This window comes from Haliotis rubra, unplaced genomic scaffold (assembly GCF_003918875.1).
Source record: "Haliotis rubra isolate DU_JTF1 unplaced genomic scaffold, ASM391887v1 Scf95, whole genome shotgun sequence".
NCBI classification, from domain to species: domain Eukaryota; kingdom Metazoa; phylum Mollusca; class Gastropoda; order Lepetellida; family Haliotidae; genus Haliotis; species Haliotis rubra.
This window is the reverse complement of record NW_025767690.1, coordinates 1,762,673-1,886,431: the sequence shown is the minus strand read 5'-3', so window position 1 is coordinate 1,886,431 and position 123,759 is coordinate 1,762,673. Positions and strand designations below refer to the sequence as shown.

At 41.3% G+C, this 123,759-nt stretch overlaps 3 protein-coding genes and 1 long non-coding RNA gene across 4 annotated transcripts; 1 reads left to right on the top strand and 3 right to left on the bottom strand.

Moving 5' to 3' along the window:
- The first annotated feature begins 11,540 nt into the window (after positions 1 to 11,540).
- Positions 11,541 to 68,584, top strand: LOC124264873 (ATP-dependent RNA helicase DDX42-like). The gene is given in 20 exon segments (XM_046699649.1): positions 11,541 to 11,621; positions 14,110 to 14,330; positions 18,200 to 18,323; positions 19,491 to 19,570; positions 29,989 to 30,139; positions 31,969 to 32,109; positions 33,914 to 34,033; positions 35,031 to 35,138; positions 35,979 to 36,047; positions 37,033 to 37,161; positions 38,237 to 38,336; positions 38,736 to 38,783; positions 40,181 to 40,278; positions 41,175 to 41,268; positions 42,621 to 42,701; positions 43,612 to 43,815; positions 55,783 to 55,907; positions 57,153 to 57,254; positions 59,283 to 59,384; positions 65,525 to 68,584. Coding segments are annotated over 20 exon segments (2,238 nt in total). The 5' UTR covers positions 11,541 to 11,600; the 3' UTR covers positions 65,645 to 68,584.
- LOC124264875 lies at positions 32,378 to 33,014 on the bottom strand. Its single transcript, XR_006895280.1, has 2 exons — positions 32,756 to 33,014; positions 32,378 to 32,507 (listed from the first exon to the last, which is right to left on the bottom strand). It is a non-coding gene; the product is annotated as an uncharacterized LOC124264875 (long non-coding RNA).
- Positions 68,585 to 75,658: 7,074 nt separating the features above from the next.
- LOC124264874 (3-keto-steroid reductase/17-beta-hydroxysteroid dehydrogenase 7-like) lies at positions 75,659 to 87,698 on the bottom strand. The gene is made up of 10 exons (XM_046699650.1): positions 87,406 to 87,698; positions 86,102 to 86,305; positions 85,681 to 85,773; positions 83,354 to 83,468; positions 81,637 to 81,764; positions 80,613 to 80,688; positions 78,572 to 78,676; positions 77,831 to 77,887; positions 77,216 to 77,313; positions 75,659 to 76,499 (listed from the first exon to the last, which is right to left on the bottom strand). The coding sequence occupies exons 1-9, from the start codon at positions 87,444 to 87,446 to the stop codon at positions 77,281 to 77,283; spliced, it is 852 nt and encodes a 283-aa protein (XP_046555606.1). The 5' UTR covers positions 87,447 to 87,698; the 3' UTR covers positions 75,659 to 76,499; positions 77,216 to 77,280.
- Positions 87,699 to 120,618: 32,920 nt separating this feature from the next.
- LOC124264925 lies at positions 120,619 to 121,506 on the bottom strand. The gene has a single exon (XM_046699706.1). It carries the CDS (start codon positions 121,504 to 121,506, stop codon positions 120,619 to 120,621), a length of 888 nt encoding a protein of 295 aa, XP_046555662.1.
- Between the last annotated feature and the right edge of the window lie 2,253 nt (positions 121,507 to 123,759).

The window sequence follows — 123,759 nt, the reverse complement described above, 5'->3', positions numbered from 1 at the left end:
TCTTTTATGTCCCTGGACAATGGCCAGCGGTTGAGTGACCATGTAGTGACCGAAAGGGGAGAGAAACAATGGACTCGCCCGCTCTTCACGAATGGGGAGGGGTAAGGGGATTTGTTGCATTTTTGTTTGTGAAAAAAACACATTTCTTTTTGTTTCTTTCACAGATTCTTAACGAACGTGTTGAAATGAAATATGTACTTATAATAAAATAAATTGTCCCTGTCATATCGGAGAAATAAATCCTTTGACACAAAATATCGAGATCCCGTCTCTTACAAAAAATCAAACCAAAGTTGTCAATAAAACTGTAATAAAAAACATGGAATTTAAAAATAAAAAATACATGGTTTTATTGTTGTTTTTAAAAATAATCGTAGAATACGTCTGTAAAATAAAAACAATGAAATGTTCTTTACAGCATAAAATAAGAAACAGAGACATTTAATATAAGTGATTACAATAAATAATCTCAGATTATTGGAAGTCCGTTGATATTCAGTCACAATAAGCCTTTGTCATTAATGCCTTGAAACAATCGCATCCAATACAGGTATGCATGTGCATAACAGTTGACACGTCGAGAAAAGATTAAACCTGTTGCATGTGTATATATTCATGTGTAGTCACGTAGGGAAACTTTATAGCATACAGTGGAATTGTTTATAGGATGGTTGTAACATGTCTAACATTTAGTCTATGGAATGAACATATTTTACAAAACTGTTCATAAATTATGTTCACAATATATCATGAAAACGGAGCCCAGATACTCTTTATTTTCAGAAACTGTGGTGATATAGACTTGTCACATATTCTATACCTGCGTGGGCAGTATCGGGTATATTTCAAGGTCTGTATGACAGACCAACGAGCTACAAAATATGTACTTTTTATTTTAAAGATATATTTTCAGTTTCATCGCTGGCATTTCTGGTAGAAACAGATATACATGTATATCTTTTATTAATTTAGTTCTCTGAAATGATAAAAACAATAAGAATTTTTCACAACAAATAATTTCTCACAGCGGATACACCCAGACCAGACAATACAGTGATTGACATCATAAGCATCAATCCATTTGGGATACGATGACATGTGTCAACCAAGTCAGCGAGCCTGACCACACGATCCCGTTAGTCGCCTCTTACGACAGGCATGGGTTACTGAAGACCAATTCTAACCCGGATCGTCACGGATATCATAAATAAAGTCGATGCTATGTTTGAGGAAGAATATATGTATACGCTCGATATTTCATGCTCTTAGCACCCGACCCTCACTGTGTATAAAGTTGCGTGCCTTTGCTAAAGATTGGCTAAATACCTGTCTTTATCAGGTTTGATAGTATCACGATCATCACCTGTTTCACTTAAGTGGCAAACGATTGCGACCTAAGCGGCATCAGCAATGTTTGGCTTTTCTCCTACCAAATTAAGCTGCCTTAAGCGTGTAGCTATTTACAAAGTGGCGTTTTCCAAACTCATTCATTTACGAAATGACTGAATGCTTCGGAATGACTGATGACAAGAGACTTCACTTAGTGACTGATGAAAACTATACACATTACAGAATGACATATGACATATACTTCACAGAATGATGACAAATACTTCACAGATTGATGACAAATACTTCACAGAATGATGACGAGGTACTTCACAGAATGATGACAAATACTTCACTGAATGACTGATGACGAGATACCTCCCGGAATGACTGATGACAAAACACTTCAAATAATGAGAAATACTTCACAGAATGACTGATGTCGAGGTACTTCACGGAATGATGGGTGAGGTGAGGTGAAATGGGGTTTAACGTCGCACTTAGCTTATTTCTCTCATATGACGACGTGCATGCGTGTGTGGGACTGCTTGTACTAGTCCAGACTTTAAAAGCTGTTTTTATACTGAGATATCATGTTGCAGTTAGGCATGATCTATACCCAACTCAGACACACTATACTGACAAGTCCTTGTTGTATCCAATAATGCCGAGCACCAGGCAGGGACCAACAAGTACCATATTTTAACGTCTTTTGGTATGACGCGGCCGGGGATCGAACCCGCGACCTTCCGCTCTCCGGGCGGACGCTCTAACCACTACACCACGGAGGCGGTCGAATGACTGATGACGAGGTACTTCACGGAATGACGTATGTCGGGGTACTTCACTGAACGACTGATGATAAGGTACTTCACGGAATGACTTATGTCGAGGTACTTCAAGGAATGATTGACGACGAGGTCCTTCACGGAATGACTGACGACGAGGTTCTTCACGGAATGACTGACGACGAGGTTATTCACGGAATGACTTATGTCGAGGTACTTCAACGAATGACTGATGTCGAGGTACTTCAAGGAATGATTGACGACGAGGTGTTTCACAGAATGACTGATGAAGAGGTACTTCACGGAATGACTGATGACGAGGTACTTCACTGAATGACTGACGACGAGGTACTTCACCGAATGATGATGACGAGGTACTTCAAGGAATGACTGATGACGAGATGCTTCACTGAATGACTGATGACGAGGTACGAGGTACTTCAAGGAATGACTTCTGATGAGATACTTCAAGGAATGACTGATGACGAGTTACTTCAAAGAATGACTGATGACGACATACTTCACGGAATGACTGATGACGGGGTACTTCACGGAATGACTGATGACGAGGTACTTCATGAAATGACTGATGACGAGGTGCTTCACTGAATGACTGACGACGAGGTACTTCACCGAATGATGATGACGAGGTACTTCAAGGAATGACTGATGACGAGGTACTTCATGAAATGACTGATGACGAGGTACTTCATGAAATGACATATAACTGATACTTCACAAAATGAATGATGACAAAACACTTCGAGTAATGATGGCAGATCATTTACTACCACGTTCTTTATGGAATAACTGACGACAACTGAGATACTTTTCGAAATGACTCAACTGATCCATGACAGAATAATTACCCTTGTATTCGCGGAATCGAGTTCAAGACTTGTCCTGATTGTGTTTCTGGGATCGTCAACGTTCCACAGGGTTGCACGTATTACGGTAGATCTTTGCAAGACCTGCATTACGTCCAGCTGCCCACACGCACACACGTGACACTATTGTGTCACTATGACCGCGATCCTGATCACGTTACACTATGTCGTGTTGACCTCGAGGAAACAGTTTAATATGAATCGCCTATGATCTCTTTGGTGTTCGTAATGAAGGCTTGCTGGGCTTTTCGTACCCCCTGTTCTATGTACTTTTTTTCTAGTCTTCGCTGATAGCAGACTTACGAGACTTGGACCGGATTTCTTGTTTCATCTTACGGTACTTGTCGAGTTCAGAGAGGATTGAACGAAATTCTTCCTCTGAGATCTTACTGTCAGTGAGTGCCGTAGAAATACGCTCACTTACCGTGTTCAGCTTTGCTTCGGCCAGAACCCTGATCTCGTCGTGTTTCAACGCTTTACGATGGCATAGTGTAAAGTATGGAATGGATTTTGGAATGGAATTTGGAATGGAATAGTGGAATGGAATTTGGAATGGAATTTGGAGTGACACAGATTTCCTATATATAAACAAGTCTCCACTCTAATATGCTAAGACAGTTTATAAACAGCTAGTCACTGATATATGGCACGTAAGACAAGACGTGGGTCAGCTTATCTCTTCAGCCATGGCCCATCCACCACACACTCAAAGGCACATGTCTTTGGGTGAATAAGTTTTGAGTTTAAATAATACTTTCTAGGTTATGTAGATAATAAGATTAGAAGGTGTCTGAAGAAAGGCCTATGGCATGTGCTGTCTAGACTTGCTTATTATGGGGATAGAATTAATTATATCCCTGCAATTATTATTATGTACGTCTTTGAAGCAAGGCTAACGGCACGCCTGAATGGTGGCAGGCACCTGTGTTGTGGCAGGATTAGACATATATAGAGGAGGAAACGGATTATTCAACACAATAGTCGCGTCAAGATATTCTTACGAAGCACAACAGAACACCATAAAATAACATATATATTAGAACTAATTTTGATATTAATCTTGTTTATTATCATAAAAAGCAATCTATAATGTCTATATTATCACAAATGTTACAATGTCTCAATATAGCTGTCACTTAAAATCACAATTTCTTGATTATATACAAAATAAGAACAAGTTGTCCACTCCACTATTGTGTCCAAAGACAGAGATTCAGAGGAATATATTTTCCAAGGTACAGTCAAGACCTTACGTACTACTATAGTATACCAGTCATCTCATTAAATCCAAATTATTAGCAGTGGTTATTAAAAGACTTTAGCTTGTGGGTTTCTTAAGTCCATACCCCAGTACACAGACGAAGCTCCGTATATTTATTAAATAACTTAACAGATTTGAGGGGGTATAGTTTTCATCATTGAATTATTGGTGTGGTCAAGTGTTCTGAAGTCCAGTCGTATTTGATTTGTAGTCGCGACAATATCCTCTTGTGCTCTTCTGTCAATTGATTTCGGTATGCATCACGACTTGACACATTTCAAAACTGGGACAAACCCTTCCAACACAGTCCGCATTTAAATGGAAATAAGTATTTTGTAGAAAAATACTTTTCCTTTTTTCCTTGCTCTTTGGACTTTGTTTTATTTTGTGATCAATCCATTTCAAAAGTAAATCATTAGGAAGTATTGTTGATGTGGATGTGAACTGCTGACTACAACCGTAGCATTTCTTTATCAATCCTACTGCCACAAAAGGGATACGGAAAGGCTGTTCGTTGTCCTTATACCCGTGAAGGTCTGGGTTAGAATAAACCGTCAGTAACCCATGCTTGTCGTAAAAGGCAACTAACGGGATCGGGTGGCCAGGCTTGCTGGCTTGGTTGACACATGTCATCGGTTCCCTATTGCGCAGATCGATGCTCATGCAGACTGTTGATCCCTGCATTGTCTGGTCCAGACTCGATTATTCACAGCTCTACTCGGAGCATATTGCACTGCGTGGAAATATGGTTAAGGGCTGTGGGGCTGTTGCCACGACTGTTGCCTGCCACAAGCCTTATCTTCCATCCGGACGGGGGTAGGGGTGGGGGTGTAAGAAACTAGGAGCGGGAGGGAAAGTGACTCCCGAACTGTTTACAAACCGTCAATTTAATTAATGGGCGGCACAACAAGGGCGGCACAACACTGGCATAGTGTAAAGTATGGAATGGATTTTGGAATGGGTTTGGATTGGAATGATGGAATGGAATTTGGAATGGGATTAAATGGAATATACTCATCTTGTACTAAACAAACCAAGTGTTGTGCCCACCAACCCTGCCACCCCTACAACCCCAGCTGTTATTTCAATGCCTAGCACTATAGGTGCGGCCACGATGGTGGCTATCAACCCAACACCTGCCGCCCCTAGTCCCATGCTGGTTGTCATAAGGGCAGTATCAGTCCCGTCCATGATATTGAAAGCTCTATGGTACTTCTTATATAGTGCTTTCCGCGTGTCGCGGTCTTGTTCTATAGTTTGACATGAAATGCATGTGGACCCGTTTTTTTGTAAATATCTCTTCATCCAATGACCCAATCGATCTTAAACTGTGCAAGAGGATGTTTTGTCAGACAACCTAATCACATTGTAAATCACCGATTTTATGCATTTGTATTAAAGAATCTGTCTATGTTACTGTCAACAAAATATACAGCAGAACGCAGACGACTTGCAGATGGAGGGAGCCAATCTCCTTCATATGACGACGTGCATGTATGTGTATGTGCGGCTGCTTGTACTAGCCCAGACTGAAGCTGGTTTTATAGTGCTAGCCCACTGAGATACCATGCCGCAGTGAAGCATGAATACCCCACTCAGACACATTATACTGACTCCGAGCCGACCAGTCCTTGTTGTACCCATTAATGCCGAGCGCCAGGCAGGGACCAACAAGTACCATATTTTAACGTGTTTTGGTATGACGCGGTCGAGGATCGAACCCGCGACCTTCCGTTCTCCGGGCGGACGCTCTAACCACTACACCACGGAGGCGGTCTGAAGTGTTACGTACATGTTAGAGTATATATACTCATTATATAATACTTTAAAAATGTACAAACCAGGAGTGTTTTAAACCTGTTTATATAGGTTTGTAGAGTAGAAAATTAATAAATGCACATTCATATCCAAAGTATTTCACAGTAAATCTGCGTATGGAAAAAATGCAATTAAGAGTGCATTGTGATATCGATTAAATTGCAAACAAACATGGACTATTTACTTAACTATAATTTTACCATTTATTAAATGACCAATACGTAGGCATGTTTTCAAATATAGGAATTTTCCCTATTTCCTTAGTCTGTCTCACAGTCCCTGAACCACATTAATTTCCCTACTGCCAAGCCCTCTCTGCTGTGCTAAAGCCCTAAATAAAGCAAGTCTAGATTTCCTCTGAATCTCTGGTCTCCCTAGGGCTCCTTTTCAATATAAATGGGCTTGTTTGTTACTATCAAAATTAAATATATTCAGAGACTAAGCCTTAGTCTACTATTTCCTCTGCCCTGTATCCAATCTGTCGACACAGATCTGGTCACGGAGGCACTCTTGCTTATCAGCGATGTACAGGAACTCAGGGGATAATATTACATTCAAGTCCGTGACTCCAGTTACGGATGTATTTTATAGCGTAAACAATATGTCCCTTTCCCAGCACCCAGACCATGATTCCTCACAACAAATGTCAGCCCCCTCACAAGTAAATATCGTATACAACTTTTAAACAAGAAATGAAGATGTGTCATAAAGCCATTAAAAGGCAACTAACCATTTCTAATTTTGGGTCAACTGTAAGAAATACACAATTTTCAGTCTTGTAAATAGTATATATTGTTAGTAAAACATTTCTCTGTAAATGACGCCCGCATCTTGGGAAAGTATCATACAATTTAACCAGATGATATCAGTTGCACAATTTGACAAATTGATTTTATTTGGTTGGTTATAAATTGTATTTCATTAATGGTATAGGTTGATTGATCTGTATTTAATTTTTGTGTTTACGAAAAATGCTGGTGGCATATACTCCTGGCATAAAATTTGTTAATGTATGTTGCCAAGTGACAGCATATAAATCTTGATATTATTTTACAGCTTCAAGCACTGAAACGGGTTGGCGGCAAAGACATGCATCAGACCAACTGTAGAGTTTTAACCCTTGGCCATAGGTCAGTACAATGTAAAAGGAATTGGAAACAAGAGAAGCTTTCCTACAACAAGACTGTAGAAACTGATCAGAGGGGGGAAGTTTTCCTTCTAAAGTAATACACAACACTACTGTTTTAATATGATAGCACTTGGGACCAAATAAACATGTCCAAGTGAAACAACTGGTTTAGTCAAAGGTCAGATTATCATTTTTGACCACAGGACATCACAATCATTTCTGCATTTGTTCTAAGCCCACTCAGATTTATCAAGTAAACCTGTTGCTGCTTCTTTATGGACCAAGTTTTTGTTGCTCGGTATGATTGAGATTCAGATGATGTTTTAATATGCTGATTTTGGTTATCTGATGCTAGTGTCTAACGTTTGGGCACTAAAATAATCATAAGAATATAAATGCTCATTTTTATACAAACATTACAATTGCTTTAAAGCCATGTGTTGACAGCAAACATTCTGTTTCAGAGATGCGGCTTTGGCCAACTGCCCAACATCTACTGAAACAGATATAGCAAGCTTCAAAGGTTAAATTTGAAACAAACATGCCCCAAGAAAGCTCTTGAGAGAGCGTAATGAGCAGCGAGGCAAGCCACAACAGCTGATAAATCGGATTCAACTATATGTTGGGAGTGTGTGTTAAGCGTGTGTGTGTGTTTGTATGGTTAATTTAGTCTGATTAAATAATACTAAAACCCTTTCCGTGCATTTTGTATGTTATTTTTGTGTAATATGCATTGAAACAGTTGAAAGATTACGCGAGGTTTGACTCTGTGTGTCGTCAACCAATACTTTTGTAACTTCCTTACCTGGACAATATGTTTACAGTAACTTCCTCACCTGGACAATATGTTTACAGTAACTTCCTCACCTGGACAATATGTTTACAGTAACTTCCTCACCTGGACAATATGTTTACAGTAACTTCCTCACCTGGACAATATGTTTACAGTAACTTCCTCACCTGGACAATATGTTTACAGTAACTTCCTCACCTGGACAATATGTTTACAGTAACTTCCTCACCTGGACAATATGTTTACAGTAACTTCCTTACCTGGACAATATGTTTACAGACATTGCTCAGGGATGGCAACACCTGCGTTTTGAGTATATGTGCTTCTTAATTGTCTGTTCCTCTTGTCCGCTTCATCTGAGAAGTGACTTAACAGTTAAATCAAACTTTAAACCCCTCAAAATGCCCCCGTGAGGTACCTCTACCAGCCGGGGGAACACGAAAGGGACACTCGGAAACGAGCCACCGATCCGATATGGTCAGTCAAAACTTACAACATAGATAAAGTGGACATCAAAGCTGACGAGCCGAACTTGTACTACTTGAAAGATGGGCCAGGGAGAGGTTCCGTTAGAGAGGAATTATTAGTCATACCGTACGGCACAATGTTACCCTCCCTCAAGCAAAATATTTAACACTTACTGTTGAGTAATCCCAATAGTATCCTGTAACCAACTGTCTCCTCGAGGTCAACACGACATAGTGTCACCTGATCAGGATCGCGGTCATAGTGACACAATAGTGTCACTAGCCCAGCGGATAAGTGCAGTTTTTTCACTGAATTGTGCACTTTATGTTACAAGCATGAAATTTGGCATGATTGTAGCTTATACCATTCTTATTAAATAAAGATCGAGAGGCCTCGCAGATTTTTTATATTTTTCATGTTTTTGGGGAAAAAAGCGAAAAATGATAATTGTTTCTACTATTTTCATCATAACTTTTTCTTAAATTCTCCAATTCTCAAACATCATATATCACATTGTAGAATATTCATAGCTGATCATTTTCCATATATACATGTCTTGTCTATCTTTAATGGTTAGGTCTATGGAAGTTAATTTATATCATGACAACCCGAAAAAGGGAAAATTGACGGACATTTTTCAAAATGGCCGCCATATCGACTACAACAGTAAAATAAGTATTAGATCATCCCATGATCTAACATTTTTTTATCATTTCTTTGCAAATTCAAAACGAAAGCCTCGCAGATATTGGCCATTTTACATTTTTCGGCGAGATCTAAGGGCCTGACAAAAGCTTTATTTGCGAAATAAAGCTTTACAGCGACCTTTGTTGAAAAGTGATCTCGTACCCCCAGTATATCTACTACTTCCAGTGATCAACAGCATGAGCATCGATCTACGCATTTGGGATACGATGACATGTGTCAACCAAGTCAGCAAGCCTGACCATCCAATCCCGTTAGTCGCCTCTTACGACAGGCAAGGGTTGCTGAAGACCTTCTAACCTTCACGGGTGTTTTAAATAGTAGCCTAACCAACCATAGCTTCTCCTTAGGCCCACAGTGATTTAGTTGACGAGTAAGTACTGACTGACTGAGTTTAGCAATATTCCAGCAATATCACGGCGGGGGACACCAGAAATGGGCTTAACACATTGTGCCCATGTGGGGAATCGAACCCGGGTCTTCGGCTCGACGAGCCAACGCTTTAACCACTAGGCTACCCCACCGCCCTGACGAGTAAGTAAGTACTGGTGGGTAAGTGATGGAGGTTGGTCATATAGGGTACTCAGGTTTTCATAGGACAATCAAGAGTTGGATGAATTTTCATGTATTTATTTTTATATATATGGTATTTGATTTAGTTATGTGAATTTTTATTGAATGTTTTCATAAATTCATCAAGTATTTCGCATGTAAACACTTTGTTTTAAGATGTCATTATTTTGAGCACGTTATCTGTTGTTCAATTCATTAATCGGTTGTTTCATTTCTAAAACAATATTTAGTGATGTCATTATTTGTTAAATATCTTTACTTAAAGGTCACATGCAACGTAAAACACAACTTTGCTGATTCTGATACCTTTCGGTATGGACTTACGAAAACAAATCGTCAAAAATGCAAATTCAACTTATAAAGTTGAAAAATAACGCGATGAAAAAAACCGCGCGAAATCGGAGTTCAAACGTTTCACTAATTTTCCCCCGACTTTTCGGGGAAAACTGGGTTTCAACATCTGGGCTGCGCCCATAGCACATACGCAGTGAAATAGGTTCGCGCAGCTTGGAAGCGGGTTGTCCGGTGAATACTCGGTGAAGGCTTTGGTGTGAGCTATTTTTCTAATGTTTTGTTGATATCTCACAGGCGCGAGCTTTTTTATATGTTATGACAGTAAATAAACTGTTTATATAATTTCATTTGTCTATTTCACCACACGTTCTTCTTACCGAGTCACTTTCTCAGTTCGATACTTAAAATGCAATGTCATTATTTAGCGTTGACAGAATTTCTAACTGTGATATAGATATGTCGTTGTCACAGACAAAACTCAATGTCTTGTTTTATTGACACCTGTGTGTCTGCCTGCCTGTCTGCTAAAGACAATATTCAATACACAGCTGCTATCACTGACCACATGCAATTTGAACTTAACACCAATCAGGCTATACACCATAAACAAAATGCATTGATTTATGGCCCGAGTTCGGTCTCTGTCACATTATGTAATTACACAGACAGGCAGGTGTGATACTTGAACACATGACATGTTATGATGTCTGTTGATTGTAAAATGTTATACACAAAAAATGAGCATGTATTTACAAAACCCAACATCTCTATATATACACACACAATGAGCCGCGAGGGCATCTGCAAATGAACCAGCCGTTACACTTGAGTGCACACCCACCCGCTCTGACTGGGTTCGGTATCCCGGCTGCTTCGTTTCTAGGGAGGTAAACCCAAGTACACAATATTGCACTTTTGATTTGCGATTGTACGCTTATAATTTTGTTTATATGTTTTTTCATAACTAGCAATGTATATTATATGTCATGAATAAGTGATAATTGTGTTTTAATTATGTTTGATTTTTTGGTTGCATGTGACCTTTAAATAAATACTTTCATCAATGAAATAATTATCAAGGCTATTGTGTACAAAGAGAAAATAATTCCACCATTCATAGAAGCAGTTGTATGTCCTTGAATCAGGGAGACTATATAAGAGTTGTTGTAGAGTTACAGAGTATCCCTGCTTGAATGTATCACCCATCTCTGTTAAAACAGGGATAATCTACAGCACGTGTAAGTCTGCTATTCTCTATGGTTAAAACCAGACGCGTGTTAACAGTCCTAAATATGCCAAGTCATCAAAAATAAGAATCCTGCTATGATGCTGGAATGTAAAGCTGTCAAAAATGAAAAACAAAAACACACGCAAACACAAGACTTGTGTTTCAGATCGACAGGCGTTTTTATTACGAAGCGCTGTGTTTTCAAAACTCACAGCAACACCATTACAGATCTTTACTGAAAACGGAGTTTATCCAAGGGAAGTAACTGTTATGCATCGTCTCTTTGAGATCTTTGTTGATGTGTGAGATTTGTGACTCTTTTCAACGATGGCTGATAAAATAAGCGGGGTATGATCAATTATATTTAGTTTGCACCTCACACATCTAATAAATGGCTGATTTAGTGTCAACGTTTGGTGTTTATTATCGCTGGATCGATAACTGTACCCTACACATTGACCACAAATGCGACTCGTAGTCCTAAGTAAAGCAAAATTACCACATGCCCTGAGAAAAGGTTTAAGACAAGTTGCATGACATATCTCTTTTCAACGATGTGCCTATGCGTAATAGAATGACGCCTTTGATCAAAGATTCAGAGGAAAAAATTAAACGTTAAAACAAAATTGCGATTTGTATTAGAATGTGCGGTACGTTGTGACCACAGGGGCTTGTGTTGTATTGCTGAAAACAATACGTCCCAGGCTAGGTCCAACACTCGTTCACTGAAAGCCATCTACAATAAGTAAAGGGATGTAACACACACAAACACCCACTTGCATAATAAATAGAAGGCATGCTTGGAAACTGTCTGAATAAAATTTACAGAAAAAATGTTTGTGCATCTCGTCTTCAAATTAGTTTTAGGGGAACCCGACAATGCATGTATACTCTGATTTGTACCCAGTATATTTGTGCATATATACACAAATGCTTGATGTTATATAATCCATACCGACTTTACCAACTGCATGACTCTTACCCAAATATGTGAATCCTTGCACATTGAAGTATTTATAGGATTTTGTACATTACTTGATTCTATTCTTACCTGAATGGAGGAGATGAACATGAATGGCAGTGCCTGAATTATTTTGTACAGTCTCTCTGAGTATCCTCAATATTTATAACACTTTATCAACTGCATGACTTGTACCCCAAAAATATGAAACTGTACGCAATGAAGTATTCATAGGATTTTGTACATTACTTCTTTCTTGTATTACCTCCCAGATAGCATTCGGACGTTGGCCCAACGTTGGCAATGTTGCCCAAACCATTGCCAATGTTGGGCCAACGTCTGAATGCTATCTGGGCTGTTGAGTGAGTTTTAATGGGTAGAAATGAAGATAGACGACAATTATTGCGAATTATTTTGTACTATCTCTCTTTAGAATCCTCAACACAAAGGTCAGTTAGAGTAAATGCTAAAACAACTGGGAACATGAAACTTAATTATGTTTAAATGGTCAAGTGAAAATATGAATAATCTTTGTTTTGGGATTTCATAGCACTATACAGGGCTTGCTATTGATATAGATCATATAGATCAATAGTCAATTCACGTTGTATTATTGATAACAGAATCTTTTTCTCGGTAATTTCTTTGATGATATTTCCAATTATCAATCCTTTTGGCCATCCCTAACACTATGTGAGTGATTTTGTGCTCCTTTTAGCAATATTCCAGCGATATCACAGTGGGGGACACCTGACATGGGCTTCACACTACCCATGTAGGGAATCGAACCTGGCAGGGGCAGATACAGCTTTTTGAGAAAGGGGGGGTGCACACTATTGAGAAAAGGAGGGGTGCACATTTCATTTTCACCCGAGTTTTAATCATCATTTAACAAACTTTCAGCACAAAAAGGGGGGTGTGCACCCCTGCAACCCCCCTCTGGATCCACCTATGCCTGGTCTTCATCATGACAAGCAGATGCTTTATCCACTAGGCTACCCCACTTCACTATATGATGTGATCAGTGTAATGTCACTGCACATTAGAAATTGAGGAATTCATGTAAATATGGCTCAGTGTTTAGTTTATAAAGATGCAGAAATTATTACTTTTCCTTTAGATTTCTATTCCACATCTGGTTAAGATAAGTTATTCGTGAAAAAACTATTGATCATTGTAAAATTCAAAACTGTCAACACAGTCATTGATTTCCTGATTCAATAAGTGTGTACATGCTATTTCAGTGTGATAGTGCAAAAATTGCCATTAACAAGGGTTAGCATAAGCAGCCACACACATAAACACACTTGTATGCATGTCACACTTCTATATAGTATGTTTGGTTGATGCAAGTCATTGTATCCCAGTTATGGAGATTGATGCTCATGACCAGATTGTCTGGTCCAGACTTGATTATTTAGCTGGGTTATTGCTGAGTGCAGCCGACCCGTGAAGATCCGGGTTAGAACTGATCTTCAGTAACCCATGCTTGTCGTAAGAGACAACTAACGGGATCGGGTGGTCAGGCTCCTGACTTGGTTGACTCATGTCATCGTATCTCAACTGCGTAGATCGATGCTCATGCTGTTGATCACTGGATTGTCTGGTCCAGACTCGATTATTTACAGCCGCCATATAGCTGGAATATTGCAGAGTCCGTCGTAAAACTAAATTCACTCACTCACTGAGTGCAGCATTAAACAACAACAACAACATCAACAAAAATAGTATAGCCAAAGTAATCCTTTTGTTTCTTCTCACCTGTCATTGCCTTGAAAATGTTTTATAAGGACTTATGTTTTGTGTGTCAGATTTCATATGGGCCATGTCATTTACAGTGAAAGAACTGCTAATCTTACAGTGAAATTGTTGCAGGGTGGTGAACGGATGTTCCACAAGGGAGGTGATGGCAGGCCCAGAGGCTTCGGGTTTGGAGGATTTGCCCTGGGAAAGAAGGAAGATGGGGGACAGCCCAAGGCTCTCTCTGGGTTTGCTGGAGTGCCCGGAATGGCTGGAAACTCCAGCACCTATATGCCGGGTCGAACACTCGGGTACCACATGAACCTGGGCAAGAAGAGGGTCAAGAGCGAAGAAGAGTAAGTGACCTTGGCATTGTCATTATTATTGATCATATGAACACGCATTTCTTAACTGATTCAATAGTATTATTGATATTTTTATGATTAATATTGGGGCTGTTGCTGGAATATTGCTAAAAGCGGCGTAAAACCAAACTCAGTCAGTCAGTCAAGCCCCCAAGCAAGGTTTGTGGGTTCGAATCTCTGCTGGTGCTGCTGTACCAAGCGATCATAGTGTTAGTGATTGTAATATAGACTTATGACAGTCATAGATCTTGGGTTGTTTTGTAAAACAGCAATCTGGTTATGTTTCACAAAAGTAAATGTTTCAGACCTGTAAAACTTCAGGCTTTCCGCCAAGATTAAACTGAACACTGTTCAAAGCATGGGGAGAAAATTGTCTTCATCATATTGCAACTTCTGGCAAATAAACTCCACAACAATCACTTCTGTCATAGGGCTTTGGGGTAGCCTAGTGGTTAAAACATTCACTCATCACGTCAAAAGACCAGGGTTCGATTCCCCACATGGGTTCAATGTGTGAAGCCGATTTCTGGTGCCTCCTGCCGTTATATTTCAGGAAAATTGCTAAAAGCGGCATAAAACTATACTCACTCACTCACTCACTCACTCACTCACTCACTCACTCACTCACTCACTCACTCACTCACTCACTCACTCACTCACTCACTCACTCACTCACTCACTCACTCACTCACTCACTCACTCACTCACTCACTCACTCACTCACTCACTCACTCACTCACTCACTCACTCACTCACTCCTGTCATATATATTAAAGATATAAGGTGAACTGAACAAAATCCTCTATTTTTGACAAATTTATGACATTGTGTGCTCAGTCTTCAATACGAGGGGCGGTGGGGTAGCCTTGTGGTTAAAGCTTTTGCTTGTCACGCTGAAGACCTGTGTTCGATTCCCACATGAGTTACATTGAGTACAATGTGTGAAGCCCGTTTCTGGTGTCACCAGCTGTGATATTGTTGAAATATTGCTAAAAGTGGTGTAAAACCCAACACACTTTTAGCCAAACGCCTCATACTGCTTGTCATACGAGCTTAAAGGAGAAAAACAAAGCATACCAAGATCTATTCCATGAATATTGATACAACTGTTTTTGCACAAAATGTGTACTCATTAATTTATTTTTGCAAACACTGTGCTGTTAGAGTTAAAATGTGTGGGTGTGATTATGGAAACAGTCAGCTGTATTCTATGTGAACTTTGTTAGCTATCACAGTGACACCATTCTTGTATAACTAACAATAGTTGTCAGGATACTTGCACCTGTTCATTAAATGCATAGAGGTATTTCGGTACATCTGAGTCAGGAATTCAGGGTTACAGAGTGTAATCAACAGTCATTAGGGTCTGGGGCTGAAGATGTATCTCTTAACCTAGTGGGAGGGGGTAGCCCAGTAGTTATAGCGTTTGGTTGTCACGACGAATGCCCAGGTTTGATTCCCCACAAGGGCACAATGTCTGAAGCCTATTTCTGGTGTCCCCTGCCATGATATTGCTGGAATATTGCTGGAATATTGCTGGAATATTGCTAAAAGTGGTATACCCAACTCATTCACTCTTAGCTTAATGCCTCGTACTTCTTGTCATACGAGCTTAAAGGATTTTGGGGACGGTGTGGTAGCCAACTGGTTAAAGCTTCACTCGTCATGCCGAGACCTGGTTTCGATTTCCCACATGGGTACAATGTGTGAAGCCCATTTCTGATGTCCCGCTCTGTGATATTGATGGAATTTTGCTAAAAAGCAGGGTAAAACCATACTCACTCACTCACTTAAAGGATTTGGGATTTGATAATTATTTTAATAACAGGAACTATGTATGCCGGAGTGAATATCATTATCCCCCGCAACACGTTTTGCGGGGAGTATTAAAATGGACTCCGTCCGTCCGTCCATCCGTGCACATTTGTCTTTTCCGGAGCAGAACTCTAAAACCGTTCACTATTTCTTCACCAAACTTGGCACGTAGATAGATCTGGTGGTGTACTGGTGCCTTTTGGTAGTTTTGGAATTCTGAATAAAATATTTTTGGCATTTCCATGGCAACAAGTTTGACTAAAACAGAAATTAGTGGTAGTGCACCTTTCCGGAGCAGAACTCTAAACCATTCAATGTTTCTTCACCAAACTTGACACATACATAGATCTGGTGGTGTACTGGTGCCTTTTGGTAGTTTTGGATTTCTGAATAAAACATTTTTGGCATTTCCATGGCAACAAGTTTGACATAGACTGAAATTGGGGATAGTGCTCCTTTCTGGAGCAGAACTTTAAAAACCTTTCAATACTCTCCTTCCACTTTTCTATATACACACCTAAATATTTGACATAATCATAACTCGTAGACATAATCATGAAGAGTATTTTGCCATTGCGGGGATATTGATGACTTTCTCTTCTTGTTTTCTTTTGGCTTGCATAGTTTAAAACCCTGATTCAGTCAGTTAAATTACCAGGTTTGGGTCGGGTCTTGGCAACCTAATGAACAACCACATGAAACTAGCCAGTGACAGTGTTACATTACCTGCTTGTAAAAGTCTTCAATCAGAAGCCACCATGTACAATAGTTACTGCAGGGATTTACATGGAGTCCTGTATTTGAGGGTCCCTGGGACTCATGCTCTTAATTTTCAGGGGTCCTGGTAAAAAAATTGGGGTCCCAGACAGTTGAATCAGAAGCCACGATGTACAGTGAAACCCCATGGGACCAAAATAAAATGCCGGTTTAGCCAGGGTGCTGGATTAGACTGTGACGATCATTTTCCAACATGGCTGCCATTTACACTCGTCAATCTTTCAATCCAGCATGCCGAGAGGAGTGTATTGGATTAAAGGACCTTGCTTGGACTGCTCATACCCATGCCGGCTTAGAGCGTTTGATTCATCGCGCAATCACTACTTCCTGATTATCTAGCGTGCCAAGAGGATTAATTAGTGTATTGGATTAAGGGACCTTGATTGGACTGCTCATACCCATGCCAGTTTTGGCAGTGTTAATTACAGTTAAAATTGCTTGTTGGGACCGGAAAGTCGTGCTGGAATATGGAATAGATAGGTGCTGGATTAGACAATGTTTTAATGATCATAATGTCGTTGTAAAATGGCGGGACTAAAATTTTATGCTGGTTTTGACAGTGTGCCGGATTAGACTGGTGCTGTAGTTGGTAGGTTTCAATGTACAATAGTTACTGTAATCTTTGAGCTCACTGGGTCTTGAAGAAATTAAGACAGTTTGAAGAGTTTTGCAAAACTTTGTTATAATAGGAGTCATCACCATCATAAGGACTTGTGACTTCAGTGATGTTTGTTCAGATTTAATTCTTGTTACCGCTAAACTAATACCTAAGAACATCCCATAACTAGTCTCTTCAGAAGGATGTTTCATCTGACCACTCAGACTGTCACCTACCTGATCGGTTTAGTGACAGTCGGAATGTGTTATATTATGATGCAAGCCTTGAAGATTAACATGGGGTTTTCCAAATGATAGTTATAGGCTCGATGACTTAATTGTTCAAAATATTTGTCTGTCTCTTGCTTCTGTGGTAAAAAATCTTTTACACAGAAACAATTTTCCATAGCTTATTGGAAGTACTGTCGTTAATCTTTGCTGTCTATCATACCCTCCAGTATTTCTTTCAGGTTTAAAATGTTGAAAATATTTTCCACTGTTCAATATTTAAAGTTTACTTTTCCTTTAGTTACATCAGCCTATACTAGTCCAAATAATGTGACAAATTGTAATTGTATTTTGTAATTATAATTGCAGGTCCCTGCTTCTGTCAGACGTGAAATGTTCAAGGGATGACTGTTCTATGGTGATATGATGGTGTCATGTTGCAGGTATTTTGATGATGACGAGGAGGAGTCTGGCTTGGACTACCAGCCGGCCCCTGGGAGCCCCGGCACCAACCGCAATGACAGCGACAGTGACGACCCCCTGGATGCCTTCATGGCTGGGCTGGAGGTAGGTGTCCATCTGTGACCCTGGGGTTGAATCTCAGTTCACCCTTGTGCTTGTAGGTTTTACCACAGCGGTGAAGGTCTGAGACCTGGGGCACTTCAGGCCAACAAGCTGACATTTCTTGATATTACTGGAATACTGTTCAAAGTGTCGTTAGACGCAACTTAGTCTCTGAATAGTAATAAATAATCCTGTTTAAATTGAAAAGGAGACCCAGTGAGATGGGAGATTCAGAACCAGAGTAAATCTCCTCTTGCTTCATTTATGAAGCTCTAGCATTGCAGAAGGGCTGGGCGGAAGGGAAAATAATGCGGTTCAGGGCTCACCTCTAGCAACAAGCTGCTTCTAACCTCCCATGTTGCACCTGATGCAAATAGCTACAGACATAAAATACAGCACACACACTGACATTCCTTGATATGAAGACAGTTCAAAGTGTTGTTAGCTTAAACACTCACCCACAGCAACAGGACTTCCCATGATGCATCTGATGCAGAGAGCTTCATGGCCCTGTGACTGAGAACCCCCACCAGGCCCAGTGACAGAGGTCCCCTACCAAGATGCCCATCAGTATCCCCCATTAGGCCTGTGACTGAGATCCCCCACCAGACCCTGTGACTGAGATCTCCCAGCAGGCCATGTGACTGAGATATCCACCAGGCCCTGTGACTGAGATCCCCCACCAGACCCTGTGACTGAGATCCCCCACCAGACCCTGTGACTGAGATCTCCCAGCAGGCCATGTGACTGAGATATCCAGCAGGCCATGTGACTGAGATCCCCCACCGGGTCCTGTGACTGAGATCCCCCACCAGGTCCTGTGACTGAGATCCCCCACCAGGTCCTGTGACTTAGATCCCCCACCAGGCCATGTGACCGAGATCCCCCACCACGCCCTGTGACCGAGATCCCCCACCAGGCCATGTGACTGAGATCCCCTACCAGGCCATGCGACTGAGATCCCCCTCCAAGCTGTGTAACCGAGATCCCCACTTGGCCCAAAGACTCGTATCTGTTACCACACCCTTTGATTGAAATCTCCTGCCAGGCCCACATAAATGAATCACCTGTCTGTTTCTATCCGATTGAACAATTGGGCTGATTGTACTTTACTCCATTCTCCTACATGAGGGTGAGATATTGAAGATGATAGTTTCTTTGCATCCACAGAACAGCCTGTCTACAGGTCAACCAGCTGGAGCCAGTGTCAGTACAGGCATGAAAGAAGAAAAGAAGAAAGGAGATAAAAAGTGAGAGAAATTTAGTTTTTGATCCATAAACTGCACTTAAGTTAATGTCTACCTTGCAGAATCAGCAACATCAGACAGTCTACCCTGGTTATAATGCCCAAGGTTACCAGAATGGATTTCCCATCAATGAAATTCCTTGGCTATAATGCCAAACTGGGTATAAAGCCAGTCTAACATTTCTGAGAACAATGTTCCAATTCCTGGTTGTAATGCCAAACTTGGTATAAAGCCAGTCTAACATTTCTCAGAACAAGTATTCCAATCCTCTGGTTGTAATGCCAAACTGGGTATAAAGCCAGTCTAACATTTCTCAGAACAAGTGTTCCAATCCCTGGTTGTAATGCCAAACTTGGTATAAAGCCAGTCTAACATTTCTCAGAACAAGTGTTCTAATCCCCTGGTTGTAATGCCAAACTTGGTATAAAGCCAGTCTAACATTTCTCAGAACAAGTGTTCCAATCCCTGGTTGTAATGCCAAACTTGGTATAAAGCCAGTCTAACATTTCTCAGAACAAGTATTCCAATCCCCTGGTTGTAATGCCAAACTGGGTATAAAGCCAGTCTAACATTTCTCAGAACAAGTGTTCCAATCTCCTGGTTGTAATGCCAAACTTGGTATAAAGCCAGTCTAACATTTCTCAGAACAAGTGTTCCAATCCCTGGTTGTAATGCCAAACTGGGTATAAAGCCAGTCTAACATTTCTCAGAACAAGTGTTCCAATCTCCTGGTTGTAATGCCAAACTTGGTATAAAGCCAGTCTAACATTTCTCAGAACAAGTATTCCAATCCCCTGGTTGTAATGCCAAACTTGGTATAAAGCCAGTCTAACATTTCTCAGAACAAGTGTTTCAATCTCCTGGTTGTAATGCCAAACTTGGTATAAAGCCAGTCTAACATTTCTCAGAACAAGTGTTCCAATCTCCTGGTTGTAATGCCAAACTTGGTATAAAGCCAGTCTAACATTTCTCAGAACAAGTATTCCAATCCCCTGGTTGTAATGCCAAACTTGGTATAAAGCCAGTCTAACATTTCTCAGAACAAGTGTTTCAATCCCCTGGTTGTAATGCCAAACTGGGTATAAAGCCAGTCTAACATTTCTCAGAACAAGTGTTTCAATACCCTGGTTGTAATGCCAAACTTGGTATAAAGCCAGTCTAACATTTCTCAGAACAAGTGTTCCAATCCCCTGGTTGTAATGCCAAACTGGGTATAAAGCCAGTCTAACATTTCTCAGAACAAGTGTTCTAATCCCCTGGTTGTAATGCCAAACTTGGTATAAAGCCAGTCTAACATTTCTCAGAACAAGTGTTCCAATCCCTGGTTGTAATGCCAAACTGGGTATAAAGCCAGTCTAACATTTCTCAGAACAAGTGTTCTAATCCCCTGGTTGTAATGCCAAACTTGGTATAAAGCCAGTCTAACATTTCTCAGAACAAGTGTTCCAATCCCCTGGTTGTAATGCCAAACTGTGTGTAAAGCCAGTCTAACATTTCTCAGAACAAGTGTTCCAATCTCCTGGTTGTAATGCCAAACTGGGTATAAAGCCAGTCTAACATTTCTCAGAACAAGTGTTCCAATCCCTGGTTGTAATGCCAAACTTGGTATAAAGCCAGTCTAACATTTCTCAGAACAAGTGTTCCAATCCCTGGTTGTAATGCCAAACTTGGTATAAAGCCAGTCTAACATTTTCTCAGAACAAGTGTTCCAATCCCCTGGTTGTAATGCCAAACTGGGTATAAAGCCAGTCTAACATTTCTCAGAACAAGTGTTCCAATCCCCTGGTTGTAATGCCAAACTGTGTGTAAAGCCAGTCTAACATTTCTCAGAACAAGTGTTCCAATCCCCTGGTTGTAATGCCAAACTGGGTATAAAGCCAGTCTAACATTTCTCAGAACAAGTGTTCCAATCCCCTGGTTGTAATGCCAAACTGGATGTAAAGCCAGTCTAACATTTCTCAGAACAAGTGTTCCAATCCCTGGTTGTAATGCCAAACTTGGTATAAAGCCAGTCTAACATTCTCAGAACAAGTGTTCCAATCCCTGGTTGTAATGCCAAACTTGGTATAAAGCCAGTCTAACATTCTCAGAACAAGTGTTCCAATCCCTGGTTGTAATGCCAAACTGGGTATAAAGCCAGTCTAACATTTCTCAGAACAAGTGTTCCAATCCCTGGTTGTAATGCCAAACTGGGTATAAAGCCAGTCTAACATTTCTCAGAACAAGTGTTCCAATCCCTGGTTGTAATGCCAAACTGGATGTAAAGCCAGTCTAACATTTCTCAGAACAAGTGTTCCAATCCCCTGGTTGTATTGCCAAACTTGGTATAAAGCCAGTCTAACATTTCTCAGAACAAGTGTTCCAATCCCTGGTTGTAATGCCAAACTTGGTATAAAGCCAGTCTAACATTTCTCAGAACAAGTGTTCCAATCCCTGGTTGTAATGCCAAACTGGATGTAAAGCCAGTCTAACATTTCTCAGAACAAGTGTTCCAATCCCTGGTTGTAATGCCAAACTTGGTATAAAGCCAGTCTAACATTCTCAGAACAAGTGTTCCAATCCCTGGTTGTAATGCCAAACTTGGTATAAAGCCAGTCTAACATTCTCAGAACAAGTGTTCCAATCCCTGGTTGTAATGCCAAACTGGGTATAAAGCCAGTCTAACATTTCTCAGAACAAGTGTTCCAATCCCTGGTTGTAATGCCAAACTGGATGTAAAGCCAGTCTAACATTTCTCAGAACAAGTGTTCCAATCCCTGGTTGTAATGCCAAACTTGGTATAAAGCCAGTCTAACATTCTCAGAACAAGTGTTCCAATCCCTGGTTGTAATGCCAAACTTGGTATAAAGCCAGTCTAACATTTCTCAGAACAAGTGTTCCAATCCCTGGTTGTAATGCCAAACTTGGTATAAAGCCAGTCAGAACATTTCTCAGAACAAGTGTTCCAATCCCCTGGTTGTAATGCCAAACTTGGTATAAAGCCAGTCTAACATTTCTCAGAACAAGTGTTCCAATCCCCTGGTTGTAATGCCAAACTTGGTATAAAGCCAGTCTAACATTTCTCAGAACAAGTGTTCCAATCCCCTGGTTGTAATGCCAAACTGGGTATAAAGCCAGTCGAACATTTCTCAGAACAAGTGTTCCAATCCCCTGGTTGTAATGCCAAACTGGATGTAAAGCCAGTCTAACATTTCTCAGAACAAATGTTCCAATCCCCTGGTTGTAATGCCAAACTTGGTATAAAGCCAGTCTAACATTTCTCAGAACAAGTGTTCCAATCCCTGGTTGTAATGCCAAACTGGGTATAAAGCCAGTCTAACATTTCTCAGAACAAGTGTTCCAATCTCTGGTTGTAATGCCAAACTTGGTATAAAGCCAGTCTAACATTTCTCAGAACAAGTGTTCCAATCCCTGGTTGTAATGCCAAACTTGGTATAAAGCCAGTCTAACATTTCTCAGAACAAGTGTTCCAATCCCTGGTTGTAATGCCAAACTGGGTATAAAGCCAGTCTAACATTTCTCAGAACAAGTGTTCCAATCCCTGGTTGTAATGCCAAACTGTGTGTAAAGCCAGTCTAACATTTCTCAGAACAAGTGTTCCAATCCCTGGTTGTAATGCCAAACTGGGTATAAAGCCAGTCTAACATTTCTCAGAACAAGTGTTCCAATCTCCTGGTTGTAATGCCAAACTTGGTATAAAGCCAGTCTAACATTTCTCAGAACAAGTGTTCCAATCCCTGGTTGTAATGCCAAACTGGGTGTAAAGCCAGTCTAACATTTCTCAGAACAAGTGTTCCAATCCCTGGTTGTAATGCCAAACTGGGTATAAAGCCAGTCTAACATTTCTCAGAACAAGTGTTCCAATCCCCTGGTTGTAATGCCAAACTTGGTATAAAGCCAGTCTAACATTTCTCAGAACAAGTGTTCCAATCCCCTGGTTGTAATGCCAAACTGGGTATAAAGCCAGTCTAACATTTCTCAGAACAAGTGTTCCAATCCCCTGGTTGTAATGCCAAACTTGGTATAAAGCCAGTCTAACATTTCTCAGAACAAGTGTTCCAATCCCCTGGTTGTAATGCCAAACTGGGTATAAAGCCAGTCTAACATTTCTCAGAACAAGTGTTCCAATCCCCTGGTTGTAATGCCAAACTTGGTATAAAGCCAGTCTAACATTTCTCAGAACAAGTGTTCCAATTCCCTGGTTGTAATGCCAAATTCCTTTTGCCAGGGGGCAGTGGGGTAGCCTAGTGGTTAAAGCGTTTGCTCGTCACGCTGAAGACCCGGGTTCTCTTCCCCACATGGGTACAATGTGTGAAGCCCATTTCTTGTGTCCCCCGCCGTGATGTAGCTGGAATATTACTAAAACTTAAAAAGTGGGGTAAAACCATACTCACTCTCTCCTTTTGCCAGGTGATCATACTTGGCGCACCAACTGCTATGATTAAGGCTAAGGTAGTTGTTTAGGGGCGGTGGGGTAGCCTAGTGGTTAAAGCGTTGGCTCGACGATCCGTCAGAAGACCGAGGTTGATTCCCCACATGGGCACAATATGTTAAGCCCATTTCTGGTGTTCCCCGCCGTGATATTGCTGGAATATTGCTAAAAGCGGCGTAAAACCAAACTCAGTCAGTAAGGTAGTTGTTTAATCCTTCTTTAACGTAATTAAGAATGAATCCTTTAGACTTGTTTCAACAGGTGATATTTTACAGATGCTAGGTATGACTCAATTAGATCCAGGAAAGCCACTGCTCCGTATAAATTGATGTTTTTACATATGACTGCCATGGCTCAAACTGATGGAAATCATATATTGTGTGAATAAATTATGGACATATTCCGTAAACAAACAACTGTTTTCATTAATGACTTCATTACACCCCAACGGATTCCACCTTGTCAATATGGTGCTAATTGCTTTGCTATGTTCAGTCAGTGCACAAAAAATAACAATGTTATATTTTTCTCTATTGGTATTGCATATTCATGAACTTGATAAATGTATGTACAGATCTCTCTACACTACACTGATTTTGTATTAAGTGTACATACATAGTCATGTATGATGTAGTGTTGACACACTGGAATGGCTTCCTTAATCACTGTTCGTCACACTGAACAATTGGGTTGATTCCCCACATGGGCACAATGTGTGAAGCAAATTTCTGATGTCCCCCTCTGTGATATTGCTGGAATATTGCTGAAACCGGTGTTAAACTGAACTCACTCACTAATTCACTTCCTGAACAAATGTTGGCATTGTAGCCAGGGTAAACTGTACAGAATAGGTTCTTTGGATTCTCATGCCTCGGGAAAGGTGTGTGGGTCTCCTTACCCAGCGTGGAGCCATGCTGTACAGGTCCTTCTTATACTCAGTTTTGAGCCATGCTGTATAGGTCCTACTTACCGAGTGTGGAGCCATGCTGTATAGGTCTTCCTTATACTCAGTTTTGAGCCATGCTGTATAGGTCCTACTTACCCAGTGTGGAGCCATGCTGTATAGGTCTTCCTTATACTCAGTGTGGAGCCATGCTGTATAGGTCCTACTTACCGAGTGTGGAGCCATGCTGTATAGGTCTTCCTTATACTCAGTTTTAAGCCATGCTGTATAGGGTCAGTGTGGAGCCTACTTATAGGTCCCCAGTGTGGAGCCATGCTGTATAGGTCTTCCTTATACTCAGTTTGGAGCCATGCTGTATAGGTCCTACTTACCCAGTGTGGAGCCATGCTGTATAGGTCTTCCTTATACTCAGTTTTGGAATATTGCTGACCCAGTGTTGGACCATGCTGTATAGGTCTAATTCACTTCCTACTTGGCAGTGTGGAGCCATGCTGTAAGGTCTTGTATAGGTTCTTTGGATTCTCATGCCTCAGTGGGAGCCATGTGTGGGTCTCCTTATACCTTACCCAGCGTGGAGCCATGCTGTATAGGTCCTCCTTATACTCAGTTTTGAGCCATGCTGTATAGGTCCTACTTACCCAGTGTGGAGCCATGCTGTATAGGTCTTCCTTATACTCAGTGTGGAGCCATGCTGTATAGGTCCTTCTTACCGAGTGTGGAGCCATGCTGTATAGGTCTTCCTTATACTCAGTTTTGAGCCATGCTGTATAGGTCCTACTTACCCAGTGTGGAGCCATGCTGTATAGGTCTTCCTTATACTCAGTGTGGAGCCATGCTGTATAGGTCTTACTTACCCAGTGCAGAGCCATGCTGTATAGGTCCTACTTACCCAGTGTGGAGCCATGCTGTATAGGTCTTCCTTATACTCAGTGTGGAGCCATGCTGTATAGGTCCTACTTACCCAGTGCAGAGCCATGCTGTATAGGTCATACTTACCGAGTGCGGAGCCATGCTGTATAGGTCCTCCTTATGCCCAGTGTGGAGCCTTGCTGTATATGTCCTCCTTATACCCAGTGTGGAGCCATGCTGCATATGTCCTCCTTATACCCAGTGTGGAGCCTTGCTGTATACGTCCTCCTTATACCCAGTGTGGAGCCACACTGTATATGTCCTTATACCCAGTGTGGAGCCATGCTGTATAGGTCCTTCTTATACCCAGCTGGGAGCCACACTGTATATGTCCTCTTTACCCAGTATGGAGCCACACTGTATATGTCCTCCTTATACCCAGTGTGGAGCCACACTGTATATGTCCTCCTTATACCCAGTGTGGAGCCACACTATATATGTCCTGACCCAGTGTGGAGCCATGCTGTATAGGTCCTCATAATACCCAGTGTGGAGCTATGCTGTATATGTCCTCCTTATACCCAGTGTGGAGCCACACTGTATATGTCCTCCTTATACCCAGTGTGGAGCCATGCTGTATAGACCCTCCTTATACCCAGTGTGGAGCCATCCTGTCTAGGTCCTCCTTATACCCAGTGTGGAGCCATCCTGTCTAGGTCCTCCTTATACCCAGCGTGGAGCCATCCTGTTTAGGTCCTCCTTATACCCAGTGTGGAGTCATCCTGTCTAGGTCCTCCTTATACCCAGTGTGGAGCCATCCTGTCTAGGTCCTCATTATACCAAGTTTGGAGCCATCCTGTATATGTCCTCCTTATACCCAGCGTGGAGCCATCCTGTTTAGGTCCTCCTTATACCCAGTGTGGAGTCATCCTGTCTAGGTCCTCCTTATACCCAGTGTGGAGCCATCCTGTCTAGGTCCTCATTATACCAAGTTTGGAGCCATCCTGTATATGTCCTCCTTATACCCAGTTTGGAGCCATCCTGTTTAGGTCCTCCTTATACCCAGTGTGGAGCCATCCTGTCTAGGTCCTCATTTTACCAAGTTTGGAGCCATCCTGTCTAGGTCCTCCTTATACCCAGTATGGAGCCACACTGTATATGTCCTCCTTATACCCAGTGTGGAGCCATGCTGTATAGGTCCTTCTTATACCCAGCTGGGAGCCACACTGTATATGTCCTCTTTACCCAGTATGGAGCCACACTGTATATGTCCTCCTTATACCCAGTGTGGAGCCACACTGTATATGTCCTCCTTATACCCAGTGTGGAGCCACACTATATATGTCCTGACCCAGTGTGGAGCCATGCTGTATAGGTCCTCATAATGGAGCCATGCTGTGGAGCTTATACCAGTGTGGAGCTGTATATGTCCTCCTTATACCCAGTGTGGAGCTGTATAGGTCCTGTATATGTCCTCCTTATACCCAGTGTGGAGCCATCCTGTCTAGGTCCTCCTTATACCCAGTGTGGAGCCATCCTGTCTAGGTCCTCCTTATACCCAGTGTGGAGCCATCCTGTCTAGGTCCTCCTTATACCCAGTGTGGAGCCATCCTGTCTAGGTCCTCATTATACCCAGTGTGGAGCCATCCTGTCTAGGTCCTCCTTATACCCAGTGTGGAGTCCATACCTGTGTGGAGGTCCCTCTCATTATACCAAGTTTGGAGCCATCCTGTCTAGGTCCTCCAGTGTGGAGCCATCCTGTGTGGAGCCATCCTGTATAGGTGGAGCCATCCTTATAGGTCCTCCATATGCAGTGTGGAGCCATCCTGTCTAGGTCCTCCTTATACCCAGTGTGGAGCCATCCTGTCTAGGTCCTCCTTATACCCAGTGTGGAGCCATCCTGTCTAGGTCCTCCTTATACCCAGTGTGGAGCCATCCTGTCTAGGTCCTCCTTATACCCAGTGTGGAGCCATCCTGGTCCTCCTTATACCCAGTGTGGAGCCATCCTCCTCTCCTTATACCCAGTGTGGAGCCATCCTGTATACCCTCCTTAGGTCCATCCTGTCTAGGTCCTCCTTATACCCAGTGTGGAGCCATCCTGTATAGACCCTCCTTATACCCAGTGTGGAGCCATCCTGTCTAGGTCCTCCTTATACCCAGTGTGGAGCCATCCTGTATAGACCCTCCTTATACCCAGTGTGGAGCCATCCTGTCCTCCTTATACCCAGTGTGGAGCCAACCTGTCTAGGTCCTCCTTATACCCAGTGTGGAGCCATCCTGTCTAGGTCCTCCTTATACCCAGTGTGGAGCCATCCTGTATAGGTACTCCAGTGTGGAGCCATCCTGTATAGGTCCTCCTTATACCCAGTGTGGAGCCACACTATATATGTCCTCCTTATACTCCTTATACACAGTGTGGTCCTCCTTATACCCAGTGTGGTATATGTCCTCCTTATACCCAGTGTAGAGCCACACTGTATATGTCCTCCTTATACCAAGTGTGGAACCATCCTGTCTAGGTCCTCCTTATACCCAGTGTGGTGCCATCCTGTCTAGGTCCTCCTTATACCCAGTGTGGAGCCATCCTGTCTAGGCCCTCCTTATACCCAGTGTGGAGCCATCCTGTCTAGGCCCTCCTTATACCCAGTGTGGAGCCCGATTGTATATGTCCTCCTTATACCCAGTGTGGAGCCACACTGTATATGTCCTCCTTATACCCATTCTCTTCCCACAGAGGTTACTTGTCATTTCTTCCTACGAACCTCTGTTCTAATACGGTCGTATTTCCCAGTTCTCGTAAAATCCCCTAGCGTTAAAAAATCGCAACACGAATTATCTCCCTTCTTTCTGTCCAATCAGAACGCGTGTTACATCAACTTGACTAATACAAGCAAATGTTGGGTCAAAATTATCCCTCCTCTGCCAGGAACTTGTGTTGATGTGACACACAAGACATTTAATGGCTAGCTTGTCTGTTGTCAACGAGGGAGATGAAGATGCCATTGATCCGCCATTTACATGACTGAGTTCTGTCTATAAGAAACGTTTGCGCATCGCGCAGGGAAAGAGGTTCTAGTTTTCCCGAAGCATACGGAAATAACCGAGGCCTTGCGAATGATCACTTTTGAAACAACGTCGCTGATTGCACAACTAAATCTGATTGCAACCAATCACGAATCCTGAACACTCGCACCATGAAAGGGCCGTATTAGAACAGAGGTTCGTAGGAAGATATGACAAGTAACTCTCTGTGGGAAGAGAATGCCTTATACCCAGCGTGGAGCCAAACTGTATATGTCCTCCTGATACCAAGTGTGGAGCCACATTGTATATGTCCTCCTTATTATCAGTGTGGAGCCACACTGTATATGTCCTCCTTAAACCCAGTGTAGAGCCACACTGTATATGTCCTCCTTATACCCAGTGTGGAGCCAAACTGTATATGTCCTCCTGATACCAAGTGTGGAGCCACATTGTATATGTCCTCCTTATTATCAGTGTGGAGCCACACTGTATATGTCCTCCTTATACCCAGTGTGGAGCCACACTGTATATGTCCTCCTTATACCCAGTGTGGAGTCAAACTGTATATGTCCTCCTGATACCAAGTGTGGAGCCACATTGTATATGTCCTCCTTATTATCAGTGTGGAGCCACACTGTATATGTCCTCCTTAAACCCAGTGTAGAGCCACACTGTATATGTCCTCCTTATACCCAGTGTGGAGCCAAACTGTATATGTCCTCCTGATACCAAGTGTGGAGCCACATTGTATATGTCCTCCTTATTATCAGTGTGGAGCCACACTGTATATGTCCTCCTTATACCCAGTGTGGAGCCACACTGTATATGTCCTCCTTAAACCCAGTGTGGAGCCACACTGTATATGTCCTCCTTATACCCAGTGTGGAGCCAAACTGTATATGTCCTCCTGATACCAAGTGTGGAGACACACTGTATATGTCCTCCTTATACCCAGTGTGGAGCCAAACTGTATATGTCCTCCTGATACCAAGTGTGGAGACACACTGTATATGTCCTCCTTATACCAAGTGTGGAGCCAAACTGTATAGGTCTTCTTTACCCAGTGTGGAGCCATCCTGTATAGGTCCTTCTTAGGCCCAGTGCGGAACCAGACAAATATCTATAAATGAGAAACCCAGTGAGCAGCTCCTTTCAGTCCTAGGTAGATCCTAGACATGGTGTATGTTGAATGTGTGTGGTCCTGTTTGTTAGGGGTGTGCGGGACGACATTGACCAGGAGGATGAGATGGAATCTTACTTCCGCTACATGGAGGAAAACCCCATGGCAGGTGTCGTAGTTGATGAAGACGATGGCATTGAGTATGATGAAGATGGTAACGTCATCCTCCCAGAGCGAAATAAGGTAAGTGACAGTGGAGGAAAACTAAAATTAACCATGATTGTAGAAACAACATTTTGTTCTGATGTGAAACAATCTAAGTAGTCAGCCATATTTTAGGTACCACCAGTATGTGTAAGGATGCTAGCCAACACATTTCTTAAAAGAGTTAAAATAAGAGATTCTAACTTATGTTCATTCTGTAATGAAGAAACAGAGTCTATTTGTCACTTGTTATTGGAATGTGAATTTGTGCAAACCTTTTGGTCAAAATTTTTACCTTATTTAACAGAAGGTTGTGACCACATCCATGATCTCAATCTCACTATGGAACTGATAATTTTTGGTTGTAAGAAAAATGTTTTTACTGACTCTGTTTTTTGACTTGTTCATATTATTGGGAAAATATTACTTGTACAAATGCAAGCTCAATTCTGTTTTACCAAATATTGCTCAGTTCAGAAGTGTGTTGAGACTGAGATATTGTATTGAAAAATGTATTTTCTTTAACAAAAGCTGTAACGACGAGTTTTATTTGAAATGGCTCTTATATCATGGCTTATTCAAAGACGATTGAATTAATTATGGTATTAATATGTTTAATAATTAAAAATAATCTTGTACTTGTGTGAATGGTGAGTGAATGGATTGTCTTGTTTCGTAACAATTTCCACCTGTATCCCATTACATTACTGTACATCTTCAGACTGAGCTGTCCCTGGCTGCTTGGTTTTGACTGTAAAGGGATTCAGAAATAATATTTAAATTACAAAAAAACAAAAACAAAACAAACTTATGTGTACAGGGATTTTACAAAGCTTACAAACAAAACACCCTCAGGGGGCAAATTGTGAAAAGTCACTATTTTATTCATATAATCTGGATGTTTTTATTCCAATTTGGAAATTCTAGTGAAATTTGCTATAGCTTCAGAGGTGAATATTGGCTTGTGAGCAGATCTGGATAAACATCTGCAATGGATGAAACCAAAGATTTGGTTCTCAAATTGATTTTTGAGAAAAACAGATATCATCCTCATGTTTGGGGTTGTGATTGTCCTAGTGTTTAAAGTATACGCTCATCACGCTGAATACCAGGGTTTGATTTCCAACATGGTACAATGTGTGATGCCCATTTCTGGTGTGCCTCGATATATTGCTGGAATATTGCTAAAAGCGGCGTAAAACTCACTGGCACTCATCCTCATGTTATTTGACACAAGATGGGTAGACAGTCTTATTTATCACAAGGGCCAGAGGTCACATGAATGCTACTATACAATTATAGACTGGCGAATTTGGTCAATAACTGTTTTTATGGACCTGCGAAAAGCAATATTGACCTCGGACTTCGGTTTCGTCCTCGGTCAAAATTGCTTTTCGTGGGTCCATAAAAACAGGTATTGACTGAATTCGCCAGTCTATAATTGTTTTATTATGTAATTACCGAAAAAAGAGCTTCTAAATTCCAAAACATGTCCATTTAGTCAAGAAAAGTAATTTTATTTTCACTACAAAACCAATAACGTTATGTCAACAATACTGTGACATGTAAACAATAGAATGACGTCATAGCTTGACGTCATGGTAACTCAAGTCAATATGACTTTTGGTCGGACCTGGGTTGGAGTCAATATGCTTTTCTGTCAATGGTCACGTGACCGCCTCTAGACCAATCAGGTAGCCGGAAAAATATGCTTGCATAATAAAACAGAATATACAATTATGGAATGTACAAATATGGAATCATGTGCTGTTCAACCTCCCAACAAAGTGCTGCTCTCTGCGATTTGTTGATGTTGTTAACTGTCTAGGATTGTAACAACATTATCAATAACATTATCTCAAACACAGATGATCGACCCCCTGCCACCAATAGACCACTCGGAGATAGAGTACAACAGTTTCATCAAGAATTTCTACGTGCCACATGATGATATCAAGAGTCTGACAAAGCAGGAACTAGACGACCTTCGCTTCAAACTTGGAATCAAGGTCAGATTACGTGGGGTTCATTTAATCATTTGTTTGTTCGGATTTAGCTGGTGGCACAGTGGTTTCAACTCCATCAAATTGTTAGATGACTTGTGTCCTGACAGGATCTACAGAAGGGTTTTTAAATTTCAGACCCTCTTTGATGAAACAAGTTGTGTTGCAGCATTATGACCCTTAGTAGTTGCCAGGATCTACTGATGGGTTTTTGAGTCACATTGTCTTCTTTGTAGGCAATATAATTGTTAATGCAGAACACAAAAACTGATACTCGCATCAACAGGGTTTATTGTTTTGATATTTAAGGAATTACAGTTCATAATACATGGCTGCGGCTGAGGACTTGATGAATATTAGTTGCGTTGAGTTGAGGAGTAGAATTGTTGATGAGGTTCAGAAAACTACAACAAACAATAGCTTTCGATAAAATTCAGAAAATGTACAAGTTTCATAGTACATAACATTCAATATTACTTTCGAATGATATGTGAATACATTGAAATTGCAAAAGTAACAACTACAAATTTACAAATAATTGTGTGAAATATATTAACAAATTTTACACAACCAATTAACATTTTGGCATATATACAATTTCATTGTAATTTAGAAATAGTACAACCTAGCAATGAAAGGGTAAAGTACTCACATATGTGTCTTTACATAGTTCAGCTTACAGTCAGCTGGGTGACAACCAGGCAGCATGGAGGTCCAATACACACTGGCAAGCATGTGCTCCAAAATGCATGAGCTTTGGAGAGGTCATGATGTGACCTGTGACCTTTGACATCACACATGAAGGTTAAGGCCACAGGGTAATGGAAATTTACTGGGCCACATGTAAACATTGCTTACACTTTTGATTGATAAGGATTTAAATGGAAATGAACTTTAGATATTATTGAAGTGTTTTAATTATTGGACCACCATGGATAAAATACTTAAAACCAATTGTCACAACTTAGTAAACAATTTCATTTGAAAGAATTTGTACACTGAAATAAATGTAAGAAATCTTGCATTTACAATAATATATGGACTGTTGTTATGGGAACATCGGTTAATCTCATGCAAGTGTTGGGTCAAGATATGTGTTAAATGCATTATTTCACAAGATAGTCAAGATTCATGACCGTGTTAACATTGATGCAACGAGAAAGTAAAAGTCATATTTGTTATTTCACTTTATGATCGGGGCGGTGGGGTAGCCTAATGGTTAAAGCGTTGGCTCGTCACGCCGAAGACCCGGGTTCGAATCCCCACATGGGTACAATGTGTGAAGCTCATTTCTGGTGTCCCCCGCCGTGATGGAGCTGGAATATTGCTAAAAGCGGCGTAAAACCAAACTCAGTCAGTCAGTCAGTCACTTTATGATCCAGGGGCTCCTTTCACAAAGCAACCTTTACTAAGGTTAACCTTAACTCCCATTCCTTAACATTGCACTAAGGTTACCTAAGTGACTTACGATCACCTTAGCAGGGCTCGATTTAGTGCTTTGTTACTTGCACCGGTGCAACCCAATATTACAAAGTGCAACCTAGGTATTAGTCTTTTGAGTGGGTAAACTTCTGAATAAACCATCTAAATAATTCAATAGCATATTTCTTTCATTACATATTGCAATAAAAGCAGTGCAACTGGAATTTGTCTGGTGCAACTAGTTTTTTATCTTAGGTTGCACCTGGTGCAAGTAGGTTAACATCCTTTAAATCGAGCCCTGCTTAGTGCTTTGTGAAAGGAGGCCCAGATATCTAAATTCAGATTCATTTTCCTTTTGTAATTACCTCACCTGTTACACTGTATGCAGGTATCTGGTGTTGATCCCCCACGACCTGTCACCAGTTTCGCTCACCTCGGCTTTGATGAGCAGTTGTTGCACACAGTACGGAAGGCGGAGTATACACAACCAATGCCCATCCAGGCCCAGGTAAGAATGTACGCCCACAGAGTGTTCCCAACTCAGTCTGTCTGTGGTTGTACTGTCCAAGCCATCCAGGCCCAGGTAAGAATGTATGCCCACAGAGTGTTCCCAACCCAGTCTGTCTGTGGTTGTACTGTCCAAGCCATCGAGGCCCAGGTAAGAATGTACGCCCACAGAGTGTTCCCAACCCAGTCTGTCTGTGGTTGTACTGTCCAAGCCATCCAGGCCCAGGTAAGAATGTACGCCCACAGAGTGTTCCCAACCCAGTCTGTCTGTGGTTGTACTGTCCAAGCCATCCAGGCCCAGGTAAGAATGTACGCCCACAGAGTGTTCCCAACTCAGTCTGTCTGTGGTTGTACTGTCCAAGCCAGCCAGGCCAGGTAAGAATGTACCAGCCCAGAGTGTTCCCAACCCAGTCTGTCTGTGGTTGTACTGTCCAAGTCCCAGGTAAGAATGTACGCCCACAGAGTGTTCCCAACTCAGTCTGTCTGTGGTTGTACTGTCCAAGCCAGCCAGTCCTGTTAGTCTCCTGAATGCCAAGTTAAGGTAACAAAAAATACTTGCTGCTAAGGTGTTTTGCATGACATGTTTATGAGTAAAAAGACCCACCTTCCACTCTTCTATTTTTGAAGTTACCAAAGTATTAGGAAGTCTTTGTGAAGAACGTGGTTTTAATTAGCAACAAAGGGTGTACAAGTGTTGCCATCAGCCATGTCCACCCATCTGTAAATGGGTACCTCATATGGATGGGAAGCTGCAATAACTTGGTGCACCTAGTGGCTGCAAGATTTGTATGCTCCCAGGGAGTTGAGATTGGTAATACGATGTGCCGTTGAGATTGACATCCAATGATCGAGAGAAAAAAAGCAGCGCCTTGAGCATGTACTATTTGCACGGATATGTGCACTCTATAAATATCCTATAATAATTCAGCTAACAGGGACACTAGTGTGAGTTGCAGTGCTTGGATAGTTCAATGTATCATTCGATGTATTGCCACCAGGGTGTTCCCATAGCGATGAGTGGAAGGGACATCATCGGTATTGCCAAGACAGGAAGTGGAAAAACTGCAGCGTTCGTGTGGCCTCTGCTCATCCACATCATGGACCAGGTGAGTGGCTGACACACACAAAGGCACACAGTGATGGGGTACACCAACAGTAATTCTTGTCGATAATCATGATTAATATTGCTCTGGAGACAGGTAAATCATGATTAATATTGGATCAAGTGCTTTAAGAATAATCTTCATGTTTCTATTCAAAATATGACCGATATGTAAAGTATAAACAGTGTCATTGAAATCAAATTTTGCACATAAATGAGGCCTCCCTGCAAGAAGATGTGTCAAACCTTTGTATCTAGCTATAGTGAATATCCTTAACCAGAGATGCCAACCTTACGCTTTAGTGGTATTACATTTTGACCATTAAATACGCCATTCCACTTAATCTGCGAAAATTACGGCTTATCTATTTTCTGAAAAAATCAATAAAGTGGATAGATTTTCACAGGGAAGTGTTTGGTAATGCACAGGTGCAGGGGTGCAGAAATGGCCTTGCACTGACAGAAGTTACTCTTAGCATCGCCCTCATTCCAATTAACTTGCAAGGAATTAAAGTATTTTGAGTCACATGACCAACAATTTTCGATGTATGGAGCTTCATTGTGATTGGTCACATGTGTTTCTGTCTAGAATCTTCCTTTTCAGTGAAAACCATTATACCATGTTGAAGCGATCAGGAAGATATTACACTTTTTAGGTCCAAATTACACTTTCTGACCTCTAGTATTACACTTAGGCCCAAAATAGGGTTGGCATCTCTGCTTAACTAAGATAATGTTCTTGTTTTGTCATACTTACGTTCCCAATGGCTCTCCTAAGTATCTTTTTGAGTGCCCTGTGGCAAATATCTTCCCCTGTATTCAGACATGTTGTTTTTTTCTGCAGAAAGAGTTAGAGCCTGGCGATGGACCAATCGGATTGATCCTGGCGCCAACAAGAGAATTGTCACAACAGGTGATATGATCATGCTGAATTCCTGATTATGCTAATTATCATACCTGTTGTCATACCTGTTGTCATACCTGTTGTATGTTATTAATCTAAATTGACAACTGAGAAAAGATGACTACAGATCCTGCTAAAAAACAATAATCAATTCTGATTTTACAAACATGCTTTAACCACTAGCCTTTCAGATTGGTTTAACACTTCCATAAGCTGTTCCTGATATGATAATTTGTTTTTATTAAATTCTAATTGAGTGAGTGGCAAATGTTCACATTAGGTGTTGACATTGCAGTCAGTGCCTTGTGTGAAACGCTTTTATCAAGTAATTACAGTAATCATCAAGTGATAGATGGATCAATGTCATAACAATTGGACGTAACACACAAAGTTAATTATTAGTCGAGAGCAGAAAAACCAGCTTCAGTCTGGGCTAGTACAAGCAGCCACACATACACATACACACGCATGCACGTCGTCATATGAGCGAAATATTCTCAAGCACGACGTTAAACCCAATTTCACCTCACCTCACCTAGTTGTTAGTCAGAATTTGAACTGTACATACGAAGGGGCTGGTTCCACAGTGTGATCTTAGTGCTACAATGTTTGCAAGTCTATGTTAAAGTATGAGAGTTTCAGCCATGTTATAGCGTAAGTGTAAGACATGGCTCATTTACAGTATCAGAAAGTGATTGTAACACGGTGACTATCTTAAGTTTGTGTTAAAGTATCAAGGTTATGATAGTCACAGCTTTATGATTTTCGTATGTCCAGGTTAAAGCGCAGGATCCAATTGCACAAAGCGATCTTATCGCTGTGATAGTCGTAGGCCTATATGTTAAATATGGGAGTTACGATCACCTTAGGGCTAAGATCGTTTTGTGCAAGTGGACCCTGGAGTTTAAATTATCCTAGCACTGTGATTGTCTCAAGTCTGTGTATGAAAGTCTTAGAGCTGGAGTTCCTCAGTACTGGTGTTTTCTTCCCCCAGATATATCAAGAGGCTAAGAAGTTTGGGAAAGTGTACAACATCCGCGTGGTGTGTGCCTACGGTGGAGGCAGCATGTGGGAGCAGACCAAGGCTTGTCAGGAGGGCTGCGAGATCATGGTGGCCACGCCCGTTAGTGCCTCATTACCATCTCAGATTCTAGAATATTTGTTACTGATTGAAGGAGCTCTGGTGTAATTGTGGGATGCACCATGATAAGGGGGAGTTATGACTAATGTGATGGCATTTGTGGGAATTTGAGGTTTAAGCTAGGGCAGCAATGCATGCTTCAATGCGGCGGGGCATACTACTGATCAAAGAAGTTAGAAAGTCGTGGTCCATGCTGTCCCAATATCGGACCACCTCTTCTTTCATTTCAGCAATATTTGTCAGATTTTTCTTATTGACACTTTCCTTCATAAGTCCCCAAACACTTTCTATTGGATTTAGGTCAGGGCTATAGCTTGGCCAATCTAATTATGTCATATTTTGGGTCCGAAACTAGGCCTGTGAATGCTTTGAACGATGTTTTGGGTCGTTGTCCTGCTGGAAAATCCAAAAATTTTCATAGAACACGTGAGCAGATGGAAGTAAATGTCCCTCGAGAATATCTGTGCATTGCATGCAGCTCAGTTCTAATTGTCTCCTTACAGACAGCCACAGTTCCTCTATCAATCATATCCAGCCTTAAATTTTCTAAACTCCTTCGTTTGTTTTTAGAAACAAGAATACCAAGCCGCCTCTTGTCACGGACAGTCAATTTTGTAGGCCTACCTGCGCCTCCCTGGTGCTCAATGACATATCCATTTGCAATATTTTTCAAAACACGATAAACAGTGGACAAAGGGATGTCTGTTCTACTTGAAATCACTTTAGCTGATCTGATGTCCTTGTTATAATACTCTAAAATCAACTTCCTCTTCTCTAAATCATCCATACTGAGGATCATTGAAAATGTCGTCTGCTAGCAATAAACAAACTAATGAAAAAGGATTAACGGAGTTGTCTCTCTTGAATGAAACCAAGCACTTGATTGCTGGTCAAGGTTGTTTATACTAGAAATCCAATTAAACATATTCCTAAAATTCTCAATAATTTCTGGTCATACTATATAATGCACTACAGAATAAGTTCCTTTGGTCAGCATCATAGCAGTGGAAACAAAACACCATGATCAATTTTGACTGTTACTCTCCTCATGTTATAGGGCAGGTTGATCGACCTTGTGAAGAAAAAGGCTACCAACCTGCGACGAGTAACATACCTGGTGTATGACGAGGCAGACCGCATGTTTGACATGGGCTTTGGTGAGTGATGACATGGAGTATGACGATGTGTATGACATTTTCAGGGCACAGTGTTAACTGTTGTTTGACAGACTGCATGCTTAATATGGGTTTTCGATGAGTGATGACATGGAGTATGACGATGTGTATGACATTTTCAAGGTTTGATGTTAACTGGGTGGGCTGCATGTTTGACATTGGCTTTATTTACAATATCAAATGATCAATAAGTTGTTTGTTTTTTAGCTTATATCCAAATGCACACCAGCTCTAGTGTTCTGTAGTTTGATAACATTGTACCAAAGTTGGTGTTGTCACACGTGCGCACTCCAAATTCTGAATTTCATGGGTGTTTTGTGGTCTTGTTGAGTAAAGAAGAAGTCAGAGCTATTTAATAGTCTTGTTTCTAATTCATTTCAGAGCCACAAGTGAGATCTATAGCCGACCATGTTCGCCCAGACCGACAGAGTGAGTACTTGCTACATGTCTTGGAGTTGAGTCATATTACCTGAGTGTTTTCTTTGAAGCACTATTCAGATTTTGAAAAAAGGAACATTTTGACTCAGTTTTAAGATTGCCTGTTGGTCTGTTGTAAATGTTTTCTGTGAGTTTCTGATACTCAGTTATTGTCAGGATGACAAATGCGGCCAAGTCATCTGAAAAACAACAATTTTCTCTGGTGGGTTACCTTGGATGTACTAGAAACATGTGATCATAGGATTAAATCCCATATTTACCAACCCATGAAGATCCGGATTAGAATTGGTCTTTAGCAACCCATGCTTGTCTTAAGAGGCAGCTAACGTGATCGGGTGGTCAGGACAACCTACTTGGTTGACACACGTCTGCATATAACATTCAGTTGCGTAGATTGATGCTCATGCAGTTGATCACTGGATTGTCTGGTCCAGACTCGATTATTTACAGCCGCCATATAGCTAGAAGATAGCTGAGTGCAGCGTTGAACAGAAAAACACCCCACCCCATCCCTGCAAACCCTGATATGTCATGATATGTCATGGTTTATCACCAGCTTACCCATGCAGGGCGGGAAGGTAGCCTAGTGGTTAAAGCGTGGGCTTGTCATGCTGACGACCCAGGTTCATTTCCCCACATGGTTATAATGTGTGAAGTCCATTTCTGGTGTTCCCCGCTGTGATATTACTGGGATATTGCTAAAAATGACATAAACTAAACTCACTCACTCACTCACCTAGTCTTTATGTCTCTAGCTCTGATTCTAGATTACTTCAATGTGTGAAGCCCATTTTCTGGTGTCCCCCGCCGTGATATTGCTGGAATATTGCTAAAAAGCGACGTAAAACCACTCACTCACTCACTCACTCACTCACTCACTCACTCACTCACTCACTCACTCACTCACTCACTCACTCACTCACTCACTCACTCACTCACTCACTCACTCACTCACTCACTCACTCACTCACTCACTCACTCACTCACTCACTCACTCACTCACTCACTCACTCACTCACTCACTCACTCACTCACTCACTCACTCACTCACTCACTCCTCACTCACTCACCTCACTCACTCACTCACTCACTCACTCACTCACTCACTCACTCACTCACTCACTCACTCACTCACTCACTCACTCACTCACTCACTCACTCACTCACTCACTCACTCCAGATTACCTAAACATGCAGTCTTTTATTCTCGAGATCCTAATGTTTGTGTTCCTGACCCTACAGCTCCTAATCTTGATGTGTCTTATTGTCTAGGATGACAAAGGTATGGGAGTTATTTATGAATGAGAAATCGTTGTTCAATAAAATAAATTTCAACATTTTCTTTCTATTGTTTTTGACCAAGTGTTGACTTTGTGGTTGCGTTTCAGCATTGCTGTTCAGCGCCACCTTCAGACGGAGAGTAGAGAAACTGGCTCGGGACATCCTCATCGACCCAATTCGTGTTGTGCAGGGCTAAGTAGGAGAGGTGGGTACTTTGTGAGAAAGTGAGAGGAGACAATAACATGCATTATGCTTGAAAACAGTTTAAGTTATAATATTATAGATCTGTTGTTGGCTGTAGTCAATACAAATGAGATGGTTTCTGGGCCCCACTGTTGACTAGAGAGGTTCTCTCTGTATATTGAGAGAATGGCTTAGATGAACTTGTAGTATTAAGAGTTGTACAAGGAATTAACAAGTTCTTCCATGAAGTTTTTGAATCTATGTGTGTGTAGACCAGGAAAACGAGGCAGTATTTGAGGTCCTTTGTGTGAGAATTCTTACCAAGAATAAAAAGGACTTCAACACCATACTTGACTTACCTTTGAGTATCCATCTTAGCTACATCATCCCCAGAACAGAGTGGATAGACAGATTGCCTAGGGAGAAGGGTATAACACCCACTTTTGGTGTCTCCTGCCATGACATTGCAGACATTGGCTGAAAGCGATGTAAAACCTTAGTCATTTATGCAGTACATTCCAACCTACGTGTAGAGCGTCCGCCTGGAGAGCGGAAGGTCGTGGGTTCGATCTCCGACCGCGTCATACCAAAACACGTTAAAATATGGTATGTGGTGGTCCCTGCCTGGCGCTCGGCAATACTGGGTACAACAAGGACTGGTCGGCCCGGAGTCAGTATAATGTGTCTGAGTGGGGTATTCATGCTTCACTGCGGCATGGTATCTCAGTGAGCTAGCACTATAAAACCAGCTTGAGTCTGGGCTAGTACAAGCAGCCGCACATACACATACACACGCATGCACGTCGTCATATGATCGAAATAGTCTCAAGTACGACGTTAAACCCAATTTCACCTCACCTCACCTCCAACCTATGTGTCAAACTTAGTTGTAGACTGCATGTGACTTGTGTCTTGCAGGCTAACGAGGACATCACCCAGACGGTGGAAGTCCTGCCCCCTGGTCCCGCCAAGTGGACGTGGCTCATCAAACGACTGGTTGAGTTCACATCAAGTATGTTTGAATCCATTCTCATTAAAACCAGATCTTATACATTGATCCAATCCATCACTGTGGGATGATCTTTTAAACTCCCTTTAGGAATGTGCTAGTTAGTTCGACGTGAAAATACGGGTTAGAATTGGTCTTTAGTAACCCATGCTTGTCGTAAGAGACGACTAACAGGATCGTGTGGTCAGGCTCTCTGACCTTTTTGACACATGTCATCGTATCCCAATTGCGTAGATTGATGCTCATTATGTTCATCACTGTATTGTCTGGTTCAAGCTCAAGTATTTGCAGACTGCCATCGTATAGCTGGAATATTACTGACTGGCTTTAAATAACAAACAAACAAACAAACATCCTTGAGCCTGGCGGACTCAATACAAGTTCAAGAAAACCCACAATTGTGACAACCATGGCAAATTGGTAAACTGTAACTTTTTTTTTTACTTTTGGCTTCATATCTGTCAAATCTGGCAGTGTACAAACATTTCTTTGAATGTACTTTAGTTTGGTAGATATTGTGTGTGTGAAAATCTCATACAATATTATTATAGCCTATCTTATGTCCATTTGGAACTAGACCGCCTCCGTGGTGTAGTGGTTAGAGTGTCCGCCCGGAGAGCGGAAGGTCGCGGGTTCGATCCCCGACCGCGTCATACCAAAAGACGTTAAAATATGGTACTTGTTGGTTCCTGCCTGGCGCTCGGCATTAATGGGTACAACAAGGACTGGTCGGTTTGGAGTCAGTATAATGTGTCTGAGTGGGGTATTCATGCTTCACTGCGGCATGGTATCTCAGTGGGCTAGCACTATAAAACCAGCTTCAGTCTGGGCTAGTACAAGCAGCCGCACATACACATACATACGCATGCACGTCGTCATATGAGCGAAATATTCTCAAGCACGACGTAAAACCCAATTTCACCTCACCTCACCTCCATTTGGAACTGCCTGTAAATGGTTCTCCAAACGATACTCACTAATAGCTTTGTTCACTTGTAACAATAATGTTGTTAACTGGAGAGTTTTCAAATCTTCATGCAGACACAAAAACATTTGATTTTAATGACATTTGCCTGAAGCAGATCCAAAGGTCATCCGTGTAACATATATGCAGTGAAACCTTTGTTGACTCTAACTGTGACAATCCAAGATACGTCACTGACAGTCATCAGTGACACTGCAGAGAATCTTAACTTGATCCCAAATATGTCAGGGCAGGTCAATTACAGCAGCAAGTTTCCATAGCTGTCAAGGTGACGACACTCCATTGTGTATCAATTGTGTGTTGTGTATATATTACTTAAACATCTAATGGAAATTATGTTTGTGATAACAAACTTGATATATTTATTCAGCGGGCTCTGTGTTGATCTTTGTGACAAGGAAGCTGAACAGTGAAGAACTCGCTACCAATCTGAAGGCCAGAGACTTTACTGGTGAGTTTGAACAAAAGTTACTTTAGGTCTCAGGTTATCAACAAATGTGATGTAGAACTGAAATCGTTCCCACACTTGACTAGAAACAATCCGTTCATAAGCTTTTGCCTATTTCTCCATCAAACTTATCAGGCAAGTTTTCACTCCTGAATGGACACCTATCATTTTAACAGATTTTTTAAAGATTTTCATAGAGAAATTTCATATATTTCATTTCTTAAGTAAAGCATATATGCTCTACATGAATTTCTCTTGTTCTCCATTTTTAGATCCTTTAACCACTAACTCTTAACACAAGTAACGTTAAGCAATTTGTGACGATGGATGTGATGCACATGATGAAGGAATCTTTTGTAGTACTGTTTGTATGATGTGACAAAAACATCTGATGCAGTTCCCTATTGTTTTTTTCAGATGAATAATTGACTTGCATTGCATGTGTTTATGATGGTTCCACCAGGATATGCACACATTTATCATCACTATTTGATAGTACTTCCTAAACACATGCTCATGATATTTTCCAGTCATACAACTTTCTCTTCTTTTTAGAGGGGCGGTGGGGTAGCCTAGTGGTTAAAGCGTCCTCGCATGCGCTGAAGACCGGGTTCGAATCCCCACATGGGTACAATGTGTGAAGCCCATTTCTGGTGTCCCCCACCGTGATGTTGCTGGAATTTGCTAAAAGCGGCGTAAAACCAAACTCAGTCAGTCAATCTTCTTTTAAGCTTTTATTCTTCTGAATATGGATAATGATTTTGTCTCTTTTAATTAGGCAGCAAGAACACAAACAGCACACATCTGCAAGGTTGATCATTTGTAGAAGCCCATAGAAAGATAAGAGGCTGGGTGTGTGAAAGGAGGGGTGTTATAATGTAGTAATCAGTGGCCTGAATGTGTTATATTTCAGTTGGTCTGCTTCACGGAGACATGGACCAGAATGAGAGGAATAATGTCATCTCTGCCTTCAAAAAGAAAGAGATGCCAATACTGGTGGCTACAGATGTTGCTGCACGTGGTCTCGACATCCCCCACATCCGCACAGTGGTCAACTACGACGTAGCCAGGGACATCGACACACACACACACAGAATAGGCAGGACTGGAAGAGCAGGTGCTTATTTGTTGATATCTGTGGTTGAAGAGTAGCTTAGATTGCCATGGGAAGAGCAGGTTGCTTGTTTGTAGATGTATCTGGTGGTAGAATTTGGAAAATCAACAGAGAAAGAGCAGGTTGCTTGTTTGTAGATGTATCTGGTGGTAGAATTTGAAAATCAACAGAGAAAGAGCAGGTTGCTTGTTTGTAGATGTATCTGGTGGTAGAATTTTGAAAATCAACAGAGGAAGAGCGGGTGTTTTGTTTGTAGATGTATCTGGTGGTAGAATTTGGAAAATCAACAGAGGAAGAGCGGGTGTTTTGTTTGTAGATGTATCTGGTGGTAAAATTTGGCAAATCAACAGAGAAAGAGCAGGTTGCTTGTTTGTAGATGTATCTGGTGGTAGAATTTGGAAAATCAACAGAGAAAGAGCAGGTTGCTTGTTTGTAGATGTATCTGGTGGTAGAATTTGGCAAATCAACAGAGGAAGAGCAGGTGCTGGTTTGTAGATGTATCTGGTGGTAGAATGGGTAAAATCAACAGAGGAAGAGCAGGTGCTTGTTTGTAGATGTATCTGGATGTAGAATGGGTAAAATCAACAGAGGAAGAGCAGGTGCTTGTTTGTAGATGTATCTGGTGGTAGAATGGGTAAAATCAACAGAGGAAGAGCAGGTGCTTGTTTGTAGATGTATCTGGTTGTAGAATGGGTAAAATCAACAGAGGAAGAGCAGGTGCTTGTTTGTAGATGTATCTGGATGTAGAATGGGTAAAATCAACAGAGGAAGAGCAGGTGCTTGTTTGTAGATGTATCTGGATGTAGAATGGGTAATATCAACAGAGGAAGAGCAGGTGCTTGTTTGTAGATGTATCTGGATGTAGAATGGGTAATATCAACAGAGGAAGAGCAGGTTGCTTGTTTGTAGATGTATCTGAATGTAGAATGGGTAATATCAACAGAGGAAGAGCAGGTGCTTGTTTGTAGATGTATCTGGATGTAGAATGGGTAATATCAACAGAGGAAGAGCAGGTTGCTTGTTTGTAGATGTATCTGGATGTAGAATGGGTAAAATCAACAGAGGAAGAGCAGGTGCTTGTTTGTAGATGTATCTGGATGTAGAATGGGTAATATCAACAGAGGAAGAGCAGGTGCTTGTTTGTAGATGTATCTGGTTGTAGAATGGGTAAAATTACCAGAGGAAGACCAGGGGCTTGTTTGTTGATTAGACTGCCATGAGCAGGTGCTTGTTGTAGGTATTTCAGGTTGTAGGTTTGTTTAAATTAACACAGAGCAAGTGTTTGTTTGTACAAATCCCTAATTGTAGTAAAGTAACATTCTTTTTTATATATTCCTCCTTGGGGTACTTATAAGCATTTAAATGTCCATTTAAATTCCCTACGACAGTTGTAACAATATTTGAATAAAAATATTTACAAAACAAAAACTACGTTTTGTCTTGTGAGACCACCCTTACAGGGCCCTCCGGCCCCCTACAGCCAAGAGCAGGTAACTCTAGACCGTAACCTCGTACCTCACTTTCCATGCTGTCGTTTACCGGCAAGACGTGGGTCCATTCAAGAAGGTTTCTTTTCCCTGCGCAAAATTATGAGTGTGTCAGAAACAGCAACTGTATGTATGGTTCTCTTTTTTCCCTGCATGGGCGATTTGGAGGCTTGTTCTGAACTTTTTCATTCATAATTTCTAGTTGTAACTTGGTAACTGTCGCGGACGGCTCGCCAGGTGCGTGTCAAGATGGCGGACAGGTCCCTTCGCTAGCCTCCCTGTTCATTGGTTTCCCGTGTGGTTTTTCAATGTTACAGGTGGTTATAGTACTTTTATTTATATGTTGTTACATGTAGGGCGTTTCCGCTGCTAGCGTTTTCTATCTTACGCTAAAAGTCATAATTGTTAGTTATGTTGCAGTGCGTATTATGATTATTGTCAACTGTATGCTACGTTGTCGCATTAGTTGTGTCGCCCATGCGTGTTTTTTCATATATGTATGTGTGTATGGGGTTGATTGCTGCACAGGTTTTTTACTTGTTGCAGTTTAAATCCTGTACTTCGTGCCTCGCTGCCATTCCCGTCAGGGACACGCACGAGGTGTGTTTACGTTGCCTCATCCAAACTGATCATGAGGAAGAGGGGTGTCCGGCGTGTGCCGGATATTCACGCAATGTCGGCCGATCCCGCGCTTACTGTTTTTCACAAAGACAGAGTTAGCATACGGCTGCCTGATACTTACCGTCCTAAGAAGGATAGTTCCTTCCATGTGACGGCGCCTATTGAGCTCCCAGCTTTCACTCAGCCTTCCCTGTCTGGTACCTCTCTACGACATGCTCACGTCTTAGATGTCCGTAAGACACTTAAGGCTTATATCAAACGAACAAGGGGTACCCGTAAGGGTAACCAATTGTTTTGTTGTTATGGTGGGGTTCAGGCTGGTCTTCCGGCGACCAAGCCAACCATTTCTCGGTGGCTTGTCTCTGCCATACATATGAGCTATACTCAAACAGGGCGTATCCCGCCTGTAGGGTTGAAAGCTCATTCGGTTAGGGCAGTTGCTACATCGAAAGCTTACGCTGCAGCCCTGCCCATTGAGGAGATCTGCTCCGCGGCTATTTGGAGCCGTCCGAGTACGTTCATCCGTCATTACCAACTTGACAGACTCTCCAGTGAGCGTGCTCGGTTCGGTCAGTCAGTTCTCTCCAGTGGGCATGGTTCCACCTCTCTAGCCGATTGAGCTTTCGAGGATTTTATTATGTGAACCATTCTATGCCAAATTTTTAACACTGGTGTTGGGTTTTAAAAATCTTGTTTACATATTCCCTTGGTGACGGGTTTTATGTGGTGATGGTTTTTATTCCCATGTCTTTTGCATTCTGCTGTAGACTTAACTGGCCTTGGAAACTTTGCTAAATATATATATATTAAGGCATTTCGTTTCTGGTGGCTTATTGCGGGACCCTTATCTTCGCTTCCGAGTAGATTACGGGAAGGAGGGAGGGTGTGTCTCGTTAGTTTGCATTAGCGAGGTTTCGCTGGGCAATTTACATATGTTCGACCCTGACCCTGGCTCATGCCCCCGCCTGATTGGCTATGGTGGACACGTGACCGGGTAAGTGTGCTTTTTCTGCTGTATTTAGCTTGGGAAATTCCACTACTTGTTGGGGGTGTTTTCTGCAGACAGAATGCCGCTCCTTAGCTCCGTCTTTAGGAGTCTGTCTTATGCTTATAAGTACCCCAAGGAGGAATATATAAAAAAGAATCGAACTAACCTGTAGAGGTTTCAGATTCTTTGAATATATTCCTCCTTGGAGTACGCCCGCCCACCTCCCCACATTCTGTCTGACGTCGTTCAGCATGGAAAGTGAGGTACGAGGTTACGGTCTAGAGTTACCTGCTCTTGGCTGTAGGGGGCCGGAGGGCCCTGTAAGGGTGGTCTCACAAGACAAAACGTAGTTTTTGTTTTGTAAATATTTTTATTCAAATATTGTTACAACTGTCGTAGGGAATTTAAATGGACATTTAAATGCTTATAAGTACCCCAAGGAGGAATATATTCAAAGAATCTGAAACCTCTACAGGTTAGTACTTGGTTGAATTTTCCAATGGATAGTCCTCTAGCTCTGATTCTAGACTCACCTCAATGTGTGAAGCCCATTTTCTGGTGTCCCCTATGCGTGATATTGCCATACTCACTCACCACTCCCCACTCACTCACTCACTCACTCACTCACTCACTCACTCACTCACTCACTCACTCACTCACTCACTCACTCACTCTCCCTCCACTCACTCACTCACTCACTCACTCACTCACTCACTCACTCACTCACTCACTCCTCCACCTCTCCTCCTCCTCTATCTAGATTACCTAAACATGCAGTCTTTTATTCTCGAGATCCTAATGTTTGTGTTTCTGACCCTACAGCTCCTAATCTTGATGTGTCTAATTCTCTAAGATGACAAAGATGTGGGAGTTATTTATGAGTGAGAAATCATTGTTCAATAAAATATATTTCCACATTTTCTTTCTATTGTTTTTGACCAAGTGTTGACTTTGTGGTTGCGTTTCAGCATTGCTGTTCAGCGCCACCTTCAGACGGAGAGTAGAGAAACTGGCTCGGGACATCCTCATCGACCCAATTCGTGTTGTGCAGGGCGAAGTAGGAGAGGTGGGTACTTTGTGAGAGAGTGAGATGAGAAAAAATAACATGCATTATGCTTGAAAACAGTTTAAGTTATAATATTATAGATCTGTTGTTGCTGTAGTCAATACAAATGAGATGGTTTCTGGGCCCCACTGTTGACTAGAGAGGTTCTCTCTGTATATTGAGAGAATGGCTCAGATGAACTTGTAGTATTAGGAGTTGTACAAGGAATCAACAAATTCTTCAATGAAGTTTGTGAATCTATGTGTGTGTAGACCAGGAAAACTAGGCAATATCTGAGGACCTTTGTGTGAGAATTCTTACCAAGAATAAAAAGGACTTCAACACCATACTTGACTTACCTTTGAGTATCCATCTTAGCTACATCATCCCCGGAACAAGAGTGGATAGACAGATTGCCTAGGGAGAAGGGTGTAACACCCAGACACCCTCAGGTAATAGAGACAAAATAAGATCTTAAGCCCACTTTTGGTGTCTCCTGCCATGAGATTGCAGACATTGGCTGAAAGCGATGTAAAACCTTAGTCATTTACGCAGTACATTCCAACCTATGTGTCGAACTTAGTTAAAGACTGCATGTGACTTGTGTCTTGCAGGCTAACGAGGACATCACCCAGACAGTGGAAGTCCTGCCCCCTGGTCCCGCCAAGTGGACGTGGCTCATCAAACGACTGGTGGAGTTCACATCAAGTATGTTTGAATCCATTCTCATTAAAACCAGATCTTATACATTGATCCAATCCATCACTGTGGGATGATCTTTTAAACTCCCTTGAGGAATTTGCTAGTTAGTCCGACGTGAAAATACGGGTTAGAATTGGTAACTTCAGTAACCCATGCTTGTCGTAAGAGGAGACTAATGGGATCGTGTGGTCAGGCTCTCTGACCTTTTTGACACATGTCATCGTATCCCAATTGCGTAGATTGATGCTCATGATGTTGATCACTGTATTGTCTGGTTCAAACTCAAGTATTTGCAGACTGCCATCGTATAGCTGGAATATTACTGACTGGCTTTAAATAACAAACAAACAAACAAACATCCTTGAGACTGGCAGACTCAATACAAGTTCAAGAAAACCCACAGTTGTGACAACCATGGCAAATTGGTGAACTGTAACTTTTTTTTTTTTTTTACTTTTGACTTCATATCTGTCAAATCTGGCGATGTACAAACATTTCTTTGAATGTACTTTAGTTTGGTAGATATTGTGTGTGTGAAAATCCCATACAATATTATTATAGCCTATCTTATTTCCATTTGGAACTAGACCGCCTCCGTGGTGTAGTGGTTAGAGCGTCCGCCCGGATAGCGGAAGGTCGCGGGTTCGATCCCCAACCGCGTCATACCAAAAGATGTTAAAATATGGTACTTGTTGGTTCCTGCCTGGCGCTCGGCATTAAAGAACCACTAAACTTTGTTTTTTGTTACTCTTTTAACCATTACATATGAAAGATTTGTGGTTAGTCTTATGCGGAACACCAAATTTATTCTTTAAAAACTTGTGGTTAATTAATACCGAGCGATTAAAAGTAGCCAAAAAGTCGCCTGCTTCCCTCTCGCCCGCCAACGAAACCACAGACAGGTTACGTAACTCTGTCGCCAGAGCACTGCAGTGACGTCATATGAGGAACGATTTTCAGTTAGTTGTATAGAAAATGTGTAGCACGCTCATCATTTTGATGATTTCTCGACATCAACGATGACATGCCGAATCGTTGTTGCTTTGTCGCCAATTGCTCTCTAGGGTCGGGCGATGGTGTCCCCATGCACAGATTTCCACAGGACCCCACAGTTCGGTGCTAAATGGGTTATGTTTGTGAGTGCGAAGAAAGCGTTGTGGAAGCCTGAAACGATATCTTACTTGTGTTCAGATCGGCTTCACTGAAGTTAAAGAATCAAAACTACTTACTAGTTGTTGTAAAATATGCATATGATTGATGACCATAAAGATTTTCTATGACACAACTTGTAACATAACGATTTCTTCCTCGAAGTGAGGTTGTGGTCGGAAGTAACAATAATATTGTAAGTAGTATTATATTGACATCCACCTCGCTGCCACGAGAGAAATTGTTATGTTATACCCTATGTCATGCAAAAATCTATTGGCCATCAATAAAATACATATTTTACTACCAGTAGAAAGTAGTTTTGATTTTAACTTCGGTGAAAACAAACCTAAATACCATTTATCCTCAGACTGGATGTTTCCCGATAGAGCGCCGCCATTTTCAAAAATAAACAAATCTGTTAGAATTAATGAGATTATAGTTTGTTTTCATCAAGTTAGATAATCAAGACTACTTTCTACTCGTGAGTTAAATATGTATTGGAATCATAACCAAACGGATTTTGCATGACACAACTTATAACATAACGATTTCTTCCACGGAAGGCGAGGTGGGGGTCGGTCACAATACTGCTAGCGATAAATTTCTTGCTACATTCCCATGGTTAATGTCCACTCACCAGTATGTAGATACTAGTCAATGTGCGTCTTTATATTTGGTCTTATAATCCTAATTAGTTTATTATCATACTTGTATGCATTTTGAAACTAAATAAAAGCAGACGATCTGCTGATACTTATAGTGAATTTATAACAGAACTGTAATATCTAGACATTTTATAGTTTGCCAATGTGAATCATAATTAGCACACACACCCTAGTGCATGTTGTCTGACTCATTACACTTCACGGGCGAAAACAATGATTCTGTTGAATGCTACGACAAATGAATAAAATCAAAATGCAAATATTAAAATTAAAACAGATTAAAGTTATAGGAACAATATCAGGCCATTACCTTGTTCGAGGAATGTATCCATCAATATCCACAAAACTGTTCCAAATGATGTGTCTTTTAACAGTTTAATATACGAAAAAAGTGATAAATCTTTTTAGGTATTGGTGTATAGTCTCATTGGTCACCCAAGATAGCACACCTGGCAACTAATTGCATAATGTCCGCCTTTCTTTAAAAACAGTAATTTAGTTAGCCAATAATGGGCAATCAATCAATGTATTGCCGGTCAATCCTTTGAAAGAAGGACGTTGTTTTACGCAGACACCACACGAACGACAGTGTGTATTCAGTATAGATTAGTAAATCTACATACATAAACACTACCCTTTGACAATTCCGCTGTGTAAGATAAAGTAATTAATCAATCAGCGTGTTATCGGTTAATCCTTTGATCGATGTTTATAATGTTGAATATTTACTCCAGACACAAGAAATGCCAAATGGGAACCTTTGTCGGTAATCTAAGTGTGTTACCACTAATTATACCTGTTATAAATTCATTAACTGACCATCAAGTGAATGATGACAAATAACATGTGTAGGTTTATACCACCTAACACGGGTTACAACAAGGGAGTATTAATTGCTGTATTGCATGTGAAAACTTATGGGCCGACACTGTTTTGAGAATACAAACAGATTTTTACATGACATGATTAAATATCGAGGTAAAAAAACACAGAAATGCGATCGATTTGGATCAGTCATTATACAAATAGGGCCTAACGACACCAATCGATTTTGACAGAATCGTCTATGAAAACAAGTTGTAACTCAGAAACTAGGCAAAGCAGGAGACAAAATTAAATGACAGTAGATTGTGAGAACATATAGCTTTTATTTTCCACAACAATTGTCACGATTTCAGGTTTATACAAGCCTGTAAACAAGATAATTTAACCCCTAAAATGTAGATGAATTCTGCATCGGCCCTCAAAGCTATTCCTCATATGACGTCACAGACGCGCGCCGCTCTGATTGGTTGAAATTTCGTTCGCGGGTGAGAATTGTGCACTGTTGTCAAAAAGGTCGATTTAAGTCAATTAAAGGTCGAAATGAGTAGTTTTAATGACGGGGTTTCATTTATAACGATGCCAGTTAGTGATTGATGTATTTTTACCCCCTAGGGTTTATGTGACCTTTAATGGGTACAACAAGGACTGGTCGGCTCAGAGTCAGTATAATGTGTCTGAGTGGGGTATTCATGCTTCACTGCGGCATGGTATCTCAGTGGGCTAGCACTATAAAACCAGCTTAAGTCTGGGCTAGTACAAGCAGCCGCACATACACATACATACGCATGCACGTCGTCATATTAGCGAAATATTCTCAAGCACGACGTAAAACCCAATTTCACCTCACCTCACCTCCATTTGGAACTGCCTGTAAATGGTTCTCCAAACGATACTCACTAATAGCTTTGTTCACTTGTAACAAGAGTGTTGTTTAATGGAGAGTTTTCAAATCTTCATGCAGACACAAAAACATTTGATTTTAATGACATTGGCCTGAAGCAGATCCAAAGGTCATCCGTGTAACATATGTGCAGTGAAAGCTTTGTTGACTCTAACTCTGACAATCCAAGATACGTCACTGACAGTCATCAGTGACACTGCAGAGAATCTTAACTTGATATCAAATATATCAGGGCAGGTCAATTACAGCAGCAAGTTTCCATAGCTGTCAAGGTGACGACACTCCATTGTGTATCAATTGTGTGTTGTGTATATATTACTTAAACATCTAAAGGAAATTATGTTTGTGATAACAAACTTGATATATTTATTCAGCGGGCTCTGTGTTGATCTTTGTGACAAGGAAGCTGAACAGTGAAGAACTCGCTACCAATCTGAAGGCCAGAGACTTTACTGGTGAGTTTGAACAAAAGTTACTTTTAGGTCTCAGGTTATCAACAAATGTGATGTAGAACTGAAATCGTTCCCACACTTGACTAGAAACAATCCGTTCATAAGCTTTTGCCTATTTCTCCATCAAACTTATGAGGCAAGTTTTCACTCCTGAATGGACACCTATCATTTTAACAGATTTTCAAAGATTTTCATAGAGAAATTTCATATATTTCATTTCTTAAGTAAAGCATATATGCTCTACATGAATTTCTCTTGTTCTCCATTTTTAGATCCTTTAACCACTAACTCTTAACACAAGTAACGTTAAGCAATTTGTGACGATGGATGTGATGCACATGATGAAAGAATCTTTTGTAGTACTGTTTGTATGATGTGACAAAAACATCTGATGCAGTTCCCTATTGTTTTGTCAGATGAATAATTGACTTGCATTGCATGTGTTTATGATGGTTCCACCAGGATATGCACACATTTATCATCACTATTTGATAGTACTTCCTAAACACATGCTCATGATATTTTCCAGTCATACAACTTTCTCTTCTTTTTAGAGGGGCGGTGGGGTAGCCTAGTGGTTAAAGCGTCACGCCGAAGACCCGGGTTCGAATCCCCACATGGGTACAATGTGTGAAGCCCATTTCTGGTGTCCCCCACCGTGATGTTGCTGGAATTTTGCTAAAAGCGGCGTAAAACCAAACTCAGTCAGTCAATCTTCTTTTTAGCTTTTACTCTTCTGAATATGGATAATGATTTTGTCTCTTTTATTTAGGCAGTAGGAACACAAACAGCACACATCTGCAAGGTTGATCATTTGTAGAAGCCCATAAAAAGATATGAGGCTGGGCGTGTGAAAGGATGGGTGTTATAATGTAGTAATCAGTGGCCTGAATGTGTTATATTTCAGTTGGTCTACTTCACGGAGACATGGACCAGAATGAGAGGAATAATGTCATCTCTGCCTTCAAAAAGAAAGAGATGCCGATACTGGTGGCTACAGATGTTGCTGCACGTGGCCTCGACATCCCCCACATCCGCACAGTGGTCAACTTCTGGACAGTAGCCAGGGACATCGACACACACACACACAGAATAGGCAGGACTGGAAGAGCAGGTGCTTATTTGTTGATATCTGTGGTTGAAGAGTAGCTTAGATTGCCATGGGAAGAGCAGCTGCTTGTTTGTAGATGTATCTGGTTGTAGAATTTGGAAAATCAACAGAGAAAGAGCAGATTGCTTGTTTGTAGATGTATCTGGTGGTAGAATTTGAAAATCAACAGAGAAAGAGCAGGTTGCTTGTTTGTAGATGTATCTGGTGGTAGAATTTGAAAATCAACAGAGAAAGAGCAGGTTGCTTGTTTGTAGATGTATCTGGTGGTAGAATTTGGAAAATCAACAGAGGAAGAGCAGGTTGCTTGTTTGTAGATGTATCTGGTGGTAAAATTTGGAAAATCAGCAGAGGAAGAGCAGGTGTTTTGTTAGTAGATGTATCTGGTGGTATAATTTGGAAAATCAACAGAGGAAGAGCGGGTGTTTTGTTTGTAGATCTATCTGTTGGTAGAATTTGGAAAATCAACAGAGGAAGAGCAGGTGCTTGTTTGTAGATGTATCTGGTGGTAGAATTGGAAAATCAACAGAGGAAGAGCAGGTGCTTGTTTGTAGATGTATCTGGATGTAGAATGGGTAATATCAACAGAGGAATAGCAGGTGCTTGTTTGTAGATGTATCTGGTGGTAGAATTGGAAAATCAACAGAGGAAGACAAGGTGCTGGTTTGTAGATGTATTTGGAAAATCAAGAGAGGAAAAGCAGGTGCTTGTTTGTAGATGTAACTGTTGGTAGAATTGGGAAAAATCAACAGAGGAAGAACAGTTGCATGCTCGTAGATGTATCTGGATGTAGAATGGGTAAAATCAACAGAGGAAGAGCAGGTGCTTGTTTGTAGATGTATCTGGTGGTAGAATTGGGAAAAATCAACAGAGGAAGAAGAGTTGCATGCTCGTAGATGTATCTGGATGTAGAATGGGTAAAATCAACAGAGGAAGAGCAGGTGCTTGTTTGTAGATGTATCTGGTTGTAGAATTGGGAAAAATCAATAGAGGAAGAAGAGTTGCATGCTCGTAGATGTATCTGGATGTAGAATGGGTAAAATCAACAGAGGAAGAGCAGGTGCTGGTTTGTAGATGTATCTGGTTGTAGAATGGGTAATATCAACAGAGGAAGAGCAGGTGCTGCTTTGTAGATGTATCTGGTTGTAGAATGGGTAAAATCAACAGAGGAAGAGCAGCTGCTTGTTTGTAGATGTATCTGGTTGTAGAATGGGTAAAATGAACAGAGGAAGAGCAGGTGCTGGTTTGTAGATGTATCTGGTTGTAGAATGGGTAATATCAACAGAGGAAGAGCAGGTGCTGGTTTGTAGATGTATCTGGTTGTAGAATGGGTAATATCAACAGAGGAAGAGCAGGTGCTGGTTTGTAGATGTATCTGGATGTAGAATGGGTAAAATCAACAGAGGAAGAGCAGGTGCTTGTTTGTAGATGTATCTGTATGTAGAATGGGTAAAATCAACAGAGGAAGAGCAGGTGCTTGTTTGTAGATGTATCTGGTGGTAGAATTGGGAAAAATCAACAGAGGAAGAAGAGTTGCATGCTCGTAGATGTATCTGGATGTAGAATGGGTAAAATCAACAGAGGAAGAGCAGCTGCTTGTTTGTAGATGTATCTGGTTGTAGCATGGGTAAAATCAACAGAGGAAGAGCAGGTGCTGGTTTGTAGATGTATCTGGTTGTAGAATGGGTAAGATCAACAGAGGAAGAGCAGGGACTTGTTTGTTGATTAGGCTGCCCTGAGCAGGTGCTTTTTGTAGGTATTTCAGGTTGTAGGTTTGTATTAACACAGAGCAAGTGTTTGTTTGTACAAATCCCTAATTGTAGTAAAGTAGGGAAGATTGCCACGGATGGAACAGGTGCATGTTTGTAGATGCTGCAGGTTGTAAACTTATGTAAATCAACACAGGATCACATAACTGACTGAAGTCGTCATGGGCCACAGACTCAATCTTTATAGGATGATAATGCTGGTCGATAACCCGAATTCCATGACAGTGGATGTCACCTGTGTTTTCTCTGCTGCAGGAGAGAAGGGCTACGCTTATACACTGATCACTGAGAAGGACAAGGAATTTGCTCCCCATCTTGTCCGCAATTTGGAAGGAGCCAATCAAAATGTACCTGCATCTCTCATGGATATCGCAAATCAGGTATAGTCAGCTGTTGTTTCTGTGATGGGTCACAACTACAATATACAATTGTATCATACAATGACATACAACTAGAACATACAATTGTATCATACAATGACATACAACTACAACATACAATTGTATCATACAATGACATACAACTACAACATACAATTGTATCAAACAATGACGTACAACTACAACATACAATTGTATCATACACTGACATACAAACAACAACATACAATTGTATCATACAATGACAGCACAGCATACAATCACATACAACTACAACATACAATTGTATCATACAATGACAGCACAGCTTACAATCACATACAACTACAACACAGTGACAGCATACAATTACATACAATTGTATCACACAATGACAGCTTACAATCACATACAACTACATCATGCAATTGTATCATACAATCATACAATGACAGCATACTTCAAAGTCATAAAGTTACATACAGTATACAATCACATGAACATTTATGGTGTACAATTTCAGTATACAAAAATGATATACAATTACAGAATACAATTAAAGCACCCCATTTTGACATACTGTTATAGCATACGTTTATGGAATACATTGTTGTCACAGAATCAATCACTGGATTGTCTGGTACAGGTTTGACTATTTCCAGTCCACTGCCATATAGCCTGAATGTTGCAGAGTGTGACGTCAAACAGCCAACACACACTCCCAGAATATAGTTGAAGGCAGATCTTAAACTCCCAACACACACTCCCAGAATATAGTTGAAGGCAGATCTTAAACTGACGTCAAACACCCAACACACACTCCCAGAATATAGTTGAAGGCAGATCTTAAGCTGACGTCAAACACCAAATACACACTCCCAGAATATAGTTGAAGGCAGATCTTAAACTGACGTCAAACACCAAACACACACTCCCAGAATATAGTTGAAGGCAGATCTTAAACTGACGTCAAACACCCAACACACACTCCCAGAATATAGTTGAAGGCAGATCTTAAACTGAGGTCAAACACCCAACACACACTCCCAGAATATAGTTGAAGGCAGATAAACTGAATACAACCTAACTACTTGATATCTGTGTATTTAAGGGTCACACACCGTCCCAACTACTTATCAGCCAGTGGACTGTGAAACAGAAACTCAGTTAGCACGGCAATGCATATAGTCTGTGGGTTCAGCTGTCAACATGTCATATGTTTCAAACTGTTTGTAACATCTACGTTGACTCCACTTTGTGTTTCAGTGTCCATGGTTCAAGAAGAATCGCTTCAAGAAGGGTCAGGGGAAGAGAATGGGAGGCAAAGGACTCGGCTTCAAGGAGAGACCAGGATTGGGCTCTGAAAATGTTTGTATTTATCGTTTTTACATATGCAACATGGTGTCTTGCGGCAACATGGGGTAGCCTGATGGTTACAGAGTTTGCTTATAACGATGAAGGTCCAATTTTGATCCCACTTGGGTAAAATGTTTGAGGGCAGTTTCCGCTGTCACCTGCTGTGATGTTGCTGAATATTGCAGATAATGGTGCCATCCTGTTCAGAAATTCTGGTCGAATAAATTGAAGAAATGTTTCACATTCCATTCCTCACAGTTTCTCAGTGGTTTGAATGGATGATGGATAGACGCGTAAGGACAGTCAAAATGTAACACTGACATTCCAGCCTAGATCGGAAGGGAGGGAAACAGGACTTCTACAGTCAAAGTCAAAGTCAAAATATGTTTATTTGTATGTAAGGCCACCGGCCCATATACAGCGGTTACAAAGAAGGTTCTTATTTAGTAGGATAACAATTGTTTTCTTAACATAATAGCATGATGGATATACAGTGATAATCTTTTTAAAATGGAGACATCGCATGAGGAAACAATTTTGTAAAATGCTGCATTATTACTTCTGATTGTAATACAGTTACGGAGATAATCAGAACGGATTTTATCATAGGCTGGACATTCAACAAGAAAATGTAATTCGTCTTCAATGCCTTTTTTACAAAATGGACATGATCTATAATTTCTATCAATGGATAGTCTTCTTCCTTCATTTACTTTTAAATCTAATAGCCCCAATCTAAACTTTACAAGTAGCAGTCTCAGATTCTTTGTAGTCACGAGGGATAAATGTCTTTCTGGTTCTAAAAGGGACTTCAACTGTCTGTAACAATCAAAACGGGAGCTTTCTTCTAACCTCGAGTGCCATTCTTGTTGAAAAATACATATACAGCGATCTCTTGCCTTGAGAAGATAGCTTTCATTAAATACCTTTGCTGATGTGTAGCCATCCTCGATAATCTCCAGGGTATATGTTACGATAACTCTCAACTATACCCTGGATGCATCCACGGCTTTGGGCGATGATTTTATTACCTCCCTTTGCTGGCTCCACATTCTCACAGTAGCCAAGCAGCTAAGCCGTCGTTACAACCGAGCTTGCCAGTGTCAACAAGGATAGTGGTCGCAGTCGTGAAGGTTTGTTCGCAGTGCCACTCAGATTTTTGGGGAAATAATAAAGATAAATTGACAGATCTGAAACTTTTAAAAAATATATGACAGAACTCCTTCTACTTCTTTCAGAGTACCTCTGCATCAATTGTGTTGCCAAGTTTAAACGGTTAGATAAGTTAAGAAGCGAATGTGAGTTTTGATTGGTATGCTCAACTTCCCAGCGTAGGCACCTGATTGGATAAAAAGCCAGCCAAGGGAGGTAATAAAATAATCACCCGAAGCCGTGGATGCATCCAGGGTATAGTGGAGGGTTATCGTAACGTATACCCTGGAGATTATCGAGGATGATGTGTAGCTTACCATTTGTGAAAGATTGTACCATTTATACAAATTGTTTCATAATGAACCTACACCCTTACCAAAGTGTGCATCAGCCCTGGTACAAGCACTGTTCCACTGTTTCAATGGTTCAGTGTTTATCCATTGCAATTCTGTAAAAGTACAAATGACCAATATGTAAGATGCAAGGTCTACACCAACGGTACAGAAGCCATTGCCTGAGAGCTAGTTGTGTTTTATGATTGTTTGTCTTCCTTTGCTTTTTGCCCTTAGTCCCAAATATACTACCCAAAAGAAGTTACAGAACGCCCATATCTTGTTTATCACTGTAGTCAATCGGTAATGCCATTGGCTATGGGGTGGCCTCATTGTGAAACCGTTCGTTCATTACACCGAAGGCCTGAGTTCGAGCCTGTTTCTGGTGTCCCCACTGTAATATGGTTGGAACCAATTCACTCACTGTGAAAACATCTAGCTCTAGTAATATGAAAGTCTCAGGTGTTCTTCAATTCCTTTGAGTGGTATATATGAATCTGAAGGTTTGGAATCACAGCTCCACTGATTGTAAATATTTTCTTGCTTATGTTGGCAGAGCACTCGGGTTCAGGAATCAACAAGTTTCGCCAGTTACCGGGGCTTGGGCTCATCAGGGCCTCAAGGAGACAGAATCTCTTCAATGAAGACAGCATTTGCCGTAAGTACCTCAAGCTAGTGTCTATAGTCCGTTTGGGTTCAAATGAGAACGACAAATGATTAAAGAACTCGAAATTGAGATAAGTGCACAAAACATAAATAACACACATGGTCCTTTTTTTATAATTTCTTTATATTTTTCCTTATCCTGACTCATGTATTATTGCTTGTCTCCTTCCTTTCCCGAACATTAGTGGAACACTTGTATCTCCTTTTTGAAGCTCCCTTAAAAAAAGCAGACGTAAAATCACTACTCACCACGAGTTGTCTCCCTCTCCGTTTTGGCGGGAAAACGGCGCCACCCGTCTTCCCACCCCTCACTCTCTCCTTCTTCTGCCCTAGTGGACGGTTGGGAAAGCACCTGTGTCTCCAACACGGCACTATATCCTTTGCTAACTTAGTTATTACCCTATAAGTTACCTTTATAAGGTTTCAGGGAGTATCCTTCTACAATATGGTTTGAAATTTATTAGCAAATTTGACTGTTTATTCCGCGGTTTCCATTGATTGTTCAGTTTGTTTACATTTCATGAAAACCTGTTTTTCGTTGTAGGGTTAGGTTCTCTGCTGCAGACCCGCATTTATTGTGCCCTAGTTGCACAACAATATGTACTTCCAGCTCTCGCTGTAAATTATGTCAGCAACTAACAAAAATTGAATTTAATAATTATTATTTCTCTGTATTTAGACGTGCTAAGGATAAATCCAGACGGCTGTTACAAGTCATGGCTAAACCGGCTGAGTCCCTAAAGAGCTGTCTGTCGTTGTCAGACGACATACTTCCATCCAGTGACCTGCCGGAGGCGTCTTCAAAAGATGGGCGTGGGATGAAGTCTGCCATTACGTCGAAGAAAAGATCTTCTACGTCGGACAACTCCTCAACCCATACTAAGGGCCATCTTCGTCGCAGAAGAAGCCTTACACCCCTAAGGCTTCAACGAGATCTACTGGGAGCTCTTCACAGACTACAAGGACCTTCTCTGCCGAGATCGTCCCGATGGAAGAAATAGGCTTGTTCGAAGAACCGCCTATCCTCATCCCAGAGATACTGCATAAGAAGAAGACTCAGGCCTCAGCAACGGTAACGTCAGCAACATTATCGACGCAGTCTGAGTTACCTTCTACACTGGCAGCAGGGACCCATGAGGTACAGCGATGCCTGGACCATATCGCTACCCTCTCAGATGCGTCATCTCTACAGTCGTCGCAAACATTCAACCCCGGGACCTTCATGCAGCAATTCTCTCAACAAATGATGGAAATGATGGAGAAGCGCTTCGAGCAGGAAAGAACCTCGCATGATGGACAGCCAGGCGGCTCTCATGCCCAAGTCATCAACCTCAGAGAGGATCCAGTGCTGCACGAAGGACCCCACACTGATGATACATCTGAGAGGCCTACCAGTGGATCTAGCTCTAGGACTAAGAGCAGACCTACACTGCATGGCGTCAGCAAACCTGCGCGAAGGAGGGCACGCTCTTCAGAACCAAATAGATCATCATCAGAGGATGAGGCTAATGAAGAACCTTCACGCAGGCTACCCACTTCACACAGAAAGAAACCTACACCACCTAGAAGGTCTAGAGAGACGTCTCGGGACTCAGACCCTCAACAAAACCTCTCACCTGCGCGAAGGTCGTCTGAATTATCTTCAAGGGCATCAACAACTCCTCGCAGGTTGTCACGGGATTCACCACTTAGAAATATATTGCCAGGAAGGCAATCCCGGCCTAGAAGACGCTCACCTTCACGCAGGTCGCCATACAGATCTCCTCTTAGAACTACATGTAGTTCAACATACTCATCTCCACACAGATCGCCACGTAGATCGACACGTAGATCGCCACGCAGATCTCCATACACTAAGGATATTCAACGATCATATACCAGTCGACATGATACAGAGGACGATGGCGGTATCATATTTTCGGACTCAGAGATAAAATATTGATGTCTAATGGACTGGACCTAGCGTCACCCTCTAAGGAAGAGAATGAAGCATTTACGTACCTAATGAAGGACGATGATGTGGACACTATCACTCTACCTCCAATTGACCCTGTCTTGGACGTAGCAAATGATGGACCTAATGGACGGTTCGCACAAGCCTAAAGGACGAAGCTGCGGGAGGTAATCGGCATGAAGAAATGTGTGAAGGATCACGCACTTGACAATCATGCTCTGCAGTTTCTACGATTAATATAGACGTCATTGGACCATCCCACTTCACCCTCAGACCTTGATCTTCGTTGTGAGCCTATACGAAGGAACTCTTCAGCATGGAGGAAGAGACCTTCGCCGGGGCAAAGACTGAGGGACACGTGTTGAAGTTCAAGAGGGGTACTCTTGTCCGAATTCATCACCTGCGCAGATCTTCAGACTGAACCCAGGACGGGATTCACATCGTTGAGAAATTTTAGATAGATATATCTACATCAGAAGATAATAACGTGACTCATGTCCATATAGAGATCTTCACTTGCGTACAGATCTTCAGGTATTCACATTGGCGTGGTTCAGCAGCAGCCTTGCTAAGGCCATGAAGTTACAAAGTCAACATATTCCCAACGTTCAAGCTGGGGAATTCCCGCTGCTTTACATGGGACCCTGCATGAAGGCTCCAGAGATTGATGTAAACTACAAAATCATCAACGACTCCCTTTGTAGAATTTACAACAAAGTTGAGCATCAAATCTACAAGGACCTGTGTGTTTCAACACAAAGAGGGTAATTTACGACGCTTTATTAAGATCGATGAATGCAGTCTACAAGTAGCAGCGCTGAGGAGGTGTAGACTTCAGCTGATCATCTGTATAAAAGGATGACTGCATTATCTTCAGGACTGAAGTAACAGTCACAGCAGCCAGGAAAACAGCCTACCTACATCGGTATTACGCGGCGAAATATTTCGCGCTGGCGTTTACCATGCAACCCTCTATACACGTGGTCACTTTCGTATAACTCCGAAGGCTACGGACAAGACCGAGTGTTGATAAGATATCAACGACTGCACAAGATTCTACAAGGACCTTTTTTCTGCTACACCGGTGACGTCACATCGCGGGAAGCTAAAGGAATCAAAATGCTTCATTTTCATTGGTCCCTGAGAGACAACGTCCTGCGCCGAAGTCGGACGTAGTTCACATGTCAGGGAATTGTTTACAAGTGACAACAACCTTTCAACGTGGGAGGAAGGCCTCAATTACAGTCCCGTTAGATGGGAACTACGTGATTCGGCTGTCTTCACGGGGTTAGAGACCTTCCCTGTCAGCATTGAAGATGATTCATCAGGCGTATTGCAGCAATATACGTTTGCGGACTTTTGGTTACGGCAGCCAGTCTACTTTATATAGACGGAGAGAGTAGTGCTTGTACTCACAGAGTCGGACATTGCTTCGTTTCCCTTACGGACATGGCAAGGGTTTCACAATCGTTGGATCTAGATACAAGCCATTGTATCTCAAGCACTACTCTCTCCGTTATTACTACGAAGTTGGCAGAGCCTACACAGGACCTGCAGTTCCTAGCAATTCGGCTCATCACAACAGAAAACTGCATAACAGTACCAGAGGACCGTTGGCTAAAGATACAACAGATGGTATCGCAAGCTCTACTCTCTCCGTGGCCACTCCGACAGTGGCAGAGTCTGTTGGGTCTCCTCACGTCAGCACAGGATATGACGCGCAGAGGGAGATTACAAGGGCACGCCCACTACAGGTCTTAGTAATTGCACATCTGGACGATCCGGACCTTCGGACTCCGGACAGACTAAAACCATATCTACTATGGTGGACTCAGAGATCGAATGTTTGCGGAGGCACCTACTTAGCAGAGCCGGAGTGCAAAACGCATCTATATGTGGACGCATCTCTCCAAGGATGGGGAGCACACCTCGACAACGAAGTGTCAGCTGGGAAATGGACGTTACAAGAGAAAGATCTGCATATCAACATGATAGAAATGAAAGCAGTGATAAACGCCATACTCCACTGGACCAGCATTCTATGAAATGCTCATCTAACGGTACACACGGACAACTCCACAGTGGCGTTCTACATAAACAAATAAGGGTCAACAAGGTCGGCGAACCTTCTGAACCTGTGCTTTCATCTGTTCAGCATAACAGACAATCTGAACATCCACATAAAAGCATGCCACATTCCAGGAGCCAAGAATGTGATAGCAGACGCACTATCTCGTCCAACTCAGAGATCCCCAACAGAATGGATGCTACATCCAGAAATCTTCAAACTGATCATACAAGAGATAGGAGCGCCATTAATAGACTTGTTTGCCACAAGATTCAACAATCAACTGGTAACATTCGTCTCTCCAATACCAGATCCAGTGACGCTTATGAACCATTAGATAGGACATCTTTTGAGTTCTTGACACAGAAAACTCTGTTCCTGATTGCCTTAGCAACAGCAGCAAGGATGTCGGAAATACATGCTCTAGACTTTGAAAGGACACGATTTGATGAAAATCGAAACATTGTGCATATGGGACTGAGATGGGACTTTATAGCAAAGAATCAACTGCCAGGTCAACCAAAAGACAATTCCACATCCCAGCACTATCATCAGTCCTTGGGCCACAGGATACACATATCCTTGTGCCCAGTAAGAGCATTAAAAGTCTACCTTCAAAGGTCTAGGACCAGGAGACGAAAATTCAAGCGTCTTTTCATCCCTATATCGGCAGAGACACAGACTGAGATCTCTCGCACTACGATATCAATATGGATGAGAACTGTCATTCTACGGGCCTGCAAAGCAGCAGGACTTGATCCTCCAAGAGCCTCCAATCCACATGGAATTAGAGCTCTGACGTCAACACTAGCTCTACATGGAAACTGCTCTATCACGTGGAGGGCTGCTTTTGGAAATCAGACATGGTGTTTGCCAACCACTACCTGAGAGACATCGCCACTGAAGACGTCTCTGGCATTCACCATTTCGGCCCTGTTGTTGTAGAACAACAATTGACAGTTCCACAGAGGAGCTGAGACAGAGTCTTGCCCTTTTATTCCATGACTTGCAAAAGCCAACACTCAGGAGAGTTACAGCTTTAGAGTCCATATGCAAGTCTAAGACAGACTATCATAAGTGATAAGACCCAGTACTTGTAAGGGCGCAGTTCTACAGGCATTACATAAGAAGGGTCACTTTCTCCACTTGATGCTTGCATCAAGAGATGGAGTTGCTAAAATCCACATAAAAATGTTAACAGAAGCAAGGACCAAAAGTTAACAATTGTGGTCCCCCATCAGAGAAAGCTGGAAGTAAAGGGTTACAGCAGCAGCAGAGTCTATAGTAAATTGAAGGTGCTGGCAGTTCCCATTTAAATGAAATCACCAAATTTACGTTTTGCTGTGTATTTCGTGAAGTGATAAAAGCATGTGAGTTCTTCCTGAATCATTTCAAAATATGGTCCTGATAACTCTGTACCCAACAGGATCTGAAATCTGACGTTTTTTGATCGATCACGAAAAAAGTTGTTTAAGAAACTATGATGTAATATAGACAAGCCTGACAAGCTGGGGTCATCTCACCTGGCTGTGCTGAGTTGCACCTGAATCTGTGCTGGTGCTGTTTCACCAGCCGTTTGTCACCCCTTGGTGTGAAGCGTGAAAATAGCACAATATTACATGATGGTTTCTTAAATAACTTTTCCGCGATCGATCATAAAACGTCAGATTTCAGATCCTGTTGGGTACAGAGGTTTCAGGACCATGTGTTTTATTTATGTTTTGTGCACATATCCCTATTTCGAGATATTTAATCATGGTTGATTCTCATTTGAACCCAAACGGACCATAGTCCTCTGACCTCAGTTCTTTAGATTCTAGGCGGGTGAGTTTGTTCATAAATTGCCTCTGTTCACCCAGCAGTGAATGGGTACCCAGTGGTATAAGTCATTTGACTGTTAACCTTTTAGCTCCTTGGGTTATCCGTGGTAATAATGTGTTATGCTTGAAATTGGTATAAGAAGCTATACCGAAACGTCGCTACTGTGAAAATAAAGAAATTGATCAACCATAAAGATTTGTTTTGTCATCTCTAATAATGTGTTAGCGCCTTGAGCATGCACAAGTGCGTGCAAACAGTTGCTTTATAAATAGCCATTATTATGTTGCAGGCACAGTTCAAGGCCAACTTCACGGCTGCCACAGAGGAGGGCGTGCCGTCAGTCGTCCACGGAATCAAGGGAGGAATTCAGCAACCACAGTCTCGGAGGAAGAGGACCCGCTGGGAATGATGTGGTACCTGTGTCGTACCTGTGCGCCTGTGTTGTTGACTGGATACTATGCGACTGTTATTTCTCGGCACTTCCATCCAGGTTGCATGGATCAGGTATTATGTGGAGAGTAGTTGACTGTTTGCTCCCAAACATCGGTTGAAGTCAGTGATCTGCAAACTTGGGATGCTGTCAACAAGACTTGAAGCGATGTTCATCTTTGTAGAACCAAATGGCAGTATGTGAATGGGATCCTTTTGTGATTGTTTTTTGAATATGTTTTCAGATACAACAATGCTTAAAGTGCCTCTGGCTGCTTAATTTTCCCAAACCAGAGACAATTTGCTCGATGATAGTATCAGGAGATACTACAGTGTTTGACCTTGACCTACAAAACTAGGGGTCACTTCGAGAGCCAATGAATATTTTCAATGGTCATTATAGGAAAAACTCATCCTATAAAGTAATGAAATGGTGTAGTGTACTGTTCTTAATCACAGTAGCTGTGTATGGCTTTTCGAGAATTTTGTAAAATGAATTTTATTGTGCGTCCCCCAGGATGCAATACATTTTTTCCCTGGGACTGTTCTGTACATTTGCATGTCATTGACACGCATATCTGCATTATGTAAATGCCTGTACTGTGTAAAATACAGGTGCTTGTTCAGTAAGAATGGACAGTCAGCTGTTGGCAAGATCTTATGCGAATTATTGTTACCATGGCTACTGAGTTGTTTGTATTGAATTGTATTTGGATTATGGTGAAATTTATATGCTACTGTACGTTTGCTAGGGAACAAAATTGTCATCTTCAGTCAAAGATGGGTCCTTGGTAAAATTTTGGTGGTGTACGAGTTGCATTGTAATAGGATTGCACTGGCAGTATGATATATTAAGGTGATTTGAGAAGTGAGAACAGATTTGGTTTTTGGTGCCTGTGTCCAGGTTCGATTTGAGATTGTGAAGTCTGACGTGGAAGCAAAGGCATAATGAACTATCACAACAAAGAAAGCACCAGGGCCTAGATGTTTGAAGCTCTCTTAGAGCTAAGATAGTCGTAAGTGTCATACATTAACATTAACTCACGACTATCTTTGCACTAATAGAGTTTCGAAAATCTAGGCCCTGATTAGTAGGATGTAGTCATAGACAAGACAGGAGACAGAGGACAACAGGTTGATACAGTGGATGTACTCATAGACAAGACAGGAGACAGAGGACAACAGGTTGATACAGTGGATGTACTCATAGACAAGACAGGAGACAGAGGACAACAGGTTGATACAGTGGATGTACTCATAGACAAGACAGGAGACAGAGGACAACAGGTTGATACAGTGGATGTACTCATAGACAAGACAGGAGACAGAGGACAACAGGTTGATACAGTGGATGTACTCATAGACAAGACAGGAGACAGAGGACAACAGGTTGATACAGTGGATGTTGTCATCCCTTGTAGTCTTCACAATACTGCAGTACATACATTTCTTGCTGTTGGTGAGAGTAACGCTGGTCTTTTATAATGTTGGTGGTCTTTCATGGGCCCCAAAGCCATAAATTTCATGGAGTGGGGTTTTTAGGCGAGAGTAATTCCGGTCTTTGATGAAGCAGGCAGTCATCCATTGGCCACAAGGCTATACATACATTTCATGCTGTTGTTGATTACACGAGAGTTTAAAACTGGTCCTTGATAATATGGCCGGTCATTGATGGGTCACTGTACCAGCATTATTGTGATGCTGGTTAATGGCTCCGGTTGACAAGTGTAGGTATTCATTGTGTGTGATCTGGCTGAGGGAGGTGCAACATCTTGGCATAACATGCGGTATATAGTTACCATTAATCAACAACCTCAATACTTTATGTCATTATTACTGATTACGGTTGTAGTCAGACCTCGCAATGGAGTAGTAATGGAGTAGTCCTCAGTATCTGCATGTTGTTGCCATCAGAGAGTACACACTAAGAAAGCCCAATCCACCACACAAGAACTGTCGAGGCAATTGCCTTTTCGCCAAGCCTCAGCACAGATATGAAGCCACAGTATGTGTTCAAGATGATGTATATCAAGGATATGTTGGTTTAACATTGATATGAAGGACATAGAGTTTTTTAAGTGTAGAGCACCATGTCTTTGAACTGACAGAAACTGTGAAAATAGATTTGGCCTGTTGGGTTCCACTTCTGTTTTTTTTTAATCCCAGGCTCTGGGATTGTAAACGATTATTATGTCATAATGTAAATGTTGGGCCAAATTTAGATGAGACCCTGGACTGGAGGAGTAGTCTCTGTGGCTGGGCTAAACTTGCCTTCTTTACATGGAGGTAAAGTCAACTGAAAGTTTGCCCTGTCGGTTTACAGGTTAGAATAGGTTCACACAACTTGAGCGATAGTCATATTGTGAGCCTATAAACATGCATCCACTGTTTCTCAAGGGTCTGCTTTTGGGAAAACTTACACTAACCCCTGGATCCATTCCCGTGATTCTAAATTACCTGCCCTTTATTTTTGTCAACAAGTTTTCGACCAATCAAACATCAAAATAAGGAAAAGAGTAAATGGGTAAGGGGAATAACTTGTATTACATTAAGCCACTATTAATGGGTTTCCATCCATCAAAATGATTTATGAGAGCTTTCCTTTGCATGTCAGTCTGGTTTTGAATGTTAAATTTCTCTTCCATCTTGTTGCTATTGCCACCCAACATTGAGGTTTTTGTTGCTAGCCAATCAAATTGACAAATGGAAATTAAGGGCTGAAAAATTGAGATTGCGAGAAACACAGGAATTGTTTCAGGTGGTTTAACAAAGTGCAGGTGGGGAAATAGGGGATGATAAACAGAGATCCTGCAATTGTATAGTTTCATCTGTGGCACCATGTTTCATTAAGTATTTGGTCGGATTCATGTGAGAACTCTTTGATCTTTTGATTGCAATGGTATATAGGTAGAATGTTTTTACAATATGAACAGAAGATATTTTGTGTGTTTAGTTTTATGTTGTTAATGGATTCAGTCCTCCATCATTCTCTTCCCACAGAGGTTACTTCTCATATCTTCCTACGAACCTCTGTTCTAATACGGCCCTTTTATGATGCGAGTGTTCTGGATTCGTGATTGGTTGCAATCAGATTTAGTTGTGCAATCAGTGACGTTGTTTCAAAAGTGATCATTCGCAAGGCCTCGGTAATTTCCGTATGCTTCGGGAAAACTAGAACCTCTTCCCATGCGCGATGCGCAAACGTTTCTTCTAGACAGAACTCAGTCATGTAATGGCGGATCAAAAGAGTCTCCATCGCCCTCGTTGACAACGGATAAGCTAGCCATTAAATGTCTTATGTGTCACATCAACACAAGTCCCCGGAAGAGGAGGGATATTTTTTTGGCCCCATATTTGCTTGCATTAGTAAGTTGGATCTTAGTCGATGTGACACGTGTTCTGATTGGATAGAAAGAAGGGAGATAATTCATGTTGCGATATTTTGCCGCTCAGGGGATTTTGCGAGAACCGGGAATATGGCCGTATTAGAACAGAGGTTCGTAGGAAGATATGACAAGTAACCTCTGTGGGAAGAGAATGGTCCTCCATATGCCAAGCCAGTAAAGACAGCTTCCATATCCTTTGACAGCATATGCTTGTTTGTGTATGGCTGCAGTGAGTCAAACCTGAATATCCTAGAGATATTTCATATGGTGTATGTGTGTTTCTCATCTCATTAGTCAAGGTGCGGTGGGGTAGTTTAATGGTTAAAGCGTTTGCTTGTCACGCCCGAAGATCCAGGTTCAATTCCCACATGGGTAGATTGTGTGAAGCCCATTTCTGGTGTCCCCACTGTAATATGGCTGGAATATTGCTAACGCAGCGTAAAACCATGCTCACTCACTCATTAGTCAGCTTTAGAGGGAGATAGTTTTTAGTTATAGAAATATGACAAAATAAATGCTATGTTTGGTTGAAAAAACAACTGATAATTGTCAGTTGTATGAGATATTTAGGTATTCAGTTATTCCAGAATGTTGCTGGGTAAGAACAAGAATACTTATGTCTTAGGGCGAAGCATTTGGGAGCTATCTAGTGCCGAGATGCCAACCACTCTGATTTTGGCAGAGTTACTCCAGTTTTCATATACAAAATCTGCCCTCCGATTTGTCTTTGAAAAACTCAGATTTTTTTTTTTTACGGTATACAATTTCATAAATCACCGGTGATTTATTTGAGTGGACTCTGGTAAAAGCATTCAGAAGCTTAGCATGAGATCTTTTTGGTCTCGATTGTGTATATTTCGTGTTATTGATGACAAAGTTTCACCGAATGCATGTCATAGCCCGTATGTAAGTGAAACAAGTGGCTGAGCCGACCACGTGCCAACCTTTCAGTGCTCGGACTCTGCTTTCATTAGATTCAGGGTTGGCATCTCTGTCTAGTGGACAGTATTAATATTTTACTACTATAATGCTATGGTTGGTCTGATAGATGATGTTCCCTGTTGTTCCTATAGCGTTGTTTACTTGTTTATTGAAAGTTAGAGTTGTATCCAGAGACTAGCATGACAATCACAATGCTTCTTGTGAAATGATCTCACTAATTACCTAAACTCATCGATAATTTCAGAAAATATGCTTCAGACATCTTCAAATATTCCCCCCACTCGGCAGACATTTATCACTTAGTTTTCATAGAAATAAGAATGAAAAGACATTTTCAAAGTTCTCCTCCAAACTCACCTCTCAGCACTTCACATCTTTCAGGATCGTTTGTATATATGTCCATTGAGTTGATTTTATTTATGTAATAGCACCAGCAAGCACCTGTTGTGGATACCTATCACTTCAGACATCAATTGTTGTTTTTATTATTAAAATTAGATACAACATTTATAGATATGATGGTAATACAAACATATTATCATTAAGGGCATGTCTAAAACACAAAAGACAATAAACAAAAAAATAACATAATAATAACCCCCAAAACTCAACAAAAGGAAAAAAACAACTAAAGTTAATGTGATAAAGTAATGTTAATGTGAAATCAAAGTGAAACCTAAACTCACTCAACTTATTTTTAGTTGATATAAACAAACCAAAAGAGTTAACATGGAAAAACTCATGTGACTGACTGATAATTCTTCAACAACCACCCACCTCCTTTTGGTTTTCGGAGGAAAAAATCTGTAAAACAAGAATTAAGATAGGTCTGGCCTAAACAAATATAATTGAATGAAGTTTGCTTCTAGTTATTGCATTATTTACATACATTGTGACTATACTTGAAAATATGTGATATTTGTTATGATGTTATTATGTTGTAATACCAGCTCTCACTGGCAAACAAGGATAAGTTGAGCACCGACCTGACAGTTGACACGTATTAGCATGTATGAGTGCCTCCCACTGGCGCTTGCCATTGTGAGCGAAGGGACCCCGGGTTATCCGCGATCAAGTGTAGTGCAACTTGCTACACCGATATGAGAGTCTTTTGAGCAAGGCGTGTGCAGCTACACGCGGAATCAATTTCATCGTCATGCAATACATGTGCACTAGCCTACATCTGCTCTACCTTTCACAAACTAAATGGGTTTGCTCATTGCCGTGCACCGCCTTCTCCGTAAACCCGTTCTCTGCGCCGGTCCAACTTATCCTTGTTTGCCAGTATATATAGGAACCGCCTTATAGCTGGAATATTGCTTAGTGCGGCATAAAACTAACTTCACTCACTCATTACATATAGGAAAGGAATTCCCAGGGTGAGGAAGATGTAGCATTTTCAGGTTGTTCTGGAGATAAACTTGTCGTGGCTGTCATCATACCTGGTTAATGTGGTTAACTTCATATCATATCATGTGTCTTGTGGTCAAGTTGCTTTCATACCACCTGGTGGGCGCAGATTTAGGCGATAATGTCACACAAATTACAGAACTGTTTTGGTTTCAACTTGTCCATTTTGTCATGTTTTGAGTCTGTAGGTAAAAGGGTAGTCTGTCCGTCAGTCCTGGTATCCTTCCGCCCATCCTGGGCCCAGTTCCTCAAAGCAATCGTAGCGCTACGACAGTCGTAAGTCTATGGTAAAGTATGGGAGTTACGACTGTCGTAGCGCTCTGATCGCTTTGAGGAACGGGGCCCTGTACCGTAATGCTATCGTAAATGAAGGAAGTCTAGATTTTCTACATGTTCTACGTCTCGTTTCCAAGTTCTTGTTTCATTGGTTCTATCAAAATAATGTGACTAAGTGTTACTATTAGCCATATGAGAGGAGTCAAGGCATTTGCTTACTGTAATTTTTGAGACATGGAATCACATGCGATTACATCAACACAACGTAGTGAAGTTTAACATTTGTAATTTGTGCTAATAGTTACTCGGTAATTATGTGCCGTTCTTCACTGCTATTTTAAAAGAAGTCTGTTGTGTCCACAAGAAACTACGTCCGATCACTTAAATTTTTGGTTTTTGTAGAGGGTGCTTGAAAAAATGTTGGTCAAGGAGAGTTTAAAGGAACAGGATGAATAATGCATGGATTTCTGAGCCATCGTACAAGTGATCCTTCCTTGTAAAAGTTGAATTCCAGCTTTTTAATTCCTGTGTCCCAGGCTTGACTGCTTTGACGTCCTAGTCTTATGCCTGTGTTACACCCAGGAACACCAAATGTTCATGATTGCAAGTTGTTTTTCTGTTGTGCGTGTGGTACTCGTTGAAAGTGATTTCAAAATGGCTGATTTACAGCTTTTGGGAACAAATTTGATGGTTAAAGAATGTCACTATTTGCCTGATGACCATGTTGTCAGCAGAAACAGGAATTTAGTACTTTTATAAGAACATTATACAGAGGAGTAGAGCATTGTTTTAATTTGTATTGTTGGGGATGTTACCCTTGACGTGACACGTGTAGTATTTGTACATATTGTATCATCAGTCATTTCTATCTCCTTGTCATTGTCATTAGAACTGTTTGCATTCTAAGAATGCCAGATTGTTTGGTTTCATTTTGAGGTAAATTATGATTGAAGATTTGTAAAGAAGACAATAAACATTGAAAACAGTACGGATATTTGTTTTCTGTGTGGACCCATTCTCTTCCCACAGAGGTTACTTGTCATATCTTCCTACGAACCTCTGTTCTAATACGGCCATATTCCCGGTTCTCGCAAAATCCCCGGGCGGCAAAATATCGCAACACGAATTATCTCCCTTCTTTCTATCCAATCAGAACACGTGTCACATCGACTAAGATCCAACTAATGCAAGCAAATATGGGGCCACAAATATCCTTCCTCTGCCGGGGACTTGTGTTGATGTGACACGCAAGACATTTAATGGCTAGCTTGTCCGTTGTCAACGAGGGCGATGGAGACGCTTTTGATCCGCCATTACATGACTGAGTTCTGTCTAGAAGAAACGTTTGCGCATCGCGCATGGGAAGAGGTTCTAGTTTTCCCGAAGCATACGGAAATTACCGAGGCCTTGCGAATGATCACTTTTGAAACAACGTCACTGATTGCACAACTAAATCTGATTGCAACCAATCACGAATCCAGAACACTCGCATCATAAAAGGGCCGTATTAGAACAGAGGTTCGTAGGAAGATATGAGAAGTAACCTCTGTGGGAAGAGAATGGTGTGGACCTAGAAATAGTCTTTCTTTTCTCTCTGTTGTACAGACCGCAATCATACAGCTGGAAAACTGCGGAGTGCTGCATTAAACAACAAACAAAACTCAGATTAACATTATTCTTTATTAGTGTTAAGTCTCTCAAGGCAGTTAATACTAGGGGTGAAATGGTATGCTCTTACCACGGTACAGTACGTATTGAAAATTGACAAGAGCCAAGCCTAGATAGATGATTCAATTCTAGGCATTTTAGAAAAGGTTTAAAAAGGTTAATGAAATGTTTTGATTACATTATGGTATACCGAACTGAAGGCAAAATACTGCAGTTCTACTAATACCACAGTATACCGTTTTACCCCTAGTTAAAATAGTAGGAACATGAGACATGTAGTGGGAGACATTAGTGATGGTAACTTGGGCTATGTTTTTCCCCCTTCATCTGCTCATAAATCTCTCTCCCTCACAACACTGTCATTGTCTTTGCCCACATACACCCAGTAAGTGTTCTTACTGTCATGATTGACATCAGGTCATGACCTAATGAAGGGAGGCATGAAGCGGCCATGAAACATGGTTACAAACAACACATGATGTCATATGTCTATATCATATGTGCTATAAACTAAGGCGATTTAACTCCAATACCATAACATAGACTTACAACTGACTAAACACTAAGGTTGCTATGTATAACAGAGCCCTGGTTGTTAGAGTACACGATGGAGCCGAGTCACATGGTCTGACTACCTATATGACAATGGTAAAATATAAGGTTCATGACTTCAAGGGAATAAATTTTGTTTTAAAGGTACATACTTTAATAGTTGTTTTCTGGAATTCAGATGTATTCCAGCACAGTATTCACTGCAAGAACATAAAAGTATAAAGCACTTCAGACTTTTAAAGGCACTTTATCACACCACACTACTCTAAAAATAAATAATGCATTTCTCTCAAAAATACCAACTATCAGCCTTCAGGGAAGCTACCATATAATCCATTACCCCCAAGATTACATATTTAGATTACAATATTAAATTAAAAAGTTTGAATGAATTAATGCAATGTTGCATTAAATCGACTCTCACCCTCTACCAGCCGAATATTATTTCAAACGCACACCATAGAGTTATGTCCCTTGGAGCACTCTCTACAAATATCCATTGCACAACTTGTGATTGTAATCAGTGAGACAGTTTTCGATGTACAGAGCAATTGTTTACATTCCATAAATGGCAAGTGTTCTCTGTTTGGAAGCTTTTCAGCCTCGAAGTTTCAATTATCGATTTCAGGCAAGCCGTAAAGGATAATAAGTCTTTTATTGCATCAATAGGAAGCTGAAGTGAGTGCATATGCCCCAATATATATCATATAGGCCAAATTATTGTCGAAAATGTGTGACACTGTGCCTTTAAGCTTTTTCTTCTCAATGGCAAAGTTATCAGTGACATACAAGTCTCATTTGCAAAGCCTGAACTTGGGGACTCGCTAAGACAGTTAATGTAGACTACGAGATGATCAGTCTCGATGAATCCCTGGAGAAATCCCTGGACACTTAAACACACTCAACTGATAATTTCTGTATGCTTGTAAAATATATTACTCCACTTTGGAAAGGGATATGTCCTTCTTTCCATGATTGACAAAACAATTCTCGAAATATTTCAAGTGTACTGGTGTATATAAATAGAATGACATCTCTGATATCCCAGTCAAAAGCTGAATGGAAAAATATATAATGTGAATGGTCACAGCATAGATACTAAGGTCTATGTACTAAAGAAGACGCTATAAGACATATTTTCTTGAACATAGTGAGCACTATTTATAAACAAAGAACACACAGGTGTGTGGAGGGGATGTGTGTTATGTGCACAATCATTAATCATTGCACCGAATCTGTTTGATTGGGTATGTTTAAACTGAATCACCGGTAGGTTGGGAGTTATAAATTGAATCATCACACTTAAAGCCACTGCAGTTTGAGTCAGTATTATTCTGAGATGAAATAGGTTAAAATTTGAATTCATCAATATAGTTCATTAAATATATAACACTCAAATATGGTTGTCCAAACTGTGATAATTATATGCTGAACACAGACTGGGAAGTGGTCAGTTCCTGGCTAAAGAATGGCCAGGATCATTTGTTATACAATGTTGTTTCCAACCGTGACAATACCACATGGCCACAGCTGATTCTGGACAGCGTTAAACTTTCAATGACATTTAACAATAACATTGTGTAAAATAATAAAACTTAAGTGATCACGATAATAGTAATGTTGGCACCTCTGATGTATAAGGACTTATGTAAATAGATGTTATCAGTCCCTTACATCTAACAATAAAGAGAGATTTGTTGGCTATTGTCCATATGTGTTGTGCTATAGTCCATATGTGTTGTGCTATTGTCTAGACGTGTTGTGCTATATATTGTCCATGTGTTGTGCTATTGTCCATGTGTTGTGCTATTGTCTAGACGTGTTGTGCTATTGTCCATGTGTTGTGCTATTGTCTAGACGTGTTGTGCTATATATTGTCCATGTGTTGTGCTATTGTCCATGTGTTGTGCTATTGTCCATATGTGTTATGCTATTGTCTAGACGTGTTGTGCTATATATTGTCCATGTGTTGTGCTATTGTCCATGTGTTGTGCTATTGTCTAGATGTGTTGTGCTATTGTCCATGTGTTGTGCTATTGTCCATATGTGTTGTGCTATTGTCCATATGTGTTGTGCTATTGTCCATATGTGTTGTGCTATTGTCTAGACGTGTTGTGCTATTGTCTAGACGTGTTGTGCTATTGTCCATGTGTTGCACTAGATGCGTTGTTCTATATACTGTCCATGTGTCGTGCCATTGTCTAGATGTGTTGTGCTATTGTTAAGATGTTTTACAGATGCATCATAATTTTGACAAGCTCTCCAACGGCACTGTCAAGAAGTGTTGTGCTATTGTCAAGATGTGTTGTGCTATTGTTAAGATGTTTTGTGCTCCTGTCCAGATGTGTCATGCTGTTGTCCAGATATATCATCCTGTCAAGATGTGTTGTACTATTGTCCAAATGTGTTATACCTTTGTTGACATATTGAGCTTTTGTCAAGATTTGTTTCAGATGTGTCATAATTTTGACCAGCTCTCCAGTGGTACTGGGGAGATGTGTTGTGCTATTGTCAAGATGTGTTGTGTTGTTGTTGGAACTCCCTCTCCAGAGACTCCAGCTGTGTGTAGAGAGACTCGGCCTCCTCCGAGTCAATGGTCAACTGACAACACAACAAAGAATACATTATAATTTTACTCGATGACAATATGAACATTCGATCTTGTTTGTACCAAACACTCTCTATAACACCTGTGAACAATTTTCCATTTTCCACTAAAATCAGTTGTTCCAATATCATAGTAACCTATCAACATGGAGATCTGACAACTTCTCTGCATAAAGATCTGACAACCCCTCTTTGTGAAGAAACAACAATCTCTCATTGTGAAGATGAAACAATCTCTCCACATGAAATTCTGACAACCTCTCTGTGTGAACATCTGACAAGCTATCCATGTGAGGGGCGGTGGGGTAGCCTAAAGGTTAAAGCGTTCGACCGTCATGCCAAAGACCTGGGTTTGATTCCCCACATGGGTACAATGTGTGAAGCCCATTTCTGGTGTCCCTACCGTGATATTGCTGGAATATTGCTAAAAGTGGCGTAAAACCATACTCACTCACTCTCCACGTGAAGATCTGACAATCACATAACAGAAGGTTGCATCAAGTGAACTTTCTAAGGTGTCAACACATACAAATTCTTCATAAAGTAAGCAAGCATTAAGATAAGCTTTTTACCACCAACATTGCAAGAAAAACATAAAAACATTTGCTGAGCGTGAGTGAGAGTACTTAAAGTCTAAATCAAGATATACATTAATAATGAATCTTAAACTAAAAATCTGCCAACCTTCAATACATGGATATTGTACATACCTTCTTCTGTTTGACAGATCTTTGTCCAAACACTGAGGTCTCGCTACAGAACTTGACATGACTATTCAGGGTTGTAGGTTGTTGATGGAGAGCCACATCTATAACCAAGGTTCATAATCATTATGTGTATATCAAGTCTTTTGTTTGATGCACCAGCAGTACACTATTGCAGCGATTTCAGGTGAGATTTGTTTGTTTCTTGTTTGAAGCCCTACACAGCAATCTTCCAGCTTAAGGGGCCTCAGTGACTGGAACCCAGATAGCCTCAGGACGTTGGCCCAACATTGGCAATGTTGGCAAAATCTAGACTTGCTTAGGACCTTGCATTTCTGTGCTTTAGCACTGCAGAAAAACGATAAACAAAGGGATAAACTGAAGGAAAATAATGCGTTCTGGGACTGTGAGACAGTAAATGTAGATCTATAAAGTGTATTCAGATAAGGACGGTTCACTGGTTGTCGATGTCATTAAGTAAGAGAATTTCTATGATAAGCTTGTGAAAAGAGCTGGTGACGTCAAAAGCTATGGTGGCATGTGTTGAGGGTACTTATCACAGTAGGCTGGCAATATAATTCCCTGTAGTAAAGAAGATGGTAGGAAAGTGTGGAGGATTACCTGAGCCTCGCAGCCATTGTACGTGTCATAGTTTGTGCTGGGTACGAACAACCGGACCTGTGATATAACGTACAGTGGGAATAACACAGTTCATTGGTTATATACTGTTTAATGAATTCATCTTAAGTCATCCAACAGTTGACACTGTATATATTTTTAGGTTACAAAAATGATAAACCTATCAGCAACCCCCAAGTCATCATTCTAATGAACTGTAGCATGTGACTATATGGAAGGGAAGGACCTTTAAACAATAGGTGCTCTGTAGGTATAAGATAGAGTAACTTCAGGAGAACATGTGCTCCAGGGCCTAGATTTTAGAAGCTCTCTTAACGCTAAGATAGTCGTAAGTGCCATACATTAACATTAACTATCTTAGCGCTAAGAGAGCTTTGAAAATCTGGAAACATCAGGGCAACAGGTGCCTCAGGTTAAGACACAGAAACTTCGGGGTAACATATATACTAGTATTAGTACTACATACATGTTATAGAGTTTCAGGGGCGGTGGGGTAGCCTAGTGGTTAAAGCGTTCGCTCATCACGCTGAAGACCCGGGTTCGATTCCCCACATGGGTACAATGTGTGAAGCCCATTTCTGGTGTCCCCCGCCGTGATGTTGCTGGAATTTTGCTAAAAGCGGCGTAAAACCAAACTCAGTCAGTCAGTCAGTATAGAGTTTCAACAAAGTGTTTAAGGTCTATTCCAAGCTGTGTTAATCTGATTGGAGTCCTTCCACCTACCAGCATTATAATAGGCCACATTATGGTCCAGAACCAGGGCGGCATGATGCCATTGGTGAGGTTCGTCATGACCAGCCCAGGGCACACGCTGTGGGAGTAGATGCCCTGCAACAAATACAAAGTGCCTGCTTAGAAACACGAACTGAAAATAAAATGCAGAGATGCGACTAGCAAAACCATTATCAAAGTATGGGGATAATTGAACAACTGGTGCCATCAACTATCCAAAGTTAGTCTCTTCGATTCATTTAGACATATAATGTTAACACTCTGGACCAAACACAAGGTTACTGGAATCAGTTTCAGACTACAGTCCGTTTGGCTCAAAATCGGACCGATGAATTGCAATCTAACTCGAAAACTAATAAACATAACATACTCAATGAAACGCTGATCATAATCAAAACATCATACCCACTCTGTGAGGTTTTTGTCGAATTTTTGTCCTAAAAATAAAAAAGTTGTTTAACAATCTATCATTAAAATATTGACACAGTTCACTATTTGTCACGAGGGAGGAGTGCAGAGAAAGGGACAGCCAGGTGTTGAAGCGCGTTCACAGACAAAGTTATTTATTCATTCACCTGTGCTGTGCTGTCTCCATCCCTCTCGAACACCTGGCTGTCCTTTCTCTGCACTTCTCCCTCGTAACAAATAGTGAACTGTGTCAATATTTTAATGATAGATTGTTAAACAACTTTTTTAATTTTAGGACAAAATTCTGCAAAAACCTCACAGAGTGGGTATGATGTTTTGATTATGATCAGCGTTTCATTGAGTATTTTATGTTTATTAGTTTTCGAGTTAGATTGCAATTCATCGGTCCGATTTTGAGCCAAACGGACTATAGTGGCTTAAAGTGCAGACTGCTTGACTTCTGACTGACTGAAATAATTCAAAATCAACACTTTATCTTTAACTCAATGAACTGTATGACTATGAGTGAGTGAGTGAGTGAGTTTAGTTTTACGCCACACTCAGTAATATTCCAGCTATATGGCAGCGATCTGTAAATAATCGAGTCTGGACCAGACAATCCAGGGATCAACAGCATGAACATCGATCCGTGCAATTGGGATACGATGACATGTGTCAACCCAGTCAGCGAGCCTGACCACCTGATCCCGCTAGTTGCCCCTTACGACAAGCATGGGTTACTGAAGATCAATTCTAACCCAGATCTTCATGGGTCATGAACTGTATGATGCCAGCAGTACCTGGTTGTCCTAAACACACAGCCTTGCATAAGTTGCTGCCAGTAACTGCATCTTGTCGCTGGATGTGCTATGGACTTTTGCACAGTCCTCCTGATTTAGCTATGCATAAGTCAGGAGCTCTGGTTCTTGTCTATAGTCTGTTTGCGGAGAAACTGTACAGCTGAATTTCACTTTAAACAAAAATGTAAATCGAATAAAGTGAAATTAAGATTGCGAATCCTCATAATTTTACATTGCCAATTGAACATTTAAATCTCAGAATTTTATTCAACTTAGGATAAAAGTTGTTTAACAAACGATCATAGTTTCAAATCGCTTTATTTGTTTGTATTACATGGGGGAATGCACATTAAATGAAACACCGAGAACAAGTGGGGTTGGTCTAAGTTAACGCTCATCACGTACCGCAAGTGCATTTGTTTCACTGTTCCAACTACTGCGCTTACCCCCTTGTAATACAAACCAATACTAACGATATGAATTTATGATCGTTTGTTAAACAACTTTTATCATAAGTTAAATAAAATCCTGAGACTTAAATTTCCAATTGGCAATGTAAAATTATGAAGACTCGCAATCTTAATTTCACTTTATTTGGTTTAGTTTTTTGTTTAAAGTGAAATTCATCGGTACGTTCTCACTGCAAACAGACTATAGGTAAGCATAAATATAAATATAAGAATTATCACATCAGACACACATTCCTTTAAACCTAAGTATTATGATGGCATCACACCATTGTCGTTTCAGGATAACCTTAGAAAGGGAAGTTCTATGTTAGACACAGATTGGAATAAAAGAATCTATAAAGGGAGATAACTCACCTTGTGGTTGAGTTTGTCATTGAGCACCACACTGATCATGTCTGTGGCATATTTAGATGAACTGTAGGGGTCACATCTGGAACACAAGTCAGGCAAATAGGACATCAGTGACAACCTCATCCTTGACAACCTCATCCTTGACAACCTCGTCCTTGACAACCTCGTCCTTGACAACCTCATCCTTGACAACCTCATCCTTGACAACCTCATCAAGCAAATCATCAAGGACAATTTTACTCTGCTTTTAACAATATTCCACTCTGTCACGATGGGGGACCCCAGAAATTGCCTTCACACATTGTAACCACATGGAGAATCGAACCTGGGTCTTCAGAGTGACAAGAGAATGCTTTAACCACTAAGCTGCCCACTGCCCCCCCCCAACTTTTGACGTGACGTGGGATTGACTATTGTGTTCAAGGTACTGACCCAGGAACAAATTACCACAGTAAGATAATTTCCATTTATTCTAACAGAAAAAGTGACATATGTGCCATGTTCCATTTTGTCAAGTGTCTTCATGATTAAAAACAATTCCCAAAATAAATCCTTTTTTTTCGATCTACTGTTAAGAACAAGATAATTCATCACATTTGTATTTTAGGTATATCTTCCTTGAAAGGGACCTCGTTCAGCAGGCGGGGAGAAAATATTTCAGAATTCTGCTGCTCTTCACAAAATTATCTGAATTTGTTGCCATGCTAGCAGCATCAGTTGAGCTTATCTTCTTGTCTTGCAGTTTAACATACTGGGCCTAGATTTTCGAAGCTCTCTTAGCGCTAAGATAGTCGTAAGTTAATGTTAATGTATGGCACTTACGACTATCTTAGGGCTAAGAGAGCTTCGAAAATCTAGGCCCAGATGTCAAATTATTGTGTGTTGAACATGACGAATACACAAGGTTGCAGATGGTGATGCGTTACATACTACTCCTGTTACTCTAATTTACAACATTTTAGGGCCAGATGAATCTGTATAACCTCATCTTTATTGACAATATAACATCCATAGAAAATCTGTTTACCCGTTCTTGTGCTGTATATCTTTAATGTCAAAATTGTCCTTCAAGGCAGCGCTGGACGATGTCCAGACAACCTGTGTCATGTGACCTGGCTTGTCGGTACAACCTATGATGTCTTCAAGCTGCCTAATCTGGAAATAGGGAATCAAACCATTAACACAATTCTAACGTTACGATTATTGAACTTATACAATGATGTGAGTGTGGCATTTGTTTTTGTCCAGGTTTATCTCAGTATTTTAGGGATAGCACCCTGAGATACTACACTACACCTTAACAAGGAAACAAGTGTTGGGAATTGGTTGAAATCTCACAATTGATAATTGGTTCATTACCAACAAGCAATCAACATAAAAAATTGGTTCAATTTTATATTTTCCTGTTCAGGTTGTTATTGCAGATAAGTATAATGTGGTTCTCTGTTGTTTTTGTTTTATTTAGAAAATGCGCAAATTACATTTGCAAATTTCACATCCAATGTAAAATGATGCAACTTGCTACTTTAAAGCGATGACTAATATATCATGAACATAAACTTCCTGGAACATCAAGAATATTCAGTCATGATTTTTCAGAGTGAAGTGAGTTTTCTAAGAATTAAACATGTTTTCAGGCCCTGACAACTTCTAAGATATGTTCCATCGTCAAGTGTTTCAAACACTAAAACAGTAGTTCCAAAATTGTTTGTTCGATTATGAGAAAACGTCACCGATCATTTGGTTGTTTGGTCACTGTGACCAATCTTCGATTATTTCATTTTATTGGAACACCACTAAAGGAAACCCATAAAGATCCAGTCAGAATTGGTCTTCAGTAACCCATGCTTGTTGTAAGAGCGTGACTAACGGAATCGGGTGGTCAGGCTTGCTGACCAGGTTGACACATGTCATTGTATACTAATAGCATAGATCGATGCTCATGTTGTTGATCACTGGATTGTCTGGTCGAGACTCGATGATTTACAGACCGCTGCCATATAGTTGGAATACTGCTGTGTGTGGTGTTAGACAACAACCAAGCAACCTAACAAGGAAAACCCCAATCAAACATCGTACCTGTATATGAACTTCAAGCTGACTAGTATTTGTGTCTTCGCCTCAATTTGAGCGCTATTCAGGTACAATATAGTGTTGGGAGTTGGTTAAAATCTCATAATTGATGATTGGTTCATTACAACCGATCAATCATAGAAAAAAATTGGCTAGCATCATTAATGAAATTTGTTAATGCACATAAAAATAAGGAAAAAAACATGTACCCCTGTAGTTCTTTGGGGTTTTTGGCAAAATTTCACATCTTTGAAGGATGACTAGTATGTTAGGAACATCAATTTCTTGGAGTCTTTAAGATAAATTCAATCATGACTTGAAACGAGCTTGTAGTGCTTATGAAAGGTAACAGACAAAACCAACCTTGTGAAAAATATTGTTAATGAAAACAAGTGTTCCAGAATTGTTTGTGTTCAATTATGAGAAAACATGTTGATTACTTGGTCGTTTAGTCACTGTGACAAATGTTCGATTATTTCAATTAATCGGATCACCACTAGTACAATAAGGAACAAAGTTTAATGTCTTCAATGACATTCTATCCTCTAGTCGCCATGGAGGGGGTCAACACAAAATAAAGTACAAGTTGCCTGTTGTCATGGCATGGCAATAGACTCTGCACTGCGATATCTCTAGACATTTTTGCATGATAAAGATCATCAGTTGTCTACCAGTACAAAATGTCCGAACAGGTTAGTTGTGAAGATGTTGCGGTATCCCTCCTCCGTGGTGAAGTCAGCCTGCTTCAGCAAACCCTGTGCGGTAGTCAGCATGTGCACACAGTCACTGTCGGGAGAAATGGGGAAATAATGTCACATAATCAGCACACACTGTTGGGAGAAATGGGGAAATAATGTCACATAACTGGGCTCATTTAGTGCTTTGTTACTTACACCGGTGCAACCCAAGATTACCAAGTGCAACCTAGTTATTAGTCTAACTTGCACCAGGTGCAAGTTAATGTTTGAGAAATAAATCAACAATAAATCTAACATAAGCATAATTATGTCAGCTCATTTTGTTGTAACTTTTGAATAATTCCATAGATAATTTCTTTCTTGACATATCGCCAAAAAACAGTGCAACTGGAATTTGGTTGGTGCAACTAGCGTTTTATCTCAGGTTGCACCTGGTGCAAGTAGGTTAACATCTCTTAAATCGAGCCCTGCATAATCAGCATACACTGTCAGGAGAAATGGGGAAATAATGTCACACAATCAGTACACACTGTCGGGAAATAATGTCACACAATCAGCACACACTGTTGGGAAAAATGGGGAAATAATGTGACACAATCAGTACACACTGTCGGGAGAAATGGGGAAATAATGTGACAATCAGTACACACTGTCGGGAGAAATGGGGAAATAATGTGACACAATCAGTACACACTGTCGGGAAATAATGTCACACAATCAGCACACACTGTTGGGAAAAATGGGGAAATAATGTGACACAATTGGCACACACTGTCGGGAGAAATGGGGAAATGTCACACAATCAGCACACACTGTCGGGAAATAATGTCACACAATCAGCACACACTGTTGGGAAAAATGGGGAAATAATGTGACACAATTGGCACACACTGTCGGGAGAAATGGGGAAATAATGTCACACAATTGGCACACACTGTCGGGAGAAATGGGGAAATGTCACACAATCAGTAGACACTGTTGGGAAAAATGGGGAAATAATGTCACACATTTGGCACACACTGTCGGGAGAAGTGGGGAAATAATGTCACACAATCAGTAGACACTGTTGCAAAAAATGGGGAAATAATGTCACAATTGGCACACACTGTTGCAAAAAATGGGGAAATATGTCACACAATTGGCACACACTGTTTCTGAGAAATGGGAAAATAATGTCACACTGTTGGGAAAAATGGGGAAATAATGTCACACATTTGGCACACACTGTTGCAAAAAATGGGAAAATATGTCACACAATTGGCACACACTGTTTCTGAGAAATGGGAAAATAATGTCACACTGTTGGGAAAAATGGGGAAATAATGTCACACAATTGGCACACACTGTCGGGAGAAAATGGAGAATTACTTCAACACAATGTACCGAGTCACTCTCAGGAGAGAAATGGGGGAGTATGTACATTGTGTGACAGAATTTCCCCTTTACTGTCACACTATATGCACACAGTCACCATGTGGACAGACTGTTGGGGAGAAAAGGGGAAATAATATTTTAATACTGCAAATGTCTTGTGGACCAAGGAAAGTGTAACCCCAAACAAAACATGTTTTATTACCTACGAGGGCGAACATATCGGGGTTAATATTTTTCATACGATGCCCCAGGGCAAAATATCACTTTGTCATGGTGAAGAGACGTCATGAACAATGCTATGACGTAGCGTTCTACATGTGGCAACTGTTTGAAAGTAGATTTGGGTTTATTTTCCTCAATTTGACGACTTCTGTAATAAACAGAATATTATATTCGTGACCATGTCATACTATGTTTACGACACTCGTGCCTAAATATTAGTATATCCTTCGCGCTCGCATGGGAAATACCAAAATTTAGGCACTCGTGTCGTAAACATAGTATGACATGGGCACGAATATAATATCCTCTATACATTGATTGATTCCATCCAGTTTCTGTCCCTGTAGTGGTGTTATGCGACGTATTTTGATGATGTGTCAGGATATTTATTGTAAATTATAACAGCTGCATTATGGTGAAAATGTACAAAGATATTTCTGAACAGCTGTGAATGAATAAATGAATAAAAACATTTATTTTTGATTAGTCATCATTTTCCGCTTATATAATCACTTACTTCTTACTACTTTACTTTAAAAATATCAAACCTCTATGACGAAAAGTTGATAAATCATGCACTTGGTTAGGTGTTTTGACTCAATTTACATATCTCACCTGTACTGTCATTCCTGTGAGACCAAAAGAATGATTTACTTTGGGTGTATCATGCTATTATAATGCTACTCTCTGGCAGAGTGTCTTACCTGGAGAAGACGCCCTTGATGAAGTGGGACCAGTTGAAGCCAGTGACTGGCATGATGCCTGCATTGAGGAAGAGGAGATCGAGGCGGCTGTACCTGTAATGGTGGACCATACACCACTCGATAAACATGCTTGACAGTTCACGTGATCTACGGGACAATGCACCACTAAATAAGCACACCTGATAATTCAGATGATCTGGTGATGGACAATTAATACACTGCTGTATAAGCACATTTGATGGGTCACATGATCTGATGATGGACAATAAATACACTGCTATATAAGCACATTTGATGGGTCACATGATCTGATGATGGACAATAAATACACTGCTATATAAGCACATTTGATGGGTCACATGATCTGATGGACAATAAGTGCTAGATCAGCACCCCGTGACAGTTCAGGTGTAACACTTACCTGTGTTTTATCTCCTTGGCTGCCCTGTAGACTGACTTCAGGCTTGATGTGTCCACAATAATGATGGCGATGTCTGCATCAGGGTGGGACAGTTTCAGAGCTTCTTGCGCTACTTCTGCTCTCAGCTTGTTCCGACATGCGAGGCACAGTTTCAAACCTTTGTGTTCCGACAGGAGGCGTTCACACAGAGTTAGACCAAGACCCCTGTTAGGAAAAGGGAAGAGTTATATGTGCAGTCAGAGACCATCTATTATATATATATTGTCTCTGGTGCAGTCCAACTGACATCATTAGGGCACAAAATTATCAGTTCGTTGTTTAACACCACGCTCAGCAATATTCCAGCTACAGGGCGGATACAGCTTTCTGAGAAAAAGGGGATGCATACTATTGAGAAAAGGGAGGGTGCACACTTCATTTTCACCAGTTTCAATGGTCATTAAATAAACTTTCTGTGAACAAAGGTGAGGGGGTGAGGGGGGGGATGCATAATACTATTGAGAAAAGGAGGTGCACACTTCATTTTCACCAGTTTCAATGGTCATTAAATAAACTTTCTGGACAAAGGTGGGGGTGAGTGGTGGGGTGTGCGCGCACCCCTGCCCTCCTGGATCCGCCTATGCAGCTATATGGCAGTGGTCTGTGAGTAACTGAGTCTGAACCAGACAACCCAGTGATCAACATCATGAGCATCTAGTGATCAAGAGCATAAGCATCCTACCATCTGCTAGTCTGTCATACAGACCCTGAAGCAAATATATCCAAGAAAGCCCACGCAAGTCTAGAAAATGTGGCAAGTCTAGATTTCCTCAGCTTCAGGCTGAAAATGAAGAAAGTCTCAGGGCTCCTTTTCATTATATTATATTTTCTTTTACTATGAACTTTTTTCAGTAAAATATGTTCATTTCAGAGACTAGTTGTTAGTTTAACCATCTGCCTGCTAATGGTGACTTACATATCTGGGTACTAACGGCAAGAACGTTGTTTGAAAAAGTGTGCAGACGACTGACAACTCCAAGAAATGTAAACAGTACCGGATTCAGCACTACCTTGTCATGTATTGTTAATAAGATATAAGAATCAACGACTCGTATGACGCTGATCGTTTAGTTATGATTGAATCATTGATTGCCTGATTGTACTGACGCTTCGAGTGTCAGTACGCAACGGCTCTCTCATTCTCACTGCGACTCTGAACAATTTTTACCATCGAAATGTGCTTTCAAAACAATCAGATCTCACTATTATAACTACACGCGTCAGCTGAAAATCAAGAACAGTTGTTACAGTGGGAAAAAACTTACGCATTTGCCCCTGTAACTAGAGCAACTCTACCGGCCGCCATCTTTGTGGTCGGGTTGTGGATAGTCACGTGACCCTCAGGTGAGCGCTCATACCATGTCAAGTTTTACCGATCGCCGGTTTCAGTGTCATCCGATTGTACAGATCAAAGACCGATGCTGATTTAAAACTAACATGGCGTGTCTTTGTTCATTACAGCAAACGGTATAGTGTGCTTATGAAGTATTAACGAAAATTATGTATATTATTTAAAACTACTTCTCCCGTGTTTGGTCATAGATCTGTACTGCAGTACACAGGGGCGTGTCACGCTTAGAAACAGCGTTAGAAAGACATAGGTACTATAGTACTAGGGTAGGGTCTATATACCTATATGTCTTTCTAACGCTGTTTCTAAGCGTGACACGCCCCTGTGCTGCAGTACGTATTCGTGTCTGCGTTACATATATAGTACGTAATTGGTAATTCCTTTGAAATATGGGACAATGGGGTAGCCACGCCGAAGATCCGGGTTCAGTTCCCCACGAGGGTTCAAGGTGCGGAGCCCATTTCTGGTTGTTTGTTTGTTTGTTTGTTTGTTTAACGCCGCATTCGGTCATTAGCTATATGGCGGCGGTCTGTAAATAATCGGGTCTGGCTTGAGCGGTTCGCTGACTTGGTTGACACATGTCATCACGTCCCAAATGCGTAGATCGATGCTCATGGTGTCTAGCCCGAACTCCATTATTTCCAGACCTCCGATGTATCGCTGGAATATTGCCGAGGGCGGCGTTAAACATCAAATACACAAATCGTATTGATTGTCCCTTCAGATGTAGTTAAAGCGTGAGTAAAAGGTTTTGTTTTCACTCCACAGTGGAATACCGGACGCTGGGAAGGATTACTGTATGAAGAAGGTGTGGTGAAATTGGGTTTAACGTCGTGCTTGAGAATATTTCGCTCATATCACGACGTGCAAGCGTGTGTATTGTGTATGTGCGGCTGCTTGTACTAGCCCAGACTAAAGCTGGTTTTATAGTGCTAGCCCACTGAGATACCATGCCGCAGTGAAGCATGAATACCCCACTCAGACACATTATACTGACTCCGAGCCGACCAGTCCTTGTTGTACCCATTAATGCCGAGCGCCAGACAGGGACCAACAAGTATCATATTTTAACGTCTTTTGGTATGACGGGGTCGGGGATCGAACCTGCGACCTTCCGCTCTCCGGGCGGACGCTCTAACCACTACACCAGGGAGGCGGTCCCAGTATGAAGAAAGAATATGCCAAGTCTGTGATTACCATAGCGTTGAAGACGAATACCATTTCTGTCTAATTTACCCAGCTTATGACACTTTAAGACATTTACATCTACCAAAACACTGTCTTGCAAATGCTAACATCTCTGTTTACTATAAATCATAGTTGTGTACATGGGCCGATGGCCTTAATGGAATAAACAATTGAATTGAATTGAATTGTACAATGTGCTTCGTGGCTGACCGCAGTCTATTCAGCTTTTGCCACCAATCTGACTACTCGGCCAGGCGCGTAGCAGGCCATTTTTTCGTGTAAACCCGATAGGATGCAAAGCTTCATATTTAGATAGTGTTGAGGACTTGCCCAAACTCTTTAGCCAAAATCGTGTGTAAGCCCGGGCCTTTTTTAATAATGGTAGCTACGCCCCAGTTGGCGGCCCAAAAGGAGTGTGTTTAGTTTTACGCCGCACTCAGCAATATTCCAGCTCTATGGCGGCGGTCTGTAAATAATCGAGTCTGGACCAGACAATCCAGTGATAAACATCATGAGCATCGATCTGTGCAATTGGGAACCAATGACATGATCGTGTCAACCAAGTCAGCGAGCCTGACCCCCGATCTCGTTAGTCGCCTCTTACGACAATCATGGGTTACTGAAGGCTCAGTTCTAACCCGGACCTTCACGGGTGGCCCAAAAGGAAGGATTGGTAGGTGGCATATAGTGAGCTAGCTTGTTCACGAAGACAACTAGTTCAGAAAAACTACATTTTTCACCCAACCAAAACCTTTCTCTTTCCGGTACATATCAAACTTCAAATATACATTTTTGTTGGCGGACCTCATTCTCTTCCCACAGAGGTTACCGTATTTGAATTGAGTAACCTCTGTGGGAAGAGAATGGGCGGACCTGTGAAACATTAGAATATGACTACATGGTTTTGTCACGAACATTTCAGATGTAAGGATTTCTTGTACGACCTGTTACTTTTAAACTACCTCTAATACTAGTAATAACGACTAACTCCACATCAGGTATGCTCATAGCGCTAACAATGAATAGCACAGGACATTATTACCCCGGATAACCCAAATTGCCTGTTAGTCGCTAGAAGGTTATAGTCACACGACTAATCCCACCGGGTACCCATTTTCTGCTCTAAGCATGTCAAAGTACTGTGATCCTGGGTTCGAATCCCTGGTTTACCCTCAGTACATAGGAGTTTTGGCTTGTCTGCATCCTGCACGTAATAGCAGGTTTACTCCATGTGGTAATCACCTCGGTATTTCATTGGTCCGCCCTTTCCTCCCGCGTTAAGCAGACATGTGTTTTTACAAAAGCGGGTATTACCCTAAGTCTCTCCCTTAGTATTTATTTCTTAAGGTAAGATTTGTACCTGAGATGTTTCGGCTATTGTTTTCAAGCTATTGACGTGTTGATTCTGTTTGCAATGTTGTGGTCCTTACAAGCCGGAAGATCCGTCTTCAGCAACCCATGCTTGTATGAGGCGAATAACGGGATCGAGTCGTCATGCTCGCTGACTTCTTTTTTTTATTTTTTATTTTATTGGTTCCCAAGATTACAATGTCATATGTACCAAACTGTGGTACATACATATAGATGATGTAGCTGACTTGGTTGACACATGCCATCGTTTCGCAGCTGCCTAGATCGATGCTCATGATGTTGATCACTGGATTGTCTGGTTCAGACTCGATTATTTACTGAGCGTCGTCATATAGCTGGAACATTGCAGAGTGCATCGTTATAAAAGAAAACAAGCAAACATGTTTACTGGTGATTTGCTTTACAAAATTGCTTTTGAACAACCTTTCTTAGGGATCGGGATCGGGTGGTCATGATCACTGACATTTGTGATGCGAGTCATCACATACCAGTTGTCCTCATCGATGCTCATCGTATGAACGAATCATAATAGCAGTTGAATGATTCTTGACATGTCATGGTGATGTAATTATTTCTTTCGTAACTAAGTGTTCATTCAGATAAAGATTGGACTGCGTCGGTTGCTAGGACAGTTCGGTTTGTGTTGCAGACACTTACTCTGTAAGTATGCTACTGTAGGGTACAGATTCTATAACTAGTGCTTTTGTTGGGTTGAATTCCACACGGCATTCGAAACCACACCCTCAGTCAGGAACCTAATCGCCAGCACAGTCAGCCGTCTAACCCACTCAGCCAACGCCGTTTCCACAAATGGAAGTAGGATGCCTGGTAGTTCAGGCCGCGGACCACGATTAAGTGCCTGACTTAAAGGCTGTAGTTTCGAATCCCGGATGGGACTCAACCCAACAAAAGTACTAGAATTTGTACTTTATTGAGAAAGTGTAATCCCAAATATAAGATGTATTTCATTTGACCACTTTCTAAATGACATTGTGTATCCATTGTAACTGTACCGGCTTCCCGGTTTACTGTTCAGTGGACATGCCTGTGTTTCTGGCTTGGCTATATATGACGACATTGCCAGTCAGGGTGACTCCTTTATGAGCCGAAATGCATGATTTACAAAGCTGACCCCAGCTTACCGTCTTGTATTTTGGAGAAAATAACCCGTTGTTGCCAGTAATACAGAGCTGTACCTTGACTCAATAACTTGGGGTCCCAGGGACCTTTCTTTTAAGGGTCTTTGCAGGCAATATGAGGGTCCTTGCAGGCAATATGAGGGTCCTTGCAGGCAATATGAGGGTCCTTGTAGGCAATATGAGGGTCCTTGTAGGCAATATGAGGGTCCTTGCAGGCAATATTAGGGTCCTTGCAGGCAATATGAGGGTCCTTGCAGGCAATATGAGGGCCCTGGCAGGCAATATGAGGGTCCTTGCAGGCAATCTGAGGGACCTTGCAGGCAATATGAGGGTCCTTGCAGGCAATATGAGGGTACTGGCAGGCAATATGAGAGTCCTTGCAGGCAATATGAGGGTCCTTGCAGGCAATATGAGGGTCCTTGCAGGCAATATGAGGGTCCTTGCAGGCAATATGAGGGTCCTTGCAGGCAATATGAGGGTCCTTGCAGGCAATATGAGGGTACTGGCAGGCAATATGAGAGTCCTTGCAGGGGCTGGCAGTCCTTGCATATGAGGGCATATGGCAGGCAATATGAGAGTCCTTGCAGGCAATATGAGGGTCCCTTGCAGGCAATATGAGGGTCCTGGCAGGCAATATGAGGCAGGTCCTGGCAGGCAATATGAGGGTCCTTGCAGGCAATATGAGGGTCCTTGCAGGCAATATGAGGGTCCCTTGCAGGCAATATGAGGGTCCTTGCAGGCAACATGAGGGTCCTTGCAGGCAATATGAGGCAATATGAGGGTCCTTGCAGGCAATATGAGGGTCCTTGCAGGCAATATGAGGGTACCTGGCAGGCAATATGAGAGTCCTTGCAGGCAATATGAGGGTCCTTGCAGGCAATATGAGGGTCCTTGCAGGCAATATGAGGGCCCTGGCAGGCAGGCAATATGAGGGTACTGGCAGGCAATATGAGGGTCCTTGCAGGCAATATGAGGGTCCTTGCAGGCAATATGAGGGTCCTTGCAGGCAATATGAGGGTCCTGGCAGGCAATATGAGGGTACTGGCAGGCAATATGAGGTTCCTTGTAGGCAATATCAGGGTCCTTGCAGGCAATATGAGGGCCCTGGCAGGTAATATGAGGGTTCTTGCAGGCAATATGAGGGTCCTTGCAGGCAATATGAGGGCCCTGGCAGGTAATATGAGGGTCCTTGCAGGCAATCTGGCAGGCAATATGAGGGTCCTTGCAGGCAATGCAATGAGGGTCCTGGCAGGCAATATGAGGGTCCTTGCAGGCAATATGAGGGTCCTTGCAGGCAATATGAGCAATATGAGGGTGCAGGCCTATGAGGGTCCAGGCAATATGAGGGTACCTGGCCAATATGAGGGTCCTTGCAGGCAATATATAGAGGGGTCCTGGCAGGCAATATGTACTGGCAGGCAATATGCAGGCAATATGAGGGTCCTTGCAGGCAATATGAGGGTCCTTGCAGGCAATATGAGGGTACTGGCAGGCAATATGAGGGTCCTTGTAGGCAATATCAGGGTCCTTGCAGGCAATATGAGGGCCCTGGCAGGTAATATGAGGGTTCTTGCAGGCAATATGAGGGTCCTTGCAGGCAATATGAGGGCCCTGGCAGGTAATATGAGGGTCCTTGCAGGCAATATGAGGGTCCTTGCAGGCAATATGAGGGTACTGGCAGGCAATATGAGAGTCCTTGCAGGCAATATGAGGGTCCTTGCAGGCAATATGAGGGTACTTGCAGGCAATATGAGGGTCCTTGCAGGCAATATGAGGGTACTGGCAGGCAATATGAGAGTCCTTGCAGGCAATATGAGGGTCCTTGCAGGCAATATGAGGGTCCTGGCAGGCAATATGAGGGTACTGGCAGGCAATATGAGGGTTCCTTGTAGGCAATATCAGGGTCCTTGCAGGCAATATGAGGGCCCTGGCAGGTAATATGAGGGTTCTTGCAGGCAATATGAGGGTCCTTGCAGGCAATATGAGGGGCCCTGGCAGGTAATATGAGGGGTCCTTGCAGGCAATATGAGGGTCCTTGCAGGCAATATGGAGGTCCTTGCAGGCAATATGAGGGTCCTGGCAGGCAATATGAGGGTCCTTGCAGGCAATATGAGGGTCCTTGCAGGCAATATGAGGGTCCAATGAGTGCTTGGCAATATGAGGGTCCTTGCAGGCAATATGAGGGGTCCTGGCAGGCAATATGAGGGTCCTTGCAGGCAATATGAGGGTCCTTGCAGGCAATATGAGGGTCCTTGCAGGCAATATGAGGGTCCTTGCAGGCAATATGAGGGTCCTTGCAGGCAATATGAGGGTCCTTGCAGGCAATATGAGGGTCCTTGCAGGCAATATGAGGGTCCTGGCAGGCAATATGAGGGTCCTGGCAGGCAATATGAGGGGTCCTTGCAGGCAATATGAGGGTCCTGGCAGGCAATATGAGGGTCCTGGCAGGCAATGTGAGGGTCCTTGCAGGCAATATGAGGGTCCTGTGAAGTGTAGACAGTGTAGATAACTGTGCGGTTTGATAATTTCTTTAGAGCCTAGGATAAATCATTGATCTTGTGGACTGATACACGTTACTGCTCTGAAAGAAACAACCAAACACTTAGCAAAGCCTTAGATGTGAATAATATTGTGTGTCCCTCTGGACGCCATACATTTTTTTCTGCGTCTTTGCTCTACATAATTTGCGGGTACTGGACGCACGTCGCGTCAAACCCTGCAGTGGTTTTATAATTTTCGTTTCGTGAGAAAAATACACAATAGTGACAGAGATATATACTCATGCCAATAATGGTTGTCAGCCCCTCCCCACCCCAACCCCACCCCACACCCCCTCTCCAATAAAAAAATGGAGGGGGTGACAACCATTATTGGCATGAGTATACAAGCTTCACTTGTCAACCATAAGGTCTAGTCACGACAGTATATTGTCTGAGTGAGGGTACCCATGTCACATACACGCACGCACGCACGCTTGCACGCACACAAACAGACTGACACACAATAACTCGTACAGTTCTCAGTTTCTTTCGCCACAAAGAAGTGAAATCCAAGTCCAAGGTTTGTAGACCCACATTATCAAGTGACCTTAAACCGCCACCCATTCAAATTCCACTTCACTCCACTCCATGCATTTTGATTCCGCTGTCGGTTATTCCTTGGAGGCGAACAAACACGTGAAGATAATGTCAGTGATTTTTTATTACAAAGGGATTCTCTTGAGTGTACTTTTAATCACAACATTTTGTTATCACATAACAAGCAAACTATGAAATATACTCCAAAATACATCACACAAGAGACAGCAGATCTTCTAGCACACATTGCCAGTGAAAGATATTGGTGGGGAATGGACGGAACAGAGTGAGTTTAGTTTTACGCCGCTTTTAGCAATATTCTAGCAATATCACGGCGGTGGACACCAGAAATAGTCTTCACGCATTGTACCCATGTGGGGAATCGAACCCGTGTCTTCGGCGTGACGAGCGAACGCTTTAACCACTAGGCTACCCCACCGCCACTGGACGGAACAGATATCAGACTTCTGTAAACAACAGCGTAAAATACATAAATAATTCCTAAAAGATTTTCTTGCTGAGAATAATCCAAGATGTGGACTGATAAATAGTCTTTGAGAGTCTGCGGTATTGATATTAATATTTCAATGAATATTAATACATCCAACAATTTTATAAATATGTGAATCATTGTTATATTAACAAATAAATCAATATTGATACTAATATTTCCATCAATATTGATATTGATCTACCGCACATTTTAATATAAATATTTTCATCAATATTAATATCAATATTGATAGAAAAGAACAAATTTTGCAGATTTGACATTTTGGCGAGTTGTAATAATACCAGTGCTCCTCTTTAACACAACCAGAGTCTGTATGCATGTGTGTGTGTGTGTGTGTGTGTGTGTGTGTGTGTGTGTGTGTGTGTGTGTGTGTGTGTGTGTGTGTGTGTGTGTGTGTGTGTGTGTGTGTGTGTGTGTGTGTGTGTGTGTGTGTGTGTGTGTGTGTGTGTGTGTCTCATGATGAATATATAGAATGAGTTGTCTCCTCTTCCAGTACATCATTTGCTCTGAATCAATATACATCGCAATGAGTGAACTTTGTTATAGATGTACTTAGTCCCGCGTTTTTTAACAGGCTGGAGAAGCGAATGAATGTGCGACACGTGTATTGACAATGCTTGTGACGATATAATTGACAATGACACAATGATACGAGTTTTCACCTTCCACTAGGATTGTTTTAAGATACAGACATTCGAGATACGATTTGCTGTAGCTCATCTTTGTGTTCAGAATTTGCGGCAGAATAGAGCAAATAGTTAAAATGATAATCACGTGGGATCATCTGGGGTTAGACACTCCCAAGGAGTTGGGAATGATGAACGTGAATGAGTTTAGTTTTACGCCGCTTTTAGTTTTACGCCGCTGTTTAGATATATCGCCGCTGGTCATATGAAAGTGAAAAGTCATTGCAGGGAATTGTTTTTCGAAAAACGTCAATGACCTCATCGGTATATCACAACTCTCCCTCATACCAAAGTTCATTGTAATGAAACAGTTAGAAATTTCTCATAAATTTCGAAAAGGATATTTACAGTATGGCGACAGTAGCGGCCATGTTTGAAATCAGTGTAGAACATATGGAGCAAGAAAGGTTCAGCAGTTACGACGGACGGCCACATAAGCTCTTATCAGGTGAGCTAAAACACAGACAATTAAAACGTATAAGCATAACACAGACTGAGATCGAGGGAAAAACAATACTTGTTCCCCTTGACTGTGTGTTACAAACAAAAAACAACCCGCACATCACCAAAAAATACATTCGAAAAATATGATGAACTATATAATCACGATCTAAATTGCCACAATCGACATACTGACGACCGAAGACAAACACCATTCGGCCTTAATATCGGTATGTCCAGTCTCGACTGGCCACCACGTGACATGACTGTCACGTGACTCTATGGGAAGGCTGTTGGATGGAATATTCGAATATTCTTGAGCATTAAGCAGTATTAAAGGGGCTTACGTAGATTAATAAGCACCTACTAAGAAGCTCTGCGATTACCGTTCCTTGACTCCGTTTCACAAGGCTACATGCACGACATAACTTCAGATTGTCAAAGCTACAGAATGGGTAACAATCATCTCAGCGCTTGCTTAAAAAGAGGAGAAAACGCTTGCTTTACGAAACGGTGACTTGCACTGCATTTGGCAACATCATATTCATGTAACACAGGCATCTGGAGCCATTAAAACACAGTTTTAAATTATAAAAAATCTACGTCAAAACTAGTGCCTTCTTCAACAGTGCTTCATTTGTTATGTACTGTGAACTTAGATCTCGCCTGAAGACTTCTAGCAAAGACTTCATTGCGCTAGGGATACCATGCGAGCTGACCCTGTACTGTTGTGGTACACTTACAACAAGGGTTCGTAGGTAACCAGAATTTGCATCTCAGAACTGTCCACACACTAATGTCCTGTTCAACTGGATTGTCTTTTTTTAACTGAGTAAACTAGAAAAATGTGTCTCTTACATTAACTTGGGGATCAAGGCCCACCTGCACAAATAGATCTTCGCGCTGAAACTATAGCTTTAGCGCTGAAGTCTGGAGATCGTTCAAGCGCTAAGATAGAACACTAAGTGCAAATGTTTAGTTCAAAAGTACACTTTAGTATTAGAATATTAAGTCCCTAGACGTTCAAACATAACATTCCCTCGTCAAACCTAATTCCCAAAAATACTCACCCCCCTGGATACCATGAAAATCTCGTCACGATTTATCGTCGAAATAACGACTGCAATATAGATAAGTGTTGGAAGATCGAGAACACCCTTTTTACGCCTAGACTGGCACTTTGACTTGCATTTTCCTTTCATGGCACTACTCTGGACGTCATTTAAAAGAGCAAAACTCATTTTTATAACTTTGCTTGTTGAGAAATAATTGTTATGAACATAGAAAAGCTATCAGACTAAAGAAATATTTATAAAAAACTTGATTCGAAAAGTAAGAATCACACTGTTGAATTCTCGTACTAACGTTTGACCTAAACCAGCTCAAAGCTACGGTAAAGGATGATAAGCTATGATCCGTCTATAAGGCTGCATGGAGAAATATTTCACATATCCGACCACCCATGCTAGCCAAACCTTTAGCTTTACAGATCAAGGGACTGTTTGGATCGATCTGTGGAAAATCATGTCGATGAAATTGGATTAAACTCTTTCTCTAAGAGAAAAGTTTGATCGGCGAATTGAGACAGGGACCACATCTGATTGGTTGGTTGAAAATATGTTGATTGCTGATTGGCTAGCTTTGAACGTTTTCTATCCTGATTGGCCGGCTATGTATATCTTGATTCCTGATTGGCTGGTTTTGGATGTTCCTACCCATCTTTTCACACGGATGTGTCGCTTCCCCGCCTGGACGTTCTGCCTGTCCGTCGCTCTTTGTTGATAGCTGACAACACACGCGCTGAAACATCAAAGAAAACGTTTATGTTTGTTTGTTATAATTTAACAACACACTCAGCAATATTCCAATTATATGGCGGCGGTCTGAAATTAATCGAATCTGGACCAGACATTCCAGTGATCAACAGCATGAACATCGATCAACGCAATTGGGATACGATGACATGTGCCAACCAAGTCAGCGAGTCTGACTACCCTATCCCGTTCGTCGCCTCAAAGGCTGGATTTACACTACGTCCGATTTTCTCTGTGTTGCGTCATGCGTTGCGTCGGAAAAAAACGCAAGCAGTACTTTTTTCATTTACACAATACACTAGGTGCGAATATTGCATGCGTTGCGATCCGATGCGATTTAGATAAGTAGGCCTCCTATTTTTGACGCAACGCAAATGAACTCGCATGAGGAATTCCCCTGATGACGTCATTCCAATAAGGTATTTCCCCAACACGTGGGCAATCAGGTAAGGTTATTTCCTCATCTTGAGATAAAAATACGCGATTCCAACGACAGAGAAGCTGTGTTTCTGATGAGATATTATGTACAATGTGTTTCTGCGCCTGTCTGTATATAACATACAATAATATGACAAATATTTGATAATTATTTCATTCTCAGAACAAGCAGAATGACAGGAAAAAGAGGTCAACGCACTTCCGTCGATACGGAACAATTAATATCCCTTTCTGAACAAAACAGCACGCTGTACGATAAGAGATCCAGAAACTACAGAGATGCTAGGATTTCTTCCTCCATCTCTTCATCTTCCTCCTCCTCATCTATTAGTAGCTTAAAAGCAATCTTTGACGCCATCACAGAGTCAAAACGCATTGGCTTATATCGCAGATGATCGTACCTAGTGTATTGGAAAAACGCACTCGGTAACGCACGCGTCACAAAATGCGGACGTAGTGTAAATCCAGCCTAACGAGAAGGATGGGTTACTAGAGATCAGTTCTACTGACTGACTGAGTTTAGTTTTACGCCGCTTTTAGCAATATTCCAGCAATATCACGGCGGGGGACACCAGAAATGGGCTTAACACATTGTGCCCATGTGGGGAATCGAACCCGGGTCTTCGGCGTGACGAGCCAACGCTTTAACCACTAGGCTACCCCACCGCCCCGGAGATCAGTTCTAGCCCGGATCTTCACGGGTCGTTATGCACATTATAAAATTACCAAGGTGTGGTAATCAAACATTGAATAGTGCTTTGGTGCAATACAACTAACTTGCTATCATGGTCCCGTGAGATTTCAAATGAACTGAGCAGGAACTGTAATGGCAGAGACCATATACCGGCATATGCGTTATACCGTCTGTCAAAGGTTCCAGATAGGTCTAGGTTTCTGAATGTATGTGACGCCCTCATAGTATCTCAAGTGAGTGAGTGAGTGAGTTTAGTTTTACGCCGCACTCAGCAATATTCCAGCTATATGGCGGCGGTCTGTAAATAATCGAGTCTGGACCAGACAATCCAGTGATCAACAGCATGAGCATCGATCTGCGCAATTGGGAACCGATGACATGTGTCAACCAAGTCAGCGAAACTGACCACCCGATCCCATTAGTCGCCTCTTACGACAAGATAGTCGCCTTTTTATGGCAAGCACATGGGTTGCTGAAGACCTATTCTACCCCGGATCTTCACGGGTACCTGTACGACATGGGTGAGTAAGTGAGTTTAGCTTTACGCCGCTTTCAGCAATATTCCAGCAATATCACGGCTGGGAGACACCGGAAATGGGCTTCACATTTTGTACCCATATGGGGAATCGAACCTGCGTCTTCGGCGTGACGAGCGAGCACTTTAAATACTAGGCTACCCCACCGCCCCTGTAGGACATGGTTTCTGAAGGTTCGCCCTCACGGGATGTGGTGGGGTAGCCTAATGGTTAAAGCGTTCGCTCGTCACGCCGAAGACCCGGGTTCGATTCCCCACATGGGTACAATATGTGAAACCCATTTCTGGTGTCCCCCGCAATGATATTGCTGGAATATTGCTAACAGCGGCGTAAAACCATACTCACTCACTCACTCACTCGTTTTCACGGTGCGACTTGTAGCATGCAACACAATACACACTAAAAACTCGATCTTTGTTGTTACTACAAGTCGTATGTTACAAGTTTGTTACAAGTCGCGCCATGAGAACGCACCATAAGCGGACTCGCACAAAACCCAAATTAATTTGTACAAGTAGAAGCTGGCGATCTCTCGAGGTAGTCATCTTGATTCAGGAGACGAATGTTATTGAAGGACACGAGGTGACAGATGTTATTGAAGGACACGAAGTGACGGATGTTATTGAAGGACACGAGGTGACGGATGTTATTGAAGGACACGAGGTGACGAATGTTATTGAAGGACACGAGGTGACAGGTGTTATTGAAGGACACGAGGTGACGGATGTTATTGAAGGACACGAGGTGACGGATGTTACGGATTGACACTTGTGATGATGAATGCTACGGAAAGACGCGAGTGCTGACGAATATTACGGAAGGACGTGACATTCGTCACCACTCGCCCCTTACCGATATAGCCGCCTCTGTGGTGTAGTGGTTAGAGCGTCCGCCCGGAGAGCGGAAGGTCGCGGGTTCGATCCCCTGGCGCTCGGCACTAATGGTTAAAACAAGCATTGGTCGGCTCGGAGTCAGTATAATGTGTCTGAGTAGGGTATTCATGCTTCACTGCGACATGGTATCTCAGTGGGCTAGCACTATAAAACCAGCTTAAGTCTGGGCTAGTACAAGCAGCCGCACATACACACGCATGCACGTCGTCATATGAGCGAAATATTCTTAAGTACGACGTTAAACCTCATCCTTTCTGATATTCGGCTTGGTGCCGAACTTGGAAGTTGTAAAAAACGTCCCATATTTAAACTTGATGATGAAAATGTTGAGGTTGTAAGAGAATACATTTATCTTGGTATTTTGTTTAACAATAATGGACGTTTTTGTAAAGGTATTAAACGACTACATTCCCAAGCTTCCAGAGCCAGGTATGCAGTATTGAGAAAAATAAGAATGTTAGAGATGCCACTAGATTGCCAGTTAAAACTGTTTGACCAACTTGTACAACCCATATTATTGTATGCTTCAGAAGTGAGGGGATATGAAAATACACAAATCATAGAACGTCTCCATCTAAAGTTTTGTTAATTCATTCTCAAGGTTGAAATGACAACTCCTGACTACATGGTATACGGCGAGCTGGGTCGATATCCACTAAATATCTCTGTTAAAATCCGAATGCTTTCTCATTGGTGTAAAATGTTATTATTCCCAGACAAGCTGTCTGTATATTCTCTCCTGTATACCATGAAGTCAACCTGGCCTAGTTATAACTTTAGCCTGCTGAAGGCAATAGCAAATATCGTACAGGATACTGGCTTATATCATGTGTGGCTGTCACAGTATATTGTTTCTCCTAATGCTTTAAAAACTAATGTTAAAATGATTCTTATTGACCTGTTTTATCAGTCATGGAATGCAACAGTAAATGCTTCCTCAAAAAGTAAATACTACAATCTTTATAAAGAATTACCTCATCCAAATTCTTATCTTCTGGAACTACCCCCAAATCTTAGAATATGGTACACACGCTTTAGAACTGCTAACCATAGACTACCCATAGAAACTGGAAGATGGGCTAACGTTGTAAGATCCAACAGACAATGTACATTATGTAATGAAGCAGTGGGCGACGAATACCACTTCCTTTTAACATACCCATGTCTAGCAACCCTAAGAAATAAATATCTGCCCAAGTATTTTTGTAATAATCCATCAATAGATAAATTCACCTCAATTATGAAATCCACTTATAAACCACTCGCCGTGAAATTAGCCAAATGCATCAAGGAGGGCTTATGTTTGTACAAATGAGATTTATCATGTGCATAATTGTTATTTATTTTTTGTTATTGTTGCCATGTATAAATTCATACTGTTCATATTTTAAATTATCTCTGTATGTTTTCTATGTCACACAAAGTGATTTATGAGAATAAGCTTCTTCTTCTTAATAACAAGGGTTGGTCACGAATGCATGGCGAAGTGACGGATTGTACGAAAGGACAATGAGTGATGTTACGGATGACACGTGGTCGTGACAAATGTACTCACGGGTTGCCGTGGCGTCAATAGCATTTTTCTTCTTGTTGCAGTGGTTCACGATGCACACGACGATAACGAACAACACTAGGAAGGCGCAGAAAATGGCAAACCTGCATAAACAAAACATTATCAACTCACAAAGCTGGTAAGATACGAACAGTTTTGTTGTCTGTAAATAATCGAGCCTGAACCAGACAATCCAGTGATCAGCATCATGGGCATCGATCTAAGCAATTGGGATACGATGACATGTGTCAGCCAGGCCTGACTACTCCATCCCGTTAGTCGCCTCTTACGACAAGCATGGGTTACTGAAGGCGTGTCTAACCCGGATTTTCAAGGATGGCTACGAAAAGGCCGGAAGAGCAGTGCTTAGAGTGAAATAGCATTTGTGTGGTGCACAGACTCGGTAACTTGTTTAATCACATTTGCCTCGAAAGCATGAATATTGCTTATGCTATCGCTCACTAGGTAATATGATCCAGATTAATTACAGGTCGCCGTCACATAATGTAAATAAATGTTCTTTGGTGCGGCGTAAAATATTACAAGACACCCAACCAACTAACCAACCAAACACCTGCCAGTCACCCAACCGAACGAGCTGTCGACTGACTGACTGAGTATGGTTTTACGCCGCTTTTAGCAATATTCCAGCAACATCACGGCGGGGGACACCAGAAATGGGCTTCACACATTGTGCCCATGTGGGGATTCGAACCCGGGTCTTCGGCGTGACGAGCGAACGCTTTAACCATTTGGCTACCCCACCGCCCCAGCTGTCGAACGACCGAAGAAAGGAAGGTTTGTTTGCTTGTTGTTTAGCATCACACTCAGCAATACTCAAGGTATATGGATTTCTGTAAGTAATCGATTCTGGAACAGACAACCCAGTGATCAACATCATGAGCAATTAGTATAGGATGATATGATTGTGCAACCAAGTCAGTGAGCCTGACCACCTGATCCCGTTAGTCGCCCCTTACGACAGGCATGGGTTACTGAAGACCAATTCCAACCCGGACCTTCACGGGTGTTGGCGATATTGGCCTGCAGCACGATGATATTAGGACAGGCATATAGGAAGTGCCAGGTTATTGCCCAGCTATGGCAAGCCTACCTTTAATCTCATATCTTATATAGAAGGTGAGGTGAGGTGAAACTGGGTTTAACGTCGTGCTTGAGAATATTTCGCTCATATGACGACGTGCATGCGTGTGTATGTGTATGTGCGGCTGCTTGTACTAGCCCAGACTTAAGCTGGTTTTATAGTGCTAGCCCACTGAGATACCATGCCTCAGTGAAGCATGAATACCCCACTCAGACACATTATACTGACTCCGAGCCGACCAGTCCTTGTTGTACCCATTAATGCCGAGCGCCAGGCAGGGACCAACAAGTACCATATTTTAACGTCTTTTGGTATGACGGGGTCGGGGATCGAACCCGCGACCTTCCGCTCTCCGGGCGGACGCTCTAACCACTACACCAGGGAGGCGGTCTTATATAGAAGGAAAGAAGGAAGGAACGAACAATCTCACCAGAAGTACCAGGCTGTCTGACAGGTGAAGTTTCCGTCTGCGTCGATACAGGCCTGCAATAGAGGACATCTAATGTATCATCATCATCATCATCATCATCATCATCATCATCATCATCATCATCATCATCATCATCATCATCATCATCATCACACGTTTATTACTCAAATTAATCCACCATCGGTGGTACATGAGTATAACAAAGGAGTACCTACGATATGTACAACAAGAGGACTAAATGATACATCAATTAAAGTGTTTAGAAACAATCTTAATGAACTTGGATGCATTTTTAAGGGTAGATATTTTACTTGAAAAAAATTGACGGAACTTTGACAAATTTGGCCAGGAACTATAAGGTTCTTTTAACAACGATTTACGTATGTCTGCAAAATAATTACATTTAAACAAATAGTGAAACTCATCTCAATCAAATGTGAGTCACATAAGTTACAAAATCTTTGTTCTCTGGGGTATTTTGCCATCTCCCAGTTTCTATGGGAAGTTTATGGTTGCATGTTCTAAATTTTAGGATCGGTTTAGAAATATCATCTGAGAGAAGTAGGTATTGTTCAAATTTGGGAGAGCGCTTCAGAACTTTATAATATATTCCTTTAGAGGAATTTTGCATATCGCTCGTCCATGATTGTAAACATTGGTCTATTAAAATAGATTCAACATTTGAAGTGATCCACGGATTTGAGTATAGATGTAACAACATTGTTGCTGGAGGAACACAAACACGACATTTATTGTTTTGCTTTATTACTACTGACACATTTGTCAACAAAACGCACTGTGGCACCAGTGATAAATATTGACTTGAGACTGCTTCAAAGGTAATCATTGAAGATAGTGCAACATGGGGATACTTTCATCGCCAAACTGGCTTTGTGGTTAAATCGTTCGCTTGTCACACCGAAGACTCAGGTTCGATTCCATTTACATGTATATATTCACAACATAGTCCTGTCCACTATACTGTGTCGCCTTTTTGTAATATGGCATTCTTTCTCATCACGTGATTCTGGTGATGTTTTATTTGCACGAGAATTTAAGTCATGGAATATATACCACTCACACTTTGCTAAGGATCACAAAAATTCACAATGTTACTTAAATGTAGATTTATAATTTGAAATTGTATCCATTTAAAACTGGATAAATACTAATATGGTAACCCCTCTTTAGGCAAACAGTCACTTTAATCTAACCTTATGCACCTGATACATGAGTAACCATAAAAACGGTTTTCATGGCACCAATCAACCGTTTTCCAAATCATGGAACGAGTCATTGAGAAATAAACATCATCTGTCAATAGCAGGTATGGGACCCACAAGATGCAATGACATACTGAAACCTAGGATCCATGCTTACAATAAGCTTAGATATTTAAACCAAATTTGACCCCGAATCATAGTTTTCTGATGAATCCATGATTTGATCCTTAGCAAAGTGTGAATAGTATGATAACATTTTTTCTCTAGGTCTATTTATCATCTTCTGTTTTACAGATCTTGACGAAAATGTGAACGTGTTAGGACTTGAAGAGAAACACTTTTTATGGATAGACTTCTTTATTACAATAGATGCGACGTTTCGGTGTAGATACTAACACGTTATCAAGCAAATGATGTTAGGACGGTGTTAGGATCTACACAGAAACGTCGCATCTATTGTTGTCTATCCATAAAAGGTGTTCCTCTTCATCACATCAGCTTCTAAATGCCCATTGAAGAAGTGTTAGGACTTTCCATCATGAATCTTCTGACTAATGCTGGTACTGATGAAGATGCCCACTCTTTAGGCATGTTTATCAATTATATTTTTTAGAATCTTGTAAAAAAAATCAACCTTTTATGAATTTGTGTCATGTCATTTTTAAACCGATCTTTTATCATGTTATTCTTACTAATCTTGATGGAAATATGTACCCATATCTATCCATACTCTATCATGTATTTCTTCATTGCTATTGGTGACCGCACTCATCAAAGTGCCATTACATTTTACTGAAAAGGTATTCCACTTGGGTGGAATATCGAATTCATGTCAACTGTTTGGGCCGTTGGCGTAGCCTAGTGGTTGAAGGATCGGTTCGTCACAGAGAAGGCTATGGATATGCTGAGTTAATCCAGTGCCAACTACTCAAAGACATTCCGGTCCTGTATCAAATCTATCATACGATCACCATGCACATCCATGGCAAGCTGTCAGTACGCTGAGTACTTTTAACGGCTTTTGATACTGATGGACAAATCGATGAATCTGATGAATTTTCATACTTTTGTCAAAAAACCGTGTACCACGTGGTTATAACATTGGTACTGATGATGATGCTAACGGTATTCTAAACCACAATAAAGAAACAATAATGTCAGGTTTAACTGATTTGAAAAGCATCGAAGCTGTAGGATATGACTGAATACGCCCAGAGATGTGGGCTCATGGAGGGCTGATGTTGTTACCGTATTTGCATATGTAGTTTAAATATACTGAAAGCCATTAGAAACGCATCTACTATTCTGATGATATAAGTTTTACTGACGTGAATAGTTCGAACCCAAACTGTTGTATGAATCAACTAACCATGTCACCTGAAAAGTGAGAGCAGCATGCATGCAGGTGCGGTCACGTGACACATGATGATCACATGACCACGAATTGTCATGTAGAGCGTGGACAGATGACCCAACTGATCCGAAATGTAAGCAGGTTTAAAGTTTGACAATTTTCCTGTAAGAATCACATGGTTTTTGGTCTTTAATTCCATTGCTGAATTTGTAACGATGCCTCGATTATCGGCTGTCGGGAGAGAGCGAGCAGTGTGTTTGCTTAATGCTGGATTATCCACCCGTGCAGTGGCCGGACAGTTCAACTATCACATGTCGCTTGGTGTAAACATCATCGCAGGTGGACACACAGAGAGTGGGCTGCAGGAGTCCTATTTACCGGCAAATCCAGATGCAACCTCAGTCACGCTGATGGACGTTTGCGTGTGTGGCGTAGACGCGGTGAGCGTTACGCCAATTCCTGTGTTTTGGAGGCTAATCCTTGGGGTGGAGTAAGTTTGATGATATGGGGCGGGATCAGTGTGTTTGACAGGACCCCCTTGCATGTCTTTCGAGGCCGTGTTACCGCCCAAACGTACACGCAGAGGTTTTAAGGCCTATCGTTGTCCCTCACATGATGACCCATCAACGTCTGCACACTCTGCAACAAGATAACGCCAGACCCTATATCGCAAGGCATACCATGGACTTCTTGCGACAGAACAACATCAATACCATGCAATGGCCATCGCTGTCCCCTGATTTTGCACCCATCGAGCATGTCTGGGATGAGATGGGGAGGAGTATTGGCAATATGGCGCCACCTCTCAACTTGCAGCAGCTAGAAGCGTCTCTCCGCAGGATATGGCAACAGATCCCTCAGGATTTCTTCAGGAAGGTCATCTTTTCTCTCAGGAGGAGGTGTGTGGCTGTTATTGATGCTGATGGTGGACACACGCGATACTGACGTTGTCTTCCTTCTTGTTGTTTACCTGTGTGAACCTTTGATTTGACCCCGTCTCTGTTTAACCCACGTTGCCTTGGTCAATAAATGCAGTGCAACTTCATAACGCATTTCATTCTCTTCTTAAATGGTTACTTATCACATCGTTCTCTAAAACATTCTTGGATGCCAAAACGCACCTAAGAAATATGCTAATCTATCAGTGAGGCGTTTCTAATGGCTTTCAGTATATTATTTTTATGTCTGGAGATTTTCCTGTACTGTGGTATAGAAGTAAAAGTTTACCTCTTCATGAGTTAAGAGTGAATATCCCACCAATACCACGGCGGGGGACACCAGAAATGGGCTTCACACTATGTACCCATGTGGTAAATCGAACCCGGGTCTTCGCCGTGACGAGCGGACGCTTTAACCATTAGACTACCCCACCGCTCCTCCTCTTCATGAGAAAGGCAACCTAATCGATGACTTACAGAGGTATTTCCGTGATTGACATATGTGGTAAAATCTGTACATATATTCTCAAGAAGACGCCAATACAGTTTGTATTTTGTCCTCCTCTTCATGAGAAAGGCAACCTAATCGATGACTTACAGAGGTATTTCCGTGATTGACATATGTGGTAAAATCTGTACATATATTCTCAAGAAGACGCCAATACAGTTTGTATTTTGTTCTGATTTAATTGTGTACTAAATGCCCCAGAATGTCAGGCATGGTATTATAAAGGATACTCAACTGTTTATAAAGTTTTCACGCAACAGTAATCAATTCAGATATATTTATCAAAATCTAAGGGTAAATTCTATTGTCTGTTTCTGAACTTTCACAAAGCCTTTGATCCTCAACAGAGACCTTCTATGGTATATCTCATCAAAGTAACATATCCATTGTAAAATGTTAAATATTATTCGTAATATGTCTTCCAAAACTGCACTAGCTGTGCAATTATATCTAACATTATCATTTCATAATATTTTGATTGCTTAAGTGGTGTCAGACAAGGCTGTATGATAAGTCCTCATTAATTCTCCATGTTTATTAATCAACTTGAAGATGAATACAACTACACGGTGGTAGGGGTATTTTTGGAAATTATGACATTTTAGAATTATATTTATTGTTATATACCGATGATCGGTGCTTGTTTTCTGATTATGCATTTGGTTTACAGAAGAAAGTTAATGTACTCCTTTTGTACGAAGTGAGGTTTGAAAGATACTTTCAACAAAACTGAAATCTTTGTATTCCGTAATGACGGTAAGCTAAAAGGATGTAAACTGACATTGATCTGAATATTGAACGCACTGTAGTTATGTAGGAATTGTCTTTTCAAATAAATTATCATGGTCGAAGTCAGTGCAAACGTTAAACCAGAAACGTTAACTTATTCCTATTAAACCATTTTAAATTGAAAACTTTTTCTCCTACAGTATGTTTGGTTCTCAACTAAAGCCTATCATTTTGCATTGCTCAGATAATGGGGTTGGCACAAATGGGAATCAATTGAGCAGTTTCACACAATAATTGATTTGGGAGTTGGGAAAGCCATCGACAACATAGGCCTCAAATATTGAAAAAAATACTTTACTCATATGGGCTTTGTTTCGTTTGGGGACATCAAGGGGTTGGGGATAATGATTTGTTTATCGTTGAATTTTCGAAAAGAATTAAGGATTGCTTTATCCAAACATGGTTTTCTAAGATAAGTGATCACTCGAATTTAGGTTTCTATGCGTCTTTAAAGTCTCTTTCTCCATTGAACCATATTTATTAAAAGTAAATTTATAGGAGCTTGTTAACATTATTAAGTTAACATTATTAAGAATAGGTGTAATATAGATAATGCAAAACAATTGGTAGCAGTGAAGTCTATTATTAGAGATTTGAGAAGTTCCACATTTTGTCATAATAATGAATTTCATTTTATGCTTGCATGCCCTGTTTATGCCCTGAGTTGTGAGAGAAATTATGAGAGAAATTATGTTTCATGCATACAGCTTTAGTGTTCAAAAAACAAAATACACGCAATTCATTTGAAGATTCAAAGACCTTAATTAGTGTTCAAAAGCCTTTCAATCCTGTTGTCAAAGAAGCTTTACCTATCAACTATGATAGTATACCCTTCATTTGTACAGCTTTCAGAACGTCACCAACCACCACCACCACCACCCTGTAAATATTGTTATGAAATGTACTTGTGAATGAGGCCTTTCAATCCTGTTGGGTTCGATACTCATTTAGTTCTGTTACCAAGGGTCAGAACGTTACCAAGGGTCAGAACGTTACCAATGGGGTCAGAACGTTACCAAGGGTCAGAACGTTACCAAGGGTCAGAACGTTACCAGGGTCAGAACGTTACCAAGGGTCAGAACGTTACCAAGGGTCAGAACGTTACCAAGGGTCAGAACGTTACCATGGGTCAGAACGTCACCAAGGGTCAGAACGTTACCATGGGTCAGAACGTTACCAAGGGTCAGAACGTTACCAAGGGTCAGAACGTTACCAAGGGTCAGAACGTTACCATGGGTCAGAACGTTACCAAGGGTCAGAACGTTACCATGGATCAGAATGTTACCAAGAGTCAGAATGGGTCAGATCACTCCAAGATCCATCAAGTCACCGACAGGAACATACGCGTTTTAAAATTAGACAATGAAATCAATTTAATTTGGATCGTTTCGTCATAAGGAATTTTGCAATTTATTAATTCCCACACGCCTGAAACACATGTAAGGAATCTTAAAAGAACAGACTTTCATAAACTTTCATGGCATTGTCAGTTTTACGGAAGTTACACACTCTGACATTAAATAAAAAAAGAAACATTATTTGTTCACGCTCTGCACAAAATACCCGAGAGCGTAGCTATGGTGTTTTAAAAAGAAGGGGATCCACCGATACGTCTTGTGGAAATGGATTACTTTTATGATTCAACTGATGATTCAATTACCGAACATCATCTGATATTGGAGCAAGAAGTAGCTCTGAAACACTGAGTGAGTGAGTGAGTGAGTGAGTTGGGTTTTACGACGCTTTTAGCAATATTTCCAGCAATATATCGGCGGGGGACACCAGCCATGGTCTTCACACATTGTACCCATGCATGTAGGGAATCGAACCCGGGCCTTCGGAGTGACGAGCGAACGCTTTAACCACTGAGTTATCCTAAGGCTCAGAAACATCGTGACAAAGAAAAAAAGAAGTTGTTATCCATAATGTATCATGCGTTCATACTGTTCTTTGGTTTAATAATTTACACCCAACCTCTTTGAGTGTTTTCCATTCAGAAATATCTATTTTCACTTAAATGAGCCATGACTATATTCATCCATTCTGTCGTCAAGCACACAAACAAAAAGTCACTGTACTCGGTGACATCTGCAGTATATAATGACAATAGGCAGCTGTAATAATGGTGTATTGGTGTATACGGCATACAACAAACTTTACGGAATCAAACGGCGACGTTTTAGTAACATTAATTATCAGGCGCATGAACATTTATTATGTTAAACAGTCTGTTGACAGTGCTAAACATGGACAGGACTGCGTCGGTGGGTAGTTTTATTGTAGCATTAAGTCAACATTTTATTTCATCCATTGACACATTGGCATTAACATTGTGTTTAATGTACCTTTTTAAGGTGCCATAAAACGTTTATGTCATCGTATGTCACAGGCATGGCAGTTTTCCAATGCAACAATTACGATAATATCACCATGCAATTTATTCTGCGACGAATCACCACGGATTCAGCTATCCTCCCTGCCACAGTCCTTAAACATGTAACAGCTCGCTACATCCTGTAGTCGGTGAAGTTGGTTATTACATAGATGCACATTCTGTTTTAAAGAAAACACAGTCCCGAAAATACCACTCATTCCATTCGATAATCCTTCTAGGTGATATAATTACAATTGAAGGCTCTACCTAATTATAACGTAGTCCATAGCGCTGATGAGGATGTAGTTAAATAGGTATTCATATTATCTGCGCTCATTTAAAGAAAGTCATCTGCCAATACTCAAAGACTGGAAGACGTAAAATGCCACGTGACGTAACACTGGTAATCTATCTATCTATCTATCTATCTATCTATCTATCTATCTATCTATCTATCTATCTATCTATCTGCAACTTTGGACTTTTGTGTAGAAAAACCTTCTGCAAATACATTTAGTACGATTAAGAAGCGCTTGGAGTGAGTGAGTGAGTTTAGTTTTACGCCGCACTCAGCAATATTACATCTATATGGCGGCGGTCTGTAACTAATCGAGTCTGGACCAGACAATCCAGTGATCAACAGCATGAGTATCGATCTGTGCAATTGGGAACCGATGACATGTGTCAACCAAGTCAGCGAGCCTGACCACCCGATCCCGTTAGTCGCCTTTTACAACAAGCATAGTCGCCTTTTATGACAAGAATGGGTTGCTGAAGACCTTTTCTACCCCGGATCATCACGGGCCAGAAGCGCTTGGAAAGAACGCTCGGTGAATAGCTTTCATATACTCGTTCTTGGAGTGACAGTGAGTGGAGCGACGTTGCATGGACTCTCTAGCAATATATACAAAAAATGTGCCTCGATGTTCCTACCAAACCAGGGCGGTTGGGTAGCCTAGTGGTTAAAGCGTTCGCTCGTCACGCCGAAGGCCCGGGTTCGATTCCCCACATGGATACAATGTGTGTAGCCAAATAACTCAAATCTTATTCGTTAGGTCATTTCAGACTTGGATTGTAGCAAAAAGAGCACCTTTTTCATTGTACGCAGCTTCATTACCATAACCATGCGATCAACGTCATGATCAACGCCGCTCTCATCACAGTGCTCAACACTCCCCAACGACGTCGTATCGCAATTGCATAGATCTATGTTCATGATCTTAATCACTGGACTGTCTGGTCCAGACTCGATTATTTACAGACCGGCGTCATATAGCTGGAATATTGCTGAGTGCGGCGTTAAAGACAGAAAGAAACCAACGTCGTGCAAGGCTCCATGATACGCCCTGCAGTATTCGATGTCGTTGTCAATGACATTTGCTATGTTTGACATCCTGTAACCAATTAACATGAAAGGAACTTTGGCAAAAATGGTAGTTGAAAGGTATTTAAGCCAGCATGAAATATGACTTCACGTGGGCATAAAATATCCAAGAGCATCGTGACCCTGCTTCGTGATCAACTTGCCTTAATGTACACTAGATTCCGTGCTTCAAGTCAGTTTTGTTCAGTTTTAATGGTTAGTGCATGTAGTCCCGTTCATTTCGCCATGGCGACATGATCTTCATTATTGCATTTCAGACATTGTTAATGACTCCAGTAGAGCGTAACGTACTTTAATCAATAATCTGCACCAGAGGTTTGAAGGAATCAACAGAGGAATCAAATTTAAGTATCCTTGACGATCGAGTAACTATATCGACGAACAATTAAACCAGGGAGAGAGAGAAAGAAAGGAGAGAGAGAGCTTGAGAGAGGGGGGGCGACAGAGAAAGGGAGGGAGAGAGAAACGGGACAGAGATGGATAGATAGAGAGAAGGAGAGAAAGAGATAGGAAATATGGAGAGAGATAGAGAGATAGAAAGGAGAGAGAGGTGGAAAGAACTGGAAACAGACAGGATAGAAGTTTTATAGAACTTTTTTTTCGTGAGTGCGAGGTACAGATTCTTGTACCGTTGACAACGGTACAAGAAGTATCGAAACGTCACACTCACGAAAATAAAGAAGTTGTTATCCATAAAACTTGTTATATATTGTACGTCTCAACTTCTAAAATGCCACTCAAACAAGGATAGAAATAGAACAGACAGGTAGAGAGAGAGAAGAGAGAGAGAGAGATGAGAGTGAGAAAGAAACGAGAGATAGGGAGAGAGAGATATAATAGAGATATTATTAGAGAGAAAAGAGAGAGATGAGAGAAAGAGAGATAGGAGAGGGATGGAGAGAGATAGAGGTAAGAGAAAGGGGAGGTAGAGAGAGATGGCGAGAGAGACAGAAGGAGAAAAATGGTGATATATAGATAGAGAGAGAAGGGATTCATACCAAATGGGGTTGGCGAATCATACCCGTGTGCCAATCTTATAATGTATACAAGTGCCATATAACGGCACAAATGGGTATCAATACCCAGAACACTCTATTGAAGCACTTGTACATGGTCTATACAGAAAGTCTGACCTACTGACGACAACCGTTTGCCAGGTATTGTCGTCTACATCGTTAACGTGTCGCTTCCCACGAGTAGATCGCTATATTTGCTAATGAAAGTACAAGTGATCGTATACACCGATGTTATAATACCGCAGACAAATATCTTTGCATAATGGTTGCGTGGTGTAGACACGCCCTGATAGCCGGGAACAACGGTTTCAGGTACGGGTTACACCTCTGAGCCTCATTATCAAATACGTGTTGAGACGACATTATTGTGTAATGAATTCATTTTCAAATCGCATGATCGGATCGAAGAAGCCTGGGTGTAAGAGAAAACATGATCGCTTGAGTACACTACCGCGCTAAGAGTGAGTGGGTATGGTTTTACGCCTCTTTTAACAACATTCCAGCAATATATGTGGGCTTCACACATTGTACCCATGTGGGGAGTCGAACCCAGAGAGAGAGAGAGAGAGTCCGTGAAATAACGTGAGCTGGCATACCCTTAACTTGTTGGCGGAGGGAGGAGGCGTTTCCTAATGTTGGGTGACGTCTCCATTTAACTTAAAATGCTGAAAATAATATGTACATATAATAATAGATAACGGTTTAGTTTTCCCTCAGAATACACGCCCCCTTTGGTTCTGTTGATACATTGTCTGCATACACCGAAGTACTGGTACTTGAAATGAGGCTTTAGCGGTAATTGGTATTTTTCAAATCGGGCGGACACCGTTTACCTCTCTCTGTACGACGAATAGTGTTATACGCTACGTCAAACCTCATTTCAGCTTACCCGAATTATCCGACAGAGTGCAGATATAATACACCCGATAATCGAAAATAGCGAAAACGTAATATCCACAGCTCTGGTAACTGTTCTGACCGACGTACAAAAGCTTTACACTATAACAAATTATACAGTATGTGGGTCGTCCTGAAATGGCAAGATCTTGACCTCACCGCAGTGTGCGAAATACCCACTGGCCCGCTAGCCCGTGGCTAGTATAAATCTAGTCGGGCCAGTAAATCTCCACAGTCAGTGGCCAGACTCGCTAGTGAATTTTCATGGGGCCATTTTGTAAATATATCATTCTCTCCGACTTGTTAAGTTATAATACACTTTTAAATCATGCAAGATGATGGCCTGATAAAAATGTCCATCATATTAGCAGCTAACCTTTGTGTAATCTGTTGCTTAGTTTCTACATTCAAAATTCGGGCTAGTGAATTATTTTGTGGGCTAGTAACTTTCAGGCATGCCAAGTAAAATTTGGAAACTATTTCTCACTCTGACCTCACTCTGACTTTCTTTTCTCAAGATCATTGTTGCACACAGCTGGAGATTCCACCAGGGACTTAAACTGTAAACTTCACAACAACAAATAATCCTTCCACCTATCTCCTTCATATATTATATGTGATGGCGTTTATATAATGTCGACTTCGGACCCGAACGTGAGGCGCTGACAACATAGCTATTGGGCGCTATAGATGTGGTGTTTTTGTAACACAATGTTGGTGACGTGTGAGTCACAGACAAAACACTTCTCAAAATATTTACGCTAATTTTTGTTAAACAAAATAATCCTAACAACAGGTGTATATTTTTTGTTTCAAGTTGTAACATTAGTACATGCAAGCCTTACTTTGTTTATTCAGCATGCGAGACTTAGTGTTGCGGTTTCTTTAGAGTGAGGGATATGTGCGGCAATATTAGGTTAGACAAGGTGGGAATAGATCTAAACCTTCCTTCGCTATGAGTAAGTATGCGTGTCTGTACTTATCCCGTTAATATATATCAGTATGTAATAACGTATTATATATTACTATATTATTATAGTTACATCAGTTATTGTCAGCAACATTACAGTGATATCAGAGAGGCTTAATAGCAATATCTCAGTTTTAAAATAGTTGCAGTCAGCAATATCAGAGTTAAAGTCAGCAACATTATAGTTGTAGTCAGCAACATGATAGTTGTAGCAATAACATCAGAGTTGTATAGTTGTAGTCAGCAACATGATAGTTGTAGTCAGCAATATCAGAGTTGTATTCATCAATATCAGAGTTATAGTCATCAATATCAGAGTTGTAGTCAGCAATATCAGTTATAGTCATCAATATCAGAGTTATAGTCATCAATATCAGAGTTATAGTCATCAATATCAGAGTTATAGTCATCAATATCAGAGAGTTATAGCTTCATCAATATCAATAGTCAGCAACATTATAGTTGTAGTCAATATCAGAGTTGTAGTCAGCAATATCAGAGTTATAGTCATCAATATCAGAGTTATAGTCAGAGTTATAGTCAATATCAGAGTTATAGTCATCAATATCAGAGTTATAGTCACATTATAGTCAGAGTCAGCAATATCAGAGTTATAGTCAGCAACATTATAGTTGTAGTCAGCAATAGTTGTAGTCAGCAACATTATAGTTGTAGTCAGCAATATCAGAGTTGTATTCATCAATATCAGAGTTATAGTCATCAATATCAGAGTTGTAGTTGTAGTCAATATCAGAGTTATATCAATATCAGAGTTATAGTCATCAATATCAGAGTTATAGTCAGCATATCATTATAGTCATCAGTTGTATCATCAATATCAGAGTTATAGTCATCAATATCAGAGTTATAGTCAGCAACATTAGAGTTGTAGTCATCAATATCAGAGTTATAGTCATCAATATCAGAGTTATAGTCATCAATATCAGAGTTATAGTCAGCAACATTATAGTTGTAGTCAGCAACATCAGAGTTGTAGTCATCAATATCAGAGTTGTAGTCAGCAATATCATAGTTATAGTCATCAATATCAGAGTTATAGTCAGCAACATTATAGTTGTAGTCAGCAATATCAGAGTTATAGTCAGCAATATCAGAGTTGTAGTCATCAATATCAGAGTTATAGTCATCAATATCAGAGTTGTAGTCAGCAATATCAGAGTTATAGTCATCAATATCAGAGTTATAGTCAGCAATATCAGAGTTGTAGTCAGCAATATCAGAGTTATAGTCATCAATATCAGAGTTATAGTCATCAATATCAGAGTTATAGTCATCAATATCAGAGTTATAGTCGTCAGAGATATCAGAGTTATAGTCATCAATATCAGAGTTATAGTCAGCAACATTATAGTTGTAGTCAGCAACATGATAGTTGTAGTCAGCAATATCAGAGTTGTAGTCATCAATATCAGAGTTATAGTCATCAATATCAGAGTTATAGTCATCAATATCAGAGTTATAGTCATCAATATCAGAGTTATAGTCATCAATATCAGAGTTATAGTCATCAATATCAGAGTTATAGTCATCAATATCAGAGTTATAGTCAGCAATATCAGAGTTATAGTCATCAATATCAGAGTTTAAGTCATCAATATCAGAGTTATAGTCAGCAATATCAGAGTTATAGTCAGCAATATCAGAGTTGTAGTCATCAATATCAGAGTTATAGTCAGCAATATCAGAGTTATAGTCATCAATATCAGAGTTGTAGTCATCAATATCAGAGTTGTAGTCAGCAACATTATAGTTGTAGTCAGCATCATCAATATCAGAGTTGTAGTCAGCAACATTATAGTTATAGTTGTAGTCATCAATATCAGAGTTATAGTCATCAATATCAGAGTTATAGTCAGCAATATTATAGTTATCATCAGTTGTAGTCATCAATATCAGAGTTATAGTCAGCAACATCAGAGTTGTAGTCATTATAGTCATCAATATCAGAGTTATAGTCAGCAACATTATCAGAGTTGTAGTCAGCAATATCAGAGTTATAGTCATCAATATCAGAGTTATAGTCAGCAACATTATAGTTGTAGTCAGCAACATCAGAGTTGTAGTCATCAATATCAGAGTTGTAGTCAGCAACATCAGAGTTGTAGTCATCAATATCAGAGTTGTAGTCAGCAATATCAGAGTTATAGTCATCAATATCAGAGTTATAGTCAGCAACATTATAGTTGTAGTCATCAATATCAGAGTTGTAGTCAGCAATATCAGAGTTATAGTCAGCAATATCAGAGTTGTAGTCATCAATATCAGAGTTGTAGTCAGCAATATCAGTTATAGTTGTAGTCAATATCAGAGTTATAGTCAGCAACATTATAGTTGTAGTCATCAATATCAGAGTTATAGTCAGCAACATTATAGTTGTAGTCAGCCATATCACAGTAAGATCCGAGGGGCCTATCAGCAATATCTCAGTTTTAAAATAGTTGCAGTCAGCAATATCAGAGGTGTAGTCAGCAGTATTATATTTATTACATAGTGGCCTGTAGTCAGCAAAACGACAGCAACACCACAGCAGAATGTAGCCAGTGCTATTACATATAGATCCGGGTGGTCGATCTATAACACACACATGAATCATGTCATATTGTGCTACTGAATCCCTGGGGGTGGCGCTTAAACACTGAAGCGCTGATATAATCGAACGTCTCAAGGTAATCCATAGGACCCATATTTATAAGCATTGAGCAATCCGTAGGTGTGTGCATTCAAACAAGCTCACATTTACATCAACAAGGCATAGACCGTGGCGACTGAGAAATATGTTTGTTCTAAAGGAATTACAGCATGTAAACATTATACTTCAGAATATATTTACTTAAGTCACTACTAAAAATGTAATTGAAATAAATCAGATGTTTATATCCCAAGTATGTGTGTACAGGCGTCCAAAATCATAGCTATGGGACATATATCAAAAGCCAGTCATTATCATAGGATCAGGACGGGGAAAGTAAACCCCCTCCTTTCAAAAATCACCAAAGCACCTCTCTCACCCAACTCTCCATTCCTCCCTCGGGTACCCGAGCTGGCGTGGGGAGGGGTTACGAGGGGCCGGTTACGAGGGAGGGAGGCTTTATCGGGGATTGCGGTGGGTGAACTCCCTGCCCAATTGTTCATGGCTTCTAATTACGCTGTTCGGAGAGAATAGGGGAATTTGGGACAAGTTCTGCGGGTTAATGGAGCGGTGTTGCCTCGGGCTGTTGTCGGCTGTGATTGTTGGGTGGATTTCACGACGCGTAGCTAAAGCTGAGTCACGGCTTATCGGTGGCCTCTATTTTCCTGGTTAGGTTGACACAATTATCTACCCAGAAACTATGTACCAACACCGTCGTGACATCACTGATTCTCATTCATAATGTTAATATTCATAAATCAATATTCTATATGCAGCCTCTAGCATTTGACATCATCATAGTCATAGTTATCATCACCATCGTCGTTATCATCGTCATCATCATCATCGGCGCCGTCGTCGTCATCGTTATCATCGTCATCGTTGTCACCACCACCATTATCATCATCTTCGTCGTCATCATCTTAATCATCATCACCATTATTACCACCACCGACATCATTGTCAGACCGCCTCCGTGGTGTAGTGGTTAGAGCGTCCGCCTGGAGAGCTGGAAGGTCGCGGGTTCGATCCCCGGCCAAGTCATACCAAAAGACGTTAAAATATGGAACTTGTTGGTCCCTGCCTGGCGCTCGGCATTAATGGACTGGTCGGCTCGGTGTCTGAATAATGTGTCTGAGAGGGATATTCATGCTTAACTGCGGCATGGTATCTCAGTGAGCTAGCACTATAAAACCAGCTTATGTCTGGGCTAGTACAAGCAGCAACGCATACACACGCACGCACGTCGTCATATGAGCGAACTATTCTCAAGCACGACGTTAAACCCCATTTCAACTCACCTCATCGTCATCACAGTCGTTGTCGTCATCATAGTCATGGTCAACATCGCTACATCATTTTATTTGCTGTAACATCGACAGCGGCAGTGTAATTATGGAGACATAAAGAAAGAATTATGTAAACACCACCATTCATAATACCATCGTTCTGCTGCATATTTCGGACATTAAAAATAACATTCCCGACCAGTCCTAAATATGTACCGATGATAGCACAGGCGATATTGATTGTGACGTTATGCAAGTTTACCAGCCACGCGGGTTAAAAACCAGGTCCCGTAGAACACAGATAATTATTACTGTTACACAAGCAGAATAGTGCTAACGCTAAACCCTTTAATGCTCACGCTAAACTCTTTACCTGGTCTTCGATCAAAGGAAAAATTTCAGTCACAAGCGCCTTTCATCAACGTGTTGAAAACTGTATTTCTTACGGCTTTTGCGTGTCTGTACTCGTAATACTGATTTCTTGGAAAACATTAAGCCTCATTATTTTCAGTAAAATGCGAGCAACGGTAATAAATCAATATATGCTATTCAAAACAAGGCAGAGACACATAGACAATCAGAAGGCAGTGAGCCGCAGTACCAGGTATGACAGAATAACCATAGCCAGTGAAAGAGTTTTCCTCTGTTTCTTTTGAGTAGTATATTTTTAAAGTGGAATCTTACACAACGCCATGTGGATCTTATCAATGAACAAATGAATAGCCGCACAGTTTGTTAGTCTGTATGCATTGTTTGTTTAAATATTTGATAAAATCAATATTTTGTCAAGCACAACGTGTGTAAGCATACATTGTCTCATAAGGAATGGAATGTTTGCAGGACAATGTAAGTTTCTCTCTAAGTGTCAGTAACAAGCGTAATGAGGTCACACGCAGGAGTGGGGGGGAAAGGAGCTTCGCGTTGGTGATTTTTCTAGATAGGATATCACAGCATGATTGCACTGACACGTAAAATATGTGTTATGATATCAGGCATAACACGGTACAACTGACATGGAACAGGCTAAAATGACAACCACAGTGATTTCAGTCAATCAGGAAGAATACAGCATAAATCGTGTAAACTATTTCACCTATATTCATTCAGCACCTAGGCGTGTAGGTAGATCAGTGCTAGGCTACCGTAAACCACGTATCTGTTCACGAACGCTGTTACTGAGATCAATTAATACCTGATATGTACATGAACAGCTACAATTTATACTGACCTGTGACCGTGCTATAACGACAAGCAGTATCCACTTGCCCAGGGAACCTGTCATCTGGGGTGGGTGTACCCCTATCTCACCCCACCGTGGATCCACCCGACGTTACTCCTGCCCGGTAGCTGTCCCTACTGTCAATACGCTCGTTTATATGTGCGTCTACACTGCCGCCTAGCGGTAGTCTGTAGCCTATGCAACACAGCGAGCACTCGATAGTACAAACTCTCAACTCCACAAACGTTTCATCAATTGAAGTCTTGCCCCATATACCTTATTATCCCGTCCGCGTCGTTTCTTTGTTATGGAAACGTGCTCGCTTGAACGACTGCGGTGAGATAACGAGTACATTGAGTACTGAAGTGGCTCGTACGTCGAATACCGCTTAACGAATTGTGTTTATAATTTCTGTTATTATGTTAGGTTGGTTTCATACAGAGTTAACACCTGTTGTTATGCTAGAGTCGTGTGATATTGGTATTATAAGGTTTACAGAAAATTGTGGATGTTTTGAAGAAAATGTGTCACGATGCTGTTTTTTTATATATAATTCACATTGTTGGTGAGATATGCTTTTTGTTGGGGCGTTGGCCTCACCCTGATATAGGCGTCGCCCTGAAGGATGAGTATATACTTTAGCCACACACTACTTCACTAAGGGGGAAACAGACCGTGACACCTCTGTACCATGACCCATATGAATCGTGTTGCCCTTGCACTGTGATACCTTTGAACTGTGACCCTTCTGAATCGTGAATCCTTGCACTGTGACACATCTGTACCGTGACATCCCGGCACTGTGGCATCTCTGTACCGTGACATCCTGGCACTGTGACACCTCTGTACCGTGACATCCTGGCACTGTGACACCTCTGTACCGTGACATCCCGGCACTGTGACACCTCTGTACCGTGACATCCTGGCACTGTGACACCTCTGTACCGTGACATCTGCACCGTGACACCTCTGTACTGTGCACCGGCACAGTGACATCTCTGTACCGTGACATCCTGGCACTGTGACACCTCTGTACCGTGACATCCCGGCACAGTGACATCTCTGTACCGTGACATCCTGGCACTGTGACACCTCTGTACCGTGACATCCCGGCACTGTGACACCTCTGTACGGTGACATCCTGGCACTGTGACACCTCTGTACCGTGACATCCTGGCACTGTGACACCTCTGTACCGTGACATCCCGGCACAGTGACATCTCTGTACCGTGACATCCCGGCACTGTGACATCTCTGTACCGTGACATCCTGGCACTGTGACACTTCTGTACCGTGACATCCTGGCACTGTGACACCTCTGTACCGTGACATCCTGGCACTGTGATACCTCTGTACCGTGACATCCTGGCACTGTGATACTTCTGTACCGTGACATCCTGGCACTGTGACCGTACATCCTGGCACTGTGACACCGTGACATCCTGGCACTGTGATCGTGACAACTGGCACTGTGATACTTCTGTACCGTGACATCCTGGCACTGTGATATCTCTGTACCGTGACATCCTGGCACTGTGACACCCATGATTCGTGACGTCCTGGCACTGTGATACCACTGCATCGTGACAACCTGGCACACCTCTGTACCGTGATATCCTTGCACTGTGACACCTCTCTACCTTGACATCCTTGTATTGTGACACATCTGTACCGTGATACCTCTGTATTTTGACATACTGGAACTATGACACCTCAGAACCGTGACATTCTGGCACTGTGACATCATGGCATTGTGACACCTCTCTACCGTGACATCATGGCATTGTGACACATCTGTATCGTGAGACCAATGAATCGTTAATCCTTGCAATGTGACATCTCTGTACCGTGACTTCTGGCACTGTGACCCATCTGAACCGTGACATCCTGGAATATACATAGCTCTATAACCATAACCAATATGTACTATGGCATCGCAGTACCGTGACACCACTGTATCATGACACCTCCGTATTGGAAATCCTCTGCACTGTGACATCTCTGTATTATGACACTTCTGCAGAGTGACACCTCTGCATTGCGACACCTTTGTGCCATGACACCTATGCACTATGACACCTCTGTATTATGACACCTATGCACTGTGACACCTCTGTATTATGATACCTCGGCACTGTGAACCCTATATACTATGACACCTCTATACTGTGACACGCCTGTACTATGACACCTCTGTACTGTGACACCCCTGCACTGTGACACCTCTGTGGCACCACTGTATTGTTACTTTTGGGTGGTGACAAAGTTGTATTATGACAGGTCTTTATTGGGCTCTATGCTACGATATATCAGTAGAGTGACGGACATGTACTATGACACCCCTACAGGTGAGGTGAGGTGAAATTGGGTTTAACGTCGTGCTTGAGAATATTTTCGCTCATATGACGACGTGCATGCGTGTGTATGTGTATGTGCGGCTGCTTGTACTAGCCCAGACTTAAGCTGGTTTTTATAGTGCTAGCCCACTGAGATACCATGCCGCAGTGAAGCATGAATACCCCCACTCAGACACATTATACTGACTCCGAGCCGACCAGTCCTTGTTGTACCCATTAATGCCGAGCGCCAGACAGGGACCAACAAGTTCCATATTTTAAAGTCTTTTGGTATGACGCGGCCGGGGATCGAACCCGCGACCTTCTGCTCTCCGGGCGGACGCTCTAACGACTCCCCTACAAACTCACACATGGCATCTCTTTACTCCTACACGTCTGTACTACAATACGACAGTACTATGACCACACTTCTGTACGTGGACACTATGTACAATGACATCTCCATTATGACTCTTCTGTACCCTATATACTATGTACAATAACATCTCCATTATGACACCTCTGTACTTGTACACTACGTACAATTACATCTCCATTATGACTCTTCTGTACCCTATATACTATGTACAATAACATCTCCATTATGACACCTCTGTACTTGTACACTACGTACAATAACATCTCCATTATGACTCTTCTGTACCCTATATACTATGTACAATAACATCTCCATTGTGGCACCTCTGTACTTGTACACTACGTACAATAACATCTCGATTATGACACCTCTGTACTTCTACATTTATGTACAATTACATCTCCATTATGACTCTTCTGTACTTTTACACTTATGTACAATAACATCTCCATTATGACACATCTGTACTTCTACACTTATGTACAATTACATCTCCATTATGACACCTCTATACTTCTACACTTATGTACAATTACATCTCGATTATGAGACCTCTGTACTTCTACACTTATGTACAATTACATCTCCATTATGACTCTTCTGTAGTTTTACACTTATGTACAATTACATCTCCATTATGACACCTCTGTACTTCTACACTTATGTACAGTTACATCTCCATTATGACACCTCTGTACTTCTACACTTATGTACAATTACATCTCCATTATGACACCTCTGTACTTCTACACTTATGTACAATTACATCTCCATTATGACACCTCTGTACTTCTACACTTATGTACAATTACATGTCCATTATGACTCTTCTGTATTTCTACACCTATGTACAATTACATCTCCATTATGACACCTCTGTACTTCTACACTTATGTACAATTACATCTCCATTATGACACCTCTGTACTTCTACACGTATGTACAATTACATCTCCATTATGACACCTCTGTACTTCTACACTTATGTACAATTACATCTCCATTATGACTCTTCTGTACTTCTACACTTATGTACAATTACATCTCCATTATGACACCTCTGT

What these genes read in the sequence shown, in the direction of transcription:
- LOC124264874 (XM_046699650.1), bottom strand. Translation starts at nt 87,446, where the DNA reads ATGGCGGCCGGTAGAGTTGCTCTAGTTACAGGGGCAAATGC. An exon ending in GCCAAGGAGATAAAACACAG is followed by an intron (nt 85,774 to 86,101) that starts GTAAGTGTTACA and finishes CCACCATTACAG; the next exon opens with GTACAGCCGCCTCGATCTCC. An exon ending in TGTTCGGACATTTTGTACTG is followed by an intron (nt 81,765 to 83,353) that starts GTAGACAACTGA and finishes CCCTATTTCCAG; the next exon opens with ATTAGGCAGCTTGAAGACAT.
- LOC124264925 (XM_046699706.1), bottom strand. Translation starts at nt 121,506, where the DNA reads ATGTCACGGTACAGAGATATCACAGTGCCAGGATGTCACGGTACAGAA.